The 144,179-nt window shown below is 37.8% G+C and overlaps 1 protein-coding gene and 1 non-coding gene across 3 annotated transcripts; both read left to right on the top strand.

Annotated features, from left to right (window-relative positions):
- Positions 1 to 22,826: 22,826 nt before the first annotated feature.
- Positions 22,827 to 110,077, top strand: COG6 (component of oligomeric golgi complex 6). 2 transcript variants are annotated; one of them, XM_057707152.1, is made up of 19 exons: positions 22,827 to 23,053; positions 25,951 to 26,094; positions 29,842 to 29,913; positions 31,207 to 31,265; positions 36,541 to 36,652; positions 37,018 to 37,100; positions 37,483 to 37,553; positions 39,706 to 39,799; positions 44,285 to 44,413; positions 44,492 to 44,583; positions 46,106 to 46,170; positions 47,855 to 47,946; positions 49,419 to 49,536; positions 62,828 to 62,959; positions 63,294 to 63,461; positions 66,246 to 66,353; positions 67,428 to 67,481; positions 70,419 to 70,498; positions 109,692 to 110,077. In XM_057707152.1, exons 1-19 carry the CDS (start codon positions 22,901 to 22,903, stop codon positions 109,726 to 109,728), a joined length of 1,863 nt encoding a protein of 620 aa, XP_057563135.1. In that variant the 5' UTR covers positions 22,827 to 22,900; the 3' UTR covers positions 109,729 to 110,077. The 2 variants fall into 2 exon arrangements, with proteins under 2 accessions (XP_057563135.1, XP_057563134.1); XM_057707151.1 differs by lacking the exon at positions 109,692 to 110,077 and adding an exon at positions 83,450 to 94,365.
- On the top strand, positions 61,586 to 61,654 carry LOC130836048 (small nucleolar RNA SNORD38). Its single transcript, XR_009049111.1, has one exon. It is a non-coding gene; the product is annotated as a small nucleolar RNA SNORD38 (small nucleolar RNA).
- Positions 110,078 to 144,179: the final 34,102 nt, after the last annotated feature.

The raw sequence follows: 144,179 nt of genomic DNA, 5'->3' as shown, positions 1-144,179 counted from the left end.
CGGTAACAATAATAACAAGGAAAATCCTACGTGTTCAAACCTACAATAAAAGTTTGACCTACCCTTCTAAGATGAATCTGAGGGTGTGATTAGTTTGCCAAGAGCATACAAAGGTCAATACCCTTTTTAGGGGTCGTAACTGTTTAATGGACCTAAATTCAATTGCTTTTCTTGTTTTATATTGAAAAGTTATCTTTGGGGCGGGGCTGGGGGGGCAGTGTCTGGGTATTTTCCAGAGTTGCTTGGGTTACGTTTTGATATATAATAAAGGTAAAAAGAAGTATAAGATATAGCATAACGGCTTGCAGCCACCAAGGCAGGATTGATCTGAATTTGATTTAGGCATAGAAATATCTCCTGCGGGAAGAAAGCCTGTTAGGGTTTAGAGCAGGCAGATTCTGGGCTTGGCCACTTACTGGTTTTCTCATCTTGGGTAAGTCAGTTATTTAGCCTCTCTAAAACTCAATTTGCCCATCTGTAAAATGGAGCTTACATCTTCCCACAGTGTTATTCTACAGACTAAATGAGAAAATATATGTAATTCTTACCACAGTGCCAGGCACACAGTAAACTGCTCAATAAATGGTAGCTATTATTTTAGGAAGATCTCTCTTCTATTATCTTAGAATTCATTTAGCAGCAAATAATCCAACACATTCAAACCTACAAAAAGTTCTGATCTACTCTCTTAAGATGATAACATTAAAGAGAGCTTTCTTTTTAAAGTATTCAATATGCAATCTGGTGTTTCCCACGATTCTTTTAAAGACAGAAGACAAATTTTGGCCAAATTTTTCATACAAATAAAAGTATCAAAATAGACCCTGATTTTGATGTATTGTTCAGTATGCTATATTATACAAAATGGTAGCCAATAAAAGTTTTCCAATGGAAATAATCTTTGACACTTCAATACATCAAATTAATGAACGTTGAACTCTGAAGAAGGAATAGAACTATGTGTTTATTCTGAGCTCAAGAAATCCAAGGGTGAAGCCCCCAAAAGCTAAATTTTGTGGGTCTATTTTTTTTTTCTCTAATCAAACCCGACTCTATCTACACATTAACCCTCCCCTCTTTCTTTCTTTTTTCCCTATCTCTGAATCTATCTCGACAATCCAGTTTAGCAGGGACATACATATATATAAGTTTGGGTCTATAGGGAAGACATAGTAATGCAATCCCAAGTCCTTATTAAATAACAGCTTCTAAATGGTATAGTCCTCAGTGATTTGTACCAATTCTAGCTAATAAAAATTAATAGCCTTCGTGGATAAAATACAAAACATACTAGTTTTCAATAACAGCAATGATCTTCTAATTCTTCACCTTACTGACCATTGTGAAAATAAAGATACCTACCTGAGTACAAACCCAAGAAAAAGTTGTTCCCACTGAAATAGACTTTAGACTTTAGAATTGATGTACAGAAACCTCCAGACACCATTTTATCTTGATTAGTTTTCGGAAACCAAACATATGTTTATTTTGATTGTTAAAAATTAAAAATATCCTTCCAGGAGAGAATTGCGATACTGGGTTTAGCAGGATGTCTTCAGTCTGCAGCGAGTTTTATTATTTAGGTAAAGACACGTGAGCTAGAGACGAGGGCTGTTGCTCGCTAGTGCCATCTCGTGGTGACCTAGGAGTGTGGTTTGCCACAGTAAGAAACTGCTCCCTAGCACGGACCCGCCTTAAATCAAACTTAGTTAACTCTTAGCATGAAACTATTTTCTGGTTTGTGGATTTCTAGGTCTTTATGACTCTTCATTCTCAAACCCATTCTCTTCCGTTGGCTGAAAGGCTAATCTTAGCATTCTTACCAGAGGTTAAGTAAGCCAGGCACAAAAAAGGGAGCTTGCATAAATCAGTATTGTTTGTGTTGTATTTGATGGTCTAAAAAATACAGAGTTTCCTGAAAGAAGGATTCTAAATGATATATGTAGATACCCCCCATCTCCACCCAGGAGGTGGAACTTATCCCCTCCCCCACTCCCTGGAGGGTGGGTGGACTCCATGACTCACAAAGAGTCAAGTATGGAAAGGAAAAAAAAATAGTTAACTTTCCAGTGGAGAAACCGGACAGACGACACCTTAACCAGGTGACCTAGATGACCATTACCAGCCATGTGTGGATTCCAGGTTCTCCTGACATGATGTGACCAAAACACACTTCACTTCCACGGTATTCTTTCTAAAAATCCATAACCTCAGTCTAATCACACCTGACCAAACCATATTGGAGGACATTCTACAAAATACCTGACCAGCACTCCTCACAGCTGTTAAGGTTATGAAAAACTAGGGGAGGCTGAGACAGTGTCACAGATCAGAGGAGACTGAGGTGGCACAACAACGACGACGACTAAATGCAATGTGGTCTCCTGGCCGGGATCCTGGAAGAGTAAAAGGACATCAGTAGAAACACTGGTGAAACCCAAATAAAATCTGGAGTTTAGTCCATAGCAAGATGCTAATGTTGGTTTCCTAGTTTTGACCAACGTACCACAGTATGTAAGCTGCAAACATCTTAGTGGAAACTGAAACTGGATGAGGTACAGTATATGGGAATTCTCTCTTCTCTCTTTGCAAAATTTTGTACGTTTCCAAGTAGTCCCAAATAAACAAAATTTATTTTTTAAAAAGTATTAAGTGTTTGTTGTACGTCCGTTTCTCTGCTGGACATCCTTGGGGACAACACTTTGTATTTGAAAAACATGTCACCAGTGAACACGTGTTTTCACGTACAGTACTTTCGTTTAAACTTCCGTGGCAGTCTGCGAGGTGGGCAACGTGGGATTATTTCCGTCGACAGTGTATAGATGAGGAAGCGGAAGTTAAGAGGCTCTGTCCTCGTCAACGTCACTCAAGGAGTAAGCAGCAGAGCCGAGACTCAACCCAGGACCGGTGGTTCTACATCCAGGTCTCTTTCTATACCTTACAAGTTTCTCACTTTTAAATTCTGATTGTAGTGATTCTGTGGGAGTGATTGACACGATCACATCGGGTGTTAGGTTTAATGTACCCACGTTATCCTGACCCCTCTGTGGGAGGATTTGAGTGGGGAAAATAGCAATGAATGCTATAATAAAAAAAACTTAAAGTGGGAAAGAATAAGTCAAAGTTCCAATATTTACTCCCAGACTTCATCATGAAGTAATAAAGTTCTCTCTGCCAAGAAAAATCCCTCTCATCCTTTAAGGCTTGGCTCCAGAACTACTTTGCGAGTCCTTCCTCCGGGCTCCCCACTGCGTACAAGGAGCACAGGTTTCCCAACTTGGTACTGCTGTAGCACCTTTCATTGCTTCTTTTGCTTTTGTTTGTCTGGGGTAAATAGTAAAGTATACATTCATATTTTTGCTGCATATTTTTGCTCTCCCATTTCTCCTTTTCTTAAGCCACTTTTTCTATCCAAATTTAATCCTCAAACATATTTTTTTTCTAGCCAAATGGCTCATTGTGGACGGGCATGTTAAATTCCTTAAAAGTCTCAAACTCAAATGTCTACAGAGACCAGCGAAGGAGTATAAATGGGTAACATAGATCCAAGCATAAGAAAAGTCAATTGACCTTCTCTGTCTCTGATTTTCCCACTTTTAGAAAACCAACAAAAATGGATGTTTTTCTACTATAAGAAAAATGGTACTTGATGATCAGTGGTAACTGACATCTGACCTCAGGATTTGTAGGGCAACAAGAGGGTGATGTGAATTGTGGCAAAAAGGAAAATTAATGCTTGAATAACTAGAGATGCTTTGAGAATTATGGAAGATCCTGTGAAAGACTTAAATGTTGCCTTTGATTATTCCTTAAGTCTACCATGTAGAAGCAATCACAGATGCAGTCAAGCACTGAGAGGTCCAGCAGAGAAGCAGCTAGGTAAGAGGAGGGGAGAGAACAGAGGGCACATTTCCAGGGAAAGATATGACACTGTCCTGTCGACTCACAAAGCTAACTATGGGCAAAACAGCGACAGAGACTGTACTTTCTAACCTTCCCAATTCTCCATTTCTAGTTTGGGGCTTCTCTCTTTTCATAAAATGTTCAATACCCCGAAAGAAGGCTGCCCCTGCTACGCTCAAGGCTTCTCAAGAAGGTCTAGCCCCTTCCATCTCCCGTTCTTTGTGACCATTTCCCATTCTTCCAAGTTCTCTGCTGAAATTCTAGTGGGTTAACATTATCTCCCTCATTGGAGGCATTTTAAGTAGGACTCTATGTCTGTGATGTTGAGCGCCTTTTCCTATGCTTCTTGACAATTAAACATTCACTTTTGTGAATTTTCTGTCCAAATCCTTTGCCTAATTTCTATTCGGTTACATAGAAGGGATTGAACAAATAAGTAAATATACTATGGATAATGGAAACCAAGTTCCCTACTCTTTGAGAATGGAGTTGCAATCACAGAAAGGAAGAAAATGAGAATGAATCCTGTGTTGGTGACTGGAGGTAGAAGGATTGATGTGAGGTCATGGTTTTCCATACACCTAGATGGATACGTAGATACCTGTGCAGGCAGGGAAAAGTATGAGATAGGCCTGGAATACATTATTCTGAAAGAAAGAAAGCAAATAATGATGGAATTGTATCAGAAGGACACAGAAGCCAGTTTGGACAGCCTCCCTCTGGCCAAGTCTGAGACAATTTGAGCATAAAAATAAATAAACAATAGCAATACATTATGACTCGTTGAATAAGATAAGAAACTATGAGTCCTAAACAAACAAACAAGTTTTAACACTTGTTTGATGAGAAATGGGATATTTACATGGTTGCAAATTACTTCCCATGAAACATTTATTAAATAGAAAGGGGAAAGGCATAATATTACAGACACCACCTTAAACGATCAACGTGAATATCACCTGTAATTGGACAAATTAAAATTCTGTACCGCTTGATAAGATGCAATTACAGCACAGCATAAACTACAGTGGTGTTCCTACAGATGACGCGTGCTGGATCTCATTATGAGGAAAATCAGAGAAAGTGAAATTAAGGGGCATCCTATAAAATGACTGGCCGATGATCTTCAAAAGTGTCAAAGTCATAAACGTTAAGAAACGTTGAGAAACTGTCCCAGATGGAAGGAGAGTAAAGAGACATGACAAATAAAGACATCATGTGATTCTGAACTATGTCTTTGGTGAAATTTGAATGGGATCTGAGGATTTTTTTTTTAAACCATCAAATAATTTATCGCTATTCAGCCTGTGCTGGAAGGGCCAAGAGAGGGTTGGGAGGAGAGTAACCAACTGGAGTGCATGCCAGTGGCATCTGGGACAGTTCATGACAGCCCAAAGCATCCGTTGGAGGGTCTGCGGTCACCTGGGTCCACTGTCCCCGAGCTGGCGGGGCTCCTGTGGGACTCTCTTCCTTCCTTCCCTCCTTCCTCCTATGTCTGCAACTCCTCCCCGCATCTGGGTCTGTGCCGGAGTAGTGGAGGGTGGGGAAGTGGGGGTGGGGGGCAGGGTGGACCCAGGGACCAGCAGGGACTTCACAGTGGATGCAGCGGCCTGGACAGCAGGCACTGGCTGTCCAGGCAGCCCGTGCACCTGTGCTGCCCTGGCTGGCTCACCAGCCTATAGAGGGCACCCTCCCATGCCGCCGCTGGGTCACAGGGGTCCCCGGGGGTCCCAGAGGGTGGAGGACCTGGAGCCAGAGCAGCTGCCCTGGCACGTGGTGGGCAAGGTCTGGACATAGGATGTAGGGCATGCTGTAGCCACGGTACGCCCAGCCAGGTCGCACAGGTTTCCCACCAGCACCATGGGCAAGTCTTCCAAACTCTCACTCGCCTGAGAATTCTCACCTCTACTCCTTGCACTGATGGATGTCCTTAAAGGACTGGGCAGTGCCAATGGTGAACACACAGAGCTGTAAAATCTACACAGCCAGTACATTTTCACAGTTACTTTCCTGATTTTGATGTCTTTATTATGGTTATGTTTGTGGGAAAGAGACACACAAGTATTTGATGTGATGGGGGTCAGGTTGGGATTTGATTTTATGTTATTACAAGCTGATCAATTAGCCTGTTACCATTTCGAGAATGCTGGCAGAAGACCTAAGAGGCCTGGGTCAGACACAAAGTTTTAATAAAAGTAATAAACTCATGGCACGGGAAGCAGTATGAACACCATCATTTGTATCTGTCCCCTTTCCGCCGAAGTCCCACCAGGGCGACACAGAAGGCCCCGATGGTGCCTGCACATACAGTGGGTTGCAGTACAGGGGGAAACACTGAACTTGGGGGACCTGCTGTTTTGTAGCAAACAGTAAGTCTAATCTTTGCCCAGAATATTGCCTCATCCTCGAGGTTGCTCACTGCAAACAGAACCTTGATATATATCCAGATGAATAGTGTGTGTCCAGTGAAAACATGGACCGGAATTTTTGTGGCAGCATGCAAATTATTCCTACTACCTCAAGATTGTGAACAACTTAAGTGTCCTTCAATAGTGTATAAGTAAATTACAGTGTATTCATAACTGAATGAAAAGGAATGAACTTAGGTTCCGTAAAAGAATATGGAGGTATCTTTTTGAATTATGGTTTTCTGTGAGTGTATGCCCAGGAGTGGGATTGCTGGATCATATGATAGTTCTATTTTTAGTTTTTTAAGGACACTCCATACTGTTCTCCATAGTGGTTGTATCAATTTACATTCCCACCAACAGTGCAGGAGGGTTCCCTTTTCTCCACACCCTCTCCAGCATTTATTGTTTCTAGATTTTTTGATGATGGCCACTCTAACTGGTGTGAGGTGATACCTCATTGCGGTTTTGATTTGCATTTCTGTAATGATTAGTGATGTTGAGCATCTTTTCTCGTGTTTGTCGGCAATCCGTATGTCTTCTCAAGAGGGAGGGGATATGTGGATATATGTATACGGATAGCTGATTCGCTTTGTTGTACAGCAGAAACTAACACAATACTGTAAAGCAATTATACTCCAATACAAATGAAAAAATTTTAGAAAAAGAATATGGATAAATCTTACAAAGTTAAGGTTAAATGATCGCATCCAGACACAGAAAATATATAGTGTATTGCTTCATTTATATAAAGTTGAAAAATGGGTGAAACTATGGAGATAGAGGTCAAAAGAGATGGGGTCCTGGAAGTAGTGAATAGAAGGGGCTTGAGGAAGGTTTCTGAGATGCGAGTAGTTGTTTTTTCTTTATCGATGTGGTGGTTTCATGGTTGTGTTTGCTTTGTGATAATTTATTGAGCTGAACACTCATGATATGTGCAGTTTCCTATGTTTTTACTTCAGCAAAAGATTTAAATGTGAAAAAAATGCTAGTGCATGCTTATATAAGTGAAATACTATGAAGATGTGTCAAAGAAATAACTTTCCCAGCTTCCTAGTCTCCTGGGGTATCCATTTTTAATAGACCAGTATTCATCCTTTTATATCATCTCCTAGTTAAACAAGCAAACACAATCCTGTATACACAGGTATCTCTGCTTTCTCTTTTTTTGTTTTTATCCATTATGTAATACATTTTATAGACTTTAAACTCTAATATTTTTATTTGACAGTCTGTCTTGGACATTCTGCAAATCAATAGCTATAGTTAGAACTTTTATGTCTAATTTTTCTACCCACACACTTATAATTTTACATAAGTACATATACTATTGTCTGTTTTTAATGAAGCCTTTTTTTTCTATGCATTCCCCCTTTCACATATGATCTCTCTTGCTTCTTGAAAAATCTGGTAGTCTCTCATTCATAAATGAATATTTTGTGTCTTTAATCATTCATGTATATAAAATGAAATGTAATATACAAATGTATAAAATATGTTCATATTAATATTTCATACTTATTAATTTCATTTAATATTTCTACTCTATCTTGCTCCCAAAATACATTTAATGTAGCACTTTTACCTATGTAATAATCAGAGCTCCATATGGTGCACGGACATTCAAAATATACAAACATACATAGCTATTGTCAATACAGCATTTTAAAGGTATAAAAAAATGTGACTAGTTTTACTTTTCATCACAATTCAATGATTTGGGCAAATATCAATAGTACTTTCTTTGAATTAAATTAAGGCTTTACCAGGATGTGTTGTTTGCACCTGCTGGAAACAAATGGGAAATATTAGGCTCAAAAACATGTATTAATTTTTCTGTCCAATATCTGCATTTTATTCTCCTATCTCTGGAGGGGGAAAGAATTTCATTATTAAATCACTAATGTTATTGCCTATTAGGAGTTACAGCCAATTAACTAGATGTTCTTTGGTTATACTTAATTTAAATTATACCTTATCTGTTGAAGGATACAATAATTTCAACAAATAATTAAGTTTGTTTTCTATTTTTTAAGAAAATCACCCTGTAAATTGACATCTATTACTTCAGAAATCAAGGCTGATTAACGTGTGGGGTTAAAACAAACTCAATGGCATGTTATGGCATTTTCACTTTTTTCTTTCGAAAAAAAGAGCTTACAAAAATGTTACGTTGCTTTATAAAGTTACACGAGAATAAGGAACATGAATACAGTGACTTCATAAGAAATTTTCAGTTTTAAAAATCCATCATCATAAGTTTGTGTGAAGCATGACAAAGTAAGTAGACATGTACTTCACTGGTAATTTTTATTTTGATGTCAATTTCCTATCAGAGGCAGGTGATTTATAAGCTTTTTAGCGTTAACAGCAGAATTAATAACAGTGCCTATCCTTTACCCTAAACAATAAAAAATAGGATTTAGAAACAGGACTTTGAGAAACAGCCTGCAATTAAGCAAGAGAAAGAGAAAAGATTTCTCTTTGTATATCTTCATGCATCTGCTATGTTTTTTGGACTGAGGTCCCAAAGAGAGATTGGGTGTGGTTTCTGCTAGTTAGGCTCTGGAATCAAGTTCTGATGAAAGAAACTCCCCTTAAGAAAAATCTGTTTCCTCTCCTCTGAGATTATTAGAGCACACTGTTTTTGCTCCTTCAGATATAAGGAGTAGGGCTGGATCAATAACACAAATCCATATTTGATCAGGCCTCTCACACCAAGATGTTGGTTCTTCACTAAAGTTGCTGTTCACCTACTGTCACGCCTTCCCAAGCTCTTCTCTCTGCTCTTTTTCTTCTTCTACAAAGTGCCAGTTGGTTTTGGAGACTCTGTGCCTTGGCCTCATGATGGAATTTCTTGTTCAGAATGAACCACTCCATCTCTGACACTAGGCAGCTCTTGAAACAGATTGGACCCAAACTGCAAACCAAATAACCCCAGGGGTCATCTCTTCTTTAGCAGGGAATCATTCTTATTCATAGGCCGATTGCTGCAGAGCAATTCCAATTTTACTAACCAGTCACTGTTCACAGCTTTGCTTTCAAACCTCTTGTAATAGAGTCTCACCTGACTTAGGTCTTGCTGTTTCTGTGAGATTATTGTTTTAAGCTGACAAAAGTTACATTGCATTAATATTTAAAATGAAAATCAATGATTACTCTAGCACAGTGACAGAGTGCCACTGCTGAACGCCATTGAATTTCTCATTAATATTAATTTGTAGTTTGTAGAGAAATGGTTTAACAACCATTGAGCTACACACATGTAATTCAAATATTGATGAACTGAACCATAAGTCTGTAATCATGAGAGAAAGTGCTCATAACTGTCTGTTTGATTTTATGGTCTTTCTTAGCATTTTTAAAATTCATTGTATTTCAGTAATAACATGTACTTTTTCTAGTAGGTTGGTTATTAACAAATATTTTCCAGTTTCTGGCCAGCATAAATTTGTTTTAGGTTGCCAGGAATGACATAAAATTTCCCAATGAGATCTGTATCTAAAGGCATAATAATCCTGATATCAATATTATCATATCAATCATGATTTACTGAGTGTATTTTAAGGAACTAGGACTGAATTTAAGACTGATTTTCCTTAGTATGAAAAGACGATGCTGTTGATCTGAAATTAGTAGGATGCTTTTTTGAATTTTCTTTTCTTTTTCTTTTTTTTTCAAATTTATATATTTATTTATTTATTGGCTGCATTGGGTCTTCGTTGCTGTGCGCGGGCTTTCTCTAGCTGTGGTGAGTGGAGGCTACTCTTCATCACCGTGCACCGGCTTCTCTTGTTGTGGAGCATGGGCTCTAGGTGCATGGGCTTTAGTAGTTGCAGCACACAGGCTCAGTAGTTGTGGCTCGCGGGCTGTAGAGCACAGGCTCAGTAGTTGTGGCGCATGGGCTTAGTTGCTCCATTGCATGCAGGATCTTCCTGGACCAGGGCTCGAACCCGTGTCCCCTGCTTTGGGAGGTGGATTCTTAACCACCAGGGAAGTCCTTGAATTGTTTTTCTTGATCATGGCAATTAACTTCCACTTAGCTCTAAACACATAAATCATGTTCGCAACATTAGATGAACATGTGCCCACAGAGTAGTAATTAAAGGTCCACCATCCTAACTGGATATGTTCTTAAATTCCAAACAGAAAACTGGCTTCTTATAAAAGAAAAGTTTATTTGTTCATTAATAAATATTTATTGACTGTATGAGGCATTATACTAATTTTTGCTGTGAGGTATGTAGGTAAATAACACATGTATTAGCCTCCAGGTATTTTATCACAAGCTAGGAAATTAATGACGCGTGTATACAATAACCATAATACAAATCCCACTTTTTATACATTTCTTCTATTACAACCTCCCTAGGTTTGCGAGAACCAGAGAGAAAGTAACAAAATTATTGTAGAGATGAAGTTTCTCTTTGGGGCCTGTCATATTTCGATGTGCTTTTACTGAAAAATGCAGAGCAGTAGAACACAAATGTCAGCAAACGTCAGAATGTTCTGGGGGACTTGTTAAAACACAGTTTGCTGGGCCTCACCCTCAGAATTTCCAATTCAGTGGGCCTATGGTGGGGCCTGAGAATTTGTATTTCTAACAAGTTTGCAGGTGATGGTGAAGTTCCAGGTTGAGGAATCAGTTTGAAAAACCACTGGATTGGAGACTCCCAAGATTGGTTAGTAGTAAAACATATGCAGGGAGCATTTTCTTTCTTCCTTTTAAAACCTCTCCTTCCCCTTCTTCCCTCCCTCCCTCCCTCCTGCCCTTCCTTCCTTCTTTCTTTCTTCCTTTCTTCCTTTCCTTTTTAAGATAGATCTTCCTCTTCCTCACTCTTAGGAGACTCAGTGGGTCTGTGCCAACGATAAAAAATCAATACTTTTTAAAAGCTGACACTATAATTTGATGAATTCCAAGCAAGTTAATTTTCCTTTCCACTGTGCTGGGGAAGGTTAAATGGGGAGAGGATTGAGTTGAACATGTGAGTAAGCACAATATAAAGGGACTGGTTAAAGAAAGTGGAGAATTTGTACCCTTTGATTTGATTCACTGACAGACACTAAAACTTCCCTCCATATGAATACCCAGTGGGCATCCTCAGGTATCCAAAGGTGGCAGAACTTAGAACATTCTGAAAGGTCAGTTTTGGACTTCCCTGGCGATCTGGTGGTTAAGATTCGGCGCTTCTAGTGCAGGGGGTGCATGTTCGATCCCTGGTCAGGAAACTAAGATCCCACGTGCCACAAGGCGCAGCCAAAAAAAAAAAGTCAGTTCTGATCACTGATAGGCTGTGTACTCCCAGGCCCGGGGCTCATTAGGCGCCAAGGGCACCCCTGCATTGGGGCAGTCATGAGGAATGACTCTGAATTACTGTGACCTGCCCTCCACCTGCTCCACATCACGGATGTTTTCCCATTTTTAAGCAACTCCAAGGTCCCATGTCATTTCTCACTTTCACTCTCCTTAATCCAGTAACACACCTTTCTGTTTCCCAAACTGGATGATAAGAACACCACAGATATGTATGGGGCACCTTCCAGGAGCATCAGTTTCAATGAAAAAGTGCACTGCCAATGTTACCTCCCAGAAGAGACTCATGCTATTTCTAGCACTGCAGAAGTGTGTGTGTGAATGCATGTGTGTGCGTGTTTTATACTTTTGTGCTGGTAGGATAGTAACAGTCCTTCTAATCATAAACAATGCTTGCGACTATTTCTTCCAATGGCTAAATGGTCAAAACTGGGTGTGGAAGATAGCAATACTAGGCCTGCAATGAATTATGCAACTTCCGTTACCTAAATTGCCTTCATTACCTGTGCCCATGGAACATGGCTGGATGACATCACACTGAATTAATAGATTTAACAATTCCTGTTAGCAGTAGGACAGCCAGTCCTCCAGAGTAAGCTCGGACATAATCAGTTACTGAGCTAGTTAATCTGTAAAAGGAGAAGCAAAGCTATCAAAACCTGAAATCACTTCTTGTTCTCAAAAGGGTATCTTATACATGTGTTAGTCAATAAATAAGACTAGAGATGGTTAATATAATTGAGATATGGCAGAGGACTTTAAAATATAACAGCATTCTCCTTGGAAATGGCCTTTAGAAATTTCGTGTTTCTTTTTGCTCCAAATCATAGACTCACTCCATTGAAAGGAACTTCAATTTGATGTCCCACCAAATGAAGAAGTCTCTTCTGGCCCTCCCGAGGGACTGTCAGCTGACGCCTGCTTCACCCCATCTACTGAGAGTAAATGTGTGACCATTCCCTTGTCGGATAGTTCTAAATGATAGAAGGGTATTCCTTTCCAAAATTTTTACCAAAATACCAGTCCTTCTTCCATGTGTCAGGTCTCTTTGATTCCAAAGCCCACATTGTTTTACAGTATCACACTGCCTCTGAATAAACGTGTATTATGTGCCAAGACATTTGCAAGATAATTGTCAGGAATAAAAAAGTTAATGAGACCCAGCACCTCTTCTTAAGGTGTTTATAACCTGCACAGGGAAGAGATAATAAATGCACATAATTGTTTCTAATTCAAACGCCAAAGAGAACCTTTAAGGTCCATGAACCTTTGTTCAGATGAGGTAAAAAAGAATGATACCCAAGTGCAAAGAAGTTTCATGAAAGAGAAAAATGGTAGGTGGGGATACAGAGGTACAGTGCGGAGAGTATTTAAGGCGGAAGAGAGGGCATGTGCACGGTAGGGATGAAAAGCACCAGGCATGTTTAGAAACAAGGGTTTAAATGCTTGCAGTGCAGCATAAGATAGGTATAGGGAAGCAATGAGAGTACAATAGAAGGATGTATTTCCCAGATGGGTTGGGGTCAAGTTATAGAGCAGGTGGAAGCCAGAGACAGCACCGTGACTTGATCCTCTACACTGGTGTGCCCCAACATGGGGCGTAAGCCCAGGATGGATGTCAGAAAGAACAATGGGGTGCGAGGGGATGTCAAAACTTTTTAGTTTTCGTTTTCAATGTTAGAAATGAAAGAAATGATGCATTGCTGAAATGTATTCTACTGGTTGACTCTGGTTCCCTCACTGTCCATACTTCAAGGTCACAGGTCACATGTCATGTACAGTCCAGGAGGCATCCCGAGGGAAGAATAGGTGCTCCTTAATGTTAGGATTGGGAAGGAGTCATCGATTTTTTTTGCTAGTTTTCGGTGCACTGCTCACTGCAACAGGTTACCTTGCAGTGAGTTTGCAGATGTGGGGGCCCAGTTTGGTGGATTTATAGATTATGTCATCTTATTTTAACTAAACATCCTCCAAAATGGCAAATACCCTAAAAAGATGCCTTCAGAGAACCCAGAGATTGAAGATAATACTAACAAGACAACCACAGATAAGTTAAAAAGTGGCAGAGCTGACATTCCTTATCCTCAAAGTACAAGGTGTTCATCACCTACATTACAAGACAAAAACAAGGATAATCTAATGACAGCTGATAAGAAATAGTATTAGCAAAAAGTGACATTTGAAATATATGTATAGATCCAATGTTATTTATAATGAACCTTTTCGTAAATGGTATAACAGCATGGTGCCTTTGTGAAATCTTGAGTTTTTTTCCATGATAGCCCTCGAATAAAGTATTAAAATAAACTGAACTTGGAATGAGAGCAGCAACTTCAGTTGCTAGAGCAGATATAATATGTATAAATTGTATGCATATGTAAGTAAACACGTATAATGAATAATAAAAATTTAGAGATTTTGAAAGTTCTTTGAACATTAATAAAATATAAATTATTCAAAATATTTATGTTTTCTCTTTATCTCAACCTTTTCATTTTTGTGCCTGTTTAAGAATGCAGCGTATGCCTGTTTGTCTCTAACGTTATTATAGTCATAACTTATAGTTGTAAATATGTGTATCTGTACATTGCACACTCTTGAAAAGTTTTAGCTGAGAGGGGGTGATAATTTTGAAAAGTTTGGGGATCACTGCTTTACATTTGGAATAGGAATGCATTGAAGGTTTTGATCCAGGAAGTGATATATCAATACATCCAGACATATCAAGAACTGTATTGAATAAAAAAATCTGGTACCAGTGTACTATGAGAATATTTTATGGACTATAAAAGACTATTTTATAATGAAGTACTAAAGAGAGAGAGGGGAAGTGGCTAATAAATTGTTGAGATAATTCAGGTCCTGAATAAGGGAGGTAGCGACGGAACTAGGAAGGAGAAGGTAGACGCAGTAGATATGGGATTTCTGTGAGGGCAGGATCTACAGGATTTCACCACATGATTCATTACCAGGGAAAGTGAGGGGCGTAGTGGAGACAACGCAGAGGTAACCATGAGTTTCTCTTCTGGGTAAATTAATGAAGGGTGAGGACATTAATAATAACAGAAATGCTGTGTTTTCAGTTTGGTCTAGAATAGAATATATTTTCTACAAGGTGGGTCATTGTTTATTCAAGTAAATCACTCTATTCATATTAATTTTTAATTTATTCGACAAATACTTATCAAATTCCAACTATATTTCAGAAACTGCATGAAGTACCAAGTATTCAAAGATGAATGAGATGGTTTCTAGACTCAGGGAGCTCGCAGATTAGCGGGAACAACAATAAAAATGTGTCAATAACGACACAGAGTGTGAAAAGTGCAGTGAGAGAACCACCTGGAGAGTGATCTGAGAGCACACGGAAGGGACAGCTGGCCTGACTCGGGACATTTTTGGAAGAGGAGGCTCCTGAGAATCTTCTTTATTCTTTCATAAGTAAGTGCTAGTCAAGGGAGGAAGAAAGGAAATGCGTTCCAGGCAGAGGGATAAGATGGCCAAGGCACAGCACAGTGTAGGTGGCAAATCAAGCAGAAAAACAATTCAACAGACATCAGATTGCCTGTAACAGGTGGACTGCTTAATTCTGCTAAGGGGCTATGGGCTCATCTATACTGAAAACAAAATCAATAGCAATCAGTTAAAAGCTGAAAGCTGTCAGATCTATGCAGAACAGTGATGGGTGGAGACCAAATCAAAAGAAGGGGGAATAGTTTATATGTTAAACCTGCAGCACAGAAATTGGACAATGAAAATATTGCCTGTGGCTATTTACATTGGAGACATTGCTATCTGGTGATTATATGTGGTATGTGTCAAATAAGAGAGGCCAGCTGGCAACCCTGTAGACTGGGACCACAAGAACAAACAAGTAGACAATTAGAGGCTTGTTTCTGGGAACAAGGAATAAGGAAAGAGGAAACGGCCAGAAACTCCAGAAAGTACGTGGGTGTTTACCCCTTAGTATGAAATTATGTATTTACATGTATGCATACACGTGTGTGTGCCAGATGAAACTTGAAGCTCAGAGGGGCAAGGAGATGCGTGAAGAAACATATGTGCTTTATTTATCTGAGAATGTGGGACTGTTGTATGAGACTTGGGCAGGAATGGAGGATTATTGTATAGTTCCTCTGATGATGTGTGAAACAGCTCAGATAAATGTGGCCACTATTACTATTATTAGTAATAGTATACTTTACTATTATTACTTTCTTGATTATATAATACCTCGATTATATAATACCTCTGACACCCATCTTATTTCATTTAGTCCTCATTACTCAATGACCCAGCGTGTTATAGCATCTTCCAGATGAAGAGATTAAGAACTGGAGGCAGGATATGAGTTGTCTGGGGGCATATGGTGGCAGAGTTGATATTCAAACCAGCTTTCTGACTCCAGAACCAGGGCACCAACCGCTTTACCGGTGGTTTCAACATACCAACAACTTTTTGGAGAATTATCATTTGATAATTAAAAAAAATTTTTTTAAAGTGTATAAAGATAGCTTTTGTGTGTAGAGGGGATTTCTTACATCTGCATTCATTTTCACTAATAGTTCATACATTACAATTTTGATTGTAAGTTGAAGATACAGCTTAAATATTAAGCAAATCTACTTACAAATCTGGTGATTGTTAATTAATATTCAACTTGTTTCTAAATTTCAGATATTAAATTTCCCCAAGCATTTTCAGTACAACTCATAAATTTAATTCATGTATTATTTTAAATATTTCATATTAAAGTCATGCATATTATATTCTCCTAAATATTTAAATATTTTGTGATTGATTTAATTATCAAAAACTTTTCAACTTAAAATATATAGATCATATGTCTGGTTTTCTAATGTACTTCAAACAGATAAGCAGGTAGAATCACAAATCTAACACACAAAATATTCTTAAGTAATTAAATGATACTTAAAACACCTAATGATAGATTTATTTACACTTATAAATGCTGTTAAAACATCAAATACTATATCTTTCTAAATTAAAATCACACAAAATTTTCAAGTTGAATTTACAAGTTTAAGATGTCAGATTTAAAAACAAGACAACCCGTATTTTTCAGATGACTGTACCCTGTTCAAATTTTCCATTTTCTTTTTCATTTATTTTCTGTGGTTGTGGTCACCTGGATATGCCCTTAACATTCCAGATTGGTACGAAAATAAGTGATTCCAAGCATTTGATTTTATCATTATTTTCTCTATGCTTATTTTTATATCCTCTTGAGTTGCTAAGTCATTTATCATTTCTTTACTCAAAAAATTTTATGCTGTGGTAAGAGATTCTGGACAGAGACATGGAATCTAGTGGCAATTTCCAGAACAATCTACCGAGCTGCCTGTTAATATGTCAATCCTGTTTCTGTAGAAATGGTTTCATCTGGCTACCTCTTAGCCAATTTTTTTTTCTATAACTCCTGACACAACTCTTGCTATACACCTGTCATAACTGTCTAATCTGGGTGCATACCCATCCTATCTCCCACCACACTGAGTTGCAACTAATCTCTGCCTGTTCAAAGCTACTTAAAGTCTGCGTGACAGCCTTGTATACCCCATGTGCTGGGGTTGTAACTGAACTCTTTACTATCTAGTTGGATTTTGCACCTTTTTAATATAGATTATTTCCTAATCTGTCTCACAGACCACAAATTTATAGTTATTATCTTGACCAGAACGACCTCTCCAGTATTGTGTGCTGTTGAGTTTGAAACCAAGCAGGACCCTTCAGGGCCTTCCCAGGAACAGACACCCTCAAGTCCCCTGCCTCTTGTTTGTAAAAAGCTTTAGCCTCCTAGGCCTTCCCAGGGTTCCAAAGAGCTAACTTAATCAAAGTGAAAAAATGCAGAAATAAGGGAAACAGTCAAAAAAGACAAAATCATACTAGTTTAGCCATAAAACAAAGTCAAGGACCTTTAGCTCTTCCTCAATGGCTATAGATAATATCCTGAGTCATATCCTTGTTTTGCAGATTCTAAAACCCCCACCAGAGGGAAGACGTTAACTGCACGCTGACCACCAGCAGGTATACCCCAGATTGGCTGGAACCAGAAGATTGCTAACTGAGATTCCTGAAATATCACCCTGGTACCTTACTATCAACCAATCACAGAATTCTGCACAAGCTGATGACACACCCTGGCACTCGCTCCCTCACAGTCTTTAAAAACCCTTCCCTGAAAGCCATTGGGGAGTTCTGGTCTTTTGAACACGAGTCTCATGTTTTCCTTGCTTCGCCCCACACTTGGCACCTTGCAATAAATGCTGCACTTTCCCTCACTACGACCTGGTGTCGGCAGATTGGCTTTGTTGCGCTTTGGCTGAGCGGACCCAAGTTTTGTTCGGTTAACAGGTTGAAGACATAAATCACGGTGTCCTGACCAACGGATGGGCATGTGGTCAAAGTGGACTCGCTTCAGGACTTGGAATGTTGAGCAAAGGCAGAAAAAAGAATTAGCAGCAGCGCCCTAAAAACCAGCAAGTGGTCCCAGCTACGGAGATCCCGAGTTGCTGCTGGTTGCCAGCTGGGTCTCAGCCTTCACTTCAGTTCTGTGAGCTGCCTTCACATCCTTCCAGTAAATGACTCTGTCTGTTACTTTGCAACCCCAAACTCCAACTGGTACAGGCAGCCAAGGGGAGGCTGCACAGATAACAAAAAAAGGTGTACTTAGCAAAGAAAAGGCTTTGGGGGTTACCCAGGCTCCAGGCAGACTAGCCACACTGTTATTCGTGTTGTAGATTTCATTTGAAGCTTTGAAATTATTTTATTGCTAAAAAGGTCTGAAATAATTACATTCGTGACTGCTAAGGTTTCAGTTATGAAACCTTAAAACTGGAGAATTTAAGGACAAAATGAAAGATGAGAACTATAGCAGAAAATATGTCCGAATCAGAAAAGAAAACGAAAAACTTGAAGCAGCTTTCAAAATTCACCGGGTTTCAGAGGAAAGAGAGAAATCAGGAACTATTTCCAGGTGAGAAGCCTCAATGCCTAAATATCAAGGACTAGGCAGTAAAGCAGATACTAGAAGGTACAAAGAAAAGGCTCAGGGAATCATGATTAAAGTGAGATGTAGAGAACGGACTTGAGGACACAGGGTGGGGGGTGAAGGGGAAGCTGGGACAAAGTGACAGAGTAGCATTGACATATATACACTACCAAAGTAAAACAGATAGCTAGTAGGAAGCTGCTGCATAAAACAGGGAGATTAACTTGATGATGGGTGAAGACTTAGACGGGTGGGATAGGGAGGGTGGGAGGGAGTTGCGGGAGGGAGGGGATATGGGGATATATGTATTAATACAGCTGATTCACTTTGTTATACAATAAAAAGTGGCACAACAGTGTAAAGCAATTCTATTCCAATAAAGAGCTTTTTTAAAAAAGAGAGAGAGAGAAGAAATATGGGATCGATGCTTCAAAGTCCCTGAGAGAAACATGCCAGAGAGACAGTACATGTTACAAGGACTTCCACAGAGAAACTGACATAACTAACAATGAAAGCTACAAATTTCATAGGCGGTTTCTCAGCTTTTGTAGAAAACAGAGCATGGACATATGCTTTAGGTTCAAGTAACCAGATAAACAAATGTAGAAAAATGACCTGAGGACACAAAGAAACTGGCACTGCAGGGAAGCAAGAGAAAGTGACACAAAAAGCATGGACGGGGAAAGAATTCCTCAGCAGGTGGTAGCGTTTTAAACAACACAGGCTCCAGAGACAGCACTGGCAGTTGTGCTGTGGAGGCATCCTAAGTCCAGGGTCAGTAGTGTGGGTGAAGCGACCTGTCCCTCCAGGCTTCAAGAGTAATGACAATGGAGTCCCACCAACAGTGTAGGAGGGCTCCTTTTCCTCCACACCCTCTCCAGGATTTGTTATTTGTAAGCTTTTTGATGATGGCTGTTCTGACCAGTGTGAGGTGATACCTCATTGTCGTTCTGATTTGCATTTCTCTACTAATTACGGATGTTGAGCATCTCTTCACGTGTCTGTTGGCCATTTGTTTGTCTTTGGGAGAAATGTCTGTTTAGGTTTTCTGCCCATTTTTTGATTTTTTTTTTTTGATATTGAGCTGTATAAGCTGTTTAAATATTTTGGATATTAAGCCCTTGTAGGTAGCATCATTTGCAAATATTTTCTCCCATTCTGTAGGTTGTCTTTTATTTTGATTATGGTTTTCTTTGCTCTGCAAAAGCTTATAAGTTTGATTAAGCCCCATTTGTTTATTTTTGCTTTTGTTTCTTTGGTCTTAGGAGACTGAAGACATTGCTACGATTTATGTCAGAGAATGTTTTGCCCATGTTCTCCTCTAGGAGTTTTATAGTTTTATAGTATATGTCTTATACTTAAGTCTTAAAGCCATTTTGAGTTTAGTTTTGTATGATCCAGCTATCCCACTCCTGGGCATATATCTGGAAAAGATGAAAACTAATTCAAAAAGATGCATGTACCCCAGTGTTCATAGCAGCACTATTTATAATAGCCAAGACATGGAAGCAGCCTGAGTGTACATCGACAGATGAATGGATGAAGAAGATGTGGTATATTTATATAATGGAATACTACTCAGCCATTAAAAGGAATGAAATAATGCCATTTGCAGCAACCTGGACGGACTCAGAGATTATCATACTAAATGAAGTAAGTCACACAAGAGACAAACATCATATAATATCACATGTATGGAATCTAAAAAAATGACACAAATGTACTTATTTACAAAGCACAAACAGACTCATATACATAGAAAACAAACTTATGGTTACTAAAGGGAAAAGGTGGGAAGGGATAAATTAGGAATTTGGGATTAACAGATACATACTACCTTACATAAAACAGATAAACAACATCCTACTGTATAGTACAGGGAACTATTCAACACCTTGTAATAACTTGATGGAAAAGAATCTGAAAAATAATATATGTATGTACATATATGAATCACTTTGCCATACAACAGAAACTAACACAACACTGTAAATCAACTATACTTCATTTAAAAAAAACTCTAACTTATAAAGCCATAAAACTTCATTTCAACACTTTTCATTTAGTAAGCCTTTAATAAGCCTTTATACTGTGTAAGATATTGTGTTGGAAATCAGGAAGGCAAAGTCCCCATCATCCAGGTACTCAGAGTCTAATGGAGCAACAACAAACCAATAAATTTAAAAATAATTATACGACACAAGTTATAGAGGTGTATTACATTACATTAAGGGCTATGGAATTTGCATGACAGATCAATTAATTCTGCCTGAGGACAGATAGGGAGCTATGTGAAGGTACAGAGAAAAAGTGATATTTGAGTGGAGCCTGAAGAACAAATAGGATTTCACCAGTTTCACAGGAGCAGAGATTCCTGGCAGAGTGAGTTGTATGAGCCAAAGTTTGAAGACTTAAAAGCTGGGGATGTGTTTGTGGCCCAGAAAATACAGGTGGCTTGAGTTTTATCATCACAGTCATGTACCTAGAAATAAAACTAGTGATACTCTGAGATCTGATCATGAAGGTATATGGACACCATACTAAAAAGTTATTTTAGTCAATAATTGCCACAACGGTTTTTAAAGCAAAAAAGTGATAGGACCACATCTGTTTTAGAAAAATAATGCTGGTGTCACGCAAAGGTAGTAAGAACTGTGTCATGGCAACACCAACACAGAACACATTTAATGGAAAGTTTAGCTGCTAAAGTTTTTGCTGACATTCCAGTGAGAAGTGTACACAACTCAAAATGAAAACCAAGGAAGCAGTAACAGAACTTGAAAACTAATATCAATTTACCTGGGAACTAACTACGTGACGTGAGGTTAGCCTTACATCCTGGGAAGGATGTAACTTCCACAGCCTTGGATTACTCATCATAAACAGAATACTAATGACATGGTAACATGGTAATGATCTCTATGTTACAGGGTAGTTATGAAGATAGCAATGGTGTATTAAAAGGATCCAGCATTGAGCCTGGTTCTCAAAAAATTTGGACACTAAATAATCGAAGCTACTGTTTTTAATATAGGGGAGAATGTAGAGGGTTGAACATTCTATTTTATTCTCTGATTCACCAGACATGGCTTTAACAAATGCCACATTATATTTTGATGAAGTCACAGTGACCAATATGACATGACTTCCACTTTTTTCAGAAGCCAAAGATCAGGAAAGCTTTAATAATCAACCAAAGGGGAAGAGGGGGAAGCTCAAGCTCAAACCTAGGTCTCTGATGAGGCTTATCCGAATATTCACTTTAACTGTTGGAAAACATTGATTTGAGCTGTTGAAAAGTACTGATTTCAAGCCCTTAACTTAGAATTTATAGTTACCCTTATAAAAGAGTGATAGGTGAACATTACAAAATATACAAATTGCTTTAAATATATTTTAATTTTACAATAATTTCCCTGTCTTCATCCTATTATATCATTCTAATTTTCAAATAATTTTGTTCCCTTTTTTTTTTCTTTCTACAACTGCAAATTCAGAGAAGTAAAAATGAACACAGAAAAGTGGGTCATAATTACGGTGCCTTAATAACCTCTGTTAATATCTTCAGTAACCCACGGGGAAGATTAGAAAATTCAGTCCGTTTGGAAAGGTACAAAATGAAAAGTGGAAGCCTCTCTTCCAAAGGAATGCCATCCTGAAAAAGAAAAAAAAGCCTAAATTTACACGCACCTCTATCTCTCTCTCTCACACACACACACACGTGATCACATTATACACACTATAATGTGCCTTGCTTTCATCACACACTATATTTTGGAATTCTTTCCACATCCGCATTTAAATCTCCTTCACAGCAGGGAAGAGCTGCATAGTATTATAAAGTGAACATAACTAGAATTAGCTTTCACTGAACACAGCTGCCCAGGCACAGGTCTCAGTGTACTTTACTTAAGTCTAGCTCAGACTTTCACAGATTCAGGATCCCCTAGTCCCTTTAATCCCATAAATCGTAATTCCCAAACTCCAATCCTGACTTGATTTTTCAGTCCGCTTTGCAAAATCCTCCATCAGCCCCCTCCTCTCAACCTGAGGGTCTGGCTCCGCCTCCCCCGACTTCCCCACCCTCCCACCAGCTTCTACCACTCTTAGGAGCCTGGCCTCACAGGAGGGGGCGGAGCATAGCCTTCCGAAGGCGCATGCGCGGCAGCTGCGCGCGCGTGCGCGCTACGCGGCTGCCGGCGCGTCTCTGCCCCGGGCTGAGGTGGCCGGCGCCGAGCCGGGGGGCGGGACGAGCGCGGCGCTATGGCCGAGGGCAGCGGGGAAGCAGTCGCAGTGCCCTCGGCCGGCGCTGCCAACGGCCTCAACAATGGGGCCGGCGGGACCTCGGCGCAGACCAGCAACCCGCTGTCGCGGAAGCTGCGTAAGATCCTGGACACACGGCTGGACAACGACAAGGTGAGAGAGGCCGGCGGGGCCGAGGGGCCGGCGTCGTCCGCGGGCTGGAGCCGGGCTGGGGGCGGCGTCGCCTGTGCCCGCCGCGGAGGGGACCCCAGGCCCGCGGGAGCCGCTGCGCTGCCGGCGCGGGGCAGGTGAGACGCGGGAGGCCCCGCAGCCCCTGGGAGAGCGAGGGGGTGTCCTGGGTGTTGCCCCGTATTTCATGGAAAGTGTTCCTCGGAGACTCTGGATCCGGAAGGCAGACGGTGACGTCCCCCGTCCCCTGCAGGTGTTCGGGGGGTCTGAGCGGGGAGGGGAGAGGAGCGCCCCGGGCGGGAGGAGAAACGTGCCGAGGAGCAGACTACAGGAGGAGGCAGCGCAGACGGGGAGCTCAGGAGTAGGAGGGCAGGGCTAAGTAAGCATCCTTGAGCCTTTCCTTCCACAGGGGAAAGCAACGAAAATAATCTGCAGCGCGAAAGCACCACCGCCTGCTCACGGCTGCTGGTTTTTGTTGTTAGTTGAGCACTGCCTGTGATGTATGGGCTCATGTTGTATTTCTCTACGAGATCAACTGCCCACATCCTCTCCCAAGTACCTCCTGAAACTTAGGTTGGACTTTCCGGCTGCAGGGGTAGCAGGTTATCTTTTCTGTATCACTGGGTCGCTAGGCATATCGGTCGTGCCATGGTGGCATAAGGAAAAAAAATATGTAGAATTGAGAGTTGTATAGATACGTTTGTAGGTAACTGATAGGTTTAACTTACTGACAGTAAGCTGTCAATGAGAATGTGTGTGTGAAAAATAACATTATCCTGTAATGCATAAGAAAGATGGGCTCAGGGGCCACCACTTATTGGCTATAACCACCAGATTGGTGCATTATGGTTTGAGTAAGTCCCTTAACTTCTCTAAGATGATGGTGAATTTCTAGATTGGGACTACTGCTCCAGACTTTCTCAGGGTTGTTGTGTCGGGGTCAGTGAGAGAATCCAGGTGAAATGCTCAGCAGAAAGCTCTAGCAGTTATTTCTTGTTAAATGTTAATTCTTTAAAAATGTTAATTTTATTGTACAATTTATTAAGGGTTTAAAGTGTCTAATATTAACATTATCTCCTTAACACAACTACTCTGGCAAATTAATATCTCCTTTTTACTCATGAGAAAAATAAGGTGTGGAGAGAGTGTCTCTGGGTTAAGACATATGCCTAGTAACTGGTGAGCTGTAATTTGCCCCCTGGTCTGTGTGATTTTGTTCATTCAGCATTTACTGACTACTCATTTAGGCAAGGCCCTAGGACATTTCAAGGCTGTGTCCAAAAAAGAAATGGCTTTATTTTATTTTTTTTAAATAAATATTTATAGCGAAAGATATTTTTGCTCTGTCTTAAATATTAGATCAAATTTAGATAGCTTTACAATTTTTGTCATTCCAGCCATTTTTTAAATTGAAGCATAGTTGATTTATAATGTTGTGTTGGTTTCAGGTAAAAGCCAAGTGTGTCCAATATTTTTAAAATAACATAACCGAAACATGGAAAGTTCAGCCTGTTGGAACATACTCGTGTATTAGTTCAGGTGTAGGAATTTCTGTCGGCAGAACTTACGGTGCTGTTGGGTACTGTTGGCTTGGTCCTCTGCGCTCTCTCCTCTAGCCATGTTCTCTCTGTAAAAGAACTCTTTTACTCTCATGTTTTTAAACAGCAAAAAGCATGATGATTCTCTAATTTATAGTCCTATTCCCAGTGTCTCTACTGAGCTCCAGGTTTGTGAAATCAGGTGTCTATAGGACACCTCCAGTTGGATACCTGATCAACATTATACAGACATAACATGGCCAGAACGTTTGATTTTTCTCCAAACTGGTTCTGCTCCCCTATCAGTAACATCACCATTTACTGTCAAGCAAGAAGCATTTAAGTAATTTTTTATTCCTGTCTTTTTTTTTTTTTTCCACATCCCACATCCAGTCCATTAAAAAATCCTGTAGGCTCTACCTTGAAAAACAATTTTTTGGAATATCTCCTCTTCTTTTTATCTGTGATGCTACCATCTTGGTCTAAGCCACTATGAAATCTTGCTTGAGTTATTTTGGTTTCTTCCTGTCTGCTTCCTTCCTTGCACCCCTCTGGCATCCATTCTTCTCACAAAGTTGCAATAAACTTTAAAATATATAAATCATATCACAATACTCTTTTGCTTAAAAACTCTAGTGGTTTCCCATAGCTTCAGGCACACTGGCTGCCTTTCTGCTGCTTTAGGGTCTTTGTTCTCACTGTTTCCTCTGTCTGCATAAGGCTTTGCCCCCAAGGATGTCTCTTTCTTATCAGTCAGGCCTAAGTTCAGAAGTCACCTCAGAGAGGCTTTCTTCTCTCAAGTGTATGCTCAGCTCCCAGTTACTCAGTTCCTAGCCTAGAAGCTACCGGTAGTACTTATTTTTATATATATCCTTCCAGAGGTTGTTTATGCAGTCACAAGTAAATATGCATGTATATACTCTTTTTTTTTTAACAGTTGGTGTTATAAATGTTTCTGAACCTTGTTGTTTCACTTACTGTATCTTGAAGCTTATACTATTTAAGTACATAAAGAATTCCCACTTTTTTTCAGTAGCTATATCATAGTCTCTTTAACCAGTCCTTTTTAGATTTAGATGGACGTTAAGGTTATTTCTCATCTTTAGTTCCAAACAGTTCTTCATTGAATAACCTTGTATATATGTCACAATGCGCAAGTAAGTATGTCCTTATTGTGTTTCAGAAATAAGTTTACTGTTCAGTAACGTGAAGGTCATCCAGTATTTTTTGGATTGTGTAATGGAAACAGATTACTTGGAAATGATTTCATTAAATTTTTGCTTGAGATTAGAAAGACATTTGAAAATCGGTCCCAATAATGTTCTTTTATTATCAATTATATAGGAGATGTTGGAAGCTCTCAAGGCACTCTCAACCTTTTTTGTTGAAAATAGTTTGCGGACTCGAAGAAATTTACGTGGAGATATTGAACGCAGAAGTTTAGCCATCAATGAAGAGTTTGTGAGCATTTTCAAGGAAGTGAAAGAAGTATGTAAACTCTTTTCACTTAGCATTTATTGAGAGCTTACTACATGCCTGGCTCTGTGCTGAGTTTTTCTGTGGATAGGGTTGATATGTTTGCTGTTCGTGTACCATATTCAAATAGAAATTTAAGTACTTACTCCTGCAACATCTAGGTCTTTCTTTGGATTAGTATGATTTCTAAATTTGTAACCTCCACTAATGCTGCTTCTTAGAAAGTTGTAACATTTGTTTCAGGATATTCTTTTAGGAATTTTAGCTTTTGAAACAAATAAAAAATAACACTTCTCTGAGTAGTTTTCCAGTAGAAATAGTCCCTGATTGAATAAACCTCCCTTGCATAACCACTTCTCTATTGGAGATTAATTAGGATTGAGTTACTTTACTGCATCCTAAATTATGAAATTTTCAGGTTAATTAAGATCAGTGACTTCAGTTAATAAACAATGATTTATTATACTTGAGTGAGCAGTCTGCTCACCATAGGGTGAAAATGAATTTTATTTATTTTATTTTTTTATTATATAATATTTTGTTAATTGTGTTAATATTACTAAGTGATATTACATAGTTAATAGTTCTGTGTGAATTGTGTGAAAGTGTCATACATGATTCCAGTGAGTGCTTAATAAGCACAGATTACTTTTAACAGTGTATTAGGATTTCATTGGCTGAGAGCTAATAATCTGGAAGGTTAAAAGGGAAGTTTGGTTCATAAAAATAGGGAGACATAGTAGTGATGAGCACATCTAAATTGTACTCTCTAAACACCATTCCCACTGAAAGGAAGTAGCAAAGTGAGGAAGTGTCAAAAGGACTCTGGAGCTAACTTAAAAAGTTTCCACTGGCCAAATATAGGATGATTTGAGCGTCAGTAAGAATGACTGCAGTGGACTGCAACACATCAAGCATGTTTAAGTCCATGATAGTGATACTAAAAATCAACAGAACCCTCACTGGTTGTGTTTGGTGGATATGAGGGAACCAACTTATTATTTTGAAAACTGCTAAATAAAAGGAAAGAGTTAAGCATTTATCCTGTCTTTGGTACCAGCTATATACAATTGTTGAGGCAAGGCTTCTCTTTACAGAAATATTCCACTTAATAAATGAAGAAATGATAGAAGAATTTGTAACCACTGTTGAGTTTAAAGAATCTAGCTCAGGGTCTCTCAGTCTTGGCACTATTGACATTTTTGGTCAGATAGCTGTTGAGGGTTGACTTCTGCATTGTGGGATGTTTGGCAGCATCCCTGGCCTCTGTCCACCAGATACCAGTGGCATCACCTTTCCCCACGTTGTCCCAACCAAAATCTTTCCAGACATTGCCAGATGCCTCCTTGGCGGACAGATTTGCCCAAGTTGAGAACCACTGATCATCAGTAGCTGCTTATCTCACAAAAAGGGAAACAGTCATATATGTGACTCCTAACAAAAGTATACAACACCACCTATGAAAAATTCTTGTAAGGAAATTGAACCAGAATATAATCAAGCTTCTAGATCTCATTGCAAGTTTATAGAAAATCCTGGGGACAGAGCAGTATGTTAACAGCACTTAGAAGCAGTCAGCAAGTCTGGAGTGTTGCGAAATGTGCGGGCAAATGAACTGGTTTCTTCAACAAATAAATTGTAAGAGAAAGAAAAATAGGGAGGAGTGAGAAGCTATAGATTACAAAAAGAAATAAGAGAAATATCAACCAGTTGCCATTTGTGAATCTCATTTGGTTCCCAACTTGAACAAATCATTTAAAAAAACTGAAGCAATTGGGAAATTTTGAACACTAGCCGTGTGATGTGTACATAGGCATTCAGATTATCTCAACTTTTAGATAATTTTGAAATTTTTCCATAATAAAAGATTTTTTTTTAAGTTTATCATACTGCATATCTTTCTGTTATATTTTACAACGTATGATTGTATTTAATCAGGAAAAAAAGAGGACAGTTTAAGTTCAAATGAAGACTTTACATAATTATAAAGGTCCTTGAGTTACAATCTAGGAAATCTCTGCATTTAAGTCATATATTAAGAGAGGTAATTTCTATTATTTTACAAGTCAGATTCATTCAGTGTACTATAGTAGCTAAAGTAAATATTAGGAGTAGTTACTCTTGACCTAGTTGGCTGGTAATGTCATAGTGGTAGTCTTACTAGATTATACAGTGAAATTTAAGGAAATAGTGAGATTAGTTTGCCTATTAGTACCTGTTTGCTGTTGCTGACATTAATTGCTATTTTGAAATCATTCTTTTATTGTTTAAAGGAGTTTAGGGACTTAGTTAAATAATTTGACTTACATCCTATTAATTATAAGATATAGAGAGTAACATTTGAAAATATCTGGTGCTATGATTTTTATAATTCAAAGTACTTTATATAGAGAAGGTTTATGCTCATAGTTTTGTATGTGATTTCCAAACTGGTTCATCTTTACATTTTGTTCCTAGTCCTGCTTGGCTGCTATCTTGTCTCTTGCCCTATGATTGGCCCATCCCTTCATGAAACTGTCATGTTTCCATTTGAAGGTCTGGGCATTGTGTTCAGACAGACCATAGTAAGACGCTGTCTACCACTGAAACTTTCCTTCCTTGCATATCTTTCTGTTGACACTGAATTGAATTGGGAAAAAGAAGATAACAGTGCAGTATGAAGCTAAATGTAATTTTGTGATTTTTTTTTTTTCATATTAAGAGATTGATTCAGTAAAGATTGTAGAGAATGGTTTAGGAAAGAATTTGGAGCCTGGGAGGCCTGTTGGAAGACCTTTTTTTCTTTTTTTTTTAATCAGACCTGAACTCAAGTAGTAGCTGTTTGGGTTGTTAAAAAAAAAAAAATAACAAAGAAATGGATAAGAGGTATATAATAAGGGCTATCAATGATAGGACTTTGTGACCAGTTAAATTCTTGCATACATGGAGGGGACTGGAGCTGGGAATATATAGGGAGAGAATGTTACTGGGAAAATTAACAGATTTTTGGTGTGATCTAATATGTGATTACTTTCAACTATGTAGGAGGAGACACTATTGTTAGTTTATTGGGTTTTCAAATTTTCTTGTTTTTATTAATTGTTATAAATCATTATAGAAAAGGTAAATAATAAGGTCAGAAATAGAAAGAACTATTGATATTACTTATGATTCTATTACACAGAAATAACCTGTCAGTATTTTATTGTATGGCCCTTCAGAGAGCCTTCCCTGTGTTCTTTTGCACACATATGTATGTATTTTTCTAAAAAAATGGGGAGGTATTATATGTATTGTTCTATAAGCCTTTTTTTAGCCTTATACAGACATCTTTCCATGATAATATGCATATATACGCACACAGACATTATCGTTGTTCACATATGCACAGGTTTCCATTGTGTGATGAAATGTTGCACATTTTCCATTTGTTTTAGGCAACTCTGTGTTGATGATCTCTTATATAGTTGCACACTTATCTGATTAATTTCTTGGGATAAATTCTTTGTATGAGAATTTCTGAATAAATAGGTATTCATATTCTTAAAACATTTGCCATTTTCTTACTGTCAGACCCTCTGAAAAGAATATACTAGGTTTTCTTTAACATCTTTTCTTACTCTAGATATTATTCTTTTTAATCGTTTTCAGTCTTGAATATGGGATCTTTTGTCATGCTTTGGCAAAAAAATATCATGGGACAAAAATAAGGATTTGGCTAAGTGAAGAGAAATTTCTTTAACTATATATAATGCTTGATGTTACTTTTTTCCTTTTCAGGAACTTGAAAGTATACATGAAGATGTGCAAGCAATGAGCAGCTGTTGTCACGATATGACGTGTCGCCTGCAGGTATTGTGTAATGGCTGGATTTCAGCCTAGTTCCTGATACAAAATAAGCTTTCAGAAATTGCTAGATAGGTTTACAAAATGTGTGGGTATATAATACATCATGCCCTGCAGGAAGTTTGAATATAAATATTATGTTTATTTATTTATTTTTAACTATAAATGTCTTTGTGTTTCTTTGGTGATGGTTTACTAATACTGTGCCGTTAACTCCAGAAGCCTTTATATTTTGATCTTACCGGCGTAGAGATAACTGTAGAGTTTTGAGAAACCTTTCAATCCCATAATATTCCACAAATGCAGCAGAAATAAATTCCTTAGTAGAAAGCCTTAACAATAATTTCAAACTAAACCTGTGTCCCAGTAAACACCCAGCTTGATTATGATTTACGCTCAGCCTGAAAAATATCTCAGGAAAATGTGTATAAGTTTAGGTCTGTTTATTAAAGCAGTTCCAAACCTCTAGTTTAGCTGTAGAGTTAACATTGAGCTACATACTTCTGACTCATTTAATGCCCTGTGTCTCTCCCCGCCTCACAACCACTGACTAGTGTCTCCTCTCATTACTGACTGCCTTAGTTTTGTAGTATTCCCCAGTTCAGGTCTTTGAGAGAGACTTTCATTGACTACACTTGTTATTTGTTTCCATTTCACTTCCTTAATCTTTGATACACCTTTTTATCAGGTTTTCACTCCTGATCCTTTCAGTTCTGGTGTGGGGGAGAGAGGATTCTTTAGCATGACTTGGTCAGGAACAGCCCTCTGTCCTTTAGATGGGGCTCTCGCTAATGTTTACCAGAACCCTATGTGAGGGTTTTCTTTGTATATCCCAACTCAAGTTTTTATCTCCATCTTGGGTGTTTCTGTTGAGTTCCGCAGCAGTGTATCAGTGACTTAACTTACAGCTTCATTCAGAGGTTTCCTGGTATCTCAGCTCAGCATGTCTATAACTGAAATCCTGTTCTTTTTCCTTAACTGGCTCTGGCAGTGCTTCTGTTTCACTGAAAAGCATCAGAAACTATTAAATTCCTTAATAAGCATCATGGTGATACCTTTTTCTTTCTTGTAAGCCTTAGCATTATGTGGGTATTGAGAAGTATGAGTGAGTTCTTCTTATTAAAAGTAGTGCATAAGCCTTGAAACATCTATTTCAGTTACTTGGGCCTTTTTTAAACTTTTGAGTTCGGGAGTGTGATCTCATTTGCTGTACTCTGAATTCCAGTAAGTGGCAGTATTAGTTTCCTGAAGTATAGTAAAATTGAAATGTACTGATATTAGATATGTTTATAATTGTAGGCAGCAAAGGAACAGACTCAAGATTTAATAGTAAAAACCACTAAGCTTCAAGCTGAAAGGTAAGTTTTTCTTTACATAATCAACTTTTCATTAATTTGGAGATTACTCAGAAAGAAAACTATAGATAACTTCAAATCAAAGTTAAAACAATAATCAAAAACATGATTCAAAAATGATACAAAATATGAGGTTCTAAGCTATTATCCGAGAGTAAGATAAACATAAAACAATAGTTAAGGAACATTTATAATTGCAATGATTGAGAGATTATCCCTCCTTGGAAGTGATGATGTGTTGTTTGTTTGCCATAGAATTCAAAAATGACTGCTTTTTAAAAATGTAGATTTTTCAAATTTTTAGTAATTTTATTATCTTTTTTCACAATGGCCTTTTATTTTTTACCTCTGATTATGCACGCTGCTACAGTCAAGATACAGAATCGTTCCATCACCACACAGATCTCTTCCACTGGTGCGTGGACCATGATGAGAAAAGCTGCAGACTGAGCTGATGTGAAGAGATGGTTGGCTCTATAGAGCAGCCAGCTCTCTAAGGAAAGGCACGTGCTGAATTTCTGCATTCAGAGCTAAGCATGCACCTTGAGCATCGAATTAGAATGTTTTTAGTATCACAACAAATCTTTTGAAAGAAAAGTTTCCTAGAAAAAAATTTGCAGTTAGAGACCCACACATGAACTTTTCTCTTAAGTTGCTGTTGGCTGACCATAAAAATAAGTATGGATTTAATTGCAAATTGTGACTAAAACCAAGAGAGTAACAGATCACGTCTGTTACTGTACTGTATAGTACAGTCTCTTGTTACTAATTATTGGTTTGATTGACTCTTTCCTGCTAAACTGTGAGCTCCCTGAGAACAATGACAATTTCTTACTCTTTTTGTGTCTCCAATGAGTAACACATTGTAGATTCAATAAATAATTTTGAGTGAATGAATATGAAATACAGCTATTTGAATGTCAGGAAAGGAACATAAAATAAAAACTGAAAAATAAGCATTTTATTGGAGCTCGTAACATGTATGGAACTCTGATTAATGTCTGCAGGAGGCAATATTAGAATATTGTGCTTCTGTTCATATATTATCAAAATTATTTAAGCAAGGTTGTTTACGTTTAATATTTTAGTAAGCCTGTGGAAAAAGTGTTTTGGCCTGGTGTGTTTTTGGGAAGCAGACATTTATGACATTCTAGTATCGCAAGAGCTGTGGATTTGATGTGCCAAATGAACATTTGTGTGAATGTATTTTAGGAAAATGACGTAGAAATTATAACAGATTCCTGGGTGCTGGCAGAGAGTTGTTTTTCCATTTTAAAAAATTACCTTTTCTTTTTAACGAGAAACTTAGTTAAACAAGCATTTAGCTTTAGGAATAGAAATTCTGTGGGCTTAGTTGGGTAACACTGTATTCTTATTCAGACAGATTTGTAAATGATATGAATATTTTTTCCAACTGAGTTAGCAGGAGGTCATTTTGACAGCTGATGCTCTAATAGGTAAAGTTTGCTGTAGAATTGTCACCACAGAACTGCAGCTTAATATTTCCCTTTAATATTTTATTGATAGAAGATGAGTTTCATTGATGATTAGGAAAGGCTATGTCCAGATGAACATACCTCCGTATTTTTGAATACCACTGAAATCACTATTTATTATGGCTTTTTTTTGTCTCTTGGAAAGGGCCACCAGCCAAATCTCTCTCTGGCCCCAGAAAAATATAGTCCCTGGCAAATATTTATTTTTGAGGTGTAGTATATTAAAGTGGAAAGAATGTAGACCTTGAAGACCTAAATTCTAATCTAAATCTTTGGTAAGAGCTCATTAGATTTTTAATCTTATACGAGTTATTTCTTAACCTCCCTCAGTCTCAGTTATCACATCTGAAAAAAAGGAATAATAAACTATGTCACAGGGTTGTTGTGGTGATGGAAGGGTTTATATAGGGTGCTGAGCACACTGTCTGACATACCTCAAGGAGTGTTACTCTCCATATTTCTTCCCCCTTTTTAGACAGATTTGTGTAGCACATCTTGTTTCTCCATTGGCTTTGGTGGCTGGAAGCTTAGGCTGTTCTACCCTTAATTGCAATAGCTTTCCTCAGCTATGTTATTTAAGTTCTCATTCTTTCTCTTTCTTTCTTACAATTTTATTTTTAAATAATTTTTTAGTTTTAATTGTATTGTTATAAATTATTTTAATTTAGGTTTTGAAGTTGGTAACATGAAAATATATAAAAATGATTTATTTTGCACAAATGTACACAAAAAAAATATAGAGCACATGTGATACATATTCTTTCATTGCCGGGTAAAAAGTTAGGAGAAGGTGGGGGAGCGTCACATCTTTATTCTTGCTTTTCCTTTCATTTACATATGTAAAACTTAAAGGAGAAAATTAAAATCAGGTGTAATTTCACCATCCAGACAGAGCTACTGTTAACAATTTGGTATATCTTTTTCCAAAGTTAGTATGTGTGCATAGTTATATTTTACTTTACTCACTTAATATTTCATGTGCATTTTCCTGTCTTTTATTTTTAAAAAACATGTTTTTTAATATGGCATTGTATTTTTTTCTTGTGAATGAGCAAGCACTTTTAAATTATGAGATATTGTTTCTATGATCAAACAATGGTTTGGTAAATGTTTTTAAATCATTTTGTGTATTTCAGATGATTTCCTTAGGATAAATTCCTAGAATTGTAATTGAAGAATCAAATGGTAGAAATTTTAAAAAGTATCTTCATAGGTATTGCCTAAATTTCTCTCCAGAAAGGTTATGCCAGTTTACACCTCCATCAGCAATATATGAGAATGTGCATTTCATTAAACCTTGTAAACACTAGATATTGTCATTAAAAACAGCAGTTTTATAGATAAAAAATGGTATCACACTATTAGAATTTACATTTCACCGAATATTGGTAGATCAAGCTTTTTTTTCATTTTGTTTTGCCATTAATATTTCTTTCATTTTTTTGTTTTGGTCTATATCTTATGCCCCCACCCCCCATTTTTTTGGCTAGCTTTTTTCAATTATTTTGAAATTATTTGCTAGAGGTGAGTTTAGAAGTTAGAGTTAAAATATAACAGGGATATATTTTCAGGAAAAAGAAAGAATACCACAGATTCATAAATCATGTTCCGGGATGGTTTAAAGGAATCTTAAAAATGAAATGGTCTGTTTTATATACTCAGGCAATATATGAATACGTGTCCTGAAAATTCATGTGTGTGTGTAAAGTTTCTTTTAAAAAGTATATAGGGTTTGCTGTACATATTTTTCTGTGACTTTTTTTTTGTACCTATAAAGTGCCTTGTAGATAATTTTGTGTTAATACATACAGCACAACCTCATTTCTTATTTGCTGCATATTATTCCACAGTTTGTAATTGCCATATTCACTGATGTTTTATGTAATTTATATAATATACAATGATTACATGAATATACATCAAATACTCAGAAGTTTTAATTTACAATAACCATTTATATGTTTTATGTTAACAGTAATTTCATATACTTTTCAGATATTAAAAACCCTCCAAAAGATACCATATTTCATTTGTGTTGTAAGATAGGTCAGGTCTGCCTCACGTACACCTTTTGTCACCTCAGACCCTAGCTCAGGGCCTTTGCACGTCGGAGATCCCTGTTCATGCTACTCGATTGTACAAATACTCCTAAACTTTGTCAAGAATGGTGTGAAATTTTACCTGGGAAGAATATATATGGTAAAACTAAAGAGTGATGTGATTTAAGTAATATATTGAATTTACAGTTGACCCTTGAGCAACACGGGTTTGAACTGCACAGGTCCACTTATATGTGGATTTTTTTAAATAAACACCTACTGCAGTCCTACGCAGTCCACGGTGGGTTGAATCCTCTGGTACAGGGGGCTGGCTGTAACGTTATATGTGGATTTTCTACTGCACAGGGCAGGGCAGCAGGGGTGGGTTGGCGTCCCTGACCCCCACGTTGTTCGAGGGTCAGCTGTACTAGATTTAGTTAAAACAAAATAAAACGATAAACTAAAGAGATTAACTTTCCTTTGTGCCTGATAAGTTGACTATAAAGATCCAGAAGAAACTCTCGAAAGGTTTTCGTTGAAATGGTTATATAGTCTCAAGGAATTTTATGAAGTGTTATAATTACTTTAAATCCTGTATGATGATGATTTGAACTTTATCTAAAAGTATAAAACAAAACCTGTTAAGGTAACTTTTAGATATCAGTACTTAATAAGATGATTAAGAACATAGGCTATTTTAATCTGTATAGATGTAATTAGGTGATTTACATTATTTGAGAAAAACAGAACGTTACTGCCACCTGGAGGACTTTTCCTTTCTAACTTTATGTCATTCAGCAGGAGCATTTGACTTTGTGAATTTACCTCACAACCCAAGAGTACAAACAAAACTAAGATGGCATGCCTTGTACTGTCTGCTCAGATAGGGTTAATGTTTATCTTTCTTCAATTTCATTTAAATATTTTTAGATTGTAGACTATTACTGCCCTGTGAATTCTACTAGTGAAACACTTAAAATTTTATTTATATATCTTCAGATCTAAGATCCAGAAGGCTGGGATGTCGAATTACTGCTCATGTAGTTTGTATTCCTGACTTGGCTTTAGATGAGACCCTGCTCAGTCCTTCAGGCCCCTGCAGACTAGAGTGTGCCTTTTCCTAATTGTCAGCTAGTCTAGATATGTTGCATTTGGATAATATAATTGAAAAGACTTTTTTTTTATTATGATAGTATGCAGAAAAAATGGGGAAGGCAGAGTGGAGGAGTGATTTTTTTTGAATTGATGAGGGATTACGGAATAAGTTCTTGACTTCTATTTCTAACCTAAAATAAAAAAGTAATAGACCTGATTTTTGGTTGTTGTGTATTTCATGTGCAAGCTTCATAGGCTTAGGATTTTTTTAGTGACTGAGAAGAAATTAATTGGCGTATTTCTCTCCTGTAAGATAACTTTGTTATTACGAGGTGAACAATTCAAGTACACCTAAGTGGCTAAGGATTTGTAATGCCTGGACCATTCATGAACTTATTTCTTCTTTTGTGTAATGATTAGTTAATCATTTTGCTGTGGCCTGTACTGAGATAGAACAGTATCAGCCAGTTTTATCACCTACATGCCCAAGGGCTTCTGATATATATTTGAGGCAGAAATCAGGCTGTGAAGATATTGAGACTCTTTCACACCTTTGTTTTAAAAGTTATGTGAGATGTAACTTGTTTTAAAGCTATACAGGTGCATAGTGTGCTTGATTTTTTGTTGTCTTTTTTTAAACTATTACAGTCAAAGATTAGAAATAAGAGCGCAAGTTGCAGATGCCTTCTTATCCAAGTTCCAGCTGACTTCTGATGAGATGAGTCTTCTCCGAGGTACAAGAGAAGGACCGATCACTGAGGTATTTTGCTTTCTGTTAAAATCACTTAAAGCGCAGCAGTTACAGATGTTATTGAGAAATCACTCTTTTCTAAGCATTTATTTTACCACCTACATTTTTTTTTATTTAAAAATGTTTTTAAATTTAGCAATTAAGGTGCATATCTTAAATTACCTTAATTAGTTTTTTTAAAGCAATACATGTACTTTTTTTGGTTTTAAAAGTCAAGGAGTATAACAAGGCTTATAAAAAAAACCTACATCACCTTTTCCACTCCCTCCCATCTCTAAGTCCTCTGGCAACCAGTTTCAGTCTTGTTAATTGCTTCTTTTGTAAGTTCTGTATTTTAGATCTATAGTTAAAAAGAATATGCTTTAATTTTAAAGGATTTTTTCAAGGCACTGGGAAGAGTAAAACAGATTCATAATGATGTCAAAGTTCTCTTGCGTACAAACCAGCAAACAGCAGGGTGAGTAGTCTTTTCAGTTCATAATTGTGTTATCTTTTATATTTCCAGAATTTTAAAGATTTTCTAGGTTCTTCTTAAAGTATATGACATTATGACATTTTGTGAAATAGAAGTTTAATCTTTATATACCTTTCGATAAGGTGGAAGTTATACCCTGATATGTTTAGAGTAAAACAGTAGTTGGGTATCTAAGTGATAGTGTTAAAACTTGGCAACATTTATTTAATTATAAGAAATTGCTGAAAAATTATTCCACGAAATGATAAAAAGTTAATAGGCTATAACCAAATCACTCTGTAATTAAACAAAATAATTAGGTTCTTAGATGTAGCTATTGGCTAAAACTTGTTAATAAATTATAATAAATCTTTAATTTTTTTAGTTTAGAAATTATGGAACAGATGGCCTTGCTTCAAGAAACATCTTATGAAAGACTTTACCGATGGGCTCAAAGTAAGTGATTTTGTTTATGGAGTCTAGATTCATGAATATTAGTGTTTGATTTTGTTATTTCACTTAGTCTTTATTTGATATTATATTTTGATCTTAGTAAACAAAAATTATTTTTAAAAAGAAAAACTTTATATTTGAACATACTGTCTTTGCATTTGTCTCATACTATCATTCAAGCACTATCTATGATTAAGGATGGGAATAAAATAAGTCAGTATTTCTGCCCCAGATTATCTTAAAGTCGATGAGACATCTCATTATTTATATGACATGTTATTTACATGTAATAGGTGTTATCACAGTTATTATAAATGGTGAATTAATTTTCTATTGCTGCTGTAACAAATTTAACACAATCTTAACGGCTTAAAGAAACACAAATTTGTTATTTTATAGTTCTGTAGTCATAAATCACCATGCTAAAATTAAAATGTGGGCTGGGCTGCATTCATTTCTGGAGGCTCTAAGGAATAATCTATTTCCTTGCTCATTCAGTTTGTTGACATAATTTAGTTCTTTGAGTCTGAGGACTGAGCTCTGAATTTCCTTCTGGCTGTCACTGAGGGCCTTTCCTGGCTCCTAGAGGCTGTCTGCATTCTTTGGCTTGTGGCCCCTTCCTCCATCTTCGAAGCCAGTAGTGGGTAGATGGAGTCACTTTCTTCCTTTGAATCTCTCCTGCCTCTTCTTCCATCTCATATGTCTAACTCTTCTGCTAGCCTCTTCCACTTTTAGGACCTTTATGGTTATCTTGGATCCACTGGGGTAATCTGGGAAAATGTCCCTATTTTAAGGTCTGTCACCTTAATTCCATCTGCAAAGTCCCTTTGCCATGTAAAATAGCGTAGTCACAGGTTTCAGGGATTAGGGATCTTTGGAGGACCATTATTTTGCCTACCACAGATAGTTTATTTGCTTTAGTTTTGCTTTAAAATGTTTCAATAGTTTGTTCATAGAATTGCCTATTAAAAACAAAGTAGCTGGTTAAGACATCAAGAATGGAACATGTGCACATAATATTTAATGGATGTTACCAGCTGACTGTTGGAAGGAGTTGGGATTAAATCCAATTAGCCGGTAACACTTGTACTAGACTGTGAAAAACCTTATTTTCTATTACAGATGATTTGGTCTTTATCTCCAAAACTTGTTTCTTCTTCTGCTTCTCTTGTTGCACTATTCCCTCCTATTGGAGTGTTGTCTGGCTTTCCCTCTTTATATCCAAATCCCACCTCAGTCTTCGAAGTCAGGCTTAGGTTCTGCGTCTTCCTGGAACTCTCCAAGACTGCATTAAATCGTAGCAACCTTTTCCACCTCTGAACACTAACTGCCGAAAATATTTATTTGGTATTCAGTAATTTACTGCTTTATCATTACTTAACTCTTTATATATGTATGTCTTAGCTCTCCAGTTACATTTTCTTAAAGGCAAGGACATTGCCTCATATTTGTTTGTGCTCCCATGACTTCTAACACAGTAGTTCCAAACTGTGGCATTCTGACTCCTAGGGAGTCTGGAGTCATCATAAGCTATCTCCAATTCCATACATGTGTATGTGTTTCTCTGTCAGTGCACACTAGAAAAATATACTGCTATTGTGAGGTCCTCATATACCAAAGGTTGGGAATTTCTGAACATGTTCTAAGTTTTTTGAACAGAATAGACATTTAATAAGTATTTTAACGGACATGTTGGTGTAGAGATTTTTTAAACAGTTTAAAATCTAAAGTATTTTGAAATTATAATATTACTGCTATATATTAGTTACCCATATAAACATTTTAGCAAACTACTTAAAGATTGCCCCCAAGGTAAGGAACTGGTAATACATGTTTAGCACTTCCTGCCCTCCTTGACATTGCAGTGTATAGCAGTTATTTAGTGCATGTCTGTTCATTGATTGGTTTCTTCAGAACTCTAGTTTTTTATAATAATAAAATATGTGGCATGTCAAGTATGGTCATTTGAAGTTACATAGATATTTAAGCTTAAATTTTAATTTGACAGTATGAACTAGTTTTTGATTGGCATGTTCTCTGGGTTTTTCCAAGCATTTTTTAATGCAGTATATTTTTTACACTCTGGATGTACAACGGACATAGTAAAGACCTAATTTTAATTTAACAAGTGTTATAATGTTAACTCTTTTTTCAGGTGAATGTAGAACATTGACACAAGAGTCATGCGACATATCTCCAGTACTCACTCAGGCAATGGAAGCCCTGCAGGATAGGCCTGTCTTATATAAGTGGGTGACTTTTTCCTAATTAAATAAACAAACAGAAACCTACTTTTTCTTTGCTAGTTCACATTGACTTTCAGTGTTATCAAATTCATATACAGTCGTTTGAGCAATGTAATTTACAGTGATATTTTTGTCTCATTATCTGTCTACCACTGGAGCATCAGCTTATTTGCATATTATTACGTGCTATAGAATGCAACACGGAGATGAAAACCAAGGTGTCCCTATATCTAGACTACCTCTTATTTGTGTAGAGGTTAAGGGCTTTTCCCCAATCTGTTACCTCATTAACTACCTTGGAATTGTATGTAACTAAAACTCCTGTATCAGCCCTGCCCCAGAGAGAAGGTCAGATAGATTGACAAATAAGAACTACCCAGAGATGAAAAAAGGAAATTTAAAATTAGAATTCTATTAGTAGGATCCAAGAAGAGAAAGAGTTCAGGTTTTTGATCCTGTAAGTTATGCCAGTCAAGCGCTCTGTGATAATGCTTTGGATGAGAACTTTATGCATTGTAAACTTTATATTTGTTATTATTCTCTATTTTAATTTTAATTTTTCATATGAAGTAGAAATAAATACTTTATTTTTAATGCCCAGAATGGTATGAAAATAGGAAGAGCAAATGGGGAGTTAAAATTCAGGGAACAGAAAGCCAGCGGACTCTGAGCCATGCCTTTTATATGTGTATATATAGTTTCAGAGGATTTCCTTACTCTGTTTTCTGATTGGAACATTACTTGTCCTGTAATAAGGTTCCAGAACAGAAATACGGGGACAGCTGTGTAAGATAATATCCCAGTGCTATTTACTGAGTGCTGATTGTGTGTGTAGCACAGTCCTAAGTGCGGCAGACTTAACATCAATAAAACATTGCCTTCAAATTGCTTTATTTGATAGAACCAGACATAAACAAATCCACCTTAACAAACATATTCATTGCTTTTCTGAAAGTCATGTCTCAAGTGCTTTGTGGCTCAGTAGTCTGTGGAGGGGAAGGCGGTGAACAGTAGAGAAAGTGTCCTCCGGGAAGTAGGTATAAAATGACCTCTGAAGGTTGAAAAGCATTTTCCAGGATGAAAAGGGAGAAGAGACCATCCAGGATGAGAAGGGTTGAGGGAACAGCAGGTGCAAAGGTGTGGACTGAGGAGGAAAAAGTACCTTTAGGAAATTGCAAAAGCTGGCTGTTTGGGTTCATAGCAAGAGCTGGGTCGTAATAGTCCTGCGTGTTGTGCTGGTGCCTGTGATGAGCCGATATTCACTCTTGACCACCAGCTCAGCAGAGCTTATTGACTTTGAAATTTCTTTCCCAGGTTTTTCACTGTAAAGTATTGGTATTTGATTTGAGAATCTTTAAGTACTTAAAACATTTGGTGTTTGTTTAATAACGTGTAACATGGTCCACAGATTCGTATTTGTTCACAAGGTTAATCTTTTTTAAAAAATGCCTTTGTTTTGGGCATCTGAAAAGGTCAGCTGACTTCTACCATATAAACGTTTTTTCTAAATTTTGACTCTTGATCAACACTTGGAAAGGAGCAGTGTTGCATAATGGTTGAAAAGGTGGGCTCTGAGTCAGATTTTTTGATGAACTCATGCACCTTTATAAGCTTCAGTTTCCTTGAGCTGTAAAATGAGGATAAAAATAGTGCCGATCTTGCTGGGTTGTTGTGAAGATTAAATTAGAATGTTCCCATAAGGTGTTTAGCATAATGCTTTTCTCATCACAAAATATTAGCTATTATTTTTATTTTGAAAGGAAATAAACTGGAACGTTTTCAGCTAAAGAGAAGTGTATTTAAGCCTGCATGACAGCAAGGCAGAATCTTTGAAAGACAAAGAACAGAGCTAAAATAGGCAAAGAGGCTTTTTCTCCACAGGGTACACAGGGGATGGGGGCAGTAGTGCACTGTGGAAGGTTGTAAGAAACATTTGGAGGTTGAATGGGGAAGAGGGAGGATTTTAGTACCAGTTAAGTACCGTAAGATGAATGCTAAAAAAGAGAAAATTGGCCTTTCACCTCCAGTCATCTCCTGTTTTCAAAGTGGTGGTTTCTTTAAATTTAGGGAAAACTTAGTGTATCATGTTAACCACCAGATGGCACTGTATGAGCTTGATTTAAGTGATGTGTAAATGCTTCACTGTTCATTATGGTGTCTCCAACGTGTAAGTATCATGTACAAGAAAATGTCAATTATTGAAGTCTTTGGGGAAAGTTACCATACTCAGTTTTTCTTAGGTATTATATAACTAGAATGCTAATGCATTATAAACTGTTAATAAATCAAGCACAGAAGTTTCTTCAAGAAGAAATTTATTATAAGTAGAAATGAACAAATTGATGTTATCTTCTCTTCATTGGTAAACTTTCAGCATATAAATTATTAAAGAACGTAGTAATATATGTACAATGCTGATTTTTCTTTAGTCTTTATTTGTTGCATTTCTTAGAGAAGCTCTTACATATTCTTTTATCTTTTAATTTTTTTTGACAATTTTTTTCATCTTTTAATTTGCTTTTTGACCAGAATTTTTCTTTTTCTACTATGGCTAGACATAAAAAAATGGGGATTTTAATTTTTTATTTTAGCTAGAGGCATTTTAGAATATTTACATAATTTTAACATTTGCCTTTGTAAAGCTACAGTTTCAGTTTTTGACCTTTGTTGGAAAAGAATCTGTTTTTAGTCAAAGACATTTCCTTCTGCCTCTGGGAAAAAGATGTTTCATGTCTTCAGGTATCGTTGAAGGTTCCTTTTAGCTCATGGTGTTCTTGCTTCAAATTGTATCTATTGAAGGAAGATTAGCATTAATATTAATGTTTACTTATATTTTATAGTAAACAGATTAGATTCTAGTGTTTGTCAGGCTTTTTAAATTGCCCCCCCCCCCCCATTTAAAATGCCAGTGGATTCACTGGTTTCAAATATAGCTTGTGGTCACAGTGAATAGTCTTTAGAAACAAAAGTTATATTGTTTCTGTTGATTATGCAGCCATTTGAGTCCAGAAGGTGAAGATTAGCTTTACATGTTTAAAAAGTTAAGTTTGTGAATTTTCTGTTGTCATAATGAGTCATCTGATCATAAGTCATTTCATAGAATTGATGATCATTTAAAGGGATGCATTCTTTACCCTGAACATTTGTAATTTAAGAGCATGAGAGAAAAAATAGAAATAAGCATTTTGGTTCTAATTTATTTTAAAAAATAGAAAGTGAATGCAAGGCAGTTGTGCACTTTAGCAACACTTAACTTGATACTGTATTTTCATCTTGACATATACCTGGTATGTCGCTGCAGGGAATTTCAAAACAATTTCCTTTTAACCAAAACCAAAAAACCACAGACAACCATGTTGCTAGTGAACAGTCCTTTAAAAAGGCTCAGAATTCTAAAAATTTATAGCTATTGATTACTTCACTACAATTTTATTTAAAAATATTCCCTCTTCCAGCTTTCTTATGTTAAAAAAAAATGTGGGTTTTTCATCAAATCAGTAACATGTTAAAGCAGTATAGCCTTAGAAATTCTTTTGGAAACCCTTTGGAAATTTTGGTAACTTATATTTATATGTAAGGTAATGAAATAATTCTCAACATTTAGTCTAGTAGAGTAACATTTAGGGGTTTAAAAGTTAACGGGTCTAGAATTTGCTGACATTGTACTGTGAAAATATATTTTGTTTTTTTGTGTACTTTTAAAACAGAACTTTCAGTTGGGCATTGGGTAGTGATAATGGGAAACAAAGGTTGATTCTAGTCAAAGAAACAGGTCCTCTTGGTAACTCTAAGCCATCCTATAATTTGACCCCAAATTGTTGGGTCCTCTCGTTCAAAGCTTTCCTTCCCTACAGATTCCTCAGCTGCGAAAGTTTTTTTCTTCTTTTTCCCTAACCATGATCGATAACTTGTAAATAAATGTAAAAGAAAGTTTTTGCTCTGTGTGCATAATTGGTCAGTAAATTTAAGGAACATACAATATTTTAAATATTGGAGTCAAAATAAGCCTTTAAATATGAATAGTATATTTTGGACAAATTTTGATGGTAAATTGTGATAATATATATAAATGAGAATTTTTTTAATGTAGAAGGAGAAGTCTTATATTTTGGATTGCAAAGTTCTAACAGTAACCAGCCTCTGAGGACTAGACATTAGGCCTTGTGTGTGCAGTGGAGCATCATGTTTTGGATGAGGGGGCACTGAAGCCTGAAGAGTCGAGGATTTCCACCTTGTCTTGATTTTTACTTTTACCAGATCCCCTGCTCTATCCCTTATTGCCACTGCCTCTGTTACTGATTCCAAATCCCAGCATTCTTTCTTAGGCGTAAAAAGATGTGCCTTTAGAGTGACTTATCATTATGATAAAGTTATTTCATAAGTATTTTTTGTTGTTTAAAACAGTACTGCTTGAGAGAGTTGCATGCATAGTTTGATATAACCAATAGGAAGAAAAACAGCCATTTGCTAATAACTTGTTTCTTCTAGGTATACCTTAGATGAGTTTGGTACAGCCAGAAGAAGTACAGTTGTTCGTGGATTTATTGATGCTCTTACAAGAGGGGGGCCAGGAGGTACACCTAGACCCATTGAAATGCACTCCCATGACCCTTTAAGGTATAGTAGTCAGACAGTATTGGAGTATTTGATGTTTTTCTGAAGGAAATCTTTACTGACATTTAGTTTTTTCATTAGATATGTAGGAGATATGTTGGCTTGGCTCCATCAAGCTACTGCTTCTGAAAAAGAACACCTTGAAGCTCTGTTAAAGCATGTAACTACGCAAGGTGGGTCCTCTGATTGCTACTGCTCATGCCTAGATGTAGTAAAGCACGCAGGACTTCTGTGTTTCTATTCTTATTGCTCCATATTTCTTTATGGGGATAAGCTCTTCACACTAGGTGATTCACTAAGCATCCTAATTAATCTTCCTCTCTCTAGTTTCCGCCTTTCTCTTCTAATAGACTTTCTTCTGCATCACTATCATTTTGCCCCGCAACTGATCTCATTTTTGTACTGGACCCTTGGGACCTGCCCTAGTAAGCCTGGACCCTCTGCTTCACTTTTAAGGCATCTCTGGAGTGCCTGGCTTACATTATCTCAGCCACCATCCTTTAAAGACAAAAGGTGATGGTCTCTTCATTTTATTTATGGATATAGAGGCTCAATGACTTACTTAACGTTGTTGAGCTACTACTTCTTTCATTTCTACTACCCAGCCCCTTTTTTCATTCTCATGTGACTATTTTAAAGTTTTTTGAATAATTACCTATGTACTAAATGTACCTAAATTTTGGGTCTTGATTTCAAAGAAGAAAAATGATTATTTTTGAGTTGCAAATGTCTGTTTACAGAATTTCAGATCTTCTTAGTTGTGACTACCTTAAGATGCCTGTTGCAGAAAGGGTTAGTAGATAATCAAGGTGTTCTGGTGTTGATAGGAAGTGAAGAGAAATGTTGTGACTGGTATCACTTGCCTGTTTTGAATAGTTCAGCCCCATATCACCCTGGTTCAGCATGTCATCTGCAGGAGAGGCCAGTGTGCAAATTGGTGCAGGACTTAACCTCCTCGTTTTTAACTCTTTGGAATTGAGCTTAGATTCAGCACATATGATAGGTTGGCACAAAATCTGCACTTTTTAAAGTTGTTTTTTGTTATCCCAGTTACCCGGTTTAAAATAATGTATTTCTTAAAAGATGTTACTAAAGTTTACATGAGAGGTAGCATTAAGAGGTGGTCAAAAAAATAATTGGAGTTAAATATAGGTTATTCTCTGGGAATGGCATGAATTCTTGTAAACTTCAGTCTCTTCATCTGTAAAAACAAAGGTGGTTTACAAGTAGTGCATGTCAAGTACCCAGTACAGACCTCGATAAATAGTCAATAATTAGTAAATGTCAGTTTTTCCATTAGATTGCAAGGTGTATTTTCCATCTTTATACATGCAGTTTGTGTGCTTAGCACTACTGCCTTGAATAAGGAGTATGTGAAACGAATGCCAATACGTCGTCACATCACCTTCTTCAGTTAATAAATTTCACAGTCTTTTTTTCATACATTTACTCTTTTTCACAAAGAATAATGTTCATTTCGTTAGCAATCAAATCAATTGATAGAGCTTTAGACTCAGATATTAATATAATTAGTAATGTCCTAACAGGTATTAAATGTAATAAAATATCATTAATGGCTATTTTAAATGTTTATTAATGCCATTAATTATATGTATTAGTGTTTGTTAATTTTTTGAACTTATGTGAAGCAAAGCGTAATGTGGGGAAAAAAATTTATGTTATAATTAATTGCAGGTGTTGAAGAAAATATTCAAGAAGTTGTTGGCCATATCACTGAGGGTGTGTGCAGGCCTCTAAAGGTAAAAGATTTTGTTTATATATGTTATATGGTAGCTGGTTAAATTAGTGCCTTATTCTGGTTTTAAAGAAACAGCAGCTTGAATTCAGGCTGTAATTTTGTCAGATTAACACAGTCTAGGATAATAAAACACATTTTAAAATAATCATTACCAATTTTCTATGCAAGAGGTTTTTGTATACTCAAATACATGTATTTATAAAATATCATTTTAGCAGATCACATTCGTTGCTATTATGACATACTCCAAAATCTAAATGCTTTCAAAAGCGTTTGTTTATTGAACATCTCGTGTGTATGTACCGTTCTACCAAATGCTGCAGAGATGTAAAAGAACCGGAAAGCACAGTGTCTGTGTTTAGCATCCAGTTAGAAACAAGAAGACACAATGTTAATCAGCAGTTTAAGCATAGATGTAATATAATATGTAAATAAGCACATTCAGTGTGGTTTAGATTGTCTGTTGTTTAGGGAATATAAAGTAAGGGAAAGATTAGTGAGGGATGGATTTTAATTAGAAAAGGTTCCTAGTAGTTAATCTTGAGCATATCAAGTTAATCTTGAACTAGATCTGAGATATTGCCCTGGTAGTATTATAATTGGACAAATAGGTTGGTGGTCATTCAAGATTTATCTGCTTTCCTAATTATTAACATAGTATAGAAGGAAATTAATATAGAAAGAAACTTGGTATAGTCGTTTAAAGAGAAGATGTTTTTCATTTTTTTCTTAATATTCGTTCATAGAGCAGTACCTCTTTTTTTCAATGATAATCTGTTTTTAGAAATGTAACAGCTGCTTTGCAATTTAGTACTGAACTAAATTCCATTATATGCTGGTGAAGAACGTCAAGATGACCTAATTGTATTGATTATTTCTTTTTAAAAAAATTTTTAAGAACTTTTATTGAGATATAATTGATATATAATAAAATATGTGTATTTAAAGTGTACGATTTGATATTTTTTTCTTATTAGTAATGTATATATGGCAATCCCAATCTCCCAATTCATCCCCTGCCCCCCCGCCCCCCCCACCTGCTTTCCCCCCTTGGTGTCTATATGTTTGTTCTCTATATCTATGTCTCTGTTTCTGCCTTGCAAACCAGTTGATCTGTACCATTTTTCTAGATCCCGCATATATGTGTTAATATATGCTATTTGTTTTTCTCTTTCTGACTCACTTCACTTTGTATGACAGTCTCTAGGTCCATCCATGTCTCTATAAATGTACCAATTTCGTTCCTTTTTATGGCTGAGTGATATTCCATTGTACCACATGTACCACATCTTTATCCAGTCATCTGTTGATGGACATTTAGGTTGCTTCCATGACCTGGCTATTGTAAATAGTGCTGCAGTGAACATTGGGGTGCATGTGTCTTTTTGAATTATGGTTTTCTCTGGGTATATGCCCAGTATGTATTGATTTTTTTTGATGACAATTGCCTTAAATCAAATTCTGTAGGTAATGGATCATTTTTTTTGGTAGAGTATAACTGTGCTAAAGTTTTTGTGTTGTGTTACCATCCTTTATGATTTAATATTCAGAAATTCTTTAGAAGGAATTTTGTGATTTCTGTAATAATGAGTTAATCTTTTAAATGCTTTTCATACCGCATGTGATTAATGAGGAGAAGTTACACTTTTAAGAAATGTTTAATTTTTTCTCATGTGTTTTAATAGGTTCGAATTGAACAAGTAATAGTTGCTGAACCTGGGGCAGTTTTATTATATAAAATTTCTAACCTCCTCAAATTTTATCATCATACAATCAGGTAAGTGGAATGGTTAAATGTGCTTGTTAAATCCCATGTGATACCTCATTTCATTTAGAACCCAGTGTAATATTTTTTGTTTGTATTCTGTTTGCATGACTAAGTGTAAGTGTAGAACCTCCACACCATTATGAATCATTATATGCATTTTATACATGCTGTACTTTGAGTTCCATCATTTCCTTTTCCCTTTCTTCTCCAAGCATAACTACATACATGCATACACATTTGTACACACACAACTTATGTAGAAGTGTAAGTCTGTAATATAAGTATTTTTTGAGTCCTCCTGCATTAGCAAAAGAGATTCATGGCACCTAAAGCAACTATTTATTATACTCAGAATAGGGCATAATTAGTAAAATGTTCTGGATCTTTACATAAATTCTTCTTTAACATTTAGTTTTCCAATAGTGATGAAACAGAACCATAGCTTTATCTCCTGTAAGTAATAGCTGTCTTATCTTCTCTAAATAAAAGTGACTTTATCTGAATAGGAATCATTTGTCTTATCTATAAAATATGATCTTTGACTCCAAAATTTGCATTCATTTTCACCTTGCAAATATCTTTTGGTGGTTGGTGCACATACACTTGAGCTTTATTGTAGATGTAATTATAAGACCATGTTATATGTGTAGCTGTGTTAAAAGTGTTTTTCCAAGCTATGTTTTTGATAGTTTTCATATTAGGCTGTTAAAAAATGATTTAAAATTATTTTTGGTCAAGGATGCCAGTATCAGGAACAGAAAAATCACTTCCAGTACATGAATAGGAGAATAAAATGAGAGTTGTTTTATGTGCCTGCTTGTCTTACCTTCTGCCAAAAATGAGAAATCCCACTGGATAAGTCTGAGAAATCCCACTGGATAAGTCTAAGAAATATCCTTGTAATAGTAAATTGAAAATTATGGAATGTATAATAATTATTTAAAAATGCTATCAGATTTTTCATAATTAGTCTAAATATATTGCTATTTAGGCAGCTGTATAAAAATTGAAAAACTATAATTTATAGGTATGTTATTGATATGGTATAATAGTTTTAATGAAAAAAAAACCCTCAGTATTAATAAAATTTATTTTTCTCAATAGAGCTATTGATGGAATGGCTCCCTTAAAATTAAAATCAGATCTTCTTGGATAATCAAAACATGCATTTACTGTAATAGAGGAAAAATAGAGACATGGGTTTGCATATTATAAGTGTGTGTTCTAACCCACTGCTTTTCTAAGAGATTGTGAAATATTTGAAACACTGTAGTTTGTTTTCATTTGTTCACGACCTAACTTAAAAGGAAAAAAATAACACTTCATTTTTATATGAAACTAGAATAATTGTTTTTAATTCACAGGTTATATTCGATATAAAAACTTTTATTTAAAGCTAGATCTTTTTAAAGAATTCTACTCAGTTAAAGAGCTGGATTGTTTTGGCCTGTTTTGCAACCTGAAATATTCTTTGCTTTTAGTGGCATTGTTGGAAATAGTGCAACTACATTATTGACTACCATTGAAGAAATGCATTTGCTGAGCAAAAAAATATTCTTCAATAGCTTGAGTCTTCATGCCAGTAAATTAATGGACAAGGTACGTTTGAAGAATGCAATTCTTAAACTGTGAATATGAGTCTTTCACATTTAAAAATGTTGTTTTACTGTTCTTACATTGGTGACATTTTTTCTTCCCATTCCACTCAGTGTTCTTTTGAGTTCTTCCTATGAACAGTAAAATTCATTTTGAGGTGGCTTACTGGATCTAGGCTTATAGTCTGTTCCTGGAACAGTAAAACTTTAAGTCATAATTGTTGATAGAATCTCAAGCCCTAGTTTCACTGCCATTTTTCAATAACCAAAAATTTGTGATTAAAGCAGGCTTACCATATTCAATAAGTCAGGGCTAAAATGTCATTACAGATTGGAAAACTTGAACTTTTTTTTTTTTAAATTATTTTTAAGCTCTTTATTGGAATATAATTGCTTTACACTCTTGTACCAGCTTTTGAGGTACACCAAAGTGAATCAGCTATATTTATACATATATCCCCATATCCCCTCCCTCCCGCGACTCCCTCCCACCCTCCCTGTCCTGGTCCTCTAAGGCAAAATGTTTTTTCTAAACAGCATACTTATATTTTTGCACTCATGGTCCAGCTTTGTCCTTATGAAATTTATGTTCCTTTGAGTTATATATCATAATTAATTATGAAAACAAGGGTTTCCTAGGTTGCACAGTGGTTAGGAATCCGCCTGCCAATGCAGGGGACACGGGTTCGGGCCCTGCTCCGGGAAGATCCCACATGCTGCAGGGCAACTAAGCCCGTGCGCCACAACTGTTGAGCCTGCACTCTAGAGCCCGTGAGCCACAACTATTGAGCCCATGTGCTGCAACTACTGAAGCCCATGTGCCTGTGCTCTGCAACAAGAGAAGCCACAGCAATGAGGAGCCCGCACACCACAATGAAGAGTAGCCCACTCTCACTGCAACTAAAGAAAGCCCGCGCACAGCAAAAAAAGACCCAACACAGCCAATAAAATAAATAAATTTATTAAAAAAAAAAAAAGAGAAAACAAACAAGATAACAAACTCCCACAAAAACAAACAACAAAAACCCAGAAGAGTTCTGTGAGAGCTAATATTTTAAATTGAGCATTGTGTTGTGCAGCAGTAAATTGGAAAGACATTAAGGCATGGGTTTATAATGATCAAATCCTTCTTTGTTTTTATTTTATTATTAAGGACTCAGGTTTTTAAAGAATGCATCACAATCACCATTCTGGCTTTTTTTTTTTTTAATTGCTCTTATCTAATAGCCTGGTTATATTAGACACAGGTTTGTGTATAGTGTGAAACAGTCAGTAGCAATCCAATCCAGAGTAGCTGGTCAGTCTTTACATTCCCAAGCTTAGAGCATCCTTAATAAGAGTCTGCTTTCTGACCCCCATGCAAGACTCAAATTTTTTTGGTAAAGCAGCATGAATTTGTGGAGCCTGGAGTATTTCCCTTACATGTTTTCCTCAATCACCAGAAGTTTACTAACAGTCAATCAATTCTCATTATAGGTATGTTTATATGAGTTCTTATTTAGACAGAATTTTTCTAAAACTCATACATGGTACATATTTTGAACGTGAACAAACATGCTTGCTAACGAGAGTACGCAGGCAAACAATCAAGGTCTCTTGGTCTCAGGTTGCTTTTCCTTTCATGGAAAATAGTCTAATAAATCAGTGATGAATACAGAATACAAGTTTTATGAAAGATGTGCCCAAGGTGCTATGTTAGCACAATAAAGAGAGTATATATAATAACATACATATACAGAGAGGGAGCTTTCCAGAGAAGGAGTTACAAGAATTGAACTTGAAGGACATAGGGGATTAGATAGGTGACAGAAGGGTGGCTAGAGGTCATCCTAAGTAGAGCAAACAAATGGAATGTGCAAGCTGTGGGTCATCAATAAACAGATTTTTCATTTGTTAAAAACTCCTTGGAAAGTGATGTGGCATGTAGATAGGAGAGAGGCCAGGTTGCAGACAGGATATTTAAGGGATTATCAAAGTAGTTTTTATGAAAATACATACTCTAAGGAAGAGCCACAAGGGGACAGATTCTTAGGGGTGAAGGTAAACTTTCAAAAGTTGGTGACTGATTAAACGTGGTTAAGTGAGAGGGAAGAGTTCTTACCAACCTGGAAGTATTGATACTAATCACATGTATCTGGAATAGAGAGAAAGTGTAAAATCTGGGGGATAGGGACTTCCTAGGTGGCACAGTGGTAAGGAATCCGCCTGCCAATGCAGGGGACATGGGTTCGAGCCCTGCTCTGGGAAGATTCCACATGCCACGGAGCAACTAAGCCCGTGCACCACAACTGTTGAGCCTGTGCTCTAGAGCCCGTGAGCCACAACTATTGAGCCCATGTGCCACAACTGTTGAAGCCCCCGTGCCTAGGGCCTGTGCTCCACAACAAGAGAAGCCACTACAGTGAGGAGCCTGCGCACCACAATGAAGAGTAGCCCTCGCTCACAGCAACTAGAGAAAACCCGTGTGCAGCAATGAAGATCCAACGCAGCCAATAAATTAAATAAATAAATAAATTTATAAAATCTAGGGGATAAAGATGATGATATTGTCTAAGTTAGACAAGAAACAGGTGGGATATCCTTCTGCAATCAGTGTGATCTGATTGTAGATCAGAGTTGTATATTTGGATTTATGGAGTTTTGCGTGTAAAAGATAGTTGAATCCATGGGTTTGTCTGAGGTCGCTAGGAATCATGTTTAATAAGAGTAGAGCTTCCAGGACACACAGTCTTGAGAAACAGTGATATTTAAGAAAAGAAAAGAAGCCCAGCCATGGCAGGATGCTGAGGAAGGGTGATTGGAGAGGCAGGAGAAAAATGAGAAGAGGGTTTTATCAGAAAAGCCAAGAGAATACAGTTTCAAGAAGGAGGGCATGGTTGATGACAGATACTGTATGACGAATTCTAGTAAAACAAGGACAGCACGTTTGTTATCTCTGTCAGTATATAGATGATCCATGACTTACTGAGGACAGTTTTCTCCATGTGGTGGGGACAAGAGCCAAAGTGCAGTATGGAAAAGCACATGAGCATGTCACCCAAAGCTTTACCAATTGGAAAACATATGGGCTAAAAGCTGAAAATAAAATGTAGTAGGCATTCTTATTATGAACTTTGAAAGAGGATAATAAAGCAAAATGGTGAAAGGAAAGATGGAAGTACATTTCTATGATAAATTAGACAACAGAAAAACAAAATTGATTATTTGTTGAAAAGATCAACAAATTGACAACCTTCTAGCAATTCTTTAACCAAGGAAAAAACAAAATTTAAAATTATAATATCAGAATTAGAGATAATAACCAGAAAGGATTAAAACTTATTAGAGAATACCATATTAAAATATATAAATTTTATTCTGAAATATATAGAAAGAATGATTTTAAGAAAATACAAATTGACAGAAAATGATTCAAAATGAGGTAGAAAACTTGAATACACCGAGGGATGAAAACATCATGATTAACATAGAAGCACTAGTGACTGTTTAAGTCAAGAAAGAACAAGAAAAGAATATTTGCCAATAACACGTTTAAATGATAGAAAGTCCAGATAAAGAAATGACAGATATAAATATTTTAAAGGAGGAAATATTAGATTATTTGTGGATGCTGTGATTGTACTTCAGAAACCCAATAGAATTAATTGGAAAGTTGTCGAACTAGTAAATAGATTCAGAAAGGTAATTAGTGACAAGATCCATACATAAAGATAAATAATTTTCAGGGAAGATGGCAAAGTAGGAAGCATCAGGAATCTGTCTCCCCACCTAGACAATAGTTGCACTGGCATTTGTCTAATGGAACTTGGGAGTCTATTGAAGAATTGCAGTTTCTAGAGGAAGGCTTGAATAGTAAAATTGCAATAAATTTTGGTCAACTTCAACTCTTAGCACAGTTACAACTACCCATCTTCCATCCCCATTGCTGTGGCAGGCAGTTGTACACTTGAGCACCTTGCACACAGCTTGTAGAGCCAGGGTGGACAAGAAGCACCCTGTCCTGCAAACCTCTGGGGTCTGTGCTCTCGTCACAGAGTTGCAAAGAGGAGGGTGGCCATTATTTTTGCACCTCCCCATTGTGGCAGACACCTCCTCCTCTGGCTACAGTGACTTCCTGGGGATTTCAAAGGCTAGTGTATTTTGTTCAACTCCCTTAATTTTTTTCTTTTTCTCATTTTGGGAGTCAGACATTAAAGACTAGGACATTCAAAAGCAGCTGTATATACGAGGAAAATTAGAAAGTAACCACATGTTCAGGGAAAGAAGCAGGCTCAGAAAGACCTGAGAAGAACTCATTTTACACCTCAGCCTGATCCTTGGCACAGAGATAGCCTGCAACAATGTTTTTTTAAAAACCCAAAGTAGTAACAGAAAATGGCACCTTCTGGAGATGGGAGAGAATCTCATTTCCAGGGTTAGCAAATTATTACATTCAGATGTTGCTTTCAGCAATAAATCACAGGGCCCACAAAGAAACAGGAAAATATGGCTCATTCAAAGGAAAAAAAATTAGTAGAAACTGTTCCTGAAAAAGACCAGATGGCATATCTACTAGACAAAGACTTTAAAAAAGTCATATTAAAGATGAGTTCAGAGGACAAACAGTGTATGGACAGAATGGAAATATCTATTAGAGTTAGGAAAATCTCAGAAGAAGCCAAAAAGAAATTCTGGAGTTGAAAAGTATAATAACTAGTAAACCAAATGAGGAAGCCTTTAAAAAAGACTGTATAGCATGATCTACTGGGATTTATTCCTGGAATGCAGAGTAGTTCAGCATATGAAAGTCAGTCAGTATAATTACCACATTAACAGAACAAAGGGGAAAAAAATCACATCATCTCAATTGAGGCAGAAAAAGCTTTTGACAAAATTCAACACTTTTGTCATAAAAACACTCAAACTAGGAATAGAGGGAAACTACTGCAACATAATAAATGCCATATATGAAAATCCCACAGCTAACATCATATTCAATAGTGTAAGACTTAAAGCTTTTCCTTTAAGATCAGGAACAAGTGAAGGATGCCCAGTTTTGCCACTTCTATTCAACATAGTGCAGGCGTTACCTCATTTTATTGTGCTTCTCTTTATTGCGCTTTGCAGATACTGTGTTTTTGTTTTTGTTTTTTTTGTTTATTTTTTTACAAATTGATGTTTTGTGGCAACCCTGTATTGAGCAAGTCTGTTGGTGCCATTTTCCAACAGCATTTGCTCATTTCATGTCTCTGTCACATTTTGTTAGTTCTCACAATATTTCCCACTTTTCATTATTATTTGTTATGGTGTTCTGCAATCAATGATCTTTAATGTTATTATAATTGGTTTTTTTTGCTTTGTATTTTAAAATTGTATATACATTGTTTTTTTAGACATGATGCCATTGCACTCTTAAAAGACTAAAGTGTAGTTTAAACCTTTTACATATGCTGAGAAACCACAAAATTTGGCCTCCAGCATAGGCGAAGCCCTCCATGATGCCCAGCAATCCTGCATGTCCTCAGGCAGCCCCTCATATTTAACTTCCTTTCACCTGTTTTCTCAAATCTACCATACTGCCTCCTGCCAGAAGTGCCAGAGTTTGCAAAATTAGATAGTAGGCATTTTAAAATGTCTTTGCCAATATGATGAAGAAAAAGTGCTGCTGTTGTTTTTTTTGCCATTTAGATTTCAATTTTTCTAGTGAGAACGAACATTTTAAAATACGTTTATTGGGTGTTTGTGAACTTTCTCATGTCCTTTGCCATTTTCCTACTAGGTTGTATCTTGTTATTTTCTGATTTTTTTACACATTAAGAGTATTATCTATCATATATGTTATAAATCTTTTCTCCACGTCATCATTTACTTTTTAATTTTGCCTGTAGTATTTTCTGATGTCACTTTTAATGTTTACATAGTAAAATCTAACTTTTTTTTTTCTTTATTTCTCCTTTGGGAACATACCATAAAACATACTTCAAAAACTTTCCCACAAGAAAATACATGTAGAATTATTATGTGCTAAAGTTAGCATCTGTCAGTAGGAATGTGTTAGATTATTTAATAAATTCATTTAAATGTATGTTCTTAGGTCTTTCTGTAGTTTCAATCAAATTTTTAATCTACCTGAAGTTTATTTTTGTTCATGCTGGGAAGGATCATATTTATTTTTCCCAAATGGTTATCCATTTATTTTATTTTCACTCAGAAAACCCACTAAGTTCTTAAATACTTTATTTCTCTTATAAAGTTAAAATGAAAGTTGCAGGAAAATATAATGGCTAATAAAAGGCAAGTTTCAAGCATGGCATCTTCCAGTTAAAACCCAGAATATGATAGGATAAAAACAGGGAAAGAAAGAATTGTAATTTGGATGCATTAAGTACCAGTTAATACTGCAGCCTGTGTGGGTTTATAGCTGTGAATTGGTTCTGGGTGTTGTTATTATTTATTGCTGTCATTATCATCAATCATTGTGCCCTGAAATGTTTTTCCAAGATACGAATTGGGTCATATTTAGGGATATTTTAACATTAAATTGAGATTGGAATATGACACTGTTGTTTACACCTATGTGTTGCTTATATACACAACCATTTCAGGTTTCTTTCAGGAATTATCTTCCATTCACCAAATTTTAATGTTCCATATTTTTTGTTAATTATATCTTTGTCTTATTCTGCCTCTTGTAAACCATTCATCTCTTATGAGAAGATTCTAGCCTTATGAGGAAAACAACACTTACTGCAGAATGGCCTTCATTAGCAAAGCACCCAAGTGGAAATTTTTGTTAGTAGAATTTTAAGTGGGTAGTAAAATTGTTAGGAAGAATAGCTTTTAAAATAAAAGGTATAACTAGAGATGAACTCTTTTCATGATTCCTTCTGTGCTTTTAAAAAGACATATCTGGGAACTAATTCTTTAGTATGAAAAAAGAAAATTCAAGGACATTATTTTATTGAAGGATGTACCTTTTCCCTAACAAAGGGTTTGAAGCACTTGAGTATTCAAGTATGTGTACTCCCTTCCTTATCAGGCTCTCCTGAAACATCCATAACTGTGAATCTAGCAAAGTCCAAAGGGAACATGTATCTATACTACAGAAGATACAATGTCATATCCATTTTAGCTAGAGAGACATTTTCTAAAATTCTTTTCACTATAGTAATAGTACAATTCTAATTTAAAAGGTATGGTATGTCCTAAATGAAACCCATATCAAATTAATAGTAGGCAGGATTGATTTGACCAGCTCTCTGAAAAAAAACCCTGAGTGGTCCTTTAAGTTCTGATTTAAATTCTAGGATATCATTGCTGTTTAGAATCTCTTTTTTTTACTGTTCAAATTGTAGTACTTGGACCAGCAGCTTGGGCATCACCTAGGAGTTTATTAGTTTAGCTGAAATTAAAAATCACAGGCCCCACACCAGACCTACTGAATCAGAATGTGCATTTTAACCAGGCTTCCTGGTCATTCACATGCATGTTAAAGTTTGAGAAGTGCTTTTTTTAGATGAATATTTTGAGTTTTACATTATTCTTTGCAAATTATTCTACTAGGAAAAACAGTGTTTTCAACCAGAATGCTTTTTAGATTTTAAGTAAAGCATGTAAAATAAAAAGTTGTAATTATTTGAAGGTATATCAAACAAATGTTAGTTTGCACTCAGATTTATCTAGAATAATTTTATTGACTTAAATTTAATTCCATAAATAAGTAAGGTGAGAGGATACTTTTGGAGGTAATGGATATGGTTTGTGGCATAGAGTGTGGTGATGGTTTCATGGGTATGCTACCAAGCAGGGGCTCATATGCCTGCAGTGCTGGAAAGCCAAACTCTGACAGTGGATGTTTGCAGCAAAGTAAGGATTTATTTGCAGGTTGCCAAGCAAGGAGAATGGGCAGGCAAGAGTTTTTAAGGACAGTGTTGGGGGAGAAGGTCCTAGGATGCGTGGTCAGCTTGTGGACCTTCTGATTGGTTGGTGGTAAGGTAACACGGTGATGTTTTGGGAATCTTAACCTTTTGGTTTCAACCACTCTGGGGTCTAGTGCTTGTAGTCAGCAGATAGTCACCATCCTCCAGCTGGATGGGGGTCTTAGTTTCTCCAGAACAACTCAGATTGTTATCCATTCCCTTCAGAAGGAACTAGGAGTCTTGTGACTCTTTTATTCTAGTCATGAACTGCTTGAGTCTGCTCTTTGGAACTCAGGGAAAGCTTAGGAGACTAAAGCCTTTTGTTCTGCAAACAAGTAATGGGGGACACGGAGGGGCTTTTATATCTGGGAAGGCCCCACAGGGTCCTGCTTGGTTTCAGTCTCCCCTTTTCTTTGATACTTCAATCCTGAGAGGAACAGGGGCAGGACAAGAAAGAGAGTAAAGCTTTGGATAAAGAGGTTATTCATAAACCCTGCAAAGGAACTCGGTTTTAGGGAGACTTGGTTTTAGGTATGTAGTTACCTCTAAATTCATCAAGTTGTATGCATTAAATATTTACAGCTTTTTGTATGTCAATCATACCTCAATAAAGTGGTTTTAAAAAAAAACCCACTGTAGTTCCATTTACTGTCACTTACTAGAACATGTGTGTATTTAAATAGAGTGAAGGAGTCTGTATATAAAATGAAGCAGTTAGTTTAAAAAGAGGGTTTTTGTTTGTTTGGTGTTGATTTTGTTTTTTGAAAGCACATGGGTGAGTGGCCTTCTAAGAAGCTACAGTACAGAAAATTGGAGGACCTTAAATGGAAGATATTTCAAAGAATAAAAGTTGGCTGTGGAATGAGGTTGTAGAAACAGCTTTTGGAACTTTTATGGTGCAACCTTTTCATTTTCCTCTAATAAAGTCAGAGCACGTATCTACAAAGGGGAAAAAATGTCATCGTAAACAGTCACAGGAAGAATGAGAACTCTGTTCAGTGTTATAGCTCTATTTTTTTCTAAAAAGGTTCTCATATACAGAATATGAAGTTTTCAGTAGACCAAATGCTTTTAAATGTAATGTCTTTCTTTATATGTCAACTTTATTAGTTGGGAAATGTAGAGAAAAGTTATGAATGTATCTTTCATAAAGTTATTTTGTGCATTATAATTGTTAATATTATTATTAATCACTTGAATTTTGGATATTATAAAACCTTGTGGATTCTCAATATTTATCTAATATAAACAAAAAAGATTAAATGAACTTTTTAAATTTTTATTGTTTAATTTTTTTCTTCAGATCTTTATTGGAGTATAATTGCTTTACAATGTTGTGTTAGTTTCTGCTGTACAACAAAGTGAATCAGCTGTATTTATACATATATCCCCGTATCCCCTCCCTCTTAAGCCTCCCTCCCACCCCTCTAGGTCATCACCAAGCATTGAGTTGATCTCCCTTAAATGAACTTTCAGTGTAAATGGAGATAAAACTTACAGTATAAAAATCTTAAGTTCATTGAATTTTTGTATTTGTGTACGTTCATTAATCATCACCCAGCTCAAAATATAAAACATAAAACATATCCAGCACCTCAGAAAGCTTCTTTATGCTCTCTCCGCAGTCAAAACTCCCCCAGAGTTAACCACCATCTGACTTCTATTTCCTATTTTTGTGTGCTCTTGAGAGTCACATAAGTAAATTCAGACAGTTGAACTCTTTTGGGTCTGACTTCTTTCATTTGGTATTATGTCTGTAAGATTCACCCATGTTGTGTTGAGCAGTAGTTCATTTTTTTAACCATTGTGTAATAATTCTATATAAGTAGAATTATATAAATTTATAATTATATAAATTACATAAATTATATATAAATAGAATTCTATAAACTTACTACAATTTATTGATAGACATCTGTATTGTTTCTATATCTTAGATATTGTAAATAAAGCTCCTGTGAATATTCTAGTACATGTCTTTTGGTGGACATAAGTTTTCATTTCTCTTGTGTGTATACACAGTAATGGAATATCTGGGTCGATAGCTTTCATAGCTTCTGCCAGGCATTTTGCAAAGTGGTTGTACCAGTTTGCTCCACTAGAAATGTGAGGGAATTTGAGTTGCTCCACATCTACCCAGTACTTGATACTGTTAGTCTTTAATTTTAGCGCTTGTGGAAGTTGTGTGGTGGTACTTCCTTTGTGATTTGTACTTTTCTGAAGACTAATGATGATGAACAGTTTTCGTGTGTTTATTGACTGCTGAATGTATTCTTGTGTTAACCATCATCCATCAGTTTAACAGCGTCCTAGATATCTTTTTTAAATTGGATGAATGGGTGAAAATACTTTTATAAAGATGACTTCATATTTTGGAGTTTTTCTAAGTTCACTTTATTTGAATTTAATAGAAAAAAGGAAACAAAACTGAAGGAGGTATCAAACTTGACATCACTATTTCTTCACCACGAGAGATACTTTTCCCTTCTGTTTTGTCAGTTTGGCTTCGTGTATTTTTTGGCTCTGTTCTTAGATGCATGTATGTTTATAGTTGTTACATCTTTATAATAAACATAAAATGTCCTCCTTTCTAGCAGCAGTGTTTGTCTTAAAGTCTTTTTTGTCTGAAATTAGTATAGCTACTCTAGCACTCTTTTGGTTATTGTTTGCAAGATCTATCTTTTTTTGTCCTTTTACTTTCCGTCTATTTTTGTCTTTAAAGTGTGTTTCTTGAATACAGAGTATAGTTGGGTCATGTATTTCTTTTTTATTTTATCCATCTACCAGACTCTGCTTTTTTGGTTAGCATGTTTACATTTAATTTAATTGCTGATAGAGTAGAATTTGTCTGCCATTTTGCACCATGTTTTTGTGTGTGCTGTTTTTTATTTCTCTGTCCCTAAATTACTGCCTTCTTTAATATTAAGTAAATATTTTCTAGTACACTAATTCTCTTATTGTTTATGTAAATATATGTGTGTATATGTGTGTAGTTAGTTATTTTCTTAGTGGTGCTCTGGGAATAATAATTAACATCTTAATTTTTAATAATCTTGCTAGTTTGGATCATAACAACTTACTTTCAATAGTGTACTAAAGCTTCGCTCCCATATAGCCCCATTTTCTTCTTCCTTTGTGATATTGTTGTTACAAATTACGCCTTTCTGTATTGTGTGCTTGTCAACATAGAGTTAAAATGATTGCTTCATGCAGTTGTCTTTTAAATCCAGAAAAAAAGAAGTTATAAGCAGAAAGTACATTAAACTTTTATATTTACTGATGTCAGAAACTTGACTGATGTTCTATATTCATGCAAATTTGAGTTACTGTCTAGCGTCCCTTCATTTTAGCCTGAAGGATTCCCTTTAATATTTCTTATAGAGCAGGTTAGCTAGTAAAGAAGTTTTGGTTTTGTTTATTGGGAATGTCTTAATTTCTTCTTCTTTTCTTGCAGAGTAGTTTTGTTGCATATGGAATTCTTGGTTGACAGTATATTTCTTTCAGTCCTTGAATGTATCATCCAGTGCCTCTGGTCTCTATGTTTTCTAATGAAAAATTAACTGTTAAGCTTATTGAGAATCACCTGTTCAGAATGAGTTACTCTCTTGTTGACTTCAAGATTCTCTCTTTGTCTTTTGACAGCTTGGTATGATGTGTCTCTGTGGATCTATTTAAGTTTATTTTGCTTGGATGTTTAGATTAATTTTTTAAATCAAATTTGCTAAGTCTTCTGCCACTGTTTATTCATATATGCTTTTTGCACGCCCTCTGTTTTCCTCCTTCTGAGATCCCCATTGTACCCACATTGTTGATGGTGTCCCATAGGTCTCTGAGGCTCTGTTAATTTTCTTTCATTCTTTTTTCCTTCTGTTCTTCAGACTAGTTAGTTGACCTATCTTCAAGTTCACTGATTATTTATTCTGCCTGTTTAGATCTCCTGTTGATTCCGTGTAGTGAATTTTTCATTACAGTTATTGTAATTACATTTCTATTTGGTTATTTTGTTTGTTTGTTTTTTGTTTCTTTTTACTATTTCTGTCTCTTTAGTGATATTTTCTATTTTGTAAGATATTTTCTCATACTTTCCTTTAGTTCATTAACATAGTTTCCTTTAGTTTTTGAGCATATTTAAAAGAGCTGATTTAAAGTCTGCTGTGTCAGTGATGAAAACTTTGTCCATTTCTGCTACTGACTTTAAGTGACAATAAAGTATATCTGAGGAGACAGTAGGGAAAAAAAATAAAGTCTTTGGCTAGTATTCCCAACATCTGGGCTTCCTCGGGGTTGCTATTGATCGTTTTTTCTGTAAATGATCATGCTTTTTTGTTTGTTGGCATGTCTCATATAATTTTTGTTTTTGTTGCTTTTGTGAAGGAGGGAGGATTTTCAGAAGTCCATACTTGGCCATTCCTGCTGATGTCATTGATATATTAACTTTTATACATGAAACATCCTTAATATAAATCCTGATATTACAAAATTCTTACGCCTTTCTGTCTACCTGACATGAGTGTGGTGTTACATGGATTTCTAAGTACCAGGTTTTGTTTCATTTACAAAATCTGATTATATTGTATTATAAGCACTTTGAAAAATGTTTTGAAAAAATTCACAGGCACCTCTTCTTGGAAATGGTGATGCCGTCAAGCAGGGAGGATGAGCTTAGCTGGTTAATAAGTGTCAGAGACTCTACTCATTGCTGGAGATGGAACAGTCCCATTTAATCCCTACAGAACCCCTCTGAGAATTTAAATAACTTTTCCAAGGTCACATACCTAGTAATTGCTGGTTACAAAATGTAAAATTAATCTCTTTAACTGTAGAATTCAAGATTTTAGTGGCAGTATTGTATTGTTTCTTTGAAGTGTGTGGCCCTGTGAAGTGAAAACCACCTGGGGTACTTGTTGAAAAATAGATTTCTAGACCCTGAACCTATACATATTGAGCCACAATATCTGAGATTGGGGCATGAGGGAGAGTGATGATTCTCAGTAAGAGTGTAGTTGGGGAAGTGCTGGTCTCTGAATGACTTTTTTCTTAAGACTTGGGCTAAAAAACAAAACAACAGGCCATTTCAAATCCATATGAAAATACATTTCTACAATTCAAAGACTGCTAAGTTTCCTCATAATTTTTTCAGTTAAAGTACAAATTCTGCACTTCTGATTGTGGTATATTAATTCTCAGATAATCTAACAAAAAACTTTTGAGTCACTTTCTATGCTGATTTTGATTAGTATGATAAAAAATATGCTATTGATGGATTGTAGATTTTGTGATGTGTCAGCCAAGCTTTACATGTTTCATAGGAATTATTTTACTGTGAATTGGCATTTATTTAGACACTAAAATTTAGTAGAAAAATATAAGCAGTGGATAAGTCATCTTTTATTTTAGGTAGAACTCCCACCACCTGATCTGGGACCAAGTTCTGCATTAAATCAGACACTCATGTTGTTGCGTGAAGTCTTGGCATCTCGTGATTCTTCAGTTGTACCGTTAGATGCCCGTCAAGCCGATTTTGTGCAGGTATGTTGTAGATTCATTTTTAATGATCTTATTGTTCCTCTATTGTACATTCTGTTGAAATTCTGGCATTTTATAACCCATGTATCTTGACAATCCTCATTGCTTTTTCCTTCGAATATTAAACCAGTTCCCTTTTATTTAAAAAGTATACATTCAGTGATGCTTGTTTTAAAAACTATTACAGTTATTGTACCATTTAATCTTTTTCTTACATGCTTCTGTAAGTTGGCTCTCTCCCCATTAGTTTGGCATTCATTCTGAAGTGCCATTAATGCAGACCTGTATCACTGGTCAGGAAATAAAGAATACATTTAATTTTATTTTTCATTTATAGGTTTTATCATGTGTCTTGGATCCTCTCCTCCAGATGTGTACTGTATCAGCCAGCAACTTAGGCACGGCTGACATGGCCACTTTCATGGTCAATTCACTATATATGATGAAGACAACATTAGCTCTCTTTGAATTCACCGACAGACGTCTGGAAATGCTACAGTTCCAGGTTAATTTAGCCATAAAATGACTGCTCACTGTGATGAAATCTTTTTTCTATACATGATCTCAGTTACCGGCTTTAAGCTAATTTCAGTGACCTGATTTGTGTGACTCCCTTGTTATAGTCTGATAAAACTCCCCGCCCCCATGCATATTCAGTATTTTAGTTTCGTTTTGGAGAAGCCAGAATATGTGACGGGTAAGATATTTTATTTAAGCCATAGTATGTGGTGGTTGAACGGAGCTTTTCTGACTAATTCGAGCCGTTATTCTGTATGCAGATTTCAGTTTCCGAACTGTGAATAATGTGCTACATTTTTCAAGCTGTGTAGCTAGTGCAGAAGGTGTTGCAGAGGACAGATATATTTTTATCTGTGTGTAAAGCAGTGTTAGGCACAACATTACACTTTGTTATACCAATCATTCCTGTCCTATAAGCCAAATGGTGTCCCTTAAGAGTCACAACAAAGCCATTTATAAAATTTACCAGATACTTAGCTTCTGATTTTGAAATAGTGATTTTTGGTAGATAAAATGTTTAAAACAAAAAAACTCTGAATCTTCCTTGTTATCACAAGCATATAAACAGTTTGGCAGTGGCTACAGTAAAAATTTGTCATGTTGAGTTTTTCTAAGGAATGAGTTTTGAGACCTCTAAATTTGTCATATTTTCTAGTTTCTAATTCTTTCTTTTAAAAGAACTATAATGAAGCATGATTAACTTTTCTTCCTTGCATAATTGTTTATTTTATGTATAATTAGTAGAACTTTTGAAAAAAATTCATTAGTTTTTAGTGTTTATCAATAATTCAACCACAAGCTCTGCCATTTGTCTAAATCTCTTCTCAAGATGTGCACACATATAAGTTGTCCAAAAATCTGTTTTATCACCAATTATCTTTGTTTCTTAAATATTCCAAAGTCACTTTTTGCATTCCACAAGGACGAGCTCCACCATGTACGTGCTTATTAAGCCTGCGTCATGCTTGCTGATGGGCTGGTGGCCAGTGCTGGTCACACAGACCAGCCCAGAGTCAGTGTGGAGAGGACTGGGCAAGGATGTGAATTCTGGAAGGCATGGCCCCCACAGTAATAGTTTTCCTTGTCATGTAAAAGATTCTTGATTTTCAGGTCTTTTCTATCAATAGTCTATTAATTTTCTTCTACGCCTACTTCTTCCAGTGGTTCAAGTAGGAAATCTAAGCTAGTCTGATTCTCTCTTGTTTGTGATAACCTATTTTATTCGTGTGGAAGCTTATAAGGATTTTCCTTTGAGTTCAGATATTTCCTCAGTGTATTTTTTGGTATGTCTCTTTCTCTGTTATTTCCGTCTTGGTAGACTACCCATCAGGTGGTCTCCTTCTGTGGCTTCTGCCCCCATTAGCGTTTGCAGAGCCTTCTCAGTCTGAAGAGTCAACTCTTTTTTTTTTTTTTTTTTTTGCTCAATAAAGTTTTTTATCTTTAATTATCACTTCTCCATCTGTTACTTTTTATATTCTGAAGCTCCTGTCCTTAGTTGGCTTTATCTCCTAATGTGTCTTCTGATTTCTGTTTAAGTCTCTTTAATATATATCTTTGATATTTGCTTTGTATTACTGTTCTTCCTCTTTTCTTTCAGATACTAATTTGGTTCTTAGCAATAACTCTTTTGTTAAATATTAATATTTGTAATCTTGTTTTTCTTAGATTTCCAGTAAGATTAGTAAGAAACGGTTCTGAGGTTCTAATTGTACTTTCTTGGGCATGCACTTAAAAAAAACTCAAGTAACCAGGGTCTTTCAGTAGTGCTGCCTCAGGAAAAGATACTTGTTCTCATTATTCAGATGGGTTTCCTCTTAGAACCTACTCACCTCTTTTAAGTTAGTTGTAAGTTTTTTAGTGGGAGGGGCTCAGCTACTGGAGTGACTTGGACAATGGCAAGAATTCACATGGTAACAGATAGCATCTCTTAATAGTGTACGGTACCATTGGTAAACAGGCTGGTAGAACTGAGGGAACTAGCCGGTGAGGAATAGCAGGAAGACCTCCAGACTTTCAGGCCTGTACTGCTTAAAGGAAGGCAGCAGCCGACTTCTTTCCATGTGGGAGTACTTCATCCCGTCAGGTGGTCTCCTTCTGTGGCTTCTGCCATATTAGCATTAGGTAGCTTCCCCAAGAATAGCACCAAACAGGGGAGTACGTACAACTCACACCTGCTAGCTGGCTCCTTTTAGGCAGCTCCTGAACCTGACATCTTTGACCAGCCTTCTGCCGGGTCCTCAATAATCCCCTGGTTGTCCCAGATCTGGTTTCCTCAGGAGAACTTCCTATCTCAGCCCCCATGAATTTCCTCCAGTCTTCTCCAGATGGTGTATTTGATTGGTTGAGTCAGTCCAGCAAGTTGGGAGCATGAGGCAGTGTGGATGTGAGGAACGTCAGGTCCTCATCTTACCAGGGTTCTTCCTAAGTATTTTATTTTACACCGTTACTGTTTATCAGTAGTTTTTGTCAGTTTGTGTTTAGCTTAATGCCAGCTTTTAAAAGAGCTGAGAAGCAACTCAAATGTTTTGACTAGTAGCTAGTCCCGGAATCCTCAAGTAAGACTTTCCCTTGCTTTTGTAAGAGGACTTCGTCTTGGGGGAAGGAAAAGTCTTTGTACAGGAGCAGTCCCTGTGCCTCATATCCTGGCCTCGTAGCCGCTGCAAGGAACACGTCCATGATGAAGAGCTAAGACTCCAGGCTGGTCTACTTCTACTCTCATCAGTCTTATTTGTCTTTTAAAATATGTTCTCTTAATTGTGTTTTATTTTAGATTGAAGCACATTTGGACACACTTATAAATGAGCAAGCTTCTTATGTTTTAACTAGAGCAGGCTTGAGTTATATCTATAACACCATACAGCAACATAAACCTGAGCAGGTAAGCACCTGGATGTTCCTAACTAGAGAGATACACCAATTTAGAGCATGGGGTCTAGAGCTAGACTCCCTTGAATCTTGGCTCTGCCACTTAGTAGCTGTTTTTCCCTGGGAAGGTGACTTCTCTCTCTATTTCCTCATCTGTAGATTGAGGGTAATAATCTCTGTAACATAGGATTGTTCTGAAGATTAAGTGAGATAATACCTGTAGTTCTTGGACGACTACCTGAGATTTAGTAGGGTATCCCAAAATATTAAGTATCCTTTTTACTATGGATAGTTTGGTTAAAAGTAATGAAAATATACAAAAATTAGTATTGAAAAATGTATAAAGAATATTCATATTGGTAAATTTTCCAGGGTCCTTTATCACCATCAATTTATTAAATGCATAGATTATAAATAGCGGTCATTCCCCCTTTTAATTTAGCAAATCATGGTCCATTAGCTTGGAAAGGTAAATACTCTTGGGGCTAGCATATGATCTTGTTAAGTTATAGAACTCCAGTAGAATTAGAAAATGGAGTGGCGGGAACCCTAGAAAACCATCTTTCTTTAAAAAGCAAAAAACTCTTTTAGATAACATTAACATAAAGAATATTTCATAGCCCACAAACTCTTAAGCTCTCAAAAATCACAAATTTTGAATGTTTTCTTTTGATTGGGTAATAAGCAAATTTCCACCTATAAGGGCAAATTCTGCAGCCTTTTTATATTATCTAAAATTATCAAAGTGAAACTCTTAAAGCCCCCATGTCTCACTGCCATTTCTCAGTGCTTCATTGCCGTTTTTTTCTTGCTTATGATTAAATCTGAAGTATCCTGTTATTTCCATCATTAATAAATTTATGTGCTTCTCACTCCAACAAATATTATTGAGTGCCTTCACATTAGTTATATAAAAGTGAACAACTCATAGTCTCTCTTCTAATTGAGGCTGAAGATAGGACACTTGAGTTCTTTGGAAATAAGCTAAATTTTCAAATTTGAGCAATCTATTAATGGACTGTATTTCGTCAGTGAACTGTAACATGTGGCACCTGTTTTCATCTTGGTTTTGCCCTTTTTTTTTAAGGGCCCTTTAGCTAATTTGCCCAACCTAGATTCTGTGGCACTGAAGGCTGCAATGGTAAGTACATCATAAAGCATTTCAACATACGTTTCCGTATGGAACATTATTCTTATTTTTCCCATGCAATAATTTTTGTCATGGGTGATAATTTTATCTCTTCATATGCTGTATTCACATTGGGTCCAGTCATAATGATTGCACATGTATTCCTTTAACTAATAAGGAGGTCCAACCAGGACACACATTTGTAGTAATATTGTACCATACCCTAATAGTCTCATTATTCCTGTTTAGATTTTCTTCAGTTTCAGAGTTTTACTCCTAACCTGAAGAAACAGGAGAAACAGGAATGACAGACATAAAGAGGTTAGGCTAGATATCATTATAGACTTCCATCTGTCAGTGATCCTCGGCTCATAGTTCTTGACTTCTTCCCGAGTTGGTACTGAAATTAGATTCCAGTCTTACGATACTTCTCTTGAGTGTCACGCTCACTGAACCTCCACTTTATTACTTTTCAGGTGATGGGCTTGCTTGCACATCCCTTTCTGCATGAGCACCGCTTTTTGTAGTGTGTTTCCACATCTTAAGTACACACTTTGCATAGATACGTGTGTGTGTGGGTATACCTGCACACATAGAGCCATCAGTTGGATGACACTGACTTAGCCCTCACAGGATTGGTCCCCTGTGGAAGCTTCATGGTAGTAACTCTAGTGGTGATAATAACAGCAGTAAGTAACGACAACAGCCACTGACATACCGTGAGCACGACACACGTTTTTAGCGTGTTACCTCTTTAATCCTCCTCACAACCCCCTTCAGCTCAGCACTTAGGCTCCTACCTACTGTACGATACTGCTGATCCTATGAGTTTCATTACTCCCTGCCACAGTGGTTTGACTTTAATAAATAGCTCTCTCGGGTGCCTTTTTGATGCCAGGGCTTTCCTCTCTATCATCTGACAAAGCTGAATTTAACTAAAAATAAAGGGATAGACCCACAAGATACCCAACAAATGCAAAGAATACAGAGCTGACAGAGTTAATATTAGACAAGGTAGATTTTAAAAACACTGAATCCAAATAAGGAACATTATGATAAAAGACAATATATAAAAAGTCATAACTTCTGTATATCCAACATAACAGTAAACACTGTAGAAATGCAAAGAAGATTTGATTGTGAAAAGCTCAAAAATAAATGGAAATGAATAAATTTTACATTCATTGAAAAAGGTAAGTTTCTTAGAAAGTTAAATGTACACTCACCATCGTACCCAGTAATTCTACTTCAAGGTATTTACCATCACCCACAAAAAAAGGACATGGGTCTATACAGAGATCGGTAACCTTAGTTAGTACTCAGTAAATGTGTGTTTCCTGCCCATTTCTCCTTCTCCAATGACCCATATCTAGTTCATAGTATAAACTCACAAAATGTATTTAACCTCTATTACAGGTTCTTATATGCCTGATCTTAACTTTAAAAACAATTGAGTTGAATATCTTAGGTCACTGTAAAGAAATGAAATCTTGATTTTTATGTGGGATCCATTGTTTTATCTGTAACTGTCTGGTGCCCCAACTTGGATGCTTCAAAGCACCTCAGTTCAGCATATCCCAAACTGAACTCTTCCAGCTCTTCTCCACCAGCCCCAACTCCAGGGCCTTTTCCAAGTGTTCTTAACTCAGAAAGTATAAGAGCATCTGTCCACTTATTATTTCAGTAATTTTTAACCAAGTATCTGCAGTTATATAGGCATCATGCTGAGAACTGGGATGAAAATAGACATGATATGGTAAGAGATGCAGTTATCACACAACTAGAGAAGTGTATAAAGAGTACAGTTTTGAATTGTGATAATGCTGTGAATTAAACTATACAGAATTAAATTACAGATCCAGAATCTGGGAGTCAGCCCCTTCATCCTGTCTGTCCCTAACCAGATCTTGATGATTTTGCCGTCTAATTCTCTCAAATATCTCCTCTTCTCTCCACCTGTATTGCCCTTGGCATCTAAGATGCCACAAGAGCTACCTATTTGGTGTCCTTGTATCTACTATTACAACCTGCCCTTCCATTCTTCTTGCTGTAGCCAGATTTAGCTTCTTAAAATTTAAATCAGATTATTTCCCTTCTTCAGTGGTTTCCTAATGCTTTTACAGTAAGAATTAAAATCTTCTAGAAAAACATGCAAGTCTCACATGAATTGATCTCTAGTAGCCATTCTCTTTCTCACCTAAGCCTTCATCCACGCTGTCCCCACTACACACTTAACCTTATGTCTGTTCATCTTTAAGATGTCACTTAAAATGTGCATTTCTCAGAGATGCTTTTGCCAAACATACAGATTAGGTGTGTCCTTCTGAGTGATGCTTTTATAGTACCTTGCTTTTTCCTTTATGCACATAATTGTGTGTTTACTGCCTCTCTCACTAGGCCATGAGTGCTGTGAAGCCAGGACTGTCCTCTTCTGCTCACCATTGTATTTACGCTATGTTATATGGCATCTTACCAGTAACAGGTGCTTCAGAATACCAGGGTGAGCCCAAAATTATCTGCACTCTGGCTGTAGAATTTATAGAAGTTTTAATATAACTAGAGTGCAGATAATTTTTGACTCCTTTGTATTAATTGACTGAATAGATGAGTGAATAATTAACGGATACATTGGATTTAAGAAAGTAAGGTAGACTTGAAATCTGATGGCTTTACTTCTTGTTAATATTATTACCCAGAAGTTTGTGGAGAGAGATCAAGATACGTAACCTGGATCAGAATTTTGAAAGTAGGTGTTACTGACTACATTAAAGAGTTGACACTTATAGTGAGTTTTTAGTTGGAATGTGTAAGAGAGAACTCATTTGATCACAAAAAACTTGTTCTTTGGAACATGGGATTTTTACTATGGTTTAATCCTTAAAAGGGCTATTTGGGATGTCTGTCAGCAGGTATGTGCACTTTGTGTTTTGCATTTCTCTGTTTGTTTAGGTTCAGTTTGATCGCTATCTGGCAGCCCCAGACAACCTGTTAATGCCACAGCTGAGCTTTCTTCTAAGTGCCACAGTGAAGTAAGTATTTTTCGGTCCCAATTAGTTGGTAAAGAGTCACATTTTTAAATGCCAAGCACATTTCTTAGAAAAAAATTTATTTTCAAGAATAGGAGACTTATCATAAAAGATTTATAGTTCTCAACCTTTTTTTCTGCCTTAGCACCCCTAAGAGATCTGACCTTATCCTGTTCATACTTATTCCTTACATGTTTGTAGCTTCAAAATCTATGTAGTGGGTGATATTTGAAAAATAATATGAATTATATAATTGAAGCTACACAGTGATAATATCAGATTCCCTTGTATTAACACATATGTCAAAATGGCACTGAATGTGTCATGAAAGAATCAGTAATATATTCATTGTGCAACATAGACGATCTACTGTTTAGACTATTTTGGACCCAAGCAGTTTCTGTAGATATAAAACTTTTCAGTATTACATATTTATCAGGGATGTGTGCAACAACTGTCCATGAAAATATTAGGATATTACAATTAGAGATTATACTGAGTGACTTGATTTTAAGAAAAATATTAACAAATAAAAATTGTCTACAAGTAGGAAATTAGACATCTGTACATTTTTTTTCTTTCCATTCAACTAGTATATTAATTGTCTTCTGTGTACCAGGTACACAGGGTAAGATTTAAAAGGCATTTTCACTATCTTAATGGAGATAATAGTCTGACATGTCAATTATACACACGAACAAATACTTACATTAAAAAGTATGGTAAAGAAAGAGCTGTCAGGCTTGAGAAAAATGCTTCAAATGTCTGAAAGGATGCAGTGGTACAGAGGTGGCCCACTTATTTTCAGCATGAGGAAGAATTTGATATTGATTAGAATCGGCTGGAAATGGGTTCTCTCAGACATAAAGTTAGGGAGTTCCTGTGTTAGGAGTGGTCAGAGTAAATGATTCTAATTTTTTTTTTGACTTTTATATTTTATTATCCTAAAAGATCTCACACTATACACATAACCAGAATCCTAAAGACCTGAGAGATTATAAAACAAATTCCATTATGCCATAATTCAGATTGTGTGTTTCTTATGTACTTTTTTTTAACCAAATACCCACGGTTCTTTTATATTTAACCACATGTTTCAGTACTTAGTATTTAAATGTTGAATTGTTTGGAGCACCACTAAATATAAAACATACCATTATTCTTTTCCTAATACAGTCAGCTCTCCGTATCTGCAGGTTCCATGTCCATGTATTCCACCAACTGTGGATTGAAAATAGTTGCCAAAAAAAAAAAAAAAAATTCTGGAAAGTTCAAGAAGAGTAGGACTTGAATTTGCTGTACACAGGCAACTGTTTACATAGCATTTACATTGTATCAGGTACTATAAGTAATCTAGAGGTGATTTAAAGAGAGTGTGCAGAGGTTAGATGCAAATACTGTGCCATTTTATATACGGGCTTGGAGCATCCTGGATCTTGATATCTGAGGGAGTCCTGGAGCCAATCCCCCTTGGATACTGGGGTCTAACTGTATAATGATTGAGGGGAAATCTTAATGTGTGTCAAAGGATGTCATGTAGTCCAGATGCCATGAAGGGAAAAACAGACAGATTTGGCTACATAACACTTTGAAGTTTTTACAGACAAATACAATATAAACTAAATTAAAATATAAACAATAATATGAAAAAAATTTGCAAATTATATAACAGACCAATTATGCTTAGTTATATTATCCTTTATATAGAATGAGATCCCACAAATCAGTACAAAATAATGCACTGTATATTTGGACAGTTCATAGAAGAAATGCAAATGGAAAACAAATATATGAGAAGATAATAGTTATCAGAACATGCAAATTAAAACAGCAATGAGAATTTTTGCATAACAAATTACAGAAAATAGAAAGTTTGTTATATGGTAACTGAAATGGTCTGGGAAAATGGGCATTTTTACACTCTGTCAGTGGGAGTATAAATTAGTACAATCCTTTTAAAGGTCAATTTGGCAACATTTATTAAATTTAAAAGTATATGTCCTTACACTCAGGGATACCTCTTAATAGATTTTTTTTCTTTTCTTAGTAAGAGTTTAAAATAAAGTTACTAAATTAGCAGTGGGATTAAGCACTTTATATGGATCTATTTGAATTCTTTAACTCTGAGGACTTCTCAGATTTTCTAAAGCTTCAATGATATTTCAAATCAAATGTTTGTGTTCTGTCACTGAAGAAATATTTTAGCTCTCCACTTTTGTTGTCGCATTACTTAAAGTAATAATTAAATGTAGTAATAATTTTTGTAAGATCTCATTCTATATTAAGGATAATATAATTAGGGATAATTGGTCTGTTACATAATTTGCAAATATTTTTCACATTATATTTTAATTTAGTTTATGTTGTCTTTTTCTGTAAAAACTTCAAAGTGTTATGTAGCCAAATCTGTTTTATTAACAGTGTCAAATGAGCATCATTTTTGGTACATTACTTAAAAATCTGAACTTTTAAATTACTATTTTGATTTTTAGTATGGACCTAACATCCTGTTATAAATTCATACTACTTATAATGACATTTAAAAATAGAGATATACATATGGTTTATGTAAATAATAGTGCAACTGAGAATAAGAAATTAGTCGTTACCTATTGACCCCTTTTTTCATTCAGAAAATTTCTAAAATGTTTTTTGCAAAGTATTCTACAATTAAATGTAACCTAGGAATGTATTTTCAGGTGTTTTTTTTTAAGGCAGAAAAGAAATTATGGTATCAATTTGGCTATTTATTTTAAAAATCAGGTTGCTATGAAAATGTAAAGCATTTTACACATTTAAGATTCAACATTAAAGTGGATTTTTTAACTGTGCTTTTTCCCCCTTTTTTGATTGATGAAAGGTCCTTACTCTCAAAAATACTTTCTGTTCTTATTTCTGCTACTGTATAGACATGGTGTGTATTTGATCTTATTTATTAAGCATTCGAAATAATAGATAACATTTATTCTGTTAAATTTTGAACCTTTTCAAAATGGGAATTCATTTATAAGCAAAAATGTTTTCATATCTTTATGTTCTCAGTTTCTTTCTACTCATATTTAAAATTTCAGTTGTTTCTTTGAAATGGAGCTTTGAAATGTAAAACTTTCTTTTTTATACCTGTCTCATTTTGTTTTGTTACTATTCTGTTCTCCTGAACTTTGCTTGTCTCTATGGTTGCAGTACCTTTGGGAGACCTGTCATCCTTGTCTCCCTTTTTCTTGTCTTGTAGTTTGACTGCCTTTCAAAGGAGGTTTTGATTGAGCACTTCAGCCTTGGAATGAACTATTGAATAAATTTAAGGAGCCAGGAAGTGAGGTTGTATAGAAAAGGAATAAAAGAATAGAAAATTTAAAAAGTTTTAAAGAATTCCTCCTTCCTTGGGATGAATTAGAAGGGAATTGTTCTTTTTTCAGTGTCAGACTCCAACATTTGCCTTTTAATGGTATAAAAATAGAGGTTGGACTACAGAAACCACAATTATGTATATTTATAAAATATTCTCAGGCTTATTGAATCAGAATTGTGTTTATATGAGTGTAATTTAAGAAATAAGGAGACTATAAATGCTTCCTAAAGCATGTAGAAAAGTGTATTTGAGAATTCTTTTATTCAGGAATCTTCCTCCATTATATACTCTAGAAACAAAGCAGATGTCTTTAAAAAGAATTACTTTGGTTGTTTTAAAGAGGTAAATGGAATAATTTTCTTCTCTTTAACTGCCTTTTAAGCCACCTGTCTTTAACTATCAGGGATACCTGTATAAACAAAAATAAAGCAGGTTTGGGAGTGGAGGTGGGGTGAGCCTACCAGAGAAATAATGACTAATGGAAACCTGTGATCTGAAAAGTAACTGGAGCTCACACAGTGCTTTAGAGACCTTGGAAAGTCCAGGCCTTAAAAGTAAGGTTAATCTGTTCTACAATAAAGGCTACTTTTGACTCACACTAAAAAAGGTTAAAAGCAAACATGTAAAAGATCATGTGGATCTTTATTAAATTAACTGCCTTCCAGAATAATACTTAGCACTCGTAAGTATGACAAAATACACACAATCAACAGTGTAGCATTTATAATGCTGAGCGTGCAATAAAAAGCACTTAGGTAAAGTAATAGGAAAATATGAACCAAAACTAGAAGCAAAATCCGTCAGTAGAAACAGACTTACTGACAGAGTTTACAGAATTAGCAGTTAAAGTCTTTAAAACAGCTATTTAAAGTGTGTTCAAGGACTTAAAGGAAAATTATATTGAGAGGAAAAATTAGGAATTTTACAAAATGGGAATTCTAAGCCTGAGAAATATAGTATCTAAAATGAAAAACTCACTGGATGGGCTTAAAACCGCCAGTTGGACATTCTAGAGGGAAAAATAAGTTAACCTGAGAAAAGGACAGTGGAAACTGTCCAAACTGAAGGACAGATAGGAAAAAATTAAAAGCTGGAAAAAGATGAAGAGAGTCTAGGTAAATTGTAAGATAATAATAAGCATTCTAATATAAGTGAATTGCCATAGTGAGATTGAGACATAAAAAATTTGAAGGCATTAAAGAATTTTTTTCAAGTGTGATGGAAAACATGAACCCACATTCAAGAAGCTAAATAAATCACAAGGAAAACTGTACTAAGGTGCACCATAATCAAATTATTGAAAACCAATGATAAAGAGAAAAAAAATTTTAAAGCAGCCAGAGGGAAAAAAAGACATATTATTTGTGGGGAACAAGGATAAGTATACTACAGACTTCTTGTTAGAAACAGTTCAAACCAGAAGACAATAAAATAGCATCTTTACAAAGCTGAATGCTAAAACATTTTCAACTTTGTGTATTCATCAAAAGTATTTTTCAAAGTGAGATAAGATAAACAAAAGTAGAGAGGATTTATCATCAGTATACTGCAAGAAATGATAAAGGAAGTTCTTCAGGCTGAAGGAAAATGATACGAGAAGAAAACTCCTACCTACACAGAGGAATGACAAGTGCAGGAAATGCTAAATATAAAAGATTAGTGGACCATTTGAAACAAATATACTAACAGTGAATTGTGGAATTCTTAACACGAAGTGAAGTTTATGACTATGAAAGCACAAAAGATGGAGTGGGAGGGAAGTGGAAGTATACCGTTGCGATACAAGTATCTAAAATGTAAGGTTACTCATGAAGTGTATAATATTGTTTGAAGGTAGATTGTTAACCTTACAGCAAGCACTAAAATCAGTGTTATCTAACATGCCAATAGATAACATAGAATGTTAAAATAACAATTATATCAAAGGATGGCAGAAAAGGAGAAAGAAAGAAAAAAAAAAAAGATGGTACAGATATAAAGTGAGTAATACACAACACCCAGCAGAAAATGGAAAGCCAAATAACCTCAACTGCTTTGTGTCTGGGTTCCATCCGCCCCAGATTGAGATTGATTTGCTGGAGAATGGGGAGAAGATGGAAGTGGAGCGGTCAGACCTATCTTTCAGCAAGGACTGGTCTTTCTACCTCCTGGTCCACACTGAGTTCACTCCTTATGGAGTGTATCAGTATAGCTGCCACGTGAAACACATTACTCTCAGTGAGCCCGAGATAGTTAAGTGGGATCGAGATCACAGCATCATGGAATTCTGAAGATGCCTCGTTTGAATTGGACTAATTCCAAATTCTGTTTTCTTGCTTTTTAATACTGACCTGCTTTTACACTTCATGCACATAAATCAGAAGTTGTATTTTAACACAAATATCATCTTCTTTATAATTCTTTTTTGTGCACTGCATCTCCATGTTTGACCTGTCTTGGCAGGTAGCTGTAGTGGGGGTGCTGGCAGCTTAGAGGTGGGGAGGAAAGAACTCCTATGTTCAACATCAACATCTTGGCCAGATATAAAGTCTTTGTTGTCTTTTGCACACAGGACTAGGTAGTAAGCTATGCATGTTTAGAGTAAACCTCCAATTTGTAATTTTTCTTAGAATTTTGGAAAATTTTTTGAAAGAGAATTGTCAAAATTATTGGAAATTTATTATACTGGATGACATTTGTCTTATAAAATCATATTTACTTCTTACATCTGTTGGAATGAGACATGGTTGTGCCTGTTTTTATTTTATTTTGTTTCACTAATTAAAATGCTGGTAACACTTGGAAAAAAAAAACGAGTAACAGGATGATAGACTGAAATTCAACCTTATAAGTAACTATATTAAATGTAAAAGGACTACACACTCCAGTTAAAAGACAGAGGTATTAGATTGGGTGAAAAAGCATGGCCCAACTGTCTGCTGTACATAAGAAATCCACTTTAAATATAAGGACACAGATAGTTTAAAAAGATGGTATAAGATATACCATGTAAATAAAAATTATAATAAAGTTGAAGTAGTTATATTCTGATATTAATAGCAGCAAAATTAGGCTGATGACAGATAATACCAAAGATAAAGAGGGATATTCCACAATAATAGGATCAATTCATGAAGAAGATACAATAGTAAATATGAGCAGCTAATAGAGCTTCAAAAAACATGAAGTATAAGCTTATAGAATTGAGGAAGAATAAATTGACATTTATGTTGATATTTCAACCCTCCTCTCTTAATAATTGCTAGAAAAAGTAGACAGAAAACTAGTTTGGTCAAAGAACTGAACAATGCCACGAATCAGCTCAACCTGATAGAGAATACCACACACAGCTATGGAAAATAACGTTCTTTTAAAGTGCATGTAAAACATTCACCAGACTAATTCACCAGGCTAAAGGTGAACAAAAAATAAGAAAGCTACTAGTGAGTATTCCCATCTACAAACATGGTAGGCCTGTTTATCCAGGTCTTCTTTTAGAATTTTCAGTAAAGATTGGCTGTTTCTTCATATAATTTTCCATGTATTTTATTGGGTTTGTTCCTGGGCAACAATTCTGTGGCTCATATAAGTCTTTCATTTTCCATTACATGTTCTGATTAGATATTGTTGATATACAGGGAAGTACTACATTTTATGTTCACTTTGAATCTGGCCAGGTAACTGAACTCCTAGTTCTATTAGTTCATCAGTTGTTTGCCTTGATTTTTTGTTTTTGGCACAGGCATCTATAGTTAATGAGTTTCATTAATTTTTTTCAGTATTTATAACTAAACCCATTATATTGGATAGGCACTCCAAAGTAAATAGTAGATATAATGGTGAGTGTGCACATCTTATTTTGAACTTTTCTGATGTTTCATCATTAAGTGTGATGTTTGCTGTGGCTTTTCAGTGTTCCAGCATGGACACATGGTTTTCTTCTCTAACTGGGTATGTAATGTCGTAATCTGTAAATTTAGCATAACTCCAATCAAGATTGCTATGGAACCACTTTATTAAATATTTATCTAGAAAGAAATATGTGAGAGGAGACTCTGGTCACTTTTGACTGTCTCCACAGTTACCACTTTGGTCCAAGCTGGTATCATCTGTGCCTGGATTATCACATTAGCCTTGGAACTATTCTGTTTTCACCCTTGTCCTCTCTACCATTGCCACAGCAGCCTCTACAGTCTAATCTTAGCATCTCAACTGGAGCGATTCTTGAATGGGTTGCCTTCACTTAACCTTCTCAATAAGTCTATAAGTTAGGATCTCCATTTTACAGAAGAGGACTTTTTTTTTTTAAAAAAAGGTTAAATAATTGAAACAAGGTCAAACAATTAGCAAGAAGCAGAGCCAGGATTCGAATCCAGTATTCCAGAGCCTGTTCTCTTTAACACTAGCCTGTACTGTATTTTTATTAACTCTTTCTATGTTGATATTATGCTGTTTTATTATTTTTAGAGGAAGCTCAAAAATGTTTGGCATATGTGATAGATAAGACTTGTGTGAGATATGTGCCTTGGTCTCATCTAAAATATGCTCACATTTACTGTGAATGACAGGAAGCTGACCCACCATGACATCTTTGGTGTTTATATTGTGATAAAGAGAAATCAAAAAGTATATTTTTAAATCAATCTATTATTCATAAGTATATTTTTTCTTAGTTTTTCAGGTTTATAAGTTAACACCTTCTTTTCTCCTATGGCGTGTTTGATTGCATTCTTAACTGTGGCGCTGTAATAAAGCTCAATTTTAGTGATCACAGAACCTGAATGTTGAAATAAGTTATTTTTAGAAGTGCTGGGTTTATGGTAATGATGAAAGTTGTATCATGTTGTTATGGCAACCAAAATTCTAAAGTACTGATTAATGACAAGCTCACTGATTCTGGAAGTAAGCAGTTCATTTCTTATCATGGCTCAGTACTTTAAATAATTATTTAAGATATATGTAATTTCAGTGAACATATTTTAAAATGAGAATGGTATCTCCATTTAGTTATACAATAATCTTTATTAGTATTTTCAAAATTTATCGTAGTGTATTTTTATAGCATTATGACATTTATAACTGGACACATTAAATTTCTTAATGCATAGTATTCCCATGCATAAGTAACTAAAATATGTTGCCTTTCTCTGAAAATGTAACAAGCTCATCTTCTCCTCCTTTATTGCTTCTTTTTTCTCATAGCACATTAGCTACAAGGTTGTCTTTGGTATATGATATACTGGTATAGCAAAGTATACCAAAACAAAAAACAACAAACAACTGTACTTTGCAAAAGTAAGAGAGACTTTCCAAAACATGGAAAGAAGGGATATAGGGTCCAGGAGAGCAGCATGTCTTTTTAGTGTCATACTGAAACATTAACAGGCCCATCAAAAATTATTTAGTTATTTAGGGGACTGCATCCTTGTTTGATTCTCTGTTTACTGTTGATTAAAGGTTCCATGGTTTTTCACATCCTATGTTTTTTCTTGCTCCGTGGGATAACTCATTTTATATGTAGCCTGATTTATCCTAACCTTCTTTTTCAAATGCCTGTAAATGACCAGTTCCTCAAAATGTTTTGTGAACCGGCTTTCCCATCTTAGTAATTTACTCATTAATGAGTTATTAAATTTTTGACATTCTTTATTTGTATGAGTCATGTTTTAAGTTTTTTGAAATTACTGTGAGAATTTCATGGTAGTAAAGTGACCAAGACAGTTAATGGTCTAACTTTATAAATAAATCTTGACTTACATTCAGGTAAAAGCTTTTCCCTCAACTGGCCTTTTGCATATCTGTTGGTCATATGAAAAGCAGAACTTACCTTTAGAATTTTAATGTAGAGAAACAGCTCTAAACGTACTCCATCCATCAGCTATGTGATTGGCTATGATTGATCAAAATACAGAAAGTAAAATCTGAGGTGGGTGCCCATGGCAGAAAATAGCATACGTGACTGAAAAAAAGAGAAAAAGTACTGCTTTTCTTTACCTGTACACAAAGTCATCAGTAGATAAGGTCATTGTACTGAAAACATGACGACTGAGATGATTTATAGAATTCCTGAATTTTTCTATTTTGAATATTGATTTTATTTGTCACTATGATTTATCATATTTGAACTCTGTATTTTATACATGTTATTAGTGAATAACTTGGGCCAAGACACCAGGCAGACAGATATGTAGGTATATGCATATACTTTTTAACATAAAGGATGAACTTATGTAGTAATTAGCATTATAAATAAAAAGGAGATAGTAAAATGGCAAGAAAATTGCTTTAGCACTTTAGAAACACCACCTATTTTTATATCAGTAACTGATATGCTTACTATAGTTCATTATTTAGGGAACCCAATTCCCCAAAGTAATGTGTTTGTGTGTATGTATATGTGTATATATATGTGTATAAGCACATAGAGATTTTTTAACTGCAGTTCATTAAAGTGTTCTTAACTCTCAACGAAATGATATAATTTTAAAGCTGGAAGTGTCTTGTAAAGATTATCAAGGTCAGTATTTTGTTTTACAATGGTGAAATTAGTCCAGCTTCAACTAGAGTCAAGATCTTCTGACAGTGACGTCCTTCACTGTACCATCTTATCTCTACCATATGTAATCCATTAGAAAAACAGGAGTGAATGTGAGTGTATGGACCTGTACCTGGCTTTGGTTGTGGTAAATGAACTCTCAACATTTGTCCAGAAATGTGGAATCACTGTCAGTCACAGTTCTTGCTCTTTACAGTTTGGATTTGACTTGGATTCACTTGGAGAAACTGCATTTCCATTGCGTTTCTATCCTGTTGGCTTTAGCAGCTGTCAGACTAGGAGGAACACATCTTTCCCATTTCCATTTTCCTTCCCACTGTGTGAAAAACCTTCTTTTCCACAGGTTTTTGTATCTCTCATCTTGTACAGCACAGCCATGGTCATTTTCTAACCCCTCCCGTGTCTTGGTGGCTTCTTATTAAACGGGGGAGCAAATACCAGAATCTAAAATGAATTATAAACTCTTACTTGGTTTTATTGGCTTGATTTTATTTAATTAATTGTGTCTTAGCAGTATTGCTTTATTTTGGTTTTCTCCATTGCAGATTTATAATGATTTTTCACCTGTATTGTGAGCTGTAGACATTTGTAAGCTAGTTTAGCTTATAAATTGGAAATATGCCCCGAGTTACAACTCAGTGTTAGTAAGTTAAAAATTTTCATCATTTGGACTTGAAATTAAAATTCATTATTTCAGAATTTTCAATAATTCATTCTACAGTTACTAGTTAGTAACTCTGGATTTTTAAAAAATATGTTTAATATTCACTAATGTACCTTATTGTGATTTTAAACTTCCTGTGTAGGAGTAGCCTTGTCAGTGTATTCCTTATGTAGTATAAGTGTATGCTGTGTTCAGACTGAGGATAGATTTTAGATTATGAGGTGTGAGTAATGAATGCTTTGTACACCTCCAAAAATCTTACTGCTTTGGGGAGGGAGGGAGAGGAATGGACTGGGAATTTGGGGTTGGTAGATGCAAACTATTACCTTGAGAGTGCGTAAACAAGATCCTACTGTACAGCACAGGGAACTGTGTCCGTTCTCCTGGGATAAACCATAATGGAAAAGAATATTTTAAAGAAAGAATATATATATGTGTAAAACTGAGTTACTTTTCTGTGCAGTAGAGATTGACACAACATTGTAAATCAGCTATACTTCAATTAAAAAAATAAAAGTTCAAATAAATCTTACTGCTTTTAGTAAAGAACTAAAAGTGCTATATCTAAAATCCATAATTTGTTGCAAAATGGGTATCAAATGTATAGTTAACAAATTTTTTAAATGCTATAGTATTTTTTAGCTATATCATTTATGGAAAATAATGTTTGTGTCATTTTGATGCATTTATTATTAAGCTTCATTAATTATAGGAATGATCGCTAATCAGTAGATCAGAAAAAAATCCCAAAGCCTCATCTGGTTTAGTAGATTTCCAAACAAGTTTCTGTCATCCTCCCTTCCAACAAAAAAGTAGTACAGCCAATAGCATTACTCCAGTCTGCTCAGAAAATTTACCCAGCATATCTTCCTTCTACCCAGGCTCATTTTGGAAGCTTTAACAATTTTTGGAAAGTGTCCAGTTGCTCCAACAAATCAAGGTTGCTCAAACCAAGAGTTTGAGACCCTGTCAGAACAGTGTGCTGATGACCCAGGATCATAAGTAGACTCCCCTCCTCATTCCAGCCAGCTAGTTTTGTCCTTTTTTAGACCACAGATCCATGTATTTTCACAGATAGTTTTACACATGTGTCATTTTGGTCATGGATGTTCTAAAAACTATTTCTAGCTCTGAAGATCAGGGAAGGCTTCGTGGAGGAGAGAGCACATTTTTAATGAGAATTAAGGGCATTTAAAGGTGGATGAGAGAGACATTCTAGACAAATGCAGGTACGGTATGTGAGGGAGCAGAGGAGTTGAGGACAGGAAGAGAAGGGCAGATAGCACAGTCGAGTTGTGTTGGCCTGCAGAGTTAGAGTGGTGATACTGAAGGTGTTATCAATGTTTCTGAGTGACGGGGAAAGGAATTTTGGCTTCTCTGAAACCAGAAGCCATTGAGTCTCCTTGAAGAAAGGCCCTGGGTGAGGGAGAGATGTGATAAATGGTATGTTTTAAAAAGATTAGTCTAAGAGCAGTGCTTGTGATACATTAAAGGTGGAAAAGGTTGGATAGGGAAAGACCAGATAGGAGATTTTCTTGGATACTCCAGTTCATTAGGGTCTGAGCTGAGGTGATGTGACGTAGTTATGCCGTTGACAGAAACAGGCAACATGAGAGAAGTTGGTTTGGGAGTAAAGCTTTAAAGACACTTTTTATTTAGTTATTATAAAAATCAGAAAAAAAGTGTTTTCATCAGCAGGTATAGTGATATAGAAATAGAAGTAGCTGGGGATGACAAAGTAAATGTCATGAAAACATAAAGGGTTAATGCAGATTTAAGGAACCCAGCGCTAGTTTTTCTAAAAACATTTCCTTCAGTTTATTTGAAACTGTCTCTTATGTACGTTCATAGAAATGCATATTTGTGAAAATGCTGTGATTTGTTGTCAGCATGTGTCACATTTTTGTGAGAGATGAGAAATCTAGGCCATGTGGTTATTAGTGTAGGAGCTATAGGTGAAAGGACAGTATATTGCAAGTTTTCTGAGGATTTGTAGTATTGATAAATTTGAATAATTATAAGCCTTTTTAAAGTTAATGTGTTATCAGTCGCATTTGCAAAATCGATACATTGATGGTGGGTGACAGTTTCTGTTTCTTGTTTAGTAATCCACGATATATCAGCACTGTCCTAGCCCTAAAGATAAGGCAGTGAACCAAACACAGCCCCTGCCTTCCTGCAGCCTACATACTAAAGGAGAAAATTTAATAAGGAAATAATAAGTATTAAAAAACCTTTTATCCCCAAACCAAGCTAACTAACTTGTGTAGTAGTGCAGTGATTTTTAATAATATACATGTGACAGTTATGAAAACGAAATATATTGGTTCAAGTATGGAGCTTTCTGACAGTGCTTGGTATTTTGTTTGAAGAGTATGTGTTCACATTTTGTTTGTTTATCAATAGAGAGCAAATCATAAAACAGTCTACAGAATTAGTCTGCAGAGCCTATGGTGAAGTGTACGCAGCTGTGATGAATCCCGTCAATGAGTACAAAGATCCAGAGACCATCCTACACCGGTCACCACAGCAAGTGCAGTCGCTTCTCTCCTGATTATCTTCTTTGAATGTGTTGGCAAAATATTGCATTCCTAAAACACTGAACGTTTTCTTGGTTTTTAGTCTGTTAATCTTTACTTTGAAATTTGTTGGTTACAGTTTTCTTTGTATCATAAGAATGCAGGTCCCAATAATTGCTTTGCTTTTGTCACAGTAACGAGACCTGAGTTAGCGTTGCTCTGTATCTGCTCTCCACATAGGAATGCTCTGTTCTCTACTAGCCCTCTCTCCAGCTCTGCAGTTCCCCCCAGTTCTGAAATACAAATTTATGGGAAAAGAGTGGTATGAGAGGTTTGAAGTTTTTTTTTTTTAAATGAGATTAGTTCTAAATTAACTATACATTAAAAAAATTATCTAAACTTAAGAATTAGTTTGAAGATGTGACCTAATAAATATCTCTTTACGTAAAGATTTATTTGCTTTCTTACTAGATATTATGAGTAGGTATACTTAAACTGCAGAGCAAAAATATACATTCAGCAAAAGTAGGAAAAGAGAGAAGTAATTTAAAAGCAGCTTCTACTCTGTGTCTGCCCAGGACTGAGTTCAAGGTGAAGTTCAGCACTTCAGATGGGATGTAGGTGTATAGGCGTCCTGTGCTACATGCAAGTCTAGTGTTTAGAGAAAGATATTTGTTGTACAATGTGGACTCTAAATTCAGCTGTCTACACATTTTGCCTGGTGTTCAAACCAAAGAAATAATGATCTGCTCTAACACTGGAGGGAAAATGCCAGAGTAGCAATTGCTAATTGGTGATATGTCTGTGTCTGTGGTGGCCCCTTGCAAAGAATTGTTTGGGCTCTGACTTTAGAACTGTACCAGGAGTAAGATTCAAAATCAGTGTTTTGTTTGTTTTTTAAAAACAAATCTAAACGTGTTTGATGTGACTTGACTTTGTTGGTAATATTTTGTGGACAAATTCTTACTAGCAAAATATCTTAATTTCTGGTAAATCTGTAAAAAGAGGTAAAATTCTAAATTATAAATGAGAAAATGAAGCATAAGGAAAAAATTGACTAGGTTAAAATATTTTGAAAAGTAGTGAGATAAAATTAATATTTATATAGCAAATGCAGAATTTATAACAAATTAGTATTTACAGAACATGGCCTGTCTACTTGATAGATCTGTAATTTCTATCTGAAATTTATAGTTTTATTAATATGCTTTTTTTGGAGTGTGATTGATTATATATCATCTCTTTTGGTGTTTAATCTATATTTTTAGTCTTCCTTCAATGAGTATGTGTGATATATAAAAGATAGAAAATAAAGTATGATATAAATCAAGAGCTTAAATTTTATATAATTTATATCTACTATGAGAAAAGATTGCTTACTTACCACTAGTGAATTCCGTTGTTTTTTAGGAAAAAAGTATATTTAGCTTTTTACCTGATTTTTTTCAAATAAAATATTAAACTGTTTTTAGAGCAGCGATCATTGCAGTATTTTTATGCATCTCATCAGTGTGCTTTTAAAAAATATGCTAATAGGAAAGAAAGTACAGTGTAGGGCCAAGTTGAGATAACCAGTGGGAGCTTGGCGAGCAGAATGTGGCATCAGCGTAATCTTGAGAACTTAGTTAAAATAAACATAAGTATTAATTCATTAGCTTAACGCTGTATTTGCTATTTACTTCATGTTTTGCATTTTGAACTGTTCTGAGGTCACATAAGTGTAACCTTAGGTGATGCATGTCAGCCTTTCCTTCAGAGAGAAAAGGTATTTGCCTGACCAAAACCTTCTCCGGTGGAGCGTTTCCATTTTTTTCTCTGTGATTGTACTTGAACAGGTGAATGTTACCTGAGGAAAATCACACAAATAGACTGACTTTTTAAATTCATGGTCACAGTCTTCACATAGCACTCAAAATTGCTATTTCTACTCTGTCCCCGGTAAACTCACCTCCCCACTTTCCAAGATGACTTCCACCCTCAGTTAATGACCTTCATAATTCATTGAGAAAACAGAAGCTGTTAGATTAATTTCCCTCATTTTTTGACCCTCATATATTGCACTCATCTTCCTCTTTCCTCTTTTTGTGTTGGAGACAGTGTCCCTCCTCCCAGAACAGGCTGTTCCCTTCCTCTGGACTCCATTCTCTCACCTTCTCAGAATCTTTTCTCTCTGAGTTATCCCTTTAATTTTGCTTCAGCAACTTGTGACTTCCCTGTAGGATTATTCTCAACAGCACACACAATGCTCTAGTGTTGATAATATTTTTTAAAAACTTTCTGCCTCCCGGATCCTAACACCTCCATTTCTCTGCTGCTTTTTTATGGTCGTCTGTGCATGCTGTCTTACATTTCTGCTGCTGTTGTGTCTTAAATTAGCCCCATATGGCTTCAGCATCACCACTACCACACAGCTAACTCCGATGAGATCCCCATAGCATTGCATGTTGTCAGATCCAATGGATTCTTCTCATTGCTTATTTTATTAAACTTTCAATAGCATTCCACACACTTCTGTCTGAAACACTATACTTTCTAGGCTTTCACAACACAACCTTCTGCTAGTTTTCCTCCCACTTCATTAGTCAAACCCCTCTTAACCTCCTTACCTGGTTCTTTTGCCTCTTCGTGACCTTTAAAAGTTGGCATACTCTAGGGCTTTATACTCAAATTTTTTTCCTTGCCTCAGGAATTTTTTATTATCTCAGCATAGCCTGGCATTTTCTGACTGCAATTAGCTCACATCCTTAGATCTATCCATGTAGTGGAATACTCTACAGTAGTGAAAAATGAAGTAATTTCCAAATACATAGTGTTGAACAAAAAAAGAAAATCACAGAATAATATAGGATGAGTCCATTTATAGAATTTTTAAATGAAAGATAAAACAAGTTCATACATTATTCATGGATACACGTGTGGTAAAGCTCTAAGGAAATACAGGAAATGATTAATACAGAATTCAAGGTTATCTCACAGGATCTTTAGAAGTTACTAATAATGTTCTGTTCTTACACTGGATTGCTGGTTTATGTGTATTCATTTTTTTATTTTCTAAAATTTACATATATGTTGCATGAACTCTTGCATATATATTTCACAGTTTAAAAAAAAAGTTTAAAAATATTGTTTAGCGCAGGGCCTGGGTTAAAGTTAGAGCTCAATATATGTTAGCTAATGTTTTTGATTATGCTTGCTATTAACACATTAAGTACCAACTGGAGTAGGCTCTGTGTTAAGCAACAAAGTTTTAAAAGATCACTAAGGGGCTTCCTTGGTGGCACAGTGATTAAGAATCTGCCTGCAAATGCAGGGGACACTGGATCGAGCCCTGCTGCAAGAAGATCCCACATGCTGCGGAGCAACTAAGCCTGTGCGCAACAACTACTGAGCCTGTGCTCTAGAGCCCATGAGCCACAACTGCTGAGCCCTTGTGCCGTAACTACTGAAGCCCGTGTGCCTAGAGCCCGTGCTCTGCAACAAGAGAAGCCACTGCAATGAGAAGCCTGCGCACTACAACAAAGAGTAGCTTCCACTAGCCACAACTAGGGGAAGCCCATTAGAAATGAGATACTTATAAGTGCTTTGAAAAACTCTGACATAGTCTTGGCAATCTAGAAGGATGTGCACATGCCTAGCCCTGTGCATGCTCAAGAAAGACCAGAAAGGCCCTAAGTGAAGGCTGAAGCAAATCTAGAAGCTACCTGGCTGAGTGTTGAAGGATCCTCCAACACTCACACAGAACATCTCAGCAAAGACTGCTTTTTTTTTTTTTTTTTGGTTCCACACATTGAAATATTTGTCCAGTCATTAGCTGACAACTAAGCTAATGGGCCACTTTAACTGGTCACACACAACAAAGAATATAGATTTTCCAGAATTACTTGAGGAAGGTCACTGAAACACACAATAACAATCACAAAAAGCAGCACCAAGAGCAACCTGAGGGGTGGAGTGAGAAAATCTGATTTTCCAACAGAATGGAAACATCATAATGTTAAAAATGCTCATGCATCAAGAAAAAAAAATGGCAAGGTGCTCAAATTATGGCCAATACACAGAAGGAAAAAAGGCAGTCAGCAGAAGCTGTCCCCGAGGAAGCCCAGATGTTGGACTTACTAGACAAAGACTTTAAAACATCTCCTTTAAATATGTTTGAGACCTGAAAGTAAGTATGAGAAAAATATCTTACCAAATAGAGAATATCAATAAAGAGACAAATTTCAAAAAGGATGTTTTTATAGTTATAAATTTATAATCATAAAGTGATAATTTAAAGTTAAAATTTGATTTAAAAATCATAAAAAAATTTTCAGGAGTTGAAAGATATAACTGAAATTAAAAATTCACTGTAGGATTTCATCAGATTTGAGCAGGCAGAAAAAAGTATCAGCAAACTTGAAGATAGGTCAATTGAGATTATCCAGTCTGAGGAACAGAAAGAAAAAAATGAAAATGAACAGAACCTCAGAGACCTTTGGGATATTACCAACAATATTTACACAGTGGGAGTCTCAGAAAGAAAAAAGGGAGAAAAGGGCCAAAGACTATTTGAAGAAATATTGGCAGAAAACTTTACAAATTTGATGAAAATCTTAACAAATGCACTCTATGCAGGTTAAATTCAAAGAAATACATACCAAGACACATCACAATCAAACTATGAAATATGTAGAAAAACACAAATTGACTCAAGAAATAGAAAATCTGAATAGACCTATAGTAAAGAGACTGAGTCAATAATCAAAACACTTTTAAAGAAAGCCAGGACCAGATGTCTTCACTGGTTGAATTCTACCAAATGTTTGAAGCATTAACACATTCTTATCAAGTTCTTCCAAAAATAGAAGAGGAGGGAGCACATCCTAACATTCTATGAGGCAAGTATTTGTTATTGGTATAACAAAGCCAGAAAAGGCACCATAAGAAAACTACAGACCAATATCCTTTGTGAATATTGACACAAAATCCTCAACAAAATATTAGCACACAGAATCTAGCAACATATTAAAGGGTTATATAGTACGATTAAGTTGACTTATTCCAGATGCAAGGTCAGTTTAACATGAAGGTCAATCAATACACTATACCATATTAATAGAATAAATGAAGGAAAAAATACATGATCACCTCAGTAGATGCAGGAAAATCCAACCCCCTTTCATGCTAAAAAATAAAACCTCACTCAACACACCAGGAATAGAAAAGAATTTCTTCAACTGAAAGGACATTTATGAAAAACACACTGTTAACCTTATACTTGATAGCGGAAAACTGAAGGCTTCCACCTGCTAAGATGATGAACAAGGTAAGGATGTACATTCTTGCCACTTGCATTCCACAAAATTAAAGGCCCACAGATTGGAAAGGAAAAAGTAACACTATTTGCAGATAATTATGGTTGTATATAAATGTAATACTAAAGAATTTAAAAAAACCCAAAACTATTGAACTAATAGTGTAGCAAACATTGCAGTATACAAGACCAGTATGCAAAAGTCTATTGTATTTCCAAACATTAGCAATAAGCAATCTGAAAATCAAAACAATTCCATTTATAGTAGCACACAAAGAATAAAATAGTAGATTTAATGAAGGACATGAAATACTTTTCCACTGAAAACTACAAAACACCGTTGAGAGATATTAAAGATGCCCTAAATAAATGGAAAGGCATTTAACGTTCATGGATTGGAAGACAATATTGTTAAGATAGCAATATTCCCCAAATTGACCTATAGATTCAATGCAACCCCTATCAAAATTCCATCTGCCTCTTCGTTTTCCAGAAATAGGCTGATCCTAAGATTCATATGGGCAAACGGGGGACCTTGAATAGCCAAAACAATCTTGAATCTTCCCAATTTCAAAATGTATTACAATACCGCAATAATCAAAACAGCGTGACACTGGCATAAGGATAGACACAGTTCAACGGAACAGAATTTAGAGTTCAGAAATAAACCTATGCATCCATAACCAGTTGATTTTTTACAAGGCTGCCAAGACCATTCAATGCGGAAAGAATTGTCTTTTTTTTTTTTTTTTAATAGTTGTGGCACATGGGCTTAGTTGCTCCATGGCATGTGGAATCTTCCCAGGGCAGGGCTTGAACCCATGTCCCCCGCATTGGCAGGTGGATTCTTTGCCACTGCGTCACCTGGGAAGTCCGAAAGAATTGTCTTTTTAACAAATGGCACTGGAACAACTGGAAAACCACATGGATAAGATTGAATCTGGACCTATATCTCATGCCATATGCAAAAATCACCTCAAAATCAAAGATCTAAACGTAAAAGCTAAAATCTAAAACTCTAAGAAGGAGACATAGGTGTAAATCTTTGTGGCCTTTTGTATTAAGCAACAAATTTTCATCTTTTATACAATAATGGATTTTTAAATAAAAATATAAGTAAAATGCAGAGGCGCATGATAATGTTGAATACTCACAGTAGGTCAGTATTTTTCCTAATTAGTTAAATATGCTGTTAACAATTATAAATACATATGCCTACACATGGTTTCTTTTGGGCCATAGTTGTATTTAAGCACAACTGTCTTGAAAACATATTTATTCCTCCTCAGAGAGAATATGTTTTTGGAGATAATATAATAATGTGTTTTTACAGATCCAAATATAAAACTACCACAAATTGGCTATGAAATGAATATAATAATCGTATTAATAGCATGCTAGCCTATCAAATTCAACCAACATTACTGCCAATGAATGTTAAAAATAAAAACTTTCCTAGCACTGATAATTTAATAAGTAAGAATAAATGGTACTGTTTATAAAAATGAGATTAATTGGGGAAAATTTTTGATAGGGCCAAAAATATTTATGTGAAATATTTGCCTTCTCTGAGGGGATATATCATTTTTTGACAAAGTGTTTTGTCGTGTATTTTAAAAAGGGAAAGACCAAGCCAAATCTAGGGTTTTTAAAGTTTATAGCTTTGCCACCAGGAAATTAATTTACTTGAGTACGGTCTTTATTTCCATTAATGTCAAGATCTGAAATTCCTGTGGAGCAAGCATTAGTCTTTTGCCCACTAACAGCAAAATGACTAGGAATGAGAGCGATTTTCCTTATGCGAGCCATCCTTAAAAGTTGGATCTCCTGTGTAGATCCCAACCTTCCTACGGGTGTCATCTGCATGAGCTTAGTTTGCAGGATTCAGACAAGAGCTGGCTACTGTTGCTAGGCAGGCCTCAGATGGAATATAAAATGGTAATAGGGATTGAAGAGAGGTAGAAAAATGCACTTGCCTTGGAAGCCAAGTCTTAAAAAGGAAACCAAAGATTTGATTAATATTCCACAGACTTGCAATATGTATTTAATAGCAGATCAGGAATCTTTCTTGCTTAAAATCTGTATTAGTTCCTTTTCATTAAGATGTAAGCAAAGCAAGCATTCAAAAGCCAAAAGGCTGTCATTATAAACAAAAGTAAACAACAAAAACATCAAGGTACCCTGCCTTTTATTCTGAATCTTACAAAGAAGAAAATCACTTATCCACTGAGTAGTAACAGGTTAAGGTAATGAATCATACAATATTAAACCATAATGGAATTTGCAGAAGCCAAAAATGTGCAAATTCACTCTTACAATTTACCGAAAGACTCTCTTTGCAAGTGGTAAATCATTAGCCGTGGTGTTGCTCTTGGTAACCGCAGGTCTTAGGGGATGGTGCAGAATTAGTGTTGCTTCCTTCTTTCTGTGTGTCATCATGGTGGCGTGAGCCTAGTGCATCTCTGTCAGGCAACTGATTTCCATATACGTGGATACTTTTCTGGATCATTTTTGCATTCTTTTCATGGGTTTATTTATTCCTGCACAAGTACCCGATATTTGAATTGTTAAAGCTTTATAAGAAGTCTCTGTATTGGTAGGGTGTGGGGTGTTCCATTTTATTTTTTTCACCTAGAGTGATTTGGGCATTCTTGGCTTTTTGCTGTTTCACTTAGGTTTTAGAATCAACGTTATATTTCTCAAATAGCACTTGGAATATGGTTGTGATTACTTTGAATCTATATATCAATTTGGATAGAATTAATATCTTTATGATCTTAAATAATCCAAGTTATGAACGTGTTGAATTTTTCCTATTTAGTTAGGGTAGTTTTAAGTTTCCCTTAGAAAAGTTTTATAATTTTCTCCATATAAATCTAAGAAAATCTTGTATTTTTTGCTAAGAAACATATAGTTCTTATTTATTTATAGTGTAAATGGTATCTATGTTTGTTACATTTTTAAATGATTGGTTGCTATATATAGAAATGGAATTGATTTTTGTGTTGATTATATTAGATCCAAGCATTAACTAACTTTATTTCTGATGATTTTACTTTGGGTTTTCTTTATAGACGTTTATATTATTTGAGACTAGATGATAGTTTTGTTTCTTTCTTTGCAATCTATATGCCCTTTATTTCTTTTTCTTGCCTTAATATGCTGACTATGACCTCTAGCACGATGTAACTAACAGCAGTGATAATGGACACTTTTCTTAATTCTGATTTTAAAGGCAGTGCTCGCAGTATCTCACCACTAAGAATTAGGTTTTCAGTTGATTAATGAGAGAGGAAGTTCTTTAAATTCTTACATGCTCTTAGTTATTAATTATGAATGCGTTGAATTTTATTAAATGACTTTCAGAATCTATTGAGATGTGCATGTGGCTTTTTTCTTTTACGTGTTAATCTGGTAAATGACATTTATATTTTTTTCTGATGATAAACCACTCTTGCATTTCTGGGATAATCCTAAATTGATCATATTATTTTCTCTTTTTGTATAAACCACTGGATTTAGTTTTGTTCATTTTTGTACGTTGACTAGTGACCTTGCTAAATTTACCAATTAATTCTAAATTTGATCTATAGATTCTTTTGTAAACTTTATATATTCCATTACATAGTCTGTGATTAATGGGAGTTTTGACTCTTCTTTTTGTTTTTTTTTTCTAGCTCTATGGTACTGTGTAACGTTTAACCAGTATGATGTAACAGTGTTGAATAGAAGCGGTGAGGGTGGTCACCTTTGCCTTTTTCTAAAATGTGGAGAAGGAGGGAAAGCTTTCAGTAGGTAGTTGTTTTGTAGATAAGCTTTATCAAATTAATAAATTTCCCTTCTGTTCTAATTACTTTAAATCATGAATGAGTATTGAATATTATAAAAAAAAATTTTTCTCTATTGAGATAATCATATGGTACCACTCCCCATTATTTGCTTAATGTGGAGAATTTGAACTGTCAAAACAACCTTGCCTTCCTGGAATAAACCCAGTGGTCATAATGTATAATCTCTTTTTATACATCTCTTGATTTGATTTATTAATATTCTATTTAGAATTTTTGCATCTATTTTCATGAGAGAGATTGCTCTGTAATTTTCCTTTTTTTTCAATGTCCTTGTCAGGTTTTGGTAACAAAGTTATACTGACCTCTTAAAACTAAGTGGGACATATTCTCCCTTCTTGTCTTGTCTGGAATAGTTTTGGTAAGGTGGTTATTACTTCTTCCTTAAATGTTTAGAAGAATTCAAAGTGAAGCCAACTTACCTGGTGATGTCTTTGTGGGAAGGGTTTAAATTGCAGAAGTAGTTTTTAAAAATAGATACAGGACTGTGCATATGGTCTATTTCTTCTTGTGTTAGTTTTGATGAATCTGTTTTTCAGGGTAATGCCCATTTCACCTGAATTTATTGGCATCCTCTTATCTTTTTTAATGTTCGTGGAACTGGTATTAGTAATTTGGGTTTTCTTTATTTCTTTTTGTTTCTTTTTTAGACTTGCTAAGAGCTATGGACTTTGGTAGTCTTGTCAAAGAGTCTGTTTTTGATGTGATTGATTATGTTTATTTTCTATTTTGTTGATTTTGTTGACTTTTTTCTTTATCTGTATTATTTCCTTCCTACTACTTTATTGGTTTTATTTGCTCTTCTTTTCCTACCTTCTTTTGGTTTGCTTGTTTGTTTGTTTTTTGGCCATGCTGCGTGGCATGCAGGATCTTAGTTCCCGGACTGGGATCGAACCCACGCCCCCTGCAGTGGAAGCATGAAGTCCTAATCACTGGACCATCAGGGAATTCCCTTTTTCTACATTCTTGAAATGGAAGCTTATATCATCAGTTTTCAGACCTTCTTTTGTAGTATAGTCATTTAATTATGTTCATCTATGTTTCCTTCTAACACAGGCTTAGCCACATCCATAACTTCCATGTCATGTTTTTATTATCTTTCACTTCAAAGTATTCTCTCATTCCCATTGTAATTTCTTCTTTAACTCATGGATTATTTAGAAATGTATTTCCAAATATATGATTTCCTACTTATCTTTTTATTATTTATTTTTGAGCTTAATTCTGCTGTAGCCAGGAAATATATATTGTATATCAGTCTTTTATATTTGTTCATACTTGCTTTAGGGTCCAGCATATGACCTATTTAAGTGAATGATATTCCCCTTATACTTGAAAATGATGTGTTCTGTAGTTATTGGATGCAGCATTCCACACATGTTAAAAGGGTAAATATTGTTAATCTTGTTCAGATCATCTCTTAGTCATGATTTTTGATCTATATGTTGTATCAGCTACTAAGAGATATTTTTAAAAATATTTTAACTGTGACTGTGAATTGGCTTATATTTCTTTTTAGTTTTGTCAGCTTATGCTTTATATGCTTTGAAGGTATTCCTCGATATTTAAATTTTATTCATTATAATTTTTTCTTTGAACCATTAGTTACTTAGAAGTACATTATTTGCATTTTTGCTATTAAAGTTTTTAGCAAGGGAATGAGGCAATAAAATTTCTTTTTTTTTCTTTCTCTCAATGAGTGATTTTTTTATACATCTTTATTGGAGTATAATTGCTTTACAATGTTGTGTTAGTTTCTGCTGTACAACAAAGTGAATCAGCTATATGTATACATGTATCCCCATATCCCCTCCCTCTTGAGCCTCCCTCCCACCCTCCCATCCCACCCCACCCTCCTAGGTCGTCACAGAGAACCAAGCTGATCTCCCTGTGCTATGCAGCAGCTTCCCACTAGCTATCTGTTTTACAGTTGGTAGTGTACATACGTCAATGCTACTCTCTCACTTTGTCCCAGCCTCCCCTTTCCCCACTGTGTCCTCAAGTCTGTTCTCTACTTCTGCATCTTTATTCCTGCCCTGTCACTAGTAAAATTTATTTCTTAAAAAGAATAATTGAAGATGCGGTCGATTTCCTTCTGGTCCCTTTGGCACCCCGCTGGCTGTGTCCTACTCCTACAGTTACAAACGCAAACTGTAGACTTGGCAGTTAAGCTGATGTGTGAACTACTGGCAGCACCAGTCACTTTGATCCCATGATAAATTAAGCTAAATCTTCACATTCGTATTGTTCACTTCTAACCTTCTCTCTCAAACCCTGGGTTGGGTGACTTGGATTTTGTTGGCTCTTACTGGTTTTTAAATACTAGCCTATGACTTTAATCTCTAAGAGATCTTGATATCTTATATACTGGAGATAATCTAATTTAATTAACCAAAATGACCTCATCTCAAAGTGAGTGATGGTACATAATCATGTTAACAAGTATAAGCAAGTATGTCACATTGGTTTTCAGCTCCCAGTTTTTTGAGATAATAAAATACGAATCCTTTTTATCACTGAACATTGCAATATTTGTTGTAGATGGTTTCTTGAACAAAATAAGGAGGCACTTTTCTTGTTTGGTGGACATTCTGATATTTATAAAATCATCCATAATCTGAAGCATATACTTAATGTAAAATTCAGTTTGGTTTCTATCCAATAGCTTCTGAGAATTTTCCATGGGATTTTGGTGGTCGTCAAAGGACTTATTGGAATAGAAATATCACAGCTTCTGTGCTGTGTGCAGATACTTACTGAGTGTGATGAAAGAACCACTCTCTAACTGAGCACATATTCTGAGCAATTAGGCCATGTGCCGAAACCATTAAGGCTCAAATGCCAAGAGCCTGTAGGGAGGGTTCTGTTACAGGATTTAGCAACCAGCCCCTGGCTCACTTACCAGAAGGGGGCACTCCAGGCTTCCTGATCGCCGTGCCCGCCTGGCTGAGACTCAGCAGCTGCCACCCGGCTGCTGCTGGCTTCCAGACGCTCTCCCCAGTGCTGCCTCTGTCCCCCCTCTTCTTGCCCATCTGCCCTCCATCTGGCTGCCGCTTGAGCGGTGGGCGCACAGTTGCCGCTTGAGCGGTGGGCGCACACCTTACAAGTTGAGTCATGACACTAGCTGACACTCTGCATTCACCTTTCCAGTGCCTCTGTACCCCCCAAGCCCCTTCTCCAGCTTGGCAGCTTGAAAGGAAAGGACTGCCAATTCCTGTTTCATAACATTTCAAGGGCTGCATGCGGAGGCACTGGAGTCTCCTGGCACTCAAGGAAACTGAGCGTGGGGGTGGGAGCGGGAGGCCCACACGGGGGATTATGGACATCCAGGCACCCTTGGCCTGCACCCAACAAAACCTGGGGAGACAGGGAACAAGAGTAGCCTTTGTATGTCCAAAATGTTATCAAGATGAGTTGAAATCTGGTGCTGTCACTTCCCCATCCTGCCCTGCCCCCCCCCCCCCAAAAAAAAAAAACAGAGCAGAGCAATTTCTTAACAATCTGACTTTTATCCAGAACTGAGGCTCTTTATTTGTTAGAGCCAAGCATTTGGTCCAAGATTTTCTAATTCTTTCTGTGGGAATTTGAATCAGCACCCCCTCCCCAAGCCCCCACAGAAGAAGCAGATGGGAATCTTGGCGAGGTTCGAAAGTCCAGGACTTGGACAGGTTGAGAGTTCTATTTGCCAGGCTGACTTGCTTGTAATTAAAAAGCTTATCCTCCTCCTATTTTGCACTTCTGAACTTATCTGAGGAATCAAGAGAGTATTTATTCATGCATAGAGACAAATCTGTCTGTATAAGTGAAAATCTGCATTTGAAGTCAAGAGCTTACCAGCAGAGATGACTCACTCAGGCTGGTTAGGGCGATGGGGCACCTTCAGTGTTCTCTGCATGGTTGGGGCTGGGGTGTGCAAACCTCGCCTTCCCTTTCCCATCTCTCTGTGTCTCCAGTCCCTCACCTAAGCCGTGCCTACACCAGACACCCCTGGAGTGAGATTCTGCAGCGGGTTTGGGGTCTCGTTAGTGACACTTACGGACTCCAGATTGTTAATGTTTATCTGCTTTCTAATACTGAAAACAAAATAACTCATTAGTCTCGACATTTTAATGTGTGAGCGTTCTGAGAAAAAGACTTCACGTGCTCCTTTGGACTAAGTCCCGCTCATCGTCAGATTGAATGCACGTTAGAAACTAAAGAACAAAGTGAGGAGTGACCACTTGTGGCTCTTGGGATAATGAAAGCTCGGAGTTATTTTCACAAATATCTGTTTTTTTCTTTAAAATGTGCTAAAAGAGGTGAGGAGCCGGAGTCTTCTCCCTCGAGGAGCTCTTGAATGGGGCTTTGGTGATTTGGGGGGTGGGTTTGCAGGGGGCCAGGGGCAGGAAGCATTGCGGTTGGTGGCCCATCTGTGAGGCAAGAAGAGTATTGTTTCTCTGTGTGTTCATGGAGTGGAGCGTGTACCAGTCTCACCAGAGTCGCGTGCACACTTCCAGAGCAGGAGGGGAGGATGTCACCTGTAGGGGTTTCCTCACAGGTTGGCAAGGGCTGTGCTGCTGCTAGGGAGTGTCTCCCCCGTAGTCATTCTCTGAGCCTTAGATTTCCCTGTCACACCGGCAGACAGCTCCTGTTCCTGCTCTGAGTTCTGCCAGGAAGGCAAGAGAAGTGCCCGTTGTCCGGCGTGCTTGGGTAGCCACGCCACGATGAACTCTGGAGACAGCGGAGGGCTAGGGATCTCTCCTCTACAAGACTAGAGCTTTATCTTCCCAAACGGAGACGCCCCCACAGCAGATGAGACCTGGTCACCATTAGTCGGTCCCGCTTTGCGCCCTCACTGCCCGAAGCAGCCACCAGCTGCAGCGTCACCGGTCCTTCAGAGGACCCTATGGTCCCCGGGGTATCCTCTGACCTCGTGGCACAGTCGGCCACGCTCAGATCACTCCCGCTCACGCTCACTTATGCAATTTTGTTTTTCCTGCAGTTTAACACACACATCTCCGTCTCTCTCTTTCACACCCAGGCACAGTGAGGTTTAGTAACCCATTTTAATGAGGCAATTATATTTTAACTCTATTACGTGCAATTATCCACTCACTTCAGTCGCCTGAGCTGGAGAGCCCAGTGTTGAGGTCCCGCTGGCACTCGCTTGCTGGCCCCTGGGCGCAGCTGGGTGGCTGGGCCTTGGAGCACTCTCCGCAGGTGGCTCAGGGCTGCCACAGGGCAGGGACAACTGTGGTTTCTGGCCCACCCAGTGGAGCTCTTGATTGCTGTGTGGGTGGCCTAGATCGGTCTCATCTGCTGTGCCGTGCTGGCAGAGTTGTTTATCCAGGCCCCAGAGCCCCAAGTAGCCTTCAGGCTTGGAGGGACCAGAAAAACAGACTTGGGTAATCAGAGCCATGCATCTTGGTCTGCGGTGTTTTTTTGTTTTTTCCTATAGTCATCTAGGCTTTAGGTACCTAGGGGAGGGGGTGGAAGGCAGGGGCTTCTGTATGCCTATCCTACCTTTGCAGATAAGTCCCAGTGGTAACTTTAAGAAAGAAGGTTTAATTATATCTACTTCATTCAGAGTAATATACCTAATTCACATGGTAGCACGATGCGTAACAAAGCGGTCACCCATGTACTTAACCACCCAACTTAATAACTAGAATGTTTCCAATACTTTTGCATCTCCCTGTGGCCATTTATTCTACCCTTGCCTATGCTTAGAACCATTTGCTTGAATTTTGTCCCTACCTTTCACTTGATTTTTTAAAACTTTTATCACATATGCATGTATCCGCATTTGTTATTTGTTAGTTTTGCTTGCTTTCAGTTTAATTGAAATGGTGTCATTCTATAGGTAGCCTTCTGTAACTTACTCTTCTTCGCATAGTGGAATGCTAAAGATTCATTTTTGCAGCTGTGTTGAGTTGCAGTTCATTTATATTCACTGCTCTATAATATCCCAAGTTATTTGCCCATCCTCCCATCAAAGGAAATTTTGGCTTTTCTAGATATTTTTTGTTTTGTTTTGCATTATAAACAATGCTTCTAGAACATTGCTGTGTACATATACCAGTGCAAATGCATGAGAACTCCTCTGTCTTGGAGTGGAATTTCTGGGTTGTAGAGCATGAACATGTTCAATATTATAAGAGACTGCCAAACTCTTCTCTAAAGTGATTGGACCAACTTGCAGCCCCTCCAGCCAGGCAGTATCTTTTGCAATTTTCCAGATTCCTAAGTGTTCTATGTCCAGTGTGACACGACAGTTAAGAGCATTATTTGGATGTGAATTCCAAATGTTGGCTCTGGGACCTTGCAAAAATTAGTTGTTCTCTCTAAGCCTCAGTTTTCTTATCTGTAAAGTGGAGGGAAATACTTGACTACAGTACCTAATATCTAGTGGTCACCTTGGCAAACTCCTTGCCTTATGGAAATGCAGTATTCTCCAGCAACCCAGCACCTTAACAATGCCAAGTAGAGCTCACCAAAATTCCTTGTGCTGTTGTTCAGGATTTTGGCTGCTTAGTACTTTTCACAATTTAAATCTATCCTGCAAAGAAAATTAGAGATCAGTAAGGTAACAGAAGGTATAAATATTTTCTGATTTGTATCAGAGGTGGCAATTGGGTGATTACCTAATTAATACCCACCACTACTGCTGGTGTCTGGGACATATTAGTTGGGTTTTCTCTTTGGGCTGTCAGTGGAACGCCTGTGCCCTCATAGCCCCATAGACAGCACAAGCTACACCAGGGCTCCCTCTCATCGGAGCCTCCCTCAGAGACAGCCATTAATGATGCTACAAGTGGCAACGTTAGGACAGGGCTTTTACAAAGCACATTTCTGTAAGGCCTGTCATTGTCTCCCCACCGAGGTCCTTGTGGAATATTACTCAGCCATTAAAAAGAATGAAATAATGCCATTTGCAGCAACACGGATGGACCTAGAGACTGTCATACTTAATGAAGTTAGTCAGACAGAGAAAGTGAAATATCATATGATACTGCTTATATGTGAAATCTAAAAAAATTGACATAAATGAACTTACTTACAAAACAAACAGACTCACAGACTTAGAGAATGAATTTATGGTAAATGGTGGGGGAAGGGTGATGGAGTTTGGGATTGACATATACACACTGCTATATTTAAAATAGATAACCAACAAGGACCTACTGTATAACACAGGGAACTCTGCTCAATATTATATAACAACCTAAATGGGAAAAGAATTTGAAAAAGAATAGATACGTGTATATGTATAACTGAATCACTTTGTTGTACACCTGAAACTAACACAACATTGGTAATCAATTATACTCCAATATAAAATATAATGTTAAAAAAAGTTAGTTATTTCTATTCCTATTTTTACAGATAAAGAAACTGAGAGTTTGAGGCATTTAAGTGACATGTGTTATGTACATTGCAGAAGCTTGACTGAGGCCCAAGTCTTCTGTCACTGGATCCGGTGCTTTCCCCACTACCTCGCCATGTCTTACTGTGTCACGTTCCATAGTATGTGTTTATTCATGTTTGCCTTCTATGTTATTTAATGTAATCTACTTGATTATATATAAAAGCAAAAAGAAGTCCATTTGTGTCTGCAGAGGTGGCTGTAACTGGTAGCCAGAACACTGAACAAAGTTCACTGTCAAATTTGCTTTAAGGACAGTTCAAGAATTAAATTGTAAAAGGCTCATTCATACTGAAAAAGGCTTAAGATCACGGGCTTTAATTTCTCCCAGTTAGGTTTTAATGACTGAAAAGTTTGCTAACAACTGAAGCGTGTATTTCCTGCATCTTTATCGCTGGGAGGCTTTTTCACCAGAGTTTCCACTGCTTCACTGTCTTCTCTCATTTCTACAAGACCTCCTTGATAATGTTAATTGTCTTTTTTTTTTGATTGGAGTATAATTGCTTTACAATATTGTGTTAGTTTATACTGTACAGCAAAGTGAATCAACTATATGTGTGTGTGTGTATATATATATCCCCTCTTTTTTGGATTTCCTTCTCATTTAGGTCACCACAGAGCATTGAGTAGAGTTCCCCGTGCTATACAGTAGGTCCAATCATCTAAATTTTTTTTGACTGTGTTGAGCCTTCATTGCTGCACACTGGCTTTCTCTAGTTGCAGTGAGCGGGGCAGGCGGCGGGGGCGGGGGGGTGGTCTACTCTTTGCTTCAGTGCACGGGCTTCTCATTGCAGTGGCTTCTCTTGTTGCGGAGCACGGTAGGTGCGCAGGCTTCAGCAGTTGCGGCACGCGGGCTCAGTAGTTGTGTCTCAGGGGCTCTAAAGCTCAGGCTCAGTAGTTGTGGTGCACAGGCTTAGTTGCTCCGTGACATGTGGGATCTTCCTGGACCAGGGATCAAACCCATGTCCCCGGCATTGGCAGGTGGATTCTTAACCACCTCGCCACCAGGGAAGTCCTCAATCATCTTTTTAATGTTAACTTTCACTAAAAAAAACCCCTCATTCTCTGGGCTCAGTCATTAGCTTCTCCTCAATGACTGTACCCCTTGTCATGTGTAGCTGCGGCTTAGATGGTGACGGCACAGCTGTGGCTCTGCCCTGCTCCACCACCTGCACAGGCCAGCCAGAGGACACCGTGTTGCAGGAAGGCGGACCCCTTCCTGGGCCTGAGAGTGGGCTTTTGTCCAACACTCAGAAATGAACATTCCGAGGGGACACATGTGCTGACAAGGCAAAAGACTTGATTGGGGTGGGGCACCCAAGCGGAGAGCAGCAGGGTCAGGGAATCCAGGAGAGCTGCTGTGCCACGTGGCTCACAGTCTCATGTTTTATGGTGATGGGGTTACTTTCCCAGTAGTCTCTGGCCAATCATCTTGCTTGGCCCGTGGGCTGACTTAGGGTCCTTTCTGGTGGCATGTGCATCTCTCAGCTGGGGTAGACTCCAGTGAGAAGGACTCTGGGAGGTTGGTCGTCTCCTCCCTTTTTTGGTCTCTCTCGAATTTCTCCTGTTAGTTTTCAGTGGCAACACCATGTTCCTTATTGGGACCTCCTGCTGTGAGACAGCTCAGGCAAGCAGGCCTGGCCAAGGCAGTGGTTTCGGTCAACAGTTCCCTAACAACTAGTTGGGTCTTTCCACGCAAGGCTGAGGGAGGAGAACCACCCTGATTCCCAATGGCTCAGGGACCGTCCTGCCCCCCGGAGTCTCACTCAGCAGGTCACAGGTCCAGCAGTCTTTCTGGCCTCTTTCCCACAGATGCTGAAAGGCACTCACCCCACTCAGGTCACACTGCAAGATTTCCAAGCACTTCTTTGTGCACTGTCTTGATGTCAAGCAACATCAGCCAGGTGTGTTTGTCCGAGGCGTCCAGATGGAGGTATAGTGTGCGGTGAGCCTCAGCCTTTCCCCAGGTCCCCCCAGAGAGACCCTGCCCTGCTGTCTGTCATCACAGAGAGCGGTGACTGGACCCTGAAGCAGGGAGTTGAGGATGTGCGTTGGCCCAGGTTTTGTCTCTGCAAGACCGCCCTGATTTGGGTTGCTCCCTTGGGGGAGTAACTGTAACTTCACTGGACCTTTCCTTCCTTATAGACGTGGTTCCTACCCTCAAGGAGCTTGTAGTCTTTATTTCCTCGGCTCTCCACTGTTTGGGGGCAAGAGCTGGGTCTTACCTTGTGTTCTTTGTAGGGACACCAGCCCCTGAATGTTAGTTGATCTGACTTGGTTGTTGAATGTCGGAGGAGTTCTCAGTAAACACCTGAAATTGACTTTTCTAAAGTTACTCCCTGGCACTGTGGTGTCACATCATTTACCATTTATTTCCTGGTTCAGGGACCCTTCTCAGACCCCCCTTCCTGGCCTGAGAGTTCAGTTCTTGGCCTCTTACGGATGGTTCCAGTAAATAAGTACTTGACTCCCTCCCCACACAGTCTCTTTAGAAAACAGAAAAACATCCCTCTTCCAGTTACTTTGGGCTCTTTTGCCCCTGTTGAGGAACTGAAGGGTTTTCCAAAGCATCCAGATACTCTAGCCAATGGCTCTAGTCTCAGAACAGTGACCAGCTGGTACTGACCTGCACTCCTGTCACTGTCCCAGGGACTGAATTCCTTCTGTACACCTGCCGTTTTGAATCACCAGGTTGGGGCCAGGCATTTTGTATGTTACACATCTCACTCTCACATCAACCCCACAAGGCAGACATTGGTACTGCTGTTGTCCAGTGAGAATTGAGGAGGGTCTGAGAGGTTGCGGCACGTTCCCCAGTGGCAGAGTGGGTATCAAAGCCAATTCCGTCCCCTCTGTGCTCTTCTTACCCCTCCACTCTTCCTGCATCCTAGCTACGGGAAGGAAAAATAGTGAATCTGTCTCCAAGGCAACCAGAGGAGGGAGACGGCCCTTCCCAGAGTGCAGCTCATTTGGGATGTTTATGTATACGCGTTTCTTAGGAAGAGGGTTGGGCCGGGGTTAAAGCAACAATGAGCACTTTCCAAATGGGCTTCCCTGGCTGGTTGAAGGGCGAGAGCTTCATGTGATCTGGATTCCCCTAACAGTCAGAGCCTTGAGCACTGGAGATTGCTTGTGAGGCCTCTGACAAAGAGAAAGAGATTTGATGCCATTTATACATTTTTCTACTAACAACCAAAGAGGCCAGGACACCGTGATTTTCAATGATTAGAAGCTGATTATCTGTTTCTACGTCTGCTTTGATTAGAACAGGAGGAAAAGAAAGCAAAATACAAACTCTTGAACTGAAGACTGTCTGACTTTAGATTGGCAGTGCCCAAGCAGTAAAGAGCTGGGCCACTACCTCTAGTCCGTTATCTGGAGTAGAGTGGAGCAGTCATCGGAATATAGACATTCCGCCCCAGCCCAACTTCAATCAGGTTACTTTTAAGTTTTAAGGCTAGTAGTTTTGTAGAACTAGGTTAATTCTTTCCTATGACTTGAGTGCCATCTGCCTAGTAATCAGCTGCTTATTATTTAAAAGTAAATGCATTCCTTAGAATAACAAATGCTTCCCTGGTGGCACAGTGGTTAAGAATCCGCCTGCCGATGCAGGGGACACAGGTTCGATCCCTGCTCCAGGAAAACCCCACATGCCATGGCGCAACGAAGCCTGTGCACCACAACTACTGAGCCCACACACCACAACTACTGAGCCTGCGCTCTAGAGCCCATGAGCCACAACTATTGAGCCCCCATGCCGCAACTACTGAAGCCTGCACGCCTGGAGCCCATGCTCCACACCAAGAGAAGCCACGGCAATGAGAAGCCTGTGCACTGCAACGAAGAGTAGCCCCTGCTGTCCACAACTAGAGAAAGCCCGTGAGCAGCAACAAAGACCCAATGTAGCCAATAAATAAATAAATATATTTCAAAAAAAGATGATATGTGCATGTGGGCGCACACACACACATTAACAACATTAAAATAAAAAAAAAGAAATGTTGTGATAGCTTATGTAAAACCTACCATGCTGTACTCTAGTCAGTCCAGGTGGAAACAGAAATTATGATTCTGCTGGCATTTTTGTTTGCTTCATGATATCTAATTGGCTGAAATGAACCTAAAAATGAATCACGAAGGGGAATGTGACGGCTGTAAGGCGTTTGGGTGGATTAGTGTAAAATGACTAGGTGAAAACCCACACGTGTGTGTGGTGTGCTGAGTGGACACACCCCAAAGCGGCCCCCAGTTCACAGAGCGGGATTGTCTGAAGGGCCCAGCCAAGTGCTCCTCTAATTAACAGGGCAAACCAGAGTGTGCTATTCACAGAATGCTCACCAATAAGCCCCAAGTTCATATCTGCCAAAGGAAACCTTAGTCTCGACTTTCAGTCTTCCATATTCTCTGTGTTTTCCCAAACTTCATATAATTTTAAAACTTGATAAATATCATGTACATTTTGAAGGCTGCTTTATTCTGATAGAAAGTTATCTTTTATAACTTGTTACCAAGCATTTCTGGTGTTTAGAACAGAATATAACATACTTATATATGGTTTTGAAAAAATCTGAGAACTATATTTCGTGTTTGGTACAACTTACGTTATTCTCAAAAGTTCTTTTATTTGATCTGTGAATTTGAATGTTAAGAAACTTCTTTCCTATAGGTTTTTATACTGGTTCTTTTGTAAATCTTCTTGTTTATAATCATTTTTATCAGTGGTTTGGGGCAACCTTTTAAATATTTTTACATTTGGAAAGTTTGCAAAGATGCAAAACCTGCAAAGTTTGTATTTTCACATTATTGAGAAACCAGTGTGGTTATATTCAGGAAATTCCGAGGGAGTGAGATGGCAAATTCATTAGTAATGATTACGTAAAATAGGAGTTATGAAAATGCAAAGCCACAACAATGACACTGAACTGTCAATGAAATATCAACACTTAGACAGGGGAATAGACGTTTCTGTGGCTTTCCCAGCCCCCAAGGAAGGTCTGCTTTTACTGAGAAGCCAGCAGTGTAATGGTGGATGGATGGTCTCCAGAGCCCAGGCCTTGGAGTCCCATCCTGTCTCTGTCATCTGTTACCTAAGGCAGGTTACCCTGGCAAAGAAACATGGCCTTCTTGTGCTTCATTTTCCTCATTGGTAAGATGGGGATAGTGGTTTTTTGACTCAAACTAAAACACATAAAAAGTGTAGGATAACGTAGTACACACAAAAAGCATTCACGGGATGTTAGCTGTTCTTATTTTCATTGCAGTTGTGTTGCTGAAATTGGGATTGGAGAAAAAGAAAAAAAAACCCACACAACTCAATGATGTCTACTCATTCAATGCCTGTATAATGGACAAAGTTCTAGACAAAGAGTGAAGACATCTGGGTTCCGGTCCTGGCTTTGACTCCTTCTAGCTTTGTGACTCTACTGCACATCTGGGACTTGGTTTCCTCAGCACTGAAATGAGAGGATCGTACTGGAGACCCGTTCTCTTCACCTCTAACATCTAAGACAGTGCTCAAGTGGGTCAGAAAACCCTAAGTTCTCAGTTATTTTTTAAGTGTAATATTACATCTTAATACATCAAACCAAAAAAAAAAAAAAAGCGTCCAGATGTCAGCTAAAGTGAGAGCTGGAAATATTCTAAGACAATCTTTTCAGAGTTACTTCTGGAAGATATTTTTTAGGCAAAATCCTGATCAACAAAGAGTTGGGAAAATATGACTATTTAAAAAACTAAAGAAAACGACTGCAGGAGAATAGTAATATCAGCTCTTTTATTCTAGTGTCTGGCTTTGTTTCTAGGACCCATTAGATGAAACAAACGAGCAGAAGGAGGAGGAGGAGGAGGGAGAGAGGGAGCAAGAGAATAAAGTACAACTAGTGTATCGTGTGTCGTTATTTTAAGAAAATGTATTCTGACCAATTTTACTCAAAAGAATAAATCAACAAACACCCAGGGGCAATCTGCCCCTAGATTTTTTTTCCCCCAGTATAGACCTAATCAAAAGAATCAGGTTATGTCAAAAAAGTTTCCAGTAAAATGGTTGTTTCTATTTTTTCCAGCGTCGCTGTTAAATATTAGCCAGTGTGGAGTTGCACAGCCCCCTTGCCCGGTAATCTTAGCGAAGTAAACATGAATACTGTGCCTTTACCCCTTGGAAAAATGAAGGCAAATAATGGGAAAAGATGCACCAAATGTTTTGCAGCGTTACTATACATATTTGATGAATGAATCAGGGAAACTAAAGATGAAAAAGCCCACTAACTCTTGCCGGTACCCTGATGTCTACTGCTGTGCTCTTTTAAGTGGTTTGTCTGGTCTGGTTTTTAGTGACTCAGGTTATAGGGAATTTACCACTTCCCTCAAAGCCACTTTCCAAGTGGAGACGATCTGGCCTGCTGGGAAAGTTTGACAAATTCCCCTTGCTTTGTTTGATTGCTCTCATTAATCTCGTTTGATTTAGTCCATTTAATTGCGTATCTTTGGTGTCTTCAGGTTCTTCATTGTTTTCTATGAAACAATGTGTTTTTCTATGTGATTTTTGTTTCTTTTCTTTCCATTTAGCCTTTCTGTCTTCACTTTTTTGCCTGGAAGAGAGCAAACTTTGTGTGTGTGTGTGTGTGTGTGTGTGTGTGTGTGTGTGTGTGTGTGTTTTCGCTTGTGGATAGGTGAGCAGTAACCATCAGTTTCATTCAACAAGTTAACAACAGCAACAACAATGTGACCTGATCACTTACTATGTCAGGTGTTGTGCTAAATACTTTGTATACATTATCTCATTTATTAACCACCTACTATTCGCCAGATACCAGGAATGCAGAGTTAAATATGATCCTACATTTTTGACAAAGAGTGTATAATATACTGGAGGGGACAGGCATTCAAACAGGTAATGTCAGCATAGCATACCCAATGCAGGGGGCTGTCTTCCGAGTATTGTTGGCGCGTGGAGGAGGAGGGGCCACTCCAGCAGTGGAGAGAAAGGCGCAAGGGCAGAGGTCAGGTGGAATGAGAGGATGATGTCCCAGATGAGACGAACTCTAGACTGAATCCTTCAAGAGTAAGAAAGGATGTGCAGAGTTGGAGAGAAATTACATAGAGTTCAATGTTTTTCAGTCGAAAATCATGAGGATTGTTGGCAGGTACGTTAGGCTAGGGTCAGATTGTAGAAAACTCTCTGTTACTTGGTGGAAAACTTGGACTTTGTTCATGGTTTTAAGCAGAAGAGTGACATAGCTACTGTGTGGAAAACATCCAGAAGCGGCAGAAAGACTGCGACTGTGGCATCTGTGCTGGTGAGAAGCAATGAGTGTTGGGATTCCAGGGTCAGCTTAGCTGTTCTTGATTGGAATCCATAATATTTAAGGCCATCTGTCTCCCTTGACCCTAAGTAATCAGGAAGTTACTTAACAAGTACCTGCTGAATCTCTGGGATGCTCCAGATACCTTGATACTGAAAAGTGGATAACGGAGAACAAGTGCTTGCTGCAGCCAGTGGGGTTATGTCAAATGATGGTTATTTATTGACAGCTGTGTGACAGTTTCTGAGGAGGACTAACTGTCTCCTGATGGCACATGTGGGGTGTGATGGGGGAGATAAGAGCCTCCACTCTTGTCCGAGCATCCGCTCAGCATCTTGACCATCCACTGTGTGCAAAGCCCAGTGCTGTGGACCATAGCATTTACTGTATCAGCAAGGTGGCAGCAGAGGGTCAGCCTTCTGAATGTTACACAGTCCTAATCAACATCATGGGAAACAACCACTTGCAGCAGTGACCCTAAGAGATGAGTTGTTTCTATTTTCCTCCCAGCCTAAAAGCAGTAAATGATAGAAGAGGGCTAATACTTGAGGTCAGTAGATTTGGTACATATCCAGTTTGGTTAAGGTGATTATGGTGTAGCCTCAGGATAGAAATGGCACTAAAGGAAGCTTCGGTCTGATCAATTATACTGTGACAGGCTTGTCTGAAGTAGTAGAGGGAGAAGGTCTGCCTGAAGTTTAGAAAAAGCAGGAGAAGGCAAAAGGTCTCGATCAGGATTCATTCAGAACCTCCAAGGGAAGGAGTGGTTGTATGTGGCTGCCGTGTGCAATGGGTTCCTAAGGGTCTAGAAACACAGGATGTTCTGGGGCTTGGACTAAATAGTCTTCCCAATTATTGAACACTTTTTTAAGAATCTGAGCTCATCAGATAATCTCCTTCGTATGAGCAGAGACGGAATGGTAGAGTGGTAAACTCTGGGCTCTGCCTTCAGATCCCCTGGGCTCTGACACTTAGAAGCTATGTGTATTAGTTACGCACTGATGCATAGTAAATTACCTAGCAGTTCCAAACAATAAACATCTCACAGTTTCTGTAGGTCAGATTTAGAAGTGGCAAACCTGGGCAGTTCTGACTCAAGACCTGTCGTGTGGTTGCTGTCCTCTGAAGGCTTGACCAGGGCAGAAGGACCCACTTCCACGGCAGCGTAGTTACACAGTGCTGGTTGTCGGTCCTCCCACATGGGCCTCTGTACAGGCTGCTTGAGAGTCCTGAAGACGTGATGACTGGCTTTCCCCAGGGTGAGCGATCAGAGAGAGAGTCAGGAAGAAGGGGCAATGTCTCTGATCCTAACCCAGGAAGTATATTCCATCACTTACGCCACATTCTGCTCATTAGAATTGAGTCTCTAAGTCTGATTGAAATCACGCGAGGAGGAGAATTATACTCCACTTTTTGAAAAGAGGATTTTCAAAGAATCATACACACATTTTTACACCATCACACTGTGTAACCTTAGGCAATTTATTTAAAATCTCCAGAATCTACAAAAATGGTACTGATGAACCCAGTGGCAGGGCAAGAATAAAGATGCAGATGTAGAGAATGGATTTGAGGACATGGGGGTGGGGATCGGAGGGGAGGAAGCTGGGGTGATGTAAGAAAGTAGCATTGACATATACACTACCAAATGTAAAATAGATGGCTAGTGGGAAGCTGCTGCAGAGCACAGGGAGATCAACTTGATGATTGGTGATGACAGAGGGGTGGGATGGGATGGTGGGAGGGAGGCTCAAGAGGGAGGGGATATGGGGATGTATGTATCAATACAGCTGATTCACTTTGTTGTACAGCAGAAACTGGCACAACAGTATAAAGCAATTATACTTCGATAAAGATCTGAAAAATAAAATACAATTAAAAATAAAAATCTTCACACTCCAGTTTCTTCATCAGTAAAATCCAAATGCTATCAGTATCTGTCTTGTAGAGTTGTGAGAATAAAATGAATTAATGGAAAGACCTTGAAACAGTGCAGGGTATATGATAAGAGCTCGATAAGTATTAGCAACTGTTAGGCTGCTTACTGACCCTGTTCCAGACGTCTGGCCTGCGACAGGGCTCATCTGGAGGCAGGAGCAATGTGTGCTGGCTCCAGTCATGGGTCCCCTTCAACCGACCCTTCAAACTAGCAACAGGGTTCTCTCCACAGCCTCCTGCTGGGCTTTGATGAGCCTCGACCCTGTTCTTGCCTAGGCTGGGACCCAGGACAGGCAGTACATTTTCTTCTTTGTTATGAAGACTCCTTATTCTTTTCTCACCAGAGGATGTGCTCTGCAAAGGTGCCAGCCGGCCGTGTGACTTCTCAGGTTCAGTGGTACAAGAGGAGGGAAACCAGATGGCACCTCGGGGTCCTGCTGAAGTCAGAGGTGTAAATCTCAGCTGAGCCGTCAGGAACCACCCAAGGACCCTTGAATAGATCCTGTCAGATTCTTAGGGTGGCTTCCCTGAGGAAGCGCCTCCCCAGAGCTCTGTGCTGAAGTGGCCTTGGAAAGCTGTGTCTCTGATGTCATAGAAACGGGATCCAGAGTCGGAAATCACTCCAGCATCACCCACCTCAGTTCCGGAGACCTGAGCTAATCAGGAAAAAATATTGCGGGAATGTTCAAGAATCTGGCTACCGAATAGTTTTTAGAGATATGATCCTAGGTTAAATCTAATTAATAAATATTTATTAGGTATCTAGTATGAACATGTCACAGTGTTTCCTAAATCAGAAGAAACTTTCTGATGGCCAAAGGGTGAGTAGCGTCTTAACCCGTGTAGGGTTTTAGAGAGATTAGTCGCCACCTGCCACGGTCAGAATTCACAGTGACATTTCAAGACCATTTGTCAGAAGTTAAATAAGGAGAGAGTTTTGAGTTTTCTACTTACAAACACACTGTTCAAACTAGAAACCCAAATCACTACCTACTCCCCACGGGAACAGCCCTCACACCAGCAAGCTTGCCTTTAAAAAGAGAGAAGAAATTTGATAAGATGTACAGATATCCCAAGTTCTGATCAGTAACCGAATTAAAATGAAAAGTTCAGAACTTTTATTTTAATATATAAAGCAACATAATGATTTGTTCCATGGAAGGCGGGACCCCCAGGAAGCAGAAAAGTCACCCTCGGGCATGCGTGCCCTGACGGCTGACCCTTCCCTGAAAGAAATGTCTCTTCTATTCAAAGGCAGTATCCGGGATGAAGTAATTTATAGATTATAATATGACAAATGAAAATTGTTATTTCTGGTCAGAAACTAAATAGAGTTTCTCAAGGTATTATACTTTCAGCTAATTTAATAGAAGACTCAGCTTCAGGACCAGTATTTGGACAATTTACATACACAGTATTGCTTGGGGAGTTCTGAAGCTATTTGGACATAGAGTATAATGATCAAGTTCTAGCACAGAATTTTCAGGCAAAATTTACCTTTTTAAAAGTGAATTATAAACTAGGTAATTTCTGCTGGTGTTCATTCCCATAAAAGGATGCCACACAAGGAACCAGGCAGAGACACAAAGAGTCTTTCCCTTGCACAAAAGTCTACACAAGAAAAGGCCGGTGGCTCTCAGGACCGCGCACAGATGTGTGGCTGTGAACCACGACCCCTCTTTTCTTCTTGGAAAACGTTCTCCAATTAGACAAGGACACGAGGTGAACCGCTGCTAACTAAATAAAAAGTTCGTTACTTTCTGCCACAGTGAATGCCATTGAGCTATACCAGCGATGCTGAATTCTTTTTCCTGCAAAGGCCCCATTTGGCCTCTAAATCTCTTTCACAACCCCCCCCCCCTTTAAAAAATGTTTCCTATTCACTGTGAGGCTCTCATCCAAGGAAAATAGATGGCGGTGAAGGACCTGGGGGCTGGGGACAGGGACGCTGAGGGGAGCTGTTTTAGAGAAGAAGGGGCCATGAGGGCCGCTCCCCACAGAATCCAAGGATGCTTATTAGAGGGTCGGAGGACGCCTTTGGCAAACATCAAATTAGGACCGTTCACCCCAATTCACTGGAATGTGCAAATTCAGTTGACAGGTTAGAGAAGAGAGGCTTTAAAAAATTAAATTCTTTGCCCTGAAAATGTGAAATGACTTTGTGTCATAGAAGAAAAGTGGTAGCTAATGAGAAGGACTGTTTTGTAGTATGAGAAGCAGAGAGGCTGGAAGAGAACTATTTCATATTTTAGATGCAGTCTGCAATAGCTGAATAACCTTCTTCTTTTGACTCACAGCTTCACACAATGCAGGCTTTCATCACATGAAGAGCCACAGCAGAGAGTTTTGGGCCATTTTCTCTTTTTATTCCTTTTCTAAGCCCCATCCCTCCCCCGCCTGCATTCCCCGTTTCCTCTGTCTGGGTTTGAATAGCTGAAGTGTGCCCACAATATGTATGTACTAGACACATTGTTACCTCCCTTTTACCAAAAGCACCTGGCAGGGTCACCAGTCTCCCCGAGTCCCCCATGGAGTCTGGCTTGTGCACAGATGTCCAAATATATATTTTACAATGATTTTAACAAATATTAGAAACAGACTAACAAACTCTTTTAACAAACACATTAAGACCTAAAAAGAAAAGAGATCCTGTCAGGGTTTGTTGAGTTTTATAATTTCTCTTCCACCCTTCCTGGCTCTTGTCTCCCTTTCCCTTAGGCTCTTAACATTAAGATGTGAATTCATTCTTCCCCAGCTGATCAGTTAATTGCTTTTAAATCTAATCCTGGCAATATCAACAGACTTTGTGGTCACAAAACTAGCAACCACATGTATGTGGTAAAGGGGAAAAAACAGTGCCCGTTATATAGCAAAGCATAAGAATGAATAATCAAACGTTTTGTATTTCTAAAAAATCTATTCTTCTCAAAAGGCTGGAGGACTGTCAGAGGCTAACTTTTCAGATTTTGCTTCCAGCCAAGATGGAGTGACAGGGACTGGATGTACCCTACTGTCTGAAACAACCCCAAATCCAAAAAACTGTATGAAATAATAGTTTCGAGACACTGGACAATAGGCAGCTTAGGATAATTTAAATCAGATGGAGATTTATCTTAGTTAGAAGTTGTAGTTCGGGTCATAAACAAAGGAGTTTAATTCCCTACTTGGCGTGGGTGTGGAATGCTGGCCGTGCTGACTGTAGTGGCCAGCGGGCACCTCCACCCTTGTCCAAATCAAAGAGGAGTCCTCCCCAAGTACTACATGCTAAGATTCTGCAAGAAGTACACAAGAAAGAGGTTTTCTGAAGACAAACCTCAATCTGCTTCATTCTCATTGGGACATAGCTTAATGAAGATGAGGGCAGACCTATCCTTGGACATGACCATGAATTGATTGTGTTTGGAGCTCTGGTGAGAGACAGGAGCTGCTGCGTTCTTCCCATCACAACAGGGCTGGCGATGGCCCTCTCCGGGGCAGCTCCTGAACCAGGCTGCTTAGGGAACAGGAGGCTGTCTATGGCTTGTGGCTTCTTCTCTTTCTTAGGATGTACTGATGGCTAGGCTAAAGACTAAGGTTTTCAGTTCTGGCTTTAAAAATAAGTGCATAACACAGGGAGATCAACTCGATGATGGGTGATGGCTTGGAGGGCTGGGACAGGGAGGGTGGGAAGTTGTCGCGAAAGGGAGGGGATGTGGAGATATATGTATAAATAGAGCTGATTCACCTTGTTGTGTAGCAAAGGCTGGCACAACAGTGTAAAGCAATTATGTTCCAATAAAGAGCTTAAAAAAAAATAAGTGCAGTTTGTAAGGGAGCTTCTGGGATGCTGCCAATGTCCTGTTTCTTGTTCTGGGTGATGGCTACCAGTGTGTTCACTTTGAAACAGTTCATCAAGTTGCACACTAGTCATGGTGAATTTTTCTCTGTGTATAAGTTCATTAAGAAGTTACAGAGGGAGGGGAACTGAGATCCCGCAAGCCAAGTAGCATGGCCAAATAAATGAATAAATAAAATTTGTTAAAAAAAAGTTATAGAAATAAGCATAGTGATTCACATTAATTATGACTTTTAACTGATCCTGTTTTGATCCAATTATTACTTTATTATAGAAGAATGTATAGTAAAGCTTGAGTACTGATTCTACTTCACGTTTTTAATGGTGATGCTAGAGGCCTTACATATTTTCAAATAACAACAACAAAAAACTCAGTCTCTTCATTCCTGCAGGTGGAGACAAAGCTATATCATTCTATCCTGTGCTCTTTGTTAGGAAACTTACTTCTCAAACAGAAATAAATAGTCTCACTAACAGGAGCATGGTGGCCATGGGGCTAGTAGGGTGGGATTATTTAGAAGTTTACTGATGGTCGGCAACATAAAAGCTTGGCTTTTTCAATTACTGCATGACTAATATTTATTTGTTTGGGTTTTTTCCTTTAATTTTCTTTTTTTCGTTCCTAATGTTATAAGTGAACACAGTATCTTATTTTAGAATTGTTTTACTCTCTTCTGTGTTTCATGTAAAATTCTTAGAATTAAGAACGGTGTCTTTTCTGTTTTAAAATGATGCTATAGTCAGCAGTGGTACTCATGTGTGTGCTTGTGAGATTGAAAAGGACAGTACTTCCCAGAGACCTTCTTACAGACCAATTCAAACTAACCCCAAGTGACCAGATATTCCATATTATGAAATATGGTCTCCCATTTGGATTCTGATTCCACACCAGCAAGTGACCCAGAATCTATCTCAGAATAATCCCAGGACACGTGGACATGGTTTATCTGTTGACCTTGGTCCCTCTCAAGTTAGGAGTAGCCAGACACAATAGTAAGACAATTTTCATATACAAGTTCAACTTCTGAGTTGAGAGAGAGGAATTTTTCATGCCTATATTGTTGAAGATCTTCGGAAATAAAAGTAACCCAAAGCCAGGTGAGATAATTTTTCATACTAGCCTAGAAAAAGCACAAGCTGGGCTGGAGGTGTCCCCAAGCAGCATGGAGCCTGGGGACTGAAAGTGTGGTTGACAGAGAAGCAAGGTGGTTGCCGTGTGGCTTGACTTGGGGCTGGCGCAATCTGGTCCACTCCAGGCAGGACATCTAGCGTTTAAGAAGGATACTGAGAAGGCTGTGCCTGGATAAGTTGCCATTACTTTCATGGTGAGCTGGGAGCTTATATTCATGGAACCCTTAGGAGATACCTGTAAGCACCAGTCTGCCTAGGTCAGAGTACAGCCCATCTGACCTCACCTGCAAAGAAAGGCTCAGATGCAGGACCTTTAGGGCAAGTATGCCTCCAGGGCAATGGTGCTGCTTATACTAGCTGTGAGAAGTGAGTGGTCGAATCCAGGAGAAGGAGAGGCTTGGATTAACTAAGACTCCAACAGACAGTAGGAGGAGACCCCAGCCACCTGGAAGGAGAAGGTAGCCTCTGGGCACCAGATCTAAGCATCCAGTATTTGCTGAACATGCATTCTGCTCTAGGGGCTGTAGGCGTCAGATCCTGAAGTAAAGAAGACTCCTCCAAGGAGTTCACAGTCTAGAACAGCAGGATCTTCACGCAGTCAGAATTAGTTGAAACTGTAAATAACCAGAGTTCTAAGTTTACTGTGAGAGAATGAATGATTCATATAGCAGTTGTCCATATGCCCATAAGATGTCCAGCTCCTTTTCTCTTAGAGTCAAAGTTAAGGAAACCTGCGTGGATGAAGACAATATCTTAACCAAGGCCCAGGGTCAGGAGGAAACAATGAGTCCCTCCAAATAAATTCCCCAAGAGGGTTGAAAGAGAGTACCTTCTGAACTGGCTCCTACCCTGCGCTGGCTGTTAAAGGAAGAGTGGTACTTTGGAGCTGAGCTTGATGACCTGCCGTGTACTGGGCAGGAGTTGGAGCAGAGGCCCAGTTTCAGGCCCACAGCTTTGGTCAGGACCAACTGCAATAGGCTTCATGGCCCCATGGCCGCTGCATGGCCAACAGAAGACCTCTTTGGACTGTCTGGTGGCAGCGTGGTTGTCTTGCAATGGCACTGAAGGTGACCTTGAGGGATACATCTGCGTCCCTGCTCTAGTAGTAAGGCTGGAAAGCTAGGAACTTTCCAGGTGTAGTAACACATGGGAAGTCTAGGCTGTATCAGGGTATATGGTGGGGAAATGAGGGGACAGGAGGTTGGATGGCAGGAAGTAATGGGACTAGGTTTCCTATTATAGGACCATGTGAGAAATGTAGTATTTCATTATAGGTCTCCATGGGTGAATGTTACCTTTCCCGATTTAAAGTGGACTTATCTCTGTGATCATTTTCTGGTTACTATTCAGGAGTTTTTTTCATATATGCAATCCATATTTTAAATTGATGAGTGTCTATTTAAACTTCTCCATCAGAATCGAAAAGGATCGGAGAACTTACCCTAATTCAAGTATATCTACCAACCCTTTTATTTTCAAATTATTTGATGTTTTAAATATTTAGGGTACTTAGATTTCACCTGGAAGATTATATCTCATGCAACATTTTGTTTTTCTAGCTATTGACTCATCTTTAATTTTAACAAATTCCTCCAGCTTAGGGATTGAAGCAGAAAGACCACCCTCAAGTCAAAGTGGGAAGAGAGTAGGGGCTAGGGTACTTGGAGGATGGAGGACTTTCTGCTTTACTCAGCTTTGGGGACTGAAGGAAATGATATATCAAAGCCGGGACCAGCCTCAGTGCCCTGGGTTATAAATACCATGTGCTGTGATGAGTGGGATGATCCTTATGAGGTGCCGTCAGGATCGAGCCTAGCAATGCCTCTTCTGTGTATACATCCCTGGCTCAGGAAATCCTGCGCTCTGACAGCAGGAAAGGGAGGAGCTGAAATCCTAGGGCTTAGAGGAGACTCCTCACCGTTGGAGGAGGGTTAGCTGGCTGAGCAAAGGAAGCTATATGAACTCAAGGGAGAAGAGAGGAGGAAATCAGTTACCCAAAACAACTAGGCTCACAAGCTGTGCTCAAGGGAGAAGTTTTCCCCTCCAGGATTACAGGAAGCTGGTCCAGACCTCTGCGGCGGCATGAATAGACAGAGGAAGAAGTGTGAAGGCAGATAAAGAGGGTGGCTGGAACGCTGGCTCTGCCTGTTCTAGTTCATCTGACACGGAGTGAAGAATAGTGGAAGCCCGGAAAAGGGCATGTGGCTCTGACGACAGTGGGTGGTGAGGGGAGGCAGGAGGCGCGGTGGTTAAGACTGGACGGTTTAGCAATCACATCTCTAGGAAACAACCACCCCCATACCATAAGTGATACAGAAACAGGTTTTGCAGAGAGAAAATCGTACTCATACTTGCACTTGCGAGATTCAACTTTACGGCAATTGAATTTCAGACAAACATGAAACGGAGCATCACGCGTTCAAGTGCCCCCAGGAAGAGCTATGCTGTGATGTCCATTCTTTTTGGCCCCGCCAAGCTGAGGTCTCCAGATTCTGGAGGTGACGCTGAATTTTACCCACAGCAGCACTCAATTCATTGCTAGATTCAAGCAAACTTTTACTTGTTGAATGACCCATCGATTCCCGGTCACCCCTCTGAGAGTCTAGCATACATGTGAATAGAATGAAGACAGATCTCTTCGTCTCCCATTCACAGTTCAGTGCCTGTACCTTCTTAAGACACTATTTCATCTGAAATACTAGAAGTGACTGAGACACAGTGTTATTAATCACATTATGAGCCCCGGGAGACTGCTTACTGGAAAGTATTTTGAGAAATTTACAGATGGGAAATGGAAGGCACCACAAGTCTGCTGGTTCTCTGCCCATTTTTTTTTTTTTTTTCCAAAGGTAGGAAATGTCTCTTTTCACTATGAGATTGGCTCACCACGCTATGAACTGTAGTGAGTAGGCTGGGTCAAGGGTCAGGGGAGCGGAGTGAACAAAAGGGCGTGGTGGTCCCTGCACAAAGGACCAGCTCCCGGCAAGGGGGTCAAGTTTGGTTTCAGCAAAGCGCTTTTGCATCGCCTGCCAAGAAGATGGGGTTAATTAGGTAGGAAAGTGGAGGAGGAAACTGATGTTAGTGGAACATTTAACTGGATGCTTTAGCATTTAACTGGATTCTGTTATCAGGTGCTGTGTGTGTGTCTATATTTAATTCTCAAAACAACCCTATGAAATTAGAACTAGTAGCCTCATTTTACAGATGAGGAGACAAACTCAGATTAAGTAAACTTGCCTGGTGGCAGAGTTATTAAAGGCATAGTAAGGATTAGAACAAATATCTGACACTGACGTCTATGCTTTTGCACTTTTAAAATAATTCACTCTTTTCTTTAGTGTTAGCCACATATATATAATTTTATTTTTATTTAAAGAGTGGAACCGATAGGCAGCCATGCTTTCTTATGGAATTTCAGTCACTCAGGACAGAGGTGTGGAGAAAATATATTACGGAGTGGGATTTCCTCAAAGTGCCATGCTTACAGCTTTCCCTGCGTGACAGCTGTCACCACTACACAATAACTGCCGTAAGCAGAGTGCCCAGTTGCCCTCTCCATCCTAACAGGTCCACTCCCACTTGGCACTCAGTACATGGCCCTGGATGAGCCTCTCCATTCGCCCTCATTGTGAGTGCACAGGAATGTGGAGCATTCCAAGCAGGAAATTGCACCATCAGCAACATTGTCTTTGAATGTTGACACTTGCTCGAGGTCAGGCCACCCCAGGGACCATCATCATCATCTTGTGACCTGTGCAGGGCCTTGGGCCTTGCACTTCTGGAAGCGTTCCAGGTGTGGGAGGTGATGAGGTCTTGGAAAACTCTGCCCGACGCCCTGGCTTGTAGAAACGTGGCCAGATGGTTTTGTCATCAGCCTTTGTCTACACTGTACTCTATTTGATGGCAATGAACCGCATGGAAACTCAGATTTACTGAGACAGACGATAACATGCACATACAGCACGTAGGATTGCTGTGAACATTAAACAAATAAGTATATGAAGAGCACTGAAAATAGTGTCTGACAAACTGTAAGCACTAAACATCAGTTATTGTTATCAAGAATATTGATATGCTTGTCTTAAATGTATGTTGCTTTCTAAATGACTTTAATTTTCATAGATTATTAAAAGATAGAATGAACTGAAGAAAATTAAGCCCTAGAGATCCATTCATTGAACAACTTTTTCTTCCACTGTCACTCTTTCCTTTTCTCTTAAACATCACAATTCCCTTTTGTGTTGTCACAAAAGTTACTTACTTCGGTGGACAGAGATAGTATTATGCAGGGGATGCTTAAAATATCCTCACTTGTAGTTGTTGGTTTTAAATTTTGTTATTTACTAGTAGGTAATAACAAGTATACTACAAAAAACTCCAAAGGTACACAAGGATATACAGTGAAAACATAGTCTCCCCTTCACCCAGAACCTTGGTCATCAAAGTCTCTCCCCCAGAAGAATGATGTTATTATTTATGATATATTTTTTGGTTGATTCACTGAAGTTTTCCAGAGAAAAGTTGTTTCCAGAAAAACAATTACATCACCTGCAAAAATAATTCTACCTCCTTGAATTTTATCCCTCTTTTTTTCTATTGTCTAATTTCAGTGACTGGTAGCTATGGAACAAAATAAATGATATTGCAGACAAAGGACATGTTTTCTTGTTCCAGAGTTTAAAGATAATGCTTTAGCAAGAGGCTGGTATACATGTATACATACATGCAAACATACATTCATACACACATCCTCGCTCTCTCTCTTTCTCTATCTCTGTATCTAGATGTATATTATGTCTATATCTGAATAGACATTAGCTATGGATATGTGTATGTATGTGTACTTCATGTTAAGAAGTAGCTATTTTTAGTATCTAGTGTTTAAAATTTTTTTATCTAAAATGGATATTATATTAAAGGCCTTTAAGCATCTATGGAGATGATAATATGAGTTTTCTCTTTTAACCAATTAATATGATGATCTATATTAATATAGTAATAGATTTCCTAGTATTTAATGATCTAAGCATTACTGGAGGATTCTGTTTGCTGATCTTTTATTTAGGGTCTTGCACCAGTATTCATAAGTGATCATGGTCTGTACGTTTCCTTTTCTTCGTATGTCATCTTTGTGGAATGTTTGTAATTTAGCTTTGCAAGAAATTTTTACACACTTCTATTTATGAAAACATGGTGTGGGACTTCCCAGGTGGTCCAGTGCTTCCACTGTAGGGGGCACGGGTTTGATCCCTGGTCCAGGAACTAAGATCCTGTGTTCCACATAATGTTGCCAAAAAACTTAAAAAAAAAAAAGTGGTGTGGCGCAGTGGTTAAGAATCTGCCTGCCAATGCAGGGGACACGGGTTTGAGCCCTGGTCCGGGAAGATCCCACATGCCACGGAGCAACTAAGCCCGTGCAGCACAACTATTGAGCCTGCGCTTTAGAGCCCGTGAGCCACAACTGTTGAGCCCACGTGCCACAACTACTGAAGCCCATGCACCTAGAGCCCGTGCTCCGCAATAAGAGAAGCCACTGCAATGAGGAGCCCGCACAGCACAATGAAGAGTAGCCCCTGCTTGCTGCAACTAGAGAAAGCCTGTGCACAGCAACAAAGACTCAATGCAGCCAATAAATAAATAAATGTATAAAAAAATGGTGTCATATATCTGAAAATAACTTCTCATAACAGAACATGTAAAAATGTTGAATAAAATAATGGGAACATTTTTTCAATTAATTAGGTTTTTTCTCTCTTCTGGTGTCATATTTGGAAATTTTTACTTTAATAAACAATCATGTGCTACATTTTGGTTCCCAAATTTATTTGCAAAGAGCTGAAGTCCTCTCCTATAATTCCACTGAAGTCTTTGTATCTATGATCATTTTCTTTTTTTTTTTTTTTTTTTTTTTTTGGTCAGGTCTTCATTGCTGCGTGCGGGCTTTTCTAGTTGTGGCAAGCAGGGGTTACTCTTCAGTGTGGTGTGAGGGATTCTCAGTGTGGTAGCTTCTCTTGTTGTGGAGCACAGGCTCTAGGCGTGCGGGCTTCAGTAGTTGCAGCATGAGGGCTCAGTAGTTGTGGCACATGGGCTTAGTTGCTCTGAGGTGTGTGGGGTCTTCCCGGACCAGGGCTTGAACCCGTGTCCCCTGTATTGGCAGGCGGATTCTTAACCACTGTGCCACCAGGGAAGTCCTATGATCATTTTCTATTATTTCTACTTAATACTTATTTTCTTTATTAAATTAGGTAATTGTTTTTTCACTTTATTATTTTTAAAATATGTAGCCCTTGAATTTGTTAACTATTATTTTTTTGGTTTTGAAATGATTAATTTCAATTTTCATACTTATCAAATCTTTCCTATTGCTTTACTTTTGTCATTTATTTTCTAGCTTCTTGAGATAAATTTTTTTCCAAAAATTTTACTGTGGTAAATTTTAAACATAGAACACAGTTGAAATAATTTTACAGGGAATGCATAAATTTACTCACCTGATAGAGTCTACCAAGAACATTTTTCTATGCTCATTTTATGACATATGTTTCTATCCATCCAGCAATCTGTCTTACTTACTTTGTTGACTCATTTCAAAGTAAATTACAGAAATCAGTTCACTTCCCCTGTTTCACATACATGTCGCAAAATGGTTAAACATTTGCTACAACTTTTCATTTTGGTGTAAGAGAGTTACATACAATAAAAAACACCAATCTTAAATATACACGTGCTGGGTTTTGACAGATATATATATAAGTGTAACTTAGACCCTATCCCTCCTGCCCCTCCAACTCAATCACTGTAGCACATTCCTTCCAGAGGCTATCACTCTTCTGATCTTTTCTCACAATAGATTACTTTTGCCTGATTTAGAAACTCAGGTAACCTACTCACACAGTATGTACTCTGTTGTATAAGTTTCTTTCCCTCAGCCTGTTTTTGAGATTTACCAGTGTTGGGTCAGGTATCAGTAGTTCTTTCTTGTTATTGCTTAGTATTCCCTGTATCCTATTGTTAACGGATACCGAGCTTTTCCCTGAGTGCAGCTATTATGAATGAAGCTGCAGTGAACAATGTTGTCTGTGAAGACAGTTTTCATTTTTCCTAGGTCAGAGCTTAGGAGTGGGGGTTTTATAAGACACTGCCAGAACTTTTTCCAAAGTGGTTTTACCATATTCTAATCGACAATTTATGAGAATTCCAGTTCTACATCCTTACCAACATTTGCTGTGGTATTTTTAATTTTTAATTTCTAATTTTGCCATTCTAGTAAGGAGCAATGTAATCTCATTTTTTTTTATGTTTATTTTTATTTTTTTATTTTTATTTTTTTTTTTGCAATAAACTGCATATATTTAGAGTGTACAATTTGGTATCCCAATCTCCCAATTCATCCCCCCCAACCCTCCCCGCTTTCCCCACTTGGTGTCCATGTGTTCGTTCTCTACATCTGTGTCTCTATTTCCGCCTTGCACACCGGGTGATCTGCACCATTTTCCTATAGTCCACATACATGTGTCAATACACGATTCATTATCGCTCAGTTTTCAATACTAACTTGTGATTTCTTCTTGGACCCATGAGTTAGTTACATAAAGTGTATTTTTAAAATTTCTAAACACATGAGGTTTCACTGCTGTCTGTTACTGCTGTGCTGAGAAAGCACGACCTGTGTGACATAGACTCTTGCAAATATATTCACCTTTCCTTTCTGGCCCATCAACGGGTCACACACCCACGCTCGCTCCAGGGGTCTCCCGCCTGCCCCCATGTAATCTCATTTTAATTCCACCTCCCCGCCGCCGCCAAGTGACTAACGATGTGAAGGACTTTTTCATGTGCTTACTGATTATTTATGGGTTTTTGTTTTTGATTTTGTTTTTTTGTTTTTTGGTAAAGTGTATGCTCAAGTCTTCTGTGCATTTTTACTTTCTCTTAGCCGTTTTTTGTAGTTTATACTGTTAAGACCTTGCATGCCTTTTGTTACATTTATTCCTAAGTATTTTGTGGGGTTTTGTTTTTGCTGTTATGATAAATGGAATTTTTTTTCCATCTTATTTTCTGGTAAAATAATTTTTAATCTTGTTATTTTTTAGTAATAGTTTTACAGATTTTAAAGCATTTTTCTATGCAAACAAGGCTGCCTGAAAATGCAATCAGGTTTTCTTCTTCCTTCCTGATGCTATGCCTCTCCTTGTTTGTTTGTTGTATTGTAAAGGTTTGGACCCGTATTACAAAGTTGAATCAAATTGGTGAGAGTGGGCATCCTTGCCTTGTCCTCAATATTGTGGGGAAAAAAGTTTTGAAATTTCCCATTAGGTGTCATGTTAGCTTCTGGTATTTGTCCTTTGTCAGAATTAGAGATTAAGGAAGGTATCGTCTAAGGTCTAAGTTTGCTGAGAGATATTTTGTTTGTTTTTTTTTTGTTTAATCCTGAATGGGTGTTGAATTTTGTTCAGTGCTTTTCTTTGCATTGCAGAAATGATCATATATTGATTGCTTTTAAAATCTTAAACCAATTTTACAATCCTGAGATAAACACTTCTTGGTTTTGATGTGTCATTCTTTTATATGTTACCGAGCTCTATTTGCTACTATTTATTAAAAAATTTTGCACCTGTGTCTATGAAGGATGTTAAATGATTATTTTTTTAATCTTCTCCTTTTTTATTATTTGTATTTAAAATCACAAATCTTTTTTTACCAAGCATTACTTAACCTGTGAGTAAGATGTTCCCTATGTGGTGTTTTTATATCCTTATATTCTAAAATATTTTGTAACTCACATTTTAAATTTCTCCGTTTTAGATTGGCAGGTGGTAGAGGTTTTTTCCTGTTTTTAGTTTTTACATTAATTTCTATATTGTGTGTAATCAGAGAATATTATTTGTATTAGACTTAATGTATTAATTAACAAATTGTATTAATTTGTTAGAATTAATGGATTCTCTCATTGTGACCTAATACATGACACTGTCGTGAGTGTTGCATGGACACTTGAAACCAAGGTTTGCTTGGAACCGAGAGAGTACCTGGGATGTAAGACTTACAGTGCAAAAGCTGGGACTGCCCTGAATAAACTAGGGTAAGTTGGTCACCTTATTTAAGAATAAAATCCTTAGGCCACGTTTATTCACTGGAGACTTTGTAGGCTGTGCTGACCTTTAGCTGTGAACAAAGCAATAAAATAGTTTGAGAACAGTATGAGTTTTTTTCCTCCAGTGTAGGTGATTTGATATTTTATCTTTAAAATCGGTAACTTTACTGTCTGAGCATCAATTCTGCTATGCCAGTTTTTCCTGGAGCATTCTATGCCACCTTTATTATAGAATCAAATCTTTAGTTAATTCTTGAACGTTAAAGAAATTTCACATCAATAAATATTTTCCACTTCCATTAGGTTTTCCCTTCTTCAGGGACATCAGTTATGCCTTTTTGACCCTTTATATATGTTTATATATGGATATAAACTTGCTTTTCTCAGTTCTCCTCTCTGTAATCCTTGCCGTATTTCTCATGTGTTTGCTTCCAGTTCAGGCTTTGTTTATGGGAGAATTTTAGTTTTTAATTTCCTTTTTTCCTGATTTCCTTTTTTTCTGAGTTAGACCAGCTCATGTGTCACCTCCTTCTGTGGTCCAGCCATGGCTTCTCTGAGCCCTTACATTTCTTGACTTAGAGACGTGGTTGCTTCTTCAAGAGTTTAAAAAAAAAATTTAGTGATGTATTTGGTTGAAATTCTCATTTGCTAAATGCAACTTTCTTTTTCTGGTGTAAGTGCTTTTTGTATATTTTAAATTTCTGTTTCATCTGTTTGCCCCTCTCTGTGGCATCTTTGAAGGAGATGAATTCTTTCTGGACCAGCTATTTGTAATAGTTTTATGTGCAAGGAGAGTGAGATCCATGTTTCAGCCTAGTGGAAAGTCTTCCTGATACTCAGGTTTGTGTGTGTGTGTGTGTGTGTGTGTGTGTGTGTGAGTAACTGAAATCTTGTGTCTCTCTAACTACTCAGAAACTCGGTATTCTGCCTCCTTATCTCATAAGTAGACTATTTCCTGCAAGGTGGCTTGTCTCTGCGATTCCTCACTTAATCTTACCTTCCATGCTTCCTGAAGCCACCAAGAGTACCTATGCTTCTTGTTTCAATGAAGAGATGGTTGGTTTTGTACTTCTAAAGGATAAACCTAGAATGATACTCTGTTAATTCTCTGAGAACTGCAGCTGTGAACATTCCAACTTGGTACTTGATCTTCACTGCTTTTGTCCGCTCTTCTTATGTACTGTATTTCAGGGTTACGATACCTCCTAGCTTGCCATTGATAGAGCTTGCATTTCTGTTTCTGCTCCTTGTTGTTTTCCTCTGTAGTTTTTCTGTAATTTCAGTGGTATTCTAAATGGCCTGTTTTGAAAGGGCCCAGAGCATTAACATTAATAACTTTAAAAATCCTTTCTTCCTTTCTCAGATATCTCTGCAACAAAAAAATGGAGAAATTTTTGTTGTTGTGAAGTGGTTAAATTGATGGGTGCAGAGAGCCAGCTGGGATCATCAAAATTTTAGGTAAAACATCTTGAAGAGTCAATTTTCATGGAGGAGTGGTAAAGAAAAAGAGACAAGAGAGGGCACCTACCCCAGAGCTGATAGTCAGTGGTGGGTACACACAGGTACAGATGAACTGCATATTTACAGATGACACTGGATTGGATTGGGCAAGTATCTGTTCTGATTTTTGGTTTCCATACTGTACTATTTTGTTCCATATTTTGAATATTACCCATCGACCCACCACAAAGTAGAGATTTGTTCATTGTTTGAATACTTCGGTCAGAGCAGATAGCCAATATGGAGGCATTCTTGAATTTTTCCACACTGACTACATTAACCAGGTAATTGCCATATATCCAAAGTGTTACCTGATGCTGACACCAGCTTTTCTATTTACTCCTCTTGTTTCTTCTGACTTTACAGACAAATTAACTCTGTGGTGGCTTCACTTCTTATCCAAATATTTTATTTATGAATAGGACCCTCTGATTCAGATTTTTCTATGTTAATGCCAAAACGCTGTTTATATACTAATAGTAAACTGGACTGTTTATGCAGTATAGCCAGTCTGGCTTGTCATGGTTTCAGGGGAGCCCTTTTCTCAGGACATGAAAGCACTAGTGTTAGAGATCAATAAACCCTTTCAGAACCCACCAACAGTAGCCAAAACCCCTTTCCGTCCAGCTACATCTACGAGTTTGGGTCCTTTCCTTCATCAAGGACTAAAGAAACAAACACAAAAACAAAAACACCCTATTGAATCACACCCCTGAACTGCATTAAGCCCATTTCTGTCAGGGCGACAGTGAGAGTTGTGATTGCCTTCAGATTGATTCTATCGTCCTCCAATGTCCATACGAAATGTTTCCACTGTACTTTTTACCCTATAAGACTGGCTTAATTCACATCTTATCTGGTAAGATTCTGCAGTGCAATTACTAATGCTGACATTTAATGAACATTTACCATGAGCCAGGGGCTGTGCTTTCCATGCCTTACCTCATTTGATCCTCAGAACAACTCTATTTAGATGGAACCATTACCAACCCAATTTATGGAAAGTAAATCTCCGATTGAAGGAAATTGAAGATGAGGGAGAATAAGCACATTGCATAAGATCTTACAGCTAGTTAGCATTAGTACAGCTAGTCTAACCTGGTCCACCGAACCCCACTAAGCAATGCTGAATGCTGACCCTTTGTGCACACTTCCTCTACTTTGAGCTTCTGTTATTTGTACCCTGCCTTCTGAACCCCATGGTTTTCAATCTTGGCTGCTCGTTAGAATCACTTGTTGAACTTTTTAAACAGTATTAATTTCCAAAGATATTAATTTAATTGGTTTGGATGGGGTTCCAACTGGTATTTTTTCAAAGTTCCCAGGATTGAGAAACACAGCCTTAACCTTTTCATTTTTAATGGAAGGGCCTGGGCACCTAACATGCTGATTTATGTATGTTAGGTCCCCAATAAGTACACCTTTAAATGAATTAGAAGACTAAAGTTACCCGATTTATTTAGTAGAGTTTATAGTACAGCTTTGCATGCCGAAAAATATCAGTGTCTTAAACAAGCAGTTCCTGTCAAGAAAAAAGACACAAAGTGAGAGTGGAGCTGTAGTTGAATAGTTTTTGCATGTGATTGAAGTTAAGATGGTATCAATTTAAAATAGATTATTATAAATTTAGAATGTTATATGAAATCCTGATGGTAACCACAAAGAAAATATCTGTAGACTATACACAAAAGGAAATGAGAAGAGAATTAAAGTGTCACTACAGAAAATTAAATAAACACAGAGAAAGGCAGAAATGGAAGAAATGTCGGGAAAATGCTATAATATGTGCAGAAAACAAATAACAAAATGGTAAATGGTAAAAGTAAGTCCTTCATTATCAGTAATCACTTTAAATGTAAATGAATTAAATTTCCCAATCAAAAGACATAGATTGCAATAAAAAAATGAGATTCAACTGTATACTGTCTACATTTTAGATGTAAGGACATGCATAAGTTTAAAGTGAAAGCATGGAGAAAGATATTCCAGGCAGATAGTAATGAAAAGAGAGCAGGGAGCCTATACAAATTTAAATAAAATACACTAAATAAAAAACTTATAAGACAGAAAAGGACATTATATAATGACAAAAGGGTCAATTCACCAAGAAAATATTTATAAACATTTATATACCAAACATCAGAGCTCCAAAATATATGAAGCAAAATTGATAGAACTGAAGAGAGAAATAGACAACTCTATAACAGTAGGAATCTTCCATACCACACTTGCAACAATGAGTACAACAACCAGACAGAAGATCTAAACGGAAGTACAGCACTTGAACAACACTATAGACCAATTGGACCTAAAGAAAATGTACAGAATACTCTATCCAGTGACAACAGAATAGACATTTTTCTCATTTAAGCCATAAAGCAAGTTAATAAATTTTTAAAAGACTGAGATCATACAAAGTGTCTTTTCTGGTCACAGTAGAATGAAACTAGAAATCAATGAAACTAGAAAATTGACAAATGTAGGAATAAAATAGCACAGTCTTAAGCAACCAATGGATTAAAGAAGAAATTACAAAGAAAATAAGAAAATATCGAGACAAATGAAAATGAAAGAAACAGCATACCAACTTAATGGATGCAGCAAAAGCAGTGCTAAGATGGAAATCTATAGCTATAAATACATGAAAAGAAGAATAGCCTCAAATCAATAATGTGACTTTATACCTTAAGGGACTAGAAAAAAACAAATTCCAAAGCTAGTAGAAGGAAGTCATAAAGATTAAATCTGAGATAAATAAAATAAGGAATAGAAAAACAGAAAAGACGGTCTTTTCAACAAACGGTGTTAGGAAAACTGTATACCCCCACACTGAAGAATGAAATTAGACCCTTATCTTACATCATATATGAAAATGAAGTCAAAATAGATTAAAACCTACATATAAGATCTAAAACTATAAAACTCTTAGAAGAAAACATAGAGGAAAATCTTCATGTCTTTTGATTTGGCAATGAGTTCTTGGATATCACACTAAAAAAACAGACAATAAAAGAAAAAATAGACGTGTACTTCAAAATTAAAACTGTTGTGCACCAACAGTGTGAAAGGTAACCCACAGTATGGGAGAAAATATCTGCAAATCAAATATCTGATAAAGGATTTATACAGAGAATATATAAGAATTCTCACAACTCAACAACAACAAGAAACAACACAATTAAAAAATGGGCACAGGACTTAAGTAGACATCGCTCCAAAGAAGATAAATGCAAATGGCCAATAAGCACATGAAAAGATGATCAACATCACTAATCGTTAGGCAAATGCAAATCAAAACCACAATTTGATACCACTTCATATCCATTAGGTTGGCTATTATTGAGAAAACAGAAAATAACAAGTGTTGACAAGCTTTTGGGGTAGTTGGAACCCTTGTGCTTTGCTGCTGGGAATGTTAAAAGAAAACATCTGTCATGGAAAACATTATGATGATTTCTCAAAAAAATTAAACAGAATTACCATTATGGTCTAGTGATTCCATTTCTGGTATATGCACAAAACAAATGAAATCAGGGACTTGAACAGGTATTTGTACATCAATGTTCACTGCAGCATCATTGACAATAACCAAAAGCTGGAAACAACCCAAGTGTCTTTCAATGGATGAATGGCTAAACAAAATGTGGTATATGCATGCAATGGAATATTATTCAGGCTTAAAAAAGAAGGAAATTTTGACACGTGCTACAACATGGAAGAATCTTGAAGACATTTTGCTACGTGAAATAAGCCAGACATGAAAGGACAAATAGCATATGATTCCACTTCTGTGTGGTACCTAGAGTAGTCAAACTCTTAGGGACAGAAAGTAGAGTGGTGGTTACCCTGGAATGAGGGAAGGGCGAATGGTGAGTCAGTGATTAATGGGTAGAGAGTTTCAGTTGGAAAAGATCAAAAAGTGTTGGAGACTGATGGTAATTGATGATTGCACAAAAATGGGAATGTACTTATTGCAACAGAACTGTACACTTAAAAATGGCTAAAATGGTACATTTTACCTTACATACATTTTACCACAAAAATTAATAATGCGAAAAAACGAGGCAAATCTAAACAAAATGCTTTATTAAGTCAGAGGACCCATCAAGTTTCCTTTTTTCCTGGAAACCTTGCTCCAGGGGACCTCCTTTCTTTTCTCTAATGTGGACACATTGATGATCTCCAGGCACTCAGTGGTCATCCAGGGATTTCCCTGCCCTGCTCTATTGTTGGAGCCACTGCTTCCTTAATCTATTTCTTGATTTATTTCCTTGTGTAGGTGGATAATATTCCCTATGAAAGGCTGCGTGGGTATTTAATCTTCTGGGTCCTTGCACGTTCCCGAATGTCTTTATTTTTGCCCTTAGCTGAATTGTGGTTCAGTTTTCCTCAGAACTTCACTTACCTCTAGCTTCCAAGTCAGTGCTCTCTTAGTTGTTCCATCACCCCTTTGTCCTTATGTCTCAACCTCTGTACATCATCTCTATCTTCTAGTTTTTATTGAGTGATATTCAACTTGAAGTCTGTCTCCCGCTACGTGTGTTTGTAAAGTGAACAAGACAGTTGGTGAATACCATTCACTGATGTTTTCTTCCCATGTTTACCTACTGGGTTCGATCCTTTGCTTCCTGCTGTGCCCAGGAAATTGTTGGAACTCCAGAGCTATAACCCGACTGTATAAAAAGCGGCTCTGTAAATTGTCCATAGTCTTAAGCTTTCCATGATTTTCTGTTTCATTTCAAAATAGCTTTGGAGTTGGATGTGCTATTTCTGTTCTTTAAAAATTTTTGAGTAGATCCCCAGAAGAACAAAACAGCAGCTAAATAAAAACCCCTATTTGTTTGAAAACTTAATTTATTAGCTATTATGCTACCTTCATATTTTCATTTTAGACTGTTATTCTTAACCAGAAACCAGTGTTTGCAGAGACTAGATCCTTCCACCTGAGACAGCATGACACTGAGGGTTAAGAAAACATATTTCAGATTTCATTTTCCATTTTTTTGTTTTCTTTACTTTGTGCCTTTGTATGTGTTCTCATCTAAGTGTTTTCAGTTTTTAAATAAATATTTAAGACCTAGATGTATATTTGGATACATGCATAATCAACATCACCTTCAGTTAAATCTTCTACGTTTTGCAACAAATGGCAGAAATTGACCTTGATATTTTCCAGGAGGACAAATTTATAAATGTGAAAACAGAAAAGAAAATCCTGCACCAAGATAGCAAATGACTCAGTACAGCTTCTATAGTGAAATGAAGACAATTCACAAGGTCGGCATATTCATGAAAAGTACAATAAATTATGTAATACCACAAATAAGCACAGATGATATGAGCCTGTGCCTTTTCCTTGATGCTGGCAACTTTTTTGTATCTAAGCCCTTCTGTGTTTTACCTTCAGTGGGTTTTGTCCATAAAAACTAGATGTTCTGGAGAGACCCCTCCAGGGTGAAACTGTCATTTGAAATCCTAGTTTTGCTTTGTTACAGATGTTTTGTGTGGAAAGGAATAAAGCCAGCCTTTGTTTTTTGATGTAAAGAGAGAGAAAATACAGGTGAAGAATATCTATAAATAACTTTTTAAAAAATAGCCATTATTTGACCTTCCTGCCTCACTCAATCTTTTTAACTGAGCAGCTAGTCATTGGAGTGGCACGTTCGTTAAGCCCAACAAAGTTAGCCCAGGTCCCCAACTAACACAAGCGGCTGTATACTACTATACTGTAATGGGTTTATAATACTTTTCATACAAATAATACATAAAAAACAAACACAAAAAAATAAACGTTTTTCATCTTATAGTACAGTAGCTTGAAAAGTACAGTAGTGCAGTACAACAGCTGGCGTACAGGGGCGGCATCGAGTGAACAGGCAAGAAGAGTTACTGACGGGAGGCGGGAGAGGAGGTGGGGGGTGGTAGAGCTGAAGGGTTGTCAGCAATAGGAGATGGAGGGCAGGATGCAATTTCACTCATGCCTGATGCTGCTGGAACAGGTGCTGGTTCCTCGCTGGATTCAATCTATCCACCCTCTTGAAAAAAATGAGCCAGTGATGTCTGGGTAGTAGCTCCTTTTTCTCACCACAGATGACACGGGAGCACTGGATTGCATCCTGAACGGCTGCTGCAGTCTTCGTGTATCATTCTATGTTCGGGTCCTGTGCCTCAAAAACTAATAGTGCCTCCTCAAGTAGAATTAACTTACGTGATTGGACATGCAAGTGCATATTCACATCTTTGCAAGTTTGCAGCTTGAAGGTTTGTATGTAGGGGACTTCCTGTACTTTAATCTTTTCCAGCCTCTCCTTTGACAAGCACAGAAAGGCTACATGGTTAAACAAAGAAAGAAGTAGGAAGTGGAAGAAAGTCCTAGACAGCATGTGCAAATAGAGACATGGGTGTGGGGTCAGACCACCTGGATTTTCCCCAGGAGGATATGATGCTACGTGCAGGACCCTTTCATGGGACAGGCCTCCTCCCCAGGCGGAGCCTCTTCTCCCTGCGTCCTTGTAACCACCAGGGAAGATTCACTTGTCTTCACCGACATGTAGCCACGGCCACCACTCAGTTTATCCCAGGACTTTCACACCTGCCTCTTCCTCCCTCCTCAAGCCTTATTGGAGAGGGGACCCAGCACGTCCGCTGCCCTAATATTCGCTATTCCCTGAGACAGGTCCTTTTAAAAGGGGCTCAGTGCATAAAGGGAAGACGCGGATAAGAACGCCAAGCCCAGCGTGGGCTGGGGTGCCCCCAGGTGATCAGCCTGAATCAGGGGCTGTAGGTCCACTGTCACATTCAGTCCCTCTGAATAACTGCCTGTCTGAGGCAGGGACCCTCATCTCTCAGTGAAGTTAGAGACTTCTCTCCAGGTCACTTCAGTGCCCACGTTCCTTATACTAACCCATGCTCCCCTGGCCCAAGTGATAGAGTCTAACAAATTTCTAAGGCCAGGGGTTCCTGGCTCCCCCCGGAAGCCCCTGAGCCCTCGATCGCCTCTGCTACTTCCACAGCGTGCCTGCCACCCAGAGGTCACCACTGAGGAAGGACGCCTGTGCCTTTGGTTCCTCGAGAAGATAAGGTACAGGCGACAGCGTCTGGGGAGGACCCACAGGACCTGCTGGTCTTGGTCTTGCCAGGAGAGCCATTTCCCCACCACACTTCCGGTATCTGTCACCCCCCCCAATGCCCCCACCCCCCCCACCCCCAGTGGGTGATGCCTCTGGGGCTTGTAAGGTAGCTGGGTGAGAGTCCTCAGAATTGGAGTTGGATGCTGATGCTGTGAAGTGAAGGTTGACCAGCGAAGAGCGCTTTAAGGACGGCTGTGAGACGCAGGAGGCACCCATTCACACTCTTGCAGTCATCTCAGGTTGTTGAATGTAAGCTCGTGGATATGTGTTGCCCTTTCAAAGCACTTTCCCATATATGTACTTATCCTCTTTTATAGGGGAGGAAACTGAGACTCAAAAAAGTGGCTTATCCAGAAAAACACAGTGTGTAGGGGGGAAGCTGAAGTAAAATGCAGCTGTTTTGAAATCTGCGCTACAAAACTTTTCCCTGCGACACCGTGGCCTTTTCTTTAACGTCAGGTCCTACCAGACATCACTCCCTTCTCACAGCTCTTTCTTTTCACCGTCTGTATTTTCTCTTTTTCTTCGGGGCAGAGTTACCTCATTTATTATTGGTATTGGTTAGCGAGGACTTAGCAGAACCTTGCGAAGTGATTACTTACCCAGTTAACCCTTGAAGAATGCAGGGGTTGGGGTGCCGACACCCGTGCAGTCAAAAAGCCACGTATAACTTCTAGTCCACTCTCCATATCCGTGGTTCCGTATTCTCAGAGTCAACCAACTGCTGTAGCATTTACTAGAGAAATGTAAGTGGGCCTGCGCAGTTCAAACCCGTGTTGTTCAAGGATCAACTGTCCTACCTTCTTTGGGTTCTGGGATGACAGGAAAGAAAACACAATCTTTAAAGAACACTACTTTAGGGACGTCCCTGGTGGCACGGTGGTTAAGAATCCGCCTGCCAATACAGGGGACACGGGTTTGAGCCCTGCTCCAGGAAGATCCCACATGCAACTAAGCCTGTGCGCCACAACTATTGAGACTGTGTGCCACAACGACTGAGCCCCACGCACCTAGAGCCTGTGCTCCACAACAAGAGAAGCTACTGAGAAGCGCTCACACCCAAGGAAGAGTAGCCCCCTGCTCTCCACAACTAGAGAAAGTCCTAGGACAGCAACAAAGATCCCACACCACCAATAAATAAATAAATAAAAATTTTTAAAAAATTAAAAAAAGAATACTATTTTAGTATGAAAATATGAAAGTAGGGACTCATTGCTATAATGCCCACAACTACGTATTTTGCAGTTCTTGCTGATAAGAATATGAATATCAATAACTGAGAAGTTTCAAGAGAAACGTGTGTGTGTATATATATGTCTACATATATATCCACGCATGTACAAACATACATTTGTATACAAGAAAAATACAAATGGCTCCAATAGAATACTAGAACTGTAAATTAATTTTTTTATTGTTTTAGACACTTTTGCTTCTTATTGCGTTTCTAGGGCTGATTTCTTTTCTACTTTAGAGAGCCATTACTGTGGTTTCCTGCTCAGCGTAATAATTTCTAACTGTATGAAATTATCCTGATTGCTACCTGCAAGGCTCTGTGATTTCAGTTGTGTGGGGAGCATGGGCCTGTTCAGATAACGTTAAAAAATGCAAGTATTCCCAGTAGGAATGTCCACCGACATCTTTCCCCCACGTTATAGTGGATAAAAAAAAATAGAAGCAGAAGTGTGATAATAGTAAATTGGTATAAAAGAACCAAAACACTGTGGGGGTGATTGTTAAAAGTTAAAATGAGGAAGACAGCGTTCTTGTTCAAAGTTTTTACAAATCAGTGGTATAAACTCAGCTGCCTCAAACTCTGATTTTCGTGTAAAATCAAACCAACAACGGACTTTCTTTCAGATTTTTCAGATTCGACTTGGAACGTTTTTAGAATCCGCTCCCTGATGTTTACAATTAGAATGTCTATCTCTTGACACTCTTTGAGCTGAGCTGTTTTTAAGCATCTGCAGTGATTTTTGCTTCCTTGAGCTTCAGGACTCCCGATTTCTGTGTATCAAAGTCAAGCTTCCAGCTGCTTAAATCTTTGATGGGGCAGGATTGGTCCCGTTACTAGGGAAGATGAAGGCTGTCACACCTGGTGTAGTTAAGAAGACAGAGTAAAGGAGAGTGGAGCAGACAGACTGGACTCTGGGCCTCTGTCTCCGTCAGACCAGCCCTGTGCAGGTGACTCGTCTGGAGTTGAAATGACCCGTTTTAAGGATTGTGAAGCCAATTCCTATTGAGTCAGTTCCTCTTCTTTTTGTTGTCTGTCTATAAAGAAAACAGAGCAGGGTTTCTCAACGTTGGCGCTGTTGACATTTGGGACCAGATCATTCTTTGTCATGGGGAGCAGGGGTGTATTGTCCTGTGCATTAAACAATTTTTAGCAGTGTCCCTGGCTAGTACCCACTAGATGTCAGTAGTGTCCCCTTAGTTGTAGCAATCAAAAATGTCTCCAGTCATTGCCAAACGTCCACTGAGGTAAGAGGGCAGAGCCCAATTGCTCCTTGCAAATTACCACTGAAATGCAATATTGTTTGATGCACTTATTCATTAAAACCAATTTTTCTAAATTATTGGTTCCCGAACATTTTTTTTCCTCTTGCCTTAAAAAGGAAAGTATTACAGCTTTACAATTACAGGACCCCTAATATATATTACACTTTTTTTAATGCTGAATTTTTTATATAACAGTAGTGACCCCATTATGAAGACAACTCATTTTTTTTAAAGGACGTGTTCGAAGATTATTGCAGGACTCTTGTTCCCTCTATTTTTCTCTTGCCCTTCTTCCCCACACCCTGATTCTTCCTGGTGATATATAATATTAGACATTTTAGAAGAAGGTGACTCTGTCCTCTTTATATTTGTCTTGGAGGAGAATGCACTGAAGGACTTAGATATGTACCCTAGACTTTGGACCCCAGAAGCAGACCTCTACAACCTTAGAGGTCAATGTATTTATAGACAGGGGCCCCCCTAAGAAATGGGGCTCTGGAGGAAGAGTCTCAAGTATCCCGAGATGACTCCTGGTGAGGAAAAGAGACGAACCATCCAAAGAACCAATGTGAAAATACCGAAGAATCAGAACCCCAAACCCTGATTTTAAATCCCCCTCTGTCCTACACCTTACCCCTTACCTTTTGCCTTGCTTATATAAGTCATTGAAAACACTGAATTTAAGCTCTGGATGTTATGCTGATTGTGCCTAGATTGTTGGACTAAAGGTAGACATTGTTGAGTCTGTTTTTGGAAATCTTCCAAATCCAGCCTAAGTCATTTCAGGTTTACATTGTGGTTTGGGCCCCAGAGTTAATCATAATAAAGTGTCCTTTGGCTCTTGTCCGCCATGTGTGTACTTTCCTTGGGCCATGAGTAAAAAGAGTGACTGGATTTAGCTATTCTTGGTGTCCTTTGCACGATCTTTGTAAATTGTGACTTTTATTTTCCTTTTTAATACTATCTTTGTCTTCATTAGTTTGAATCTTTGTTGCTCAAGTAACAACAGAGACTTTCACCAGAGGCTTTCTGTGTCTTCTTGCTTCCTAAAGCTTTTGGGCAAGCCAGTCACACCTGTGAGGCTGTTAGAAATAGTATATAGATTTTGAAACATGCTTGAAAAGCACCAAGACTTAATCATCTACTTGGGCAAAATCTCCACATGCTTGTGAAGGTTTTACAAACCCAAGCTGTTATTTTAAGAGAGTCTGCCCATCTCATCTCATGGACATCCTCACTCAAATCAGCCAGAAATTCTAAGTTTGGGGCTTGTATTTTATAGAATCATATTCACAACTTGTTACTGGATCAAATTTGACCCTAGATGACGAATTTCAAAGGAGGGGCTTAAATTCCCTTATACACTTTGCGAAATTTATCCAAGTGCTTAGACCGTATTTGTCCCCAATAAAACAAAAGGTATAGATAAAAAATATAACCAGAATAGATTCTTATACTGCCTCTATTTTTAATGCTATCCTTTTTAAAAAATGAACTGTATGAGATGCCTTATAGAACATGGGTGTATGAAAAGATAGCTGAAAGTTAAGGGAGATTTCTCCCTCCAACTGTAACCATTTATGTGCTTTTTCTGAAGGATTTTTATTTGAAAAGATAACGGTTTTGAAATATTTTCTCCTCTTCTAACCTTCAAAATCTTGAGGTCAGTATGTCTCTGCTCTCCAACTGAGCTTGAGATGATACAGATTCTGAAAACAGAACCCCGTGTGGTTGAATAGACTCTGATTCAAGCACTTACAAGGTTCAGAACTCTTTTTTAAGAAACTGAAAGTCTCTCGTGCCAGTGGCCAGAAGGTGAATGTGAGAAGACGGGAACAGACTTTAACTTTTTTAACCAAATACATTTCGCATCAGGACAGGCTACAGAATTTTTCTAGACCAGTAGAAAATGAACACGCAGGGCTCCTTGCTCAAAACTTATTAAGAATTTCAGGACAGCGACAGCAGATTGTGAAACCAAATGAGGGCTTCTTCTCAGCATGACATTGTTTGAGAGACGCTTTTTCCTTCTACTTAGCTAGTCCCTCTCGCTCGTTCAGCTGGGCACTTTGTCACTCAGGGAATGCCTTTAGTTGTTCAGAATGGGCCAGGGAGATCAATTCCATGGTTCATCTTGTGTTTATAAGAAAACACATCAATTTTGAATAATACCATAAACCTGCAAAATACTTTGAACCCAAACTATATTTTGTGAAATTTAGCCATCCTCCAAGGTAAGAAACACCACTGTTTTATGAACATTAAGAAGGATGCTGCTGTTCAGTGTGACACGTCATCCATCGTAAAATGAACTGTAAATTCAGAGACATTAAAATGTGAACGACCCTAGGGAGGATGAAACTGCGGCTCGCAGCAGAGAAGGCTTGCCATGCCATGGGTGATCTGCCACTGTCTCCCTGCCACCCAGTTGTCTTAGGCTCTTTTGTTCATAGAAGTGAGGCACAGGGGCTTAAGAAGATGTGCTCGGTCACGTGCCTTGCTGGGGGTAGAGCCGTAGGCTTGGCCACTGGGCCTGACCTGGTGCTTTCTCTCCTCGTCTCTTCAGCGGGGTCTGTCACTGGGTCAGAGAAGGTCAGTGGTGAAGAAAGAGGAAAATGACAGAAAACTAGATGAGAAAAGGAGACACATGCACACAAATATTGTTTTCTCTGTCTCTCTGCACATATACACGTATATATATATATACGTATTTTACTATAGATACATATTTTTAAATGACATTTGGGAAGCAATATTTTTAATCAGTTTATGCCTCATTTTTAATTAGTTTCAAGCTGTTGATGACTACATATATATACACACATATGTATATCATTTCAAGCTGTCAGTGTGTGTATGTATACGCATATGCATTTTATATTTGGAGGGGTGAGTGGTGTAGTTATTTGTGTAATAAATACCATAAAAAGTTTACTGTAGACTACACATGAGGTTACTCACGAAGATGAAAGTAATTACTCATGAAGAGTCAGTAAATGAGCCACAAGGTCAATGACAATTAGGAAAAGTGTTGTCATCTCTGCATTTAAAGTGTCTTGCATGTAAGCAGTCTGAAATTGAAAAAGAACTTTTTTTGAGATATTTACCAGAAATTCTTCCTTCTTCACCAGCATACACCTTACCCCCACACACGCATGCTCACACACTCGCCCACAATATGCCCACACACCATCTCCCTAAGCCTCCATTGCAACCTTACGGTCTCGTAATTGTAAGTTCATTGTGTGGCTGAAAAGCAAAAAAAAAAAAAAAAAGATGAAGATTTCCACTTCTGTTGCTCTCCCTAAGAGAAAATGGGCTCTTACTTCAGAGACCAAAATCTCCAAGACAGTCTTTGTCTCTCACCCCCACTCCATCTTGCTTTGGGAGTAGAAGGGTTGGGGCAGGCCTGGTTGCAGTGTGGTGGGACTTTGCTTCAATACACTGGGTCCCCTAGTGGAGAGCCTGGGGGCCCCCAGGGGGACAGTGGGCCAGGTGGCCCAGATGCCTCTGGAATTCCAGGGAGACAATGGGAAATGGGCACTGTGGGTTGTGTCTGCGTGCCAACGACTAGAGCTCGGACATCTAATACGAGGTACCAGAGCCAAACAATCAGCCAATATTGAAGCTGATCCTTTGGAAGAGGAAGAGTGAAAGGAGAAGGGATTTGGAGAAAAGATGTTGGCACCGTAGCTTTTAAGACTCATGCTGTCAAAGACAAATTCAAGTTACATTCTTCCAAAGCTATTCTTCTTCAGCCTGAAAGCCACAACTGGTGGAAATTTGCAAAAGTCTCAGACAGAGGTGGACTTAACCAGATTTAGCTGGGAAAAAATAAGTAAGGAATGTCTTAGGAAATAAACTTTAGTTCCTAGTTTCCTCTCTCTTCTTTTCTCTTTGCTTTTCTCTGGCTTCTTAGTGGGAGGGGAAAAAAAGATCTCCATTCTATTATTCCTTCATTTTCATCTTGCAGCTCATTACCTCAATCAGCATGTCACAGCTGAGTGCACTGATTTCTGAGAAAAATTCCAGTGGGTTCTTGTAACTGTTGATGAGCTGTGGCTAATCGCCACACTTAAGATTTTCTGTCATAACCTGAAGGGGATGGTAAGCGTTTGATTGGCAGGAAGGTTAAATAAAGAAATAGCAGGCAGAAGTGGTCGTGTTCTTTCTTGGCTCTTGGGGGTCTGGGATGAGAGGAAGGAGGTCAGGGATCATGAAGCAGTAACCACGCAAGACCAATGAAAGAACAATTGTATCTGGACCCAAATGTGGTCCCAACATTACAGTGTGCATTGAAGGAGTGGTGCCGGTGCCCAGGGCTTTGAAATAAAGCATCTTCTGATGTGAAAGCTGGAAGAATCTGGTCTACAGAGGGAAGGTTAGTCACTGGGACTTGATGGAGAATTTGGAGGGTGGTTGGATGAAGAAAGCACACTCCCCTGGTTGAGAGCAGTCAGGAGCAAGGGTTGGGAGTTTGAATCACCGCTTACTTCTAGTTTGATGCTCTAGACTCAGTCTTTCTGCTTTCAGCCTCCCCATCTGTGAAATGAAGGAAATAGAAACTAATTTACCTCCCAGGGTGTCTACATACCATAATGTACAAAAAGGTTTGCAAGGGACAAATGGAACAATGTGAGGACATTCTGGGCCACAGTAACATCAGTTAGGTGGAGAATTAAAGCACATGAGGCTTGAAATGAAAGAATGCAAACCCCAAACCTATAGTGTCCCACCCCAAAAGAAAGGATGGAAAAAATATATATATAAGAAAGATAACTGAAAACTGTGAAAGAAGAACCCAAGGGGCATGATGTGCTTCAGGGGTGTGATACATCAATGTGATCAATGTCGGGTGTGCGCTGAGAACCTCCAGGGCAGGCAGTAGGTTTATAAACTGCAACATTTATAAGATCAGGACATGTCTATGATTGTGGGTGGCAGTGGAAACTGAAGAGATGCAAAAGAGAAATTTACATTAGTCTATAAACAGAAGGAGCGAAACAATCAGAAAGAAGGAAGAGAAGCAAAAAGGGTAAAGGAAGTGAAATGTATGAAATTCAGTTTTAAAAATTCAGTTAAAAAAAACCCCACCCCCCAAAAAAACCCCTTAGTTAATTTAGAGTAAAAAAAAAAAAAAAAACTAAACTAAAACAAACAAAAAAGGCTCCTCTTTTCCCTCCCCAACCACATAGATTGTTGAAATTACACAGACAGTTAAGCCAAAATGGTTATCAGGTTGCTTCTTGCAAACACAGTCTTAATGAGCAGCTTTAAACTTGGTCCTAGAATACATAGGATGAGATTCTGGGGAGGACCAAGTAAAACACAATGAGTCATGAATCAGAACCATCCAATTTTTCTGCAGTGGAAAGCAGAACAAAGCAGATGTTTCCTCCCTGCTGCTAAAGCCAGTGGCATGGAGGATGGTTGTATCTGGGAAGAGCAGGCAGGATGGGTGAGGGACAACATACCTCCCTTGTTCTTTCCTCCTCTCTGGTAGAGTCATCTGGGGACTGTGGGGGATGGGATTACAGGGAGGATTCTTTGTACCCTAAACAAAGCAAAGACACCGGTACTGCCTTCCTCTGCCTGTGATAGAACCTGAATTCCAAAATGCTGAGCTAGGGCACAGGGGAGCAAAGCATAATAAAGTGCTGATTTGGAAACCACCCCAGATCAAACTTTATTTTCAAGGCAATATGAATGAAAAAATAAGCTTTCAGAATCAAGGCTGATGATTGACGTCCTCATTCTTTTCATTTCAACGTATGATTAGCTAGCCAAGGCAACGGCAAGTGAAATCTAAGTCACCGGCGTCCTGGTCAAGTATCAGGAAATGCCTTCTCTACCACAGCCTTCTTCCACGGAATTTCAAAACTGTGGTGTTGCTCCGTCACACTTGAATAATCTGCCTTCCAGGAAGGCATCAGGCTTGTTAGAACGACACATGCTTTGGGCATTGAATATTTTTCTTTGAAATTCAAGAGGAAAGACACAGCAGAGAGTACAATAGGTCCCGCCACCTTCCTGACACGGTATCTTTCTACACGGATGATACCGCCTTCCTCAGTAGGTACAGCGGGTGGACACATCCTCCCACCTCTTGGTGTTCTCAACCCAATTTCCTTCTGTGAGCCCTTTTCCAAAAAGAAGAAAACTTTCCTAACCAAAAGAAGAAGGGCTTTGGATTAGGAGAACTAGAAATGGAGAATGTCCTGACTTGATTGCAATCTTATCTCAGATGAAACTGAAAGGAGGGAGCCCTGTCCAAGCCACTGGCCGTGCTCACTGTTTATTTTACTTAAATCAAGACCGCAGGCACTGGGCCCTGGAAAAGTGGGTTTTGGACACGTCTTGGTACCTGTCATCAAGGACTCATGTCTTCCATGACATATGGACGTTTTAAGATCTGCAAATAAATATACTAGGCAATAAAAGTCCGTCTGTGAGCTCAGAGTGGCAAATGGAAAAATTCTGGGGGATTTTCAAAGTTCTCACATTAAAGGAGATGAGGACACACATCATTTGTTTTTAGTTTGAGCCAATACCATTTCCTGGGAAAATGGTGCCAACCTCCTAACTAGCTACTCCTTTTATGCCCTAACCACCCCCAATCCCCCTGCTCTTTTTTCTATGAAATACATGTGAATACAGCTTTCCCTGGAAGTGAGCCCTACGACTGAATTTTATGCTGCTCACTTGAAATGATTTAAAACAAATATTTTTGTGAACCTTGGATCCTTGAATTGGGCAGAACTGTTTATAAACAGACACTGACACAGTTGATGACATAGTTGGCTTGAAAAACGTAAGCCTGCCTTCAATCTGGCCCCTGAAATAGTATTTGTAAATAATGAATTTGTGTATAAAGGAACAATTTCCTGTAAATCAATGTACCTTACTTTAGATTTCAGTTTAATACAAAAAAACCCCCCTGTCCTTGGAAATCAAATGGCACACTAATTGTTCATGATCTTCATAGGAAAAAGCCATATGTTATTTGGAGTGATTTATCTAGACTTTCAATCCCTTCTCATTGGAAACCTGTATTTCTCAATAATGTTCCGATTAACCTAACCCAGCAGAATAAATCTGGGATATCTGTGCTGATAATAGATGAACACAGGCTGATTCTTTGGGCATTTTTATTGTAGGATGCACCCTAAGAAAGAACAACAGATGCTTTTAATGATACCATTGCCATGAAATGGCTTTTGGTTTTTCCAGTTTCAGACCTTCTCAGAGCTACCCCAGCTATTAAAGAGAAGAGAAATAAACAAGAGCCACCCAGCATGACTGAGGACAAACATGGTGGAGTCAGTGCACAGGAAGGAAAACTCTTTGTCAGTTTCAGCCCTGCTATCTGAGGCAGGTTGTTGAAGCTAGACTCATTTTTGAGGTGTGTTAGACTAGCAGATTTTTTTGGTCTCTTTGCAGGGGCATTTATAAAAGTGTCATACGATTCTGCTCGCCTTTTAAAAGAGAAATGGGCAAAAACATTCTCTTCTCTAATGGGTACTTTTCCTGCAGAAATCAAATTCCTCACTCCGTACAATTTAGGCATTATGGAGGTACCTTGTTGTTTCTTGCATCTTGGGAATCTTTGTGCCACTTGGGGGAAGCTTGAATGTACCCTAGGGAGCATTTTGACTTCGGAGCCTGAAATTACATCCTAGGAGGAGCGGTCCCCAGAGGTCTGGAGAGCTGGAGGGATCCTGGAATCGGTATAGGGAGGGCTCAAACTACCAAGGAGAGTGTTGCTTTCCATTTGTTAGGAGAAAACAGAGCATGGTCAGCCATGAAATTCAGGGAGCTACTCCTCGACTTTGTGTTTCCATCTTCCAAAAGCACTGGCTCAGAGGTCATTTTCTGGGAATTTTTGATACTAAGAAACACCTTTCTCCTGTAATGTAAATAGGATGACGACCTGGACCAAGGTTTTGACGCTGGTTTTTTAAATATCATATTCTAGCCGAAAGGTCTTGTTCCATGACTATTTATGTGACGATTGGCAAGAAATTTTATTTGGTCCTCATTTTTGCCTCCAACAAAGTGATGGCAATATTTTCTTCCCCAAATAACCTGAAAAGGGTCTTGTAAAAATAAGTATGAACATTTATATAATTTACTTCTCCTTGTGTTAAAAAAATAAACACAAGATGCTTTATAGGATTACTATTTTCATTTTCAGTAACATGAATCCTGAGACAAGCAGGATTCCAGCATCATGATTTTATAGTGCTCTATGGTTTATAAGGCATGTTTTTACATACGCAAACTCATTTGATATTTACAAAAAATACTGGAAGACAAGCCATATAGATGTTATTTTTTCTATTTCATAAATTAAGAAATAAATAAGCAGAAAAGTTAAAGGATTTATATTAGGTCATGCAATGACTAGTCTTCTGGAAAAGAAGGCTTAAAACCTCTGGTTTATGATAATTTTTAATGTCTTTCACTCCTCTTTGGTGCCAGGGTTTTATCAGACCACTAAATCTGTCTTTACTTTCTGAGCCAAGTTGCTTAAAATCTTAACATTCTGATTTTTCAAGTATTGGAATTTTAGTGCAGAAATAAAACTGTGACCAGTCTGTTGGGATGTGAGTCTAGGTGTGAAGGATTTGACAGGATGGTAAAACTCAACCTAGATGCCTCATAAACAAATTGACTTAATAGAGAGTTAGAGGATTTCTATTTCCAAGTTTATGATGGAAAGAAGTATTAGTGTATAATTTTTTTTCCCTGTGCAGACCTTATTGAATTTTTTTCCCAACTTACCCTTTAATAATTCTTCAGAGTCTTTTTGTACAATAATCTCCCACTCTTCTGGCCTCAACTTTTGGTCTCAGTGTAGACCCCCTAACCAAACAGCCAGTCAGAATCCTTTCCCTGGGAGTCAGGGGCAGAGGGAGATTCAGTCTTCTCCAGTGGATAGGCCTATGAGGGGTATATTTCTGAGGCCATGGTCTCATCACATGGATTCCAGAGCAGAAGAACACAGAGATTGGGGGAGAGAGAGAGAGAGAGAGACAGGGTGAGGAAGGTCATGGGGGTGAGTGGAGGAGAGAGAGAAAGAGAAAGAAAGAGAGAGAGAGATGAGAGAGAGAGAGAGAGAGAGATCTGAAGTAAGTCTTTGGGAGAAATGATGAGACTCAGACGGATTCCTGACAGATTTCCAAGTCCTAGTTCTAGTGTCTTCCTGGGGACTTGTGGTATCCCTGTCCTTGGCTCCTGGGAGACAGCCCCGAAGCCTTATTAATATATGAACCTGGATTTAATGTGCTTAAGATCACCTTTCAATCCCACTGAAACAATTGTTCAAAGTAATTGCCTTCTCAGGCAGAGCATTTTACATTCAGCTCTTTAATCCATGCCCTGTGTCATAAACACAGTGAAGCATTGATGTAATTATGTGAAGGACGGAGTGGAAGTGAAAAGGAGGAAATGCAGGCTGGTGATTAGATTGGCAACCTAAATGTCAGGAGTCTTGTTTCAGTTTTTGACATGCTTCTGGGGACACGCTCAGTCTTAGGTTCTCTGCTCTCACCTCCCTAGAGCTCCAAAGAATAGGTCTGTCTGCTACTTAGATGAGCATGGCTTCTGATACTCTGTGACCCTTGTGATGGTAAGAAGATGC

The sequence above is a fragment of the Hippopotamus amphibius genome, chromosome 14 (assembly GCF_030028045.1).
Source record: "Hippopotamus amphibius kiboko isolate mHipAmp2 chromosome 14, mHipAmp2.hap2, whole genome shotgun sequence".
Lineage (NCBI taxonomy): Eukaryota > Metazoa > Chordata > Mammalia > Artiodactyla > Hippopotamidae > Hippopotamus > Hippopotamus amphibius.
This window is presented reverse-complemented; position numbering and strand designations above follow the sequence as displayed.

Excerpts from the sequence above, each read along its gene's own strand:
- COG6 (XM_057707151.1), top strand. The coding sequence starts at position 22,901 with ATGGCCGAGGGCAGCGGGGAAGCAGTCGCAGTGCCCTCGGCCGGCGCT. Across the intron at positions 29,914-31,206 it reads ATATGACGTGTCGCCTGCAG|GCAGCAAAGGAACAGACTCA; the intron begins GTATTGTGTAAT and ends TTATAATTGTAG. Across the intron at positions 31,266-36,540 it reads ACTAAGCTTCAAGCTGAAAG|TCAAAGATTAGAAATAAGAG; the intron begins GTAAGTTTTTCT and ends AAACTATTACAG.